This window comes from Prosopis cineraria, unplaced genomic scaffold (assembly GCF_029017545.1).
Source record: "Prosopis cineraria cultivar Desert tree isolate PC_DT_omini unplaced genomic scaffold, ASM2901754v1 PC6, whole genome shotgun sequence".
In the NCBI taxonomy this organism is placed as follows: Eukaryota; Viridiplantae; Streptophyta; class Magnoliopsida; order Fabales; family Fabaceae; genus Prosopis; species Prosopis cineraria.
Genome location: NW_026555337.1, coordinates 14,398,028 through 14,542,206, shown reverse-complemented (window position 1 = coordinate 14,542,206; position 144,179 = coordinate 14,398,028). Strand labels below are relative to the sequence as shown.

The 144,179-nt window shown below is 31.0% G+C and overlaps 6 protein-coding genes, 1 long non-coding RNA gene and 1 pseudogene across 12 annotated transcripts; 5 read left to right on the top strand and 3 right to left on the bottom strand.

Annotated features, from left to right (window-relative positions):
• The first annotated feature begins 5,710 nt into the window (after positions 1–5,710).
• On the top strand, positions 5,711–17,402 carry LOC129313922 (agamous-like MADS-box protein AGL11). Its single transcript, XM_054957312.1, has 9 exons — positions 5,711–5,766; positions 6,053–6,234; positions 12,514–12,595; positions 13,361–13,422; positions 14,448–14,547; positions 15,451–15,492; positions 15,619–15,660; positions 17,079–17,241; positions 17,365–17,402. The coding sequence occupies exons 2-9, from the start codon at positions 6,053–6,055 to the stop codon at positions 17,400–17,402; spliced, it is 711 nt and encodes a 236-aa protein (XP_054813287.1). The 5' UTR covers positions 5,711–5,766.
• A 14,032-nt stretch (positions 17,403–31,434) lies between these two features.
• On the top strand, positions 31,435–38,217 carry LOC129314647 (immune-associated nucleotide-binding protein 9-like). Of its 2 annotated transcripts, none has more exons than XM_054958132.1 (6): positions 31,435–31,577; positions 32,268–32,517; positions 32,623–32,900; positions 35,423–35,587; positions 35,671–35,805; positions 37,811–38,217. In XM_054958132.1, exons 2-6 carry the CDS (start codon positions 32,286–32,288, stop codon positions 38,009–38,011), a joined length of 1,011 nt encoding a protein of 336 aa, XP_054814107.1. In that variant the 5' UTR covers positions 31,435–31,577; positions 32,268–32,285; the 3' UTR covers positions 38,012–38,217. The 2 variants fall into 2 exon arrangements, with proteins under 2 accessions (XP_054814107.1, XP_054814108.1); XM_054958133.1 differs by lacking the exon at positions 31,435–31,577 and adding an exon at positions 31,582–31,681.
• Positions 38,218–56,311: 18,094 nt separating this feature from the next.
• On the top strand, positions 56,312–76,038 carry LOC129313920 (immune-associated nucleotide-binding protein 9-like; annotated as a pseudogene).
• Positions 58,022–59,698, bottom strand: LOC129312390 (uncharacterized). Its single transcript, XR_008593542.1, has 3 exons — positions 59,521–59,698; positions 58,791–58,856; positions 58,022–58,240 (listed from the first exon to the last, which is right to left on the bottom strand). It is a non-coding gene; the product is annotated as an uncharacterized LOC129312390 (long non-coding RNA).
• Positions 76,039–83,315: 7,277 nt separating the features above from the next.
• Positions 83,316–95,534, top strand: LOC129313128 (regulator of nonsense transcripts UPF3). Of its 4 annotated transcripts, none has more exons than XM_054956044.1 (15): positions 83,316–83,626; positions 86,645–86,751; positions 86,926–87,019; positions 87,136–87,236; positions 87,389–87,468; positions 89,023–89,121; positions 90,533–90,656; positions 91,975–92,075; positions 92,283–92,778; positions 92,933–93,022; positions 93,107–93,225; positions 93,924–93,973; positions 94,199–94,287; positions 94,326–94,349; positions 95,107–95,534. In XM_054956044.1, exons 1-12 carry the CDS (start codon positions 83,487–83,489, stop codon positions 93,960–93,962), a joined length of 1,590 nt encoding a protein of 529 aa, XP_054812019.1. In that variant the 5' UTR covers positions 83,316–83,486; the 3' UTR covers positions 93,963–93,973; positions 94,199–94,287; positions 94,326–94,349; positions 95,107–95,534. The 4 variants fall into 4 exon arrangements, with proteins under 4 accessions (XP_054812019.1, XP_054812018.1, XP_054812017.1 ...); XM_054956043.1 differs by having other exon boundaries at positions 93,924–93,976; XM_054956042.1 differs by having other exon boundaries at positions 94,199–94,349.
• Positions 95,535–100,301: 4,767 nt separating this feature from the next.
• Positions 100,302–114,492, top strand: LOC129313758 (DEAD-box ATP-dependent RNA helicase FANCM-like). Its single transcript, XM_054957125.1, is given in 24 exon segments — positions 100,302–100,424; positions 100,497–100,752; positions 101,807–101,950; positions 103,883–103,965; positions 104,090–104,204; positions 105,726–105,817; positions 105,912–105,966; positions 106,049–106,170; positions 106,258–106,371; positions 107,009–107,193; positions 107,348–107,478; positions 108,174–108,234; positions 108,320–108,390; positions 108,992–109,041; positions 109,105–109,270; positions 109,442–109,569; positions 109,680–110,015; positions 110,099–110,162; positions 111,055–111,275; positions 111,277–111,433; positions 111,523–111,987; positions 112,198–112,249; positions 112,439–112,579; positions 113,735–114,492. Coding segments are annotated over 24 exon segments (3,816 nt in total). The 5' UTR covers positions 100,302–100,373; the 3' UTR covers positions 114,291–114,492.
• Positions 114,493–116,422: 1,930 nt separating this feature from the next.
• LOC129314253 (uncharacterized) lies at positions 116,423–121,095 on the bottom strand. Its single transcript, XM_054957628.1, has 5 exons — positions 120,397–121,095; positions 119,297–119,755; positions 118,565–118,942; positions 118,414–118,481; positions 116,423–117,039 (listed from the first exon to the last, which is right to left on the bottom strand). The coding sequence occupies exons 1-5, from the start codon at positions 121,030–121,032 to the stop codon at positions 116,829–116,831; spliced, it is 1,752 nt and encodes a 583-aa protein (XP_054813603.1). The 5' UTR covers positions 121,033–121,095; the 3' UTR covers positions 116,423–116,828.
• A 7,731-nt stretch (positions 121,096–128,826) lies between these two features.
• LOC129312724 (O-fucosyltransferase 9) lies at positions 128,827–138,006 on the bottom strand. Of its 2 annotated transcripts, XM_054955405.1 has the most exons (10): positions 137,408–138,003; positions 136,020–136,086; positions 135,690–135,757; positions 135,032–135,120; positions 134,523–134,720; positions 133,053–133,257; positions 132,803–132,970; positions 131,758–131,925; positions 131,006–131,196; positions 128,852–129,287 (listed from the first exon to the last, which is right to left on the bottom strand). In XM_054955405.1, exons 1-10 carry the CDS (start codon positions 137,804–137,806, stop codon positions 129,122–129,124), a joined length of 1,719 nt encoding a protein of 572 aa, XP_054811380.1. In that variant the 5' UTR covers positions 137,807–138,003; the 3' UTR covers positions 128,852–129,121. The 2 variants fall into 2 exon arrangements, with proteins under 2 accessions (XP_054811382.1, XP_054811380.1); XM_054955407.1 differs by lacking the exon at positions 132,803–132,970 and having other exon boundaries at positions 128,827–129,287; positions 137,408–138,006.
• Positions 138,007–144,179: the final 6,173 nt, after the last annotated feature.

Genomic DNA, 144,179 nt, shown 5'->3' with positions numbered 1-144,179 from the left:
GATATTAAAATTCAGGCTAACTCAACTATTTGAACCAATAAATCATTAATTGAACTATTGGCGCCTTAATAGGTTACATCGCTTTGTTCACTAGCTTTGCTACAATTCAATTACAATCATTAACCATTGAATTAGTACCTTATTTATAAAGAGCTAGAGACATACTGCTATTAAAATTTTGGACCGAGATACATTGTCAAACCCACTTATTTACTTCTAAAGATGTAGTGGATTTGTATATGATTTCTCATAGACTATAACTCAGGTTAATCCTGTTGGTACTATAACTCAGGTATAAATTGAATGTTCTCTATGGATACATTATAGTACATAAAAAGAGGGTAACATAAAATTTGGGCAAAAACCAACTCAACTCAGTTGTTTGAACTAATAAATTGTTGCACTAGTTTATTAACTGCTAATTCAATGAAATATTTTATTCACGATCAATCTGATCACGGCTTAATTATAGCTTTAACCATTAATCTTTGAACTAATATTTTAATTGATTCAATAACCAGATCAATTTTTACTATGTTAAATGTATGGAATACATTCTTTTTTTTAAATTTAGAAATATAAGAGATCCAAACGGATAATTGTTTCAGAACAATCATATACCGTTGGAAGGATTTGACTTGATTTGATTTGATTTGATTTTTAAGGTTGAAAATGTGTGGGAACAATAATAATATGTACAATATAGTGCACAATAGGTTGGAAAGCACCAAAAGGCTAATAAACTTTCACAGGACAGCCATACACACCCTTGTCAGTTCAATTCCTCAAACCATTTTAGATCATATTCATTCCCCATTCATTGTGCCTTCACATTTTCTCTATAATTCATGTGCCTGAAAACGATAGATTCTCTTCATCAAGTCATTTTTTGACTTCTAACCCATTACTCAACCAAGAAATATTCTCCTCTATCTGCGTATACATATGAAAAAGGATAAACATGCAAAAAATAAAATAAAAAATTATAAGAATGTAATATGTAAACTCTACAAAACAGTCATATTTAAGATCCCCTTAATTACTTTAATTAAATATATAAATGTATGAGTAGATTGTTCAATAAAATTTTTATGTAATTCTTTGTCTTATAGTCTGCTGGTTAGTCTGAAAAATTAAATACATTATGAGTGACTGACTAAGTATATATAATATTCAGAAATTAAAGAAAAATAATAAGAAAGATATGAACACGTGCAATGTATAACATATGCCCTTTGTTAAAAAATATAAGATATCTTTAACCGAATCTCACCTCCCAATAAAATAATTATTTGTCTTCAAACTAACTATATCTTTTTATATTTATATTTATCTAATAGGATATTTTATCTTGAAATAAATATAAAGTGATTTATTCAATATGAATACTTAAAAAAAAGTCAATGATTACATCTTAAAAGACCCTCCAACCCCTTAAAAAATATCTTTTATTTTTAAATGGAGGGAGTAATCATTTTTAACTCTCTTTTTCTTATAACCAAAAGTTTAGGTAAGTTGGGTTTCAAAGGCTTATAACCAGGGCAAAAACATGCCTTTAGTTTGAAAGAGTGCTTGTGGATCACTCATTAATAAGGTTTTCACATTGACAGTAAGATTTAATTTCACAATCTTGTAAGTTATGGCCTTATGGCCAAATCTTTACTAATTGGACTAACCTTTGTTGATTTTAACTCTCTTTTTAATATGTGGATGATTCAAATTATACTTATAAAAAAACATTCACATTAGTTTTAAGATTAAATGGCAAATTGAACCCAATATTATAGGTCTAACAGTTTCTAGAATCCTAAACTCATTTTTCTAGAATTTTCCCTTTCAACATACCAAAATGGTGTAATATTGCCCTTATCATTGATAAATGTTAATTTTAATTTGACTGTTAATTAACCAAAAAATTAATGAAAAGGACCTCAAAAATTATAGAGTTTTCTATAATTTTTTAAATCCTCGATCTGTACTTTTTTGGATGCTTTTTTGCAATTTTTTGTCCATTTTTATAATTTATTTGAATTTCTTTTCTATAACTTTTTGATTAATTAATAGTTAAAGTTAACTTTTTTTTAACGGTGGGGGTGATATTGCATCATTTTTAAAAGTTAATAATAGGAACATTATATCAAAAATAAATTTAAGGTCATAGACATTTATGATTTTGTAGTATAAGGGTGAAATTGCTATTTAATCCTTATTTTTATAAACTTGTTATATGATATATAAATACATTATATATCTACATTTTTTTACAATTTATTGATAAATACATTATAAATTTTTATCAGAAATTGAAGATTAAAACTATAAATTTATTTAATCGACTATTCTACATATATTTTTTCCCCTTGTCATCATTTTAATAAAGAATTTGGTACTGTAACTTCATGTGGGAAAAAAGAATATCAGTACAGTACCCTATTCACAAACAACCAGATTATTTTTACAATCATGCAATTAAATAAGACCACAAAATATTTTCGGCATCAGCTAATCTTCTTTAACAATTAATATTAATGAATTTATAAATATAAATAAAAAATTAAATAGCACATCAATTTTTAATATAACGTTATGAATTTCCCAATTATGCCAATTAAAATCCACGAAACTTAGTACAAAAAATCACACTTTTACTAATTAACCCAATAAAATAAGAATTTCATTGTTGATATAAGGATCTTATTGATAGATATTTCGTAATTAAGTATTTTTTAGAGCACTCATTTTGCTGTAAGGCATCTCTTAATTGTGATGAGCTTTCAAAATTCAACTTACCTAAATTTTTTTATGCACACACACATAGTTGCAATCACAATGAGTCTACTCAAAATCTAAATAGATATTTCATATTTACGAATATATGTTGAACAAATATCTAGCTAGAGAAGCCTAACCTTTACTCTCAATACCTAAAAGGAAAATAGTCGTAATTGGTGGATACTCTTTAATATATAGAGCTGAAAATATGGGTTAACTTGAACCATATGTATTGGGTTGGGTCTAATATCTTTTTTACATGGGTTGAAAATTTTTTAAAGTAACCCAACCCTTATGCGTTGGTGGGTTAAATAGGCCAATTCATTAATCCATTTATTTATTTTTTTGCATATTTTTTTTAAAATTACACCTAATTAAATGAGAAGCTATAATATGATATTACATGCAATAATTAAAAAAAATTCATATCATAAATGCATGAATTGATAAATTTCATCATGATTCATTTCAAATATACTAGTGGGATTTTGGTGCCAAGGCCAAGACCTCCTTCATTTTTTTATTTTTTAAAAATAATTTGAGTTAAATGGGCTAACTCTACCCTGTTAAGGTTAGCCTATTTGATTCATATGTTATCTGTCCAAGTCATAAAAGATCTATTTTTATATGGGTCAATCTTTTTTCAGCCCAACTCCACATTTATAACATGTTATTTAGATAAACTCATGTAATCCAACCTATATTTTCAATTTAGTACATATATACCCAATAAAGAAAAAGAATGTTAAAGACAAAAGCTTATTATTCTTCACTTACAAGCTTCCAAATTTAGATGCCTAATATCCATTGACAGTTCTAACCATAAAAGAAATAATAACCAATTTTTGCTGGTTCGTAGAGGAACCCTATTATTAGTGAATCTGCTCATTCACATGCAATTCTTTTGCCACTTTTTTCTTTTTCCGGATGGACAAGGATAATTCTCTCTCTCTCACCCCTTTTCTAATTTAAGAAGGATAATTAATTACTCTTTTAATTTATATTATCAATTTATTTGTCAAGATGGATCCACTTAATTAAGAAGAGACCCTTCAACGACCCGACTTGAGTATAGATCTTTCTCTGTAGATCCTAATCAACAAATTAAATTCAAAGCCTCCTTTAGTTATTCAAATTTAATGATTTCGAGGTAATCATAGATGATCTGTATAGATAAGGTTAATAGTCAAGTCTATAGTATTTGTTCGGTCAAAAAAGAAAAAAAAATCTAGTCTTTTCATAAAATGAAATAAAGAGAAGTAAATTTTTTAATAATTATCATGATTTTCTAATTATTGAAGCAGGTGAAAATGTTATTTTTTAGTTGTTTAACTTCACCCAATATTTTATCTTGGTTCTTTAATTTTATAAATTGTCTGTTATTTTCTAACCCTAGCACAATTAGTTTCATTAACAAAAAATGCCAACGTTAAACTTTTAAATGTCGATGAAACATTATTCTTAAATATTGATATATTAATTTTTTTAAAAAAATGATTGATAAAAAAATATCACTTGACACTAATTATTGTATCATTGTTAATTAGTGTCAAGTGATAAAGAATAATATTTGACCTAGTTGCCTGAGGCTCAAACTCAAGATCTCAAATTAAAAGAAACTATCCTTTTAACCAGTTTTTCCAAGTTTCCAATGATAAAATGTTTCCTTTTTTTGAATAGCATGATGATACACACAATTTTTTCTTCTACTTAATTCTCTCATCTTTTCATATGTATCCCTATTTAATAAAGTGTTTCATCCTAAAAAAAATATAAAGTGATTTATTCATTATAGACACTTTTAGAAAAAAAGTAATGATTACACTTTAAAAGATAAAAAATATTTTACATTTTTTAATATCTAACCTTTTAAAAAATACTTTATATTTTTGAATAGAGGGAGTATATAATATTATTGGATTAAACTCTAGCATTTTCGGTTCATATATGCTGAGTGCAATTTTTTTTTTGGGTAAACAAAATTTTTGGTCCAAGCACTTTATTCGCATTTTGTTTTTAGTCCCTATATTTTTTTTGGTGTTTTAAGTCCCTGCACTTTTATTTTTTATTATTTTCGGTTCCTTTATAAGCAAAGTATAGGGATATCAAAAGGATCCAAAATAATGAAAAACAAAAGTGTAGGGACCTAAAACATAAAAAAAAAAAAAATATAGGGATCAAAAGCAAAACGCGAGTAAAATATAGAGACCAAAAGTTATGTTTACCCTTTTTTTTATCCAATTTATTTCCGCCATCAGAATTTAGATTCATAATAATCATTTCGTTATTTTTTTTTACATTTAAACCATGTTTTAATAAAATGCATCTAAAGAAAACAAAAATTGCAGTATTTGGTGCGAATTTACACCTGGAAGGATGTATTATTTAACTAGAACGTCTACTTCTTGCATGCCTTTTTGGCAAGAAACCATTCCAGCTATGGTCCTTTGCTTTCTGATCAAAACTCTTTCCTTTTCTCTTTCTCTCTCATCATTCAGTCATTTAAAAGATACACAAAGAAAGCAATCGCTATAAATACAGCAGAGAAGGAAGTGGAAGAAATTGAAAGCTATCTGATATTTTCCAGAAAGCTCGAGTTTCATCACCAGAAGAAGTGGGAGCTAGCTAGGAAGCTCTCTCAAAGAAATATTGAAGAAGGTGATGATATATATATATACATATACACATATTATTTTCTTTTCTTTTTTTTTTATTATGTTCTTATAATTAAAAGAAAATCTTCGTCAAGCAAATAATTGATCAAACCCTTGATGATGATTAGCTCAGTTTCGTGTTCAAGTGGTTCATCTTTTAGATCTATTGGCCGACACATAGAATCTTCTTTTTCTTCCCTCGATCGCTTTGAGATCGAGCTCTTAATGCATTATTTTCCCTCGTTTTCTCTTCTACTTTCCTTCGTCCTATTATTTTCTCGGACATCTATCTGCTTTCCCAGAAACAGAAAGCAAACAAGTCTTCTTCACTCATATCACAGTACGCATCGATTCCCGTTTCTCCAGTTCCCCATATACTCACTTGCACCAAGCTTTCATTCTTTTCTTTTTCTTTAAAAAAAAAAAAAAAAAACATTCCTCGAGGCACAAAAGGGTTTCAAGCTCTGATCATTATCCTCGCGTTCATAACTCAAACACACACTCACAGAGAAAAGAGTCTAATGAAAACTAAAAGGGTGTGTGTGTGTGTGTGTGTAACAATCAGTGAATAATTATCTTATTGTTTTGTGTTTTGTTGAGATCTGATCTAGCTGAATATTTTGCAGATGGGGAGGGGGAAGATAGAGATAAAGAGGATAGAGAACACAACGAATCGGCAAGTGACATTCTGCAAAAGAAGGAATGGGCTTTTGAAGAAAGCTTATGAGCTTTCTGTTCTCTGTGATGCTGAAGTTTCTCTCATCGTCTTCTCTAGTCGTGGTCGTCTTTATGAGTACTCCAACAACAAGTAATTCATCATTCTTCTTCCTTTAATTCCCTTATTATCATTATTGTTTCTCTTTATTACACAATATTTCTTTTTTCTTTTTAACGAATCTTTATTACACAATATTTCTAATCTTTTATTTTTGGCTTGAAAAACAATAGTATGATTGTTTTGATGTAGTTTCTTCTTGAATGTTACATATATTTGTTTATTGCTCTGGATGTAGAAGATGCAGATTGATGAACTGAATCTCATATTATTTTTATTTTTGAAAATTAAAGTAGGAGCATGTTTTAGCATAGGATATTAATGCATGAGAAGACGTGAAGTTAATTAAGACAAATTTTAATTGTTTATTTAGGTTAAATTTGAACATTTTTCTCTCTCAAGCAATATGTATGGGTTGAGGAGAATGGCTTATAATTAAAGAAAGTATTTAAATTAAAATTTCATCTTTTTTTCCTTAATTCTTGTTCTTCTCTTCTTATCAATATAAAAATAATGCCTTTAGTCTCTACATTAATTATAAATATCTTTTTCTTCATATCTTCATGCTTTAGGATTTATCATTCCTACGTACTCTCTTCTTTCCCATTTCTTTTCTATCCATTTTCCAATATCCAAACATGCCTTAAAACTGTACCTTGATTACAGTAATTTTACCTTCATATAGCTTGATGATAAAATGTTTGGCAATTGTATCAAAAAAATATGTTTGGTAAAATGGTGATAAAATATTGTGGACATGATGATCTTGACATTCTTTTTATGTTCAGTAGTTCTTTCTATTATGCAATCATTATATGTTAACAAAACTAGAGACCATTAAAAATGGTTCAGTGCATTTGTGAAACATAATTATTATTGCTCATCACTTTTCAATAACATAATCAAGATGCATGCTTTGAAAGAAAAAAAAAACCCTAGTGAAGCCCCAAAAGCTGAAGTTTCATAATTGGTTCAATCTTGTCTTTGAACAGATGTATGAAATTTTAACCTGAATAATCGTTAAGTTTGAAGTTTGAAAAAGAATTTAGTGTGCATAGTAGAAAGTATACATTGATATCTCACGTTTCGGCTAGATTCTCATGCATCGAATGTTAGAGACTGATAAGAAAGTTATGTCATCATCAGTTACTGTTAGCCTTGTTAATTTGTGTAATGATGAAGTAAAAGGAGCCAAAGAAGAAAAAGTCAACTAAATGAATTGAATGAAAAAGAATAAAATTACTTTCTGTCTTTTTTGGCACATGGTAAAATCATCAGAAAGTTGACACTGTTAAGAAAATAAACTGTCATCTTTTAAAAGTAACAAGAAGACTAGATGAAATTACGACAGTAGAAAAGAAAATTTGCAGTGAAAAATGGTCTGTTGCAAAATCCTTTCACAAATTTGTCATAAATTTCATCACAAAAAAAAAAATTGCTACGGATTTTGTGATTAAAATTTTACAAATGCATCACAAATATTGATCTGCAATGCTTCTTTTTTCCTTTTTTCCTTTTTTGCCCTTGACAATTGAAAGATACACACACCACACACATGCAAGTAAGAGCACAGGCTCAAGCATGGTTATGGTGCTATTATGACGCAGTCATTGCTATATTACAAAATGCTTTTATAACAAGCCACTAAACTAGATCAGCCATTGAACTATTCAAGGTATTAATTCAAAAGTTAATATTTAATATCGTGGGTGAATTGTGGTTAAACTAATTGTAATAAACAAAACATTCCATTGAATAGATCAAGATATTGATTCAAGATTTTATTAGTTCAATTGGCTAGATTGACCTGGTTTTATATCAATACTGTGTATTTTTTTTTGTTGTGATGAACAATCTGTTGTAGAACTTGTTGTAAAATTAATTTAATTATTACAATTTTCTCTTGATCTCTAACACAAATTTCATTTTTTTTCAATTGCAAAATGTGGGTATATGTATATCATATATTGTTTAATAAATAAAGTGTTAATATAATGCTTGCAATAGAGTTTATAAATATATTTGATATTGATGATTCCCATGAAGAAACCAACAAGTTATCTTCACTTACAGCTTTTTGTAGATCAATTCTCTTTGTATTCATGGATCTCAAAAGTCACAGAGAGTTGATGATTTTGATTGTGTCCTTTTTACTGCTCAGTTTAGCTTTTACCTCTCACTCTAAATGCAATCTTTCACTTTTACCCTACTCATTTTTCAACAAAAGAGTGAAACAATTATCCCTTTTTGGTAGGATTTTCTGTCATACGATTACATTGAAGTTAATTAATTTTTTTCATGCACGAAAAATAATTTAACTAATTCGAACTCCACATACACTAGTCACCATTTAATTAGTTTTGAGTGATCTTGAGTAGTTTCTAAGCCATGCTTCATGTAGGTAAATTAATGGACTTTGTGGGCACACATTTCACTATTTACATACCTTTTTAATGGATCCTTCATATTTAATAGGTGTAGACATTCTAGCTTTTAATATTATTCTTTTATTTTTCAAAAGTAATATCATTTTACTATTCATTAAATAGTGTAATATATGTGCGCGCACATATCCTTAAAAATTTTAAAAGTGATGGTAATGATTTACGTGATAACTACTTATTGAAGTCACAACAAATTAGAAACCGTGCGGAACTTGAAAGGATGCACCTACATGTTAGATAAATTATATGGTTTCACATACTGTGTTTCTATATTGATTGAAAACGTGATTAAAAAGACATACAACTATGTATACATATTGGTGGAATATAAGATAAAGATATAAATAGGGTTAGAAATTTAAGATTATTTTATTAAAATTATTTGAATAGAATATCGCTTAGGTTAATTAGGATTTAATTTTCTTACCATCATCTCCATTGCAATATTTTGGATTTTAATTATTTTCAATAAAGTAAGATATCTAGGTCATTTAGATTATCCAATTATCTTTGTTATCTTTTAAAATCAGATTAAGATTCAAATAAATAGCTATAGCCCTAAGGTTTTTCATTGTAGGAAAACTTCAGTAATGATTAATTGAATAAAGTATTTCATCTCACATCTCTCTCTCTCTCTCTCTCACAAAACTCATTCTATTAAAACGTGAAATTAAGTAAAAGTAGTCTCCACATATAGAAGCAAGAAGAAGGTTAAGACTAAGAACAAGAGAATCTTGAGAAAGAGTTAAACATTATTTTTACAAGAGAATTCAAACAAAAGATATGTATCTGTCTGACAAACCCAGAAATGGATCCATAACTGTGTGTCTGCTTCTTGGAACATAAGTTGCAGACAGTTACACCGACTAAGTATTCATCCCTTCCCAACAACGTCCTTCACTCAGAAGTACTTTCTGTCACATCCCGTTTGCTTCCTCTTCCATCTCTTTCCATTTCTGGGTTTGACACAGAGCGATACCTTTTTATTCTCTGAATTCTTCGGTGAAAAGAAATTAAATCTTTTTTCTTGAATTCTTTACCTTATTGTATTGATAAGTTTACTTTATTTTATTACTAGTTTATATTTGAGCATATATTTCAACAAGCTCCGTTAATTAGGGTAATCCGCTCAGCACAATTTTTTCCATCCACAAAGTTTTCACTCGTCACTGTAACTTTAAGGATGTCAATTCGTTTTCATTACATTTGACTTAGTCCCCATTGGTGATATATAAAAGAATTAATGTAAGTTATTAGCACTTTGTTATATGGCTATTTCATTAGGTCAGATTCAAGCATGGTTGAGTAAGTCATTGGGAGGTACCTCTCCCAAAGGCATTTTTTTTGCATTCACTTGAACGTGAACTATTAACCTCATGCCTAAGTAGCTATATTCATGAGCACAATAAGTTTAAAGAAAAAACTCATCTCAAAAAACTGACATGTTAAATGAAAGTATTTTTCACACTTACAAACTCAACTCCACTTGTTAGGCTCTCCAAAGTAAGACTTATGACACCATAGCCCCTTTGACTAAGATCAACGATTGTTAGTTATTTGAGGCAAAATTGAAAACTAAATGTAGGCATCTCTTTCAATAAAAATTTGAACCTTTATTCATCACGTTTTGAGGGACTAGCTTGTTTTAGTAGACCCAGCCCTATTGAAAAGTTAGTTTATATATATAGTTTAAAGCTCCTCTTAACCTTCCAGCCTCTTATTTAATTTCTTTTAAGATTTAACTTATTGTCAATTACCTATCTGTTCTTCCAAACAGTCCAGCCTCCAGGACTGTAGGATAATGTTTGTATATCTTTATATGCATATATATATATATATATATATATAGAGAGAGAGAGAGAGAGAGAGAGTTATATAACGATAAGGAAGCATGTTGTTCATTGCTTTAGCTAGACCCACTATAAGTTCCTTTTGGTAACAGAAGAAATGAGAATCTGGATCAAATCATATGAGATCTGATATTGGCATGCATGCATGCATGCATGCTCTTCAATCTCTTTCCATTTCTGGGTTTTTTTAGAGCGGGAAAGGTCCTTTCTTTTGTTTGAACTGTTTAGTGAAAAAGAAACGAAGGATCTTTCTCTTGTGCTGATCTTCACCTTTTTGCATCTACTTGATCTTTTTTCTTTTGATAGTGTCAGAGTTGATTGTTTCTTTTTATACTCACTTTTTTGGACACACACAGTCTGTTGAAGCTGGTATAATTAGTTGAATTTATTATGTGAATAATGAAGCATTTATGAATTTTAATTGAATATAATTCTTGCAATTAAATTACAGAAAGAAGAATGGTTCCTAAATTTCAATTCCAAAATTGTTGTGAAAAAAAAAACAACAACAATATACAACATATACAAAATACAGGATGTGGGGGATCCTACACAATATTGCAAAAGTTTTAAGAAAATTCAGATATATTAGTCTTAATTTTTTGAGATAATGAAACTTTTAATGTCTTAAGTTTATCTCAATTACCAATTTAGTCCTTAAGTCTAATTTTTATCAATTTGGTCATTTATGTTTTCTTAAATTATTATATTAGCTATTTTAAGTTTGAAGACACAAATTGACTCATGTATACATAGCTAATTAAATAAGAATAAATTGGCACTTAAATCATTTTTAGTAATAACTTATTATTTATAATTTTATTTTCTAAAATATTAAGACCAACATTTTAAATAGATATATACAGATTAGATTATGAGTCAAAATTATAAGAACTAAGTTTTAACTGATTCAAAATTATAGGTAATGAGTTGCATCGAGTCAACATTCAAAAACTGAATTTTAGCCAATTGACAATTGTAGGGACTAGATGATTAATTTAAAAAAAATTATAAATTAAGAATTTTAATTTAAAGAATATTTACCATCTTAAATTTCCAAGAGACTAAGCGGAAGCAACATAAAGCCTTGTATAGTAAACAGTCAATTCATCACCAGAATAAACTCCTTAACAGCTAGAACGGTTTATGTATATGTATAGCTCTTCTTTATTTGTTTTTCCTTTCAAGAACTTGATTATTGTCTATTATATCCTTTCTTTTTCCTTCTAATTAACGATCCTGGCCTGAAGGATCTTTGTATATTTTAGGACATGCATTCAACTGTACTTACGTGTGTGTGTTTCTGTTTTTTTTTTTTTTTTTTGGTGTATATATAGAGAGAGATAGTGGGGGAGGGAGGGAAAGTATTTTCTGTTTGAAACCATATTTTCGAAAAAAAAAACACGAAGAAATGATTACTTTAGAGAAAATATCAATCAAGGATGGCTGCAAGAGAAAATTTATATTAATTAACGACCAATTAACTCAAATGAAAAAGAAAATTAAATAGACTATTATTAATTTAAAATAAGTTATTATTAGCCCTTGAATGGATGCTTGTTGACAAAAGATTAACTTGAATCAACAAATATCCATTCGGATTTTAACAATAAGTAATTATTGACTGATATAAGTTTACTCCAGCAATCCTTATTGATATTTTCTCATGATTATAGTCTTGGAAGCTACAAATTACTAAAATAAAATTCACACACGCACACACTGAATGTCTTAAACATATATAGGAATATATAATAATAATATACACACGGTAATTAAGTATCCATGTATATATGCGAGCATGCATGTTAAGAATGTTTTGTGATTAAGTTATTTAAAGTATGGAAAGGTCATGTATGTGCCACGTATATTTAATTATCATCTTTAAGTTGTGATGAAGAAAAACACGTGGATCTTGATATATCTACAGTACTTAAAATATATGATATCTTCCGAGTTACTGTAGTCATATCCTAACCCATTTTTCGTCTTTTGATTTACGTTTTGGAAATTAACAGCATAAGGTCAACTATAGAGAGGTATAAAAAGGCATGTTCAGATCATTCAAGTACCAGCTCTACTACCGAAATCAATGCCCAGGTATCGCACATATTACATTTTTTCCCCCCCAAAAACATGTTCCTGTTACCTGTTACATATTACATATCAAGGAGCCCCCCCAAAAAAAAAAAAAAACACACACACACAAAGTTGTTACAATATACATGTAATTAAAGTTAGTTTTATGTATGGTGTTTGTCTTAGTAGTATTTTCTCTTCGCTAAAAGAGCAAATTGACCTCTAAATTATAAGTCCAAAAGTATTTAAAACTTTAAACTCATTTTTAGTGTAATATTTTCCTCTAACTTTTGAAAATATTAACAGCTAATTAACTAAAAAATGACAATAAAAGGCTTAAAAATTTACAATAAAGGACAAATAAAATTTTCTTTGTCTTTTTCTATAATTTTTTGGTCTTTTACTATAATGTTTGAGGTTTTTTTTTTGTATTTTTAAAGTTTTTTAGTTATTTTTTGATCAACTAACAATTAAAGTTAACTTTTGTTAATAATAGGGGCCATATTGTGCTATTTTCAAAAGTTAAAAAGGAACATTATACTAAAAATAAGTTTTGAGTCTTAAACACTCCTGTACTTATAATTTAAGGTCTAATTTTTCATTTAACCCTATTCTTTGTTTGATTTTTAGTTTGAATTTATATTCAAGCCATCATGGTAGATGGAGTGGAGATAGGGTTTTTATTCTTGCATTATGATGCACAAATTACACACACAGAGAGAGTTGTGGATGATGAAATCTAATTGATTAATTGATTGATTTTATGTCAATTTGTTGGATTATCAGTATTATCAACAAGAATCTGCAAAGCTACGACAGCAGATTCAAATGCTGCAAAGTTCTAACAGGTGATTTCCTATTTCCCTCTTTCTCTCAAAATCATCATGTGTACGTGCTTGAATAACATTTCAAAACGACTTTCTTCAAAAGCTATTATATCTTGTTTTTCACAAAAGTTACCTAGACTTTCATAACTTTGTTTTAAAAATAAGACTGAATGGGTTGGCCAAACAGTTGACTGGAATTGTTAATGGCTCAATTTAGATCAAAAAATTGTTTTCATAGTTGAGCTGGGTTGGGCCAAAGTTGAGCAGCTACTAAGCCAAAAATCAAAATGGTTTTTAAAAATTGGATGGTTTTAAATATAATATTAAAAAAGCTTTAAAAATTTAAAAAAATTCAAAAAGTAGACCCTTACTAAAAACCAACTTCATTTTTGGACCCCTCACATAGATATAATTTAATTTGAGATCATTTTTTCAGTCCATTCATACATAATTTAACCAAGATCTACTTATATTTAAAAAATTATAAAATTGTTATATATAATGTTAATTTATAGTCTTTTGTGTTATTTTATTAAGAAATAGACATACTATCGATTTATTTCTTATATATATATATATATATATTTATATATATGTCTATGTTTACTATTATTTTTAATTTAATTATTATATCATTGGTTTGAGTCCAACAGGTTAAAATATAAAAATTGAGAACCACTGACTTTTTTAGTTTAACATTCGGTCTCACTTTTAAAACATTGTTTCACAAGCTTAAAGGCAAATAATCAAACGCATTGTATGTCTCTAATTCTCTATATATATTTGTGTGTGTTTGGGCATAGAGTAGGGACTTGATCTCCTTGTATAAATCTAAAGGACAAACTTCTATATATATCATTATTCACCACACGAAAGGACAAGTAAACATATTTTGGCCTCAAATCCTTATAATTATTAACCATATTAAATATGGGTTCTATTATATAAAGAAACCAAAACAAAAACAAGAAGAACATGATTTAGGTTGAGATATTGATTTTGATTATTTTGTACGAATTTGTGAACTTGAATGAATTGTTGTGAAGGCACTTGATGGGTGATGCCTTGAGCACGCTGAATGTGAAGGAGCTGAAGCAGCTGGAGAATAGACTTGAACGAGCACTCTCTAGAATCAGGTCCAAAAAGGTAATTATACCCTGTTGAAAATATCTCAATAAACAATATAGAATGATTCGAGTAGAATTTAATGGGCATACTTGTGATTGCATTGTTCTTGAGAAAATATAAAATGCAAGTGAGGATCCTAAGCAGATTCACAATCTAGTAGATCCCCTTAGCCTTGAAAAGATACAGAAATATAAGAGAGCATGGAAACGGTGAGATATTGATCTTATATCTGCAACTAGGTTTATCTGCACTTATAGATATATGACTAATTAATTAATTAGTTGTAACTTTCTCAAATTCTTTTGACCCAGTTGGCTAAAAGATAGCGCTAATAACTCATGGCTAAAGGGTTGTAAGTTGGATCTTTGTCTAAATGAACTCATTTATGTGATCTACTTATCACAATCTATACAAGATTATAAAGGGCTAATTTGTTCTGAGCTCAATATATAATTAATGCAAATCTATAATATATAAATATTTTATCTACTTAACCTAAAGTCCCATTCATATGTAAAAATTGAAGTTTAACACGTAAATATAAAAATTTAACGTGTAAATTGATGGAAGAAAAAATTAATTTTTATTTGGGATTTGATTGTAATTTTGCCCTTTTTTTAATACAGCCATTACTCATCAATCTAATTCAATTTTTCCCATGATTAATCTATATCTATTTAATATGAGATTTATTTTCCTTCCATGTGACTTCAATTAGTTTACTATTTTTTTAAAAGCTACAGTAATGTGCATATTTAGAAAATGTTCTTGACCAGGTGCATGCAATCACCTCTCTCTTTTTTTCCACCACTCTCTTTTTTCCTTTTCTATTTAAGGTTTTTTTTACTTGAGTGATTTCATTAATATTGTAAATTAAATTAATTTGTTTTTGTTATTCGATTGTTATATGTAACGCAATAGCATGAGATGCTGCTGATGGAAATCGAATACTTGCAGAAGAAGGTAATTAGCAATTCAATTTTCTTTTTTTTCCCCTTATCATTTTATAATTTAAATTTTTTCTTGGGTTTATAAATTCTTTGTTACTATTCTCAACTGATTATTTGCAAAATATTGACATATATATAGGAGATTGAACTTGAAAATGAAAACCTCTGTATTCGGACTAAGGTACGTACGTACTGATATTTAAATTCAATTTATTTGGATTATTTCTTTTAGTGAATTATAAAGCCTTGAGTAAGAGTAATAATGAAATTATATAAAATTCAATTTATTTTTAAAACAAACAAATGCCTCCTCTAAAAGTTTAAAAAACAGGCAGCACATTTTCGTAAATTTTTTTTTCAAATTATTCAAACATTCTATTTTCCAACCTATATTAAAATAATAAATGATAGATTATGCACACCCTCAAATTTTATTGAGCTTATTGTATAAGGCCTGTTAGTTTAAGATTAAAAAATAAATAATCCTTCCATCCTAAATTATGAGATACATTTAGATAAAATTTTATATAACAATAAAACTATTAAATACACTTTACAACCTTACTTTTTCAAGACAAAAATATAATCTTTTAAAAACACCCTTCATTAAATACTCCATTGATAAAAGAATATTAAAGAAATAGAATATATAAAAAGTATAATATTAAAAAAGTATCATTAATAAAACCTTATTTTTATCAAAGTGTCTTATAGTTTAGGACACTAAATCTTCTCTAAAGTGTCTTATAATTTAGGATGGAGAGAGTGATTTTTAAGTAATTTAGATATTTATAAAAGAGATTATTTCGTAATGATTTTATAAAAAAGTAAACATTATTTTATGTTTGGTTTCCTAATTATTAGCTAGGTATTTTAAAATCTTATAATATCTTTTTTTATTTTTGTTTTATAAAAATAATTTATTATTATATTATTTTAAAATTTTATAATATTTTTTGTATCCTATCTATTTAAAATACCCTCTCTTATCTACCACATTAGATTATTGTTAGTGGTTTCTTAAAATAATTAGAAATCTATTTTTTTTTGAATTCTGATTATTTTAAAAAGTTTAAACAAATATCATAAAAACTTATAAAATTTATTTTTTCAAAAAATAAGTTTTTTTTTTTATGAAACAAGCTAAACCGAACAAGTCCATACCTTCTGTCTTTTCTCAGGGCACAGTTGTGAAAAATTATGTTGTATGACAATTATCTTCTTTTGGGGGGTGGGAATTGAAATATTTAGAGCTATTATGTGTAATTTTTTCTAAATCTTGTGGCGGGCAATTAGCCCCATATGCTGTGCCTTCCCATTAAAATTAATCTGTCTTAATTACCTTTAATTCCTTTCTTGTATAATTTCTCTATACAATACAATTAATAAGGACATTTGTAAGAAAAAAAAAAAAAAAACTTAATGTTATTGATTGTTGTTGTTGTTGTTGTTGTTTGCAAAGTATATATCCTACGTATATTTTGAATTAATGTTAGCTGGTAAAAAATATCTTATATTGGAATCGAATGGATGGAGTAATTAATAGAGATGTTTATTTCAAATAATAATATTGAGAAGTGAGATTAAAATAATATGCAGATAGCAGAAGAGGAGAGGGCACAAGAAGCACACATGGTATCAGAAAGGCAAGAGCTGAGTGCCATTGAGGCATTAGCTTCTCGCAATTACTTCATTAATAATGCTAATAATGATCCATCATCTACCTACCTTTCTCTTTCTGACAAGAAGAATCTTCGTTTTGGTATGTCCTCTTCCTTTTCTTCTTACTGCTAATTAATTATTTGGGTGTCCCTTAATTAGTTAATTAATTGCTATTCCACTTTCATTTTCACAATAAATAAGCAATTTTTGCCTAAAAATTCAGAGTCAGCTTTTTGGTTGTACCATGAATATTCTGTTTAAATCATATTCATTTCTTTTAGTTGGGAGAACACAATTTTTTATCCTGATAGTTTTATAATGTTTTTGTTATTAGTCCCTATATTTTTTTGGTTGCTCCAGATATCTCTATAGTATTTTTTTTGTCTACAGTACTGGTTGCTTTATTTTTAAATATGATCACAAGAATGATAATGTAGCACTAACGGTTTTGAATTATTTGACATGTACAACGTCTTTCATTGCACGTCAAACAAAGTTTAGGTTTTGTTTTGTTCACTTATATATATATATATATATATATATATATATATAATTCAAACCCATCTGCGGGCCTCTAATGCTTTGATTTCGTTCACAACACCAAGATATATACTCTGTTTTCCCCCCTAATTTTAAAGCCATTGATTTTTTTTTTTCCTAATGTTGGTAGTGAAGTTTCTTTTTTTTGTTTTCATGTAGTCAAGTATAGTTTTCAATTTCTTTCAATTAATTTTTATTACTCTGCATTTTGTGATTGTTCTGTCTCTTTCTTTTTTATTTTAGCATTTAGCACAAATTTAACATTGTTGGTCAAATAATTTAAAGTTATTAGTATCACTGGCCTTTCTAGACATATGTAAAAATAAAGAGATTAATATTGCAGACAAAAAAAAATTATAGGGATCTAGAACAACAAAAAAATTACTTATACCAATAACAAAATATGATAAAATTACATGAATCAATAATTATTTTTTTTCTTTTTTTAATTCTAACTAGATTGTGAGCTGGCCACATGATGCCTTGTATGGATTTTTAAGTAAGTCACACTTTTCATCACTTATAAATATTGTGTAGTGTATAATTTAGTATTAATTTTACAAAAATAATGTATATATTGATTGATTGATGTATTGCTTTCAAGGTATAGATAATAATTATGTAAACTTAAACATTTAAGGCAACAATTAATAACTAGACTTATGAGTCTTTATGATATATATATGTATATATATTATGGGAATCCGATACAGCTCCCGATCTTTTTTATTTTATTTTTAATTTTTTTACTCGTAAACTTGTACATAGTAGCTAGCTCATGACATCCATATTTTGCTGTCTTTCTTATCTCATTCACCTTGTTAAAATAGAGTTCTAGTTTTAAGACTTTTATCTTCTAATTATATTTATGTTTATATATATGTTTTTCTATAATGCAGGTAATTATGATTAAAATAGAAGAATATTATTAAAGCCTGACAAGCGGTACAAGGGGACCTAAATAATATAGTTTCATCTTTGGGCCAAGTTGTAATATTTTGACCTGTGCAAGAGTGAGCATATATATAATGTAATATTATGAATCAATGTTCTCTGCTCCTCTATAAATGCTGAATGGACTATGTAACAAAATGGAAAAACGTCCTTGATTAGTCTTTTTATGCTACAACTTATAAGTATATATTTATGAATATTATATTGTTATGCCATATATATTATACTTGTTGATAAGCAGCGCTATTAACGTGTGTCTCACTTACCTTAGAGGGTATAAGCATTGTTTTATATATATATATATATATATATTAGATAATGTGCGTCTGATTTATCTGAATTAATAAGATCCGATGTGGCTTCCATTATGAGATGGCTTAGGGCTGTGTGAAGAAGTTCTAGAGCCTAAACAAGATTATTTTAAGAGCTCTTGTGTATTCAAATTTTTATTTGACATTTTTACCATCTTGAATGTCATAAAAAAATTTAAAAAGAATCATAATCTCAAATAAAAAGTAATATAAATAGTAAAAGTGTAACAAATGCATCTGAAGTGGCCACCACCTTAAATCTATAATTAGGGTTTTTTGTTTTAATTTCAATCAGATAGCAAGCTAAAAATTATAATAAGTAGAAATTATTTGGCAAATGAGTGACAATGCCTGGACATGACATGTCATTAATATTAATTTTTTCTATATATAGGACGGGTTTGTATGCAATTGTCTACCTTCATTATAATTTTTTAAAAATTAAATATTGGAATCCTATATAACGTAACATCGGATCTATACACTAATCTAGTTGCTCCAGGCAAGGTGTGTCTGTGTATATGACCATATATTGTAAAGCACTCTAATGGTGTCATTCTTTTTTTTTTTTTTTGGAATGAAATTGCAGCACATATATCATCAGATAATATTGTATATACAAGAGATCAGAGTTTTAATATGGCCTTTTCTCGTGGAAAAATGTCTATCATGAAACAGTACTATAAAAATTGTTTGGATAATGACAATAAAGTCTTGAAAGAAAAAATTTATGACAGTTAGGTTCCTTGATAAAAAAAATTCTAAAGAATAAATTACAAATGTTGAATTAGTGTGTGTTTGGATAAGTAAAATAATCAATTTTGTGCAAAAATACTCAAACATCAGTTAAACATGTAATCGATTGTTAGGAGAAAAATTAATTTTTTTCATAAGCTCCATCACACAGCTTCTATGTTCTTCTGCGTTCGAAAGAGAAGGAAAAGCTTATCAAAAAGAATGTGAGAGAATTACAAAGAATGGCCCTAGAAAAAACATAAGAAAGGTACAAAATTTAATAAAAATAAAATTAAACTCTTTTCTCTTTTTTTTTCCTTAGCAAAATTTAAACTTTGGATCGTCAAAAAGTTGCTAGCATAACTTTTTGTTAATCACTACCCTCCACTTAACACTTTATAAAACTAATTCAAATAAATATTAATTGGTAGAGAAAAATTAATTTAATTTAATTTAAATTTAAAGGTTATTACAAAAATTATTGCATTGGTTCAGAAAGAGAGATTTGGCATCATTTGTTATATTGTTACATTTTTTATGTTGCTAAAATTTTAAAGCAGTGCTTAACATCTTCATCAAATATGGCTCATATCCGTGATATCATTACAGATCAATTTTTATATTATCATCCTCATTAGTTATTGTAAAATTGATATTGGGTATTTAAGAATTAAATCTTTCTCTTTTATTAAATTTATTTTAACTAAGATATATTGAGTTACTTATTTACATAAATTTAAATGTTAATATTAATATAATTTATTTTTTTAATTAATTAGATATGTAATTTAAATAATATATTTTACTTCTTAAATAAAATGTAACAGCTTTAATAATATTATATACAAATTTATCAATAATTTAATTTTGAAAGAAAATGTCCTTTATGATAATTTTCACAGCTAAAATTGATTCTAAATAAATTATCCAAACATCTTTAACTCTATTAAAATTAACTTTAAAAAATAATATCCAAACAAATTGCGTTATAATATAATTAATTATAATTAAAATCTATCATTTAATTAATTATTTTTATAATCTATTATACCCAACTGAAATTCAAACGGATACTTAGGTTATTGAAACTAAATGGAAGCTTAGGTTGAATAGGTTAAAAATATGGATTTGCATGTGACATTTAAGTCAAAATAGTAGCAGAAATGTCTTTTAAATGAGTTGTAATTGGGTTCTAGCAGTGCTTAAACCCATTCACTCCAAGGCCCACTATTCTTCAACAAAAGGGGGGGGGGGGAAGAAAAAGGAAAGAAAGGAAAGGAAATTGCTTTGATTTTTTGGCCTCAAAATTGGGCTCATTTTGCTTTTGTTAATGCTGGAATCTTGGGGGGAAGACAATGATGTTTCCAATCTTTATCCAAAAAAAAAAATGATGTTTCCAAAAATTCCCAAGATTGCAAATCTCATGATTAATTCTTGTGACTATTTCCAAATCATTAATATTAACGTAATTCTTTTAAATATTTGTTTCCTTCATATTCATATTTCCTTCCTTTTCTTGAGTCTAATTTTAACTCCCATTTGTTATTTTTGTGATAATTTGAGATTGCAAAGACTGCAAAGATAAGTTTTTTAATTAGAGACTGCTAAGACAATTTAATATCAAAGAAGGATAAAAAAATTCTGAAATATCAGAGTTAAAATCAGGAGATGATTTGAAAATAATTTTAAATGAAAAAATACTATAATACTCCAGTTTTTCTTTTTCTTTTTTAAACTTATCAATTAATAAATAATTTTTTATTAAATGTAAATGAGAATTTATTAATTTAATGGATGGTTCTTGAAACATAATTTACCCATATTCCTTCTAATAATCAAACTCTTTCGCATTTTTGAACTTGTTAATTAACAAATAATTTTTTATTAAATACAATTGAATACTAATTAATTAACGAATGGCTATTTATTAATTAAAAATAAAAATCAGAGGTATTCTAGTCTTTTTTATTTAAAATTATTTTTTAATAAATCTCCTAATCTAATAATAATATTTCAAATTTTTTTTTATCCTTGATATTAAACACCTTCATTGGTCGTTAAATGAAGTTTTTCCCTTGGAAACACTCACAAGGATTTAAAAACAAAATAAGGCCAATATCTAGCCCAAAAGAGGCATTTCCTGTTTTTTTTTTGGTACAATGGGCATTTCTTTCCAACAGAATGGGTTTAAAAACTGTGTTTTTTTTTACTAACCTGATCTTTTTTTTTTCCTTACTTATTCAGGCAGGCTTTCTGCCTCTAACATACATGCTTGGGCCAAAAATACATACATATACTCCCTTCAAATTTTATTATTAGAGAAATTATCATCTTTGATTTGTATTTTTTTTATAAATAAAATCACCCATTTCAATAAACATTTATTACATATTTTTTAAATCATCTCTCATAATTCATATTGATGAAAAATAATTAATATATGTTTATATTAATTAACATAGGGCATTGTAGTTCACTTATTTTATTTTCAGACATAATTATTATAGTTAACTAATTTTTTTAAATTATGTGATATAATTTTTTTCTCATATATAAAAACAAAGAGTACATAATATACACTACACTAATACAGGGCCATTAATAGTGCAATCAAAAGCAAACTAACAATATTTTCAAAAGGCTAGGGGAAAATAAACGTTTAAAGGATTGGGACAGTTGTTCAAATATGAATCTAAATATGTTATTAAAGTATGCATATTTAATAGGGAAGAAATAAAAAATTTATTAATTTTTTTTGGCAAAGCAATAAGGTTTAATATTTTTTATATGGGTGAAATATATTAGATGTGACTTGTAAACATGATTATGAGGAATATTCATTTGCTTCTTGAAAACATGCAATATAATAATTTACCAATGGCGTGTAAGAAATCCCATGGGCATGATCTCCTTAAAATGTTAAGAATCTTATTTTTTTGGACTAAAATATACATATAATTTAACTTTATATAAGGTTTTATTTTTACCCCTTCATTTTGAAAAGTTTTTTTTTAATTTTTTAACTTTAACATTGTTAATTTTATCAAAAAAATTTGCATTGAATTTTAAACATTGACAAAACATTTTTGAAAATGTTGAAATATTAATTTTAAAACAACAAAGATTGGCCAAAAAATAATATTTTGAAACTAGAGGACCAAAAAGATACTTTAACTTTAATTTTTAAAAAATATTTTATAAAATTAGGAGATCATACAAAGTTAAAAATTTTAAAAATATATTTTAACCTTTTATTTTAAAAAAATGTTAAAAATCTTTCATCTCAAGGTCACACAAGGATCCAGGTCAGAAAAATTAAAAAAAAAGAAAGGTCACACAATGATGATCTCAAAGGCCTTACATTTTCATAACCAAGGATGATCCAACAAGGCCCATGCTGCGAAGCATTATCCATATAAAGTAGTGGTCAACGGAAGCGGCCAACTCTATCATCAATCTTTTATGTGATGGTATATATTTGTCGGAGATTGACGCAGATTATTTTCGATCAAAATCTTAATTCTCTACTACACCCTTCATTTTAAATTATAAAAATTTTTTAAATAAAATCTCACATATTAATAAATTTTATTAAATACACTTAACAACTTTTTAAAAATACCCATCGTTTAATATATTGAAAAAGAGAAATAATAAAAATTAATAATAGAAAGAGAAAGGGTAATATTGAGATTGACGCGTTTAATAAAACTTTAATCTACTTAAAGTGTTTTATATTTTAAAATAAAAAAATTCTTTTAAAAATATCATATAATTTAAAATAGAAGAAGAAATATTACTTTTTATGTTATTTTTTTACATCCTCTCACAAACATCATCAAACTCGAGGTTGTTTTTTTATTTATAATTTTTATAATTTTTGAAAGTATTGTTTGTGCGAGGATGTAGATAGGCGGTATGCTGAAATTTTCAAAAACTACAATGCAATTTATAAATTGAAGTTGTGCAAGAATTTAGTTAGAATAATGTGATTTATGTTAGAAAACTCTTTTGTAAAAAAAATTAGTTTAACAAATTGAAACTTGGTTAGAGTAAAATGATATAATTAAGGGAAAATAAATCTGAAAGTCTTTGTAATTTTTTTAAATTTTGAATTAGGTCTATGTGATTTATTTTGTTTTACTCAAGTTCTTATAATTTAATTCATTACATATGTTAATCCTCAAAGTTTAAAATTATTAATGAATGATTAATTTTTCTAAAACAAAAACACTTTTAAAATTTATAAAAAAATTTGATTTGACATGTTTGGCAACAAAAATTGATTTAATACGATGTTTATTTATTTATTAATTTCACGTAACTAAATTTTATAAATTTTTAATTATAAAAATCATATAATTAATTTTAAAGCAATATAATCTTTTAATCAAAAAATAAAAAAATCTTAATTTCATTTTAAAATAAAAATTTAAATATTTTAACCTTAAGATATTAAAAAAATTACTGGACCAAATTATAAGAATTCAATTAAAAAAATAAAATAAATGAGTCTAATTCAAAAAATGAGAGGAACTATAAAAATTTACAGATTAATTTTTCCTATAATTATAAAATAAATTTATATGTATAATGACTTAAAAACCATGAATCTTATGATAAATTCTTGATTTTTGCGTGTGTTATCTTTTCATAGGAGCCATGTTAATCTTTTTAATATCATTCCAATTTTACCGTCCAAGGGGCAAATTTGTACAATGCTAGCTAACTTAAGTGGTCAATGTGAGGCGGAATAGTGTAGAGGTACAGTTTTTGCGCTAACCAAAAAAGAAAATTCATGAATAAAGCTTTTAAAATGATTTTTTTTTTTCATCTTAAGAAAAAACATTAACAAATAGATTGCCGAAGGAAGCTTAAATCGGATAAACTTTAAACAACAAGAGGAAAAAAAATGATATATATAAATACATCTTTCAATAAAAATTTAAATTTTAATTTGTTATATTATAAAATAATTTTAAATGTTGATTTTATTTATCAGTGTTCTTCAATAATCTTCCAAAACCCAACTTGTTAGCTTGACCATTTTCACTTAGAGGTGCAAGTGGTATTAGTCTGTGTAGGAAGCCCATTTTCTTAGTTATGTGGTACTTTCGTGGGCTTAAACCACAGAGAACAGCCTTTAATTTGCAATAATACAGCCCACTTCTATTTGTCTCCAGTCATGAAAGCATCGCCTTTGAGATGCTAAGCTGCTTATTGCCAAATCATACTTCTCCATATTAAATGATAACGTGACAATTCAAAGGTCAAATCTAAAAAAAAAAATATTCATATTTAATATTTGATCATGTCTTAAATAAAATTACTTTTTATATATGAATAATGATTAAAAAAAAATTCTCCCTCACAGACCATAGCGTAAAGACCTCATATGGTTTGATTTAACTCAATTTTTTCTTTTATATAGGAATTAATTCACATACCAATATTGTACAAACATATTGCAAGCTAAAGAGTAATAACAAATGTTTCAAGAACAATATTAATTAATTGGAACAATGAAATAGACTATCTTGAATGAAATAATTGTAAACACTTGTCCAAAAGGAAAGCTTATGTTCCATGTTCAATGTTATTGGAGATTTCTTAGAAAACAACATTGGTGGTTCTAGATGAAGTTCTATTATTTTTTGTCATGAATAAGTACCTTTAAATTTTTGGTATGCTTCACTCTGGATAAGGTAATATACAGTTAACCATGAGTGAAAATAAGATTTGGAAATTTCATAGCAAAAGTGTTGTGTGCTACAAATTTAAAAATGTACCGCTTCAATAATCAATATCTAAATATTCAAACTAACATCAATTATAGATTTATCATAAGAGGAAAATTTTAAATTAATCATAGTAGGTATTTGAATAAATCAAAACGACAAAGTACAATCTCATAAATTCAATATATCAAAGATCAATGCTTATATTTTTTGGTTAAAAAAGGAAAAACTATCAATTCAGCACAATTATTTATTCATAGTATCCCCTAAATTCTCTTCAATGATTTTTCCTATCTTCCTTTTTAAATTTACATTCACCATTTGTCGATTTTTTATACTTACTCTTGTCAATTTACTCTTTACATTTTCTTGACGTGATTTCAATTGGCTTTTCTACATGAAGGTGTAAATCACAAACAATTAATATAACTCTTATATTCGTCACTTTTTATCCACAATACATAAGTACAAGAAGAACATATCCAATAACACAAATAATGTGAAAAATGTACTGACATATTTATCATATATAAATATAATAGACTGCCAGAACAAACTATTCAATCGACAAAACCATCTTCATATGATGAAAAAAAAAAAAAAAAAACCCATCAAAAGCAACACCCACGACAATAAACAAACTCCACCAGATAGCCTAGGAGAAATTCCAACATAATTAGATGAAAAGAAAACATAAAGAAAACCAACAACAAAATTATAGTTCAAATAACATCAAAACCCCTGGCATTACCCAACAGGCTAACATAACATCAAAAATACAAATAGAAAACAAAGGAAACGCGGCTAGAAACACTAAGCGACTTTTTCCTTACGCGCAGTCTTCGAATGCTTAGTGGATGACATCAAATTTGTTGCTTGTTTGGATGACTCACCCTCACCAGGTTCTCTTTCTTCACGACCATCTTGATTTTACCCATTGACACAGCTTGACCGCAGAACTCAAATATTGGAATGTCATCCAAGTCAAGTGAGTTCACGTTACTACTAGTCAAATTGGTGCAGCTACTTGGTGTGGTCAACAGCCCCTTGTTACCATCATTTACAGACTTGATCATCTATAAAAAGAAAAAAAGGCTGTTCAGTTGATGCAAATACAAGGGGGAGATAATTTTAGTAGCACTAAACCAGAGTCCAAACTTTGAGGCTTCGACTTTAGCTCCTATAAAGTAACCATCCTGTGTATGCTCTACCGTACTCTAACTCAAAGATTTCCTCCTCATGATAAAATCATCGACCTTCACCATCATGAGGAGCCTCTTCCCACTCACTTCATCAACTTGCTTAGGGAAAGTATCCGCCACTTTATCTTGCCAGTTCCAAGACACCAGACCGACACATGCATGAAAAGATCAACCAAATGGACATAATGCAATGCATTAAACATTAAATGATTGCCTATATCTGATCACCTCACTACTACAAAATAGATTTTTCACGTCATATTTCTAAGCATTTTCACGTCACAATTGAAGGGAACATCATACTGGGCAACTTAGAATAATGACTTATCCACATTGCAAATGCCTATGATATGAAATATCATAAACCACGTCCCCTTTAACAATAGGTGAGGTGGTTTCTATAAAATTCACATCCTCCTTATAGGTGGTGGACGTGGTTTATAAAGAAATCATGTCCCCCTCTAGTAAGAGAGATGTAGTTTCTCATTGCCTAGTTCATAAATTGAGAAACCACATCCCTCTTAATATAAGAGAACGTGGTTTCTTAAGAATCCACGTCCCCTATGATATAGGGGGACGTGGTTTTTTATCTGGATTCACAAACCACGTCCCTTTCTATCTATAGAGGGACGTTGTTTTTAAAATTTTTTTATATATAATTTGCATTTATTATACAACTAAAATAGAATTTGCCAAAATATGCCATAGAAACAGCCAATTCATACAGTGAAAGTCTAATAAATAGCAATTTATTTACAATCATTTATACACTATCACAACAAAATACACCAAATGCAATGAAAAAATAAAATGATTGCATCTATAATTATATAATTATAAAATTATTTAAAATAATAAGTACATACTTTCATGGGCTCAAAAAAAATTTAAGCATCATAATATCATATATATCATGTAAAACTAAAATTAATTGATCACATTCTTATGTCAAAACAAAAATTACATTCTTGCGTGGAGACCTGTTCAAGAAAATAAAAAAATAAGGAAAAAAAATACCTAGAGAGAAGAGAAGAGGTCCTTAGTCATGAGTGGCTGGGCTTCTTCGTCCACAAAGCTGCCGAGAGAGACAGAGGCAATAAGGAAGCTGGGAGATAAGAGATAGAGAGCGAGAGAGGGAGCTGAGAGATAGAGACAGGGAGAGCTGAGGGAGAGAGAGAGTGAGGGAGAGAGCTGAGAAAAGAGAGATAGAGAAAAGAAATGAGGAAGCTGAGATGAGAGAGGGAACTATGAGGGAGGGAGCTGAGACGGAGAAAGAGAAAAGAGATGAGGGAGCTGAGACAAGAGAGGGAGGCAGAGACAGAGCATAGGGAGCTGACACACAAATTTTGAAAAATAAAAAAGTGAGTATACACAAAATTTAAAATTTCAACATATTATATGTTTCCCTTTTAGGAGGGGGACATGAATTTGAAAATCCACATCCCCTAAGGAGGAGGGGGAGGTGGATTTAAGAATCCACGTCTCCCTCTCAGTTGGGGGACGTGGATTCTACCTAGGGGAGAGGGGGATGTGGATTGTTCAGAATCCATGTCCCCTTCCCAGTTGGGGGACATGGATTTTAAAGAATCTACTTTATCTAGTTTATGGGAGATGTAGATTTTTAAATTTACTTTCCTCTCATATTTGTGTGACATTAATTTTTTTTTAAGTCCCATTTTCAAAATGGGACGTGAATTAAGATAATAGAAAAGCCTTTTTATAGTAGAAGCGGGATAATCCACTTGAGGTAGGAAATGAACAAAAACTACAACCAAAAAAATGAAAAAGACGTGCAAATAAACCTGCACATCTACCAAAGACGTGCATAAGCATTAAGCAGGGGAGTTGATTTCATAACAAAATACTTTCGACAACACCCTCACATGCAACCTAACCATCTCCCATCTAGAGTTAATGTCATGGAGAAGCTGAAACTCCATGTTCCTCATCCCTCCAACAAAGCAAATCAATAAATACCTACCACCATAAACTAGTGGAGTGAGCGCCAACTTGAACACGCAAAAAAAAAAAAAAACCCAATGACACGAGAAAATTAAAAAAAAAAAAAAGGAAGTGCAGGAAAAACTCACTCACCACGTTCAAAAAGCCACCAACACCACAGTATCAAGTGAAAGAGCATAAGCAAATCGCAAACACATTAGCTTCTGAAAAACACCACCACAAAACACACACTCGGAACTCCAACCTTCGAGGCTAATATATAGATGAGAACAATGTCAATTTGATTTTTCAAAAAAGTGCACGGCAAAACACCAAGTCCCAATATAATCAACCTAAAGGAGAGAAAACAACTTGCCACCTAGTCACGAGATATGAAAATAGGAAGGCTTATGGAGAAAACGTGGAGATAGAAAATTGATTGATGCCAGATGGTGGGGAAGCTTAAATGAATGGGTGAAATGGATGAGGACTATAGCAAATCCACTGCAAAAGTTTTCTCAAAGCTAGCACCAAGTCATTCAGGCTTCCATGTAAAACAAAGGACACTTTTGTCCAATAAAAAATGACGCGCTGAGTCATTATTGGATTATTACTGTTCAATTACTGTAGCAGGTTATCTAAAGTTTAGATAAGTAATTGATGATGATGACTTTGAAAGGTGATCAAATTGTACGTTTACCTTTTAAATATCTTTCGGGAAAAAAAAAATAAAAATGATCTTTTTTAGATTTAAAAGCAAAAATTAATATGCAATTTGGACTTGAATTATATGTCCAAAAGTGATTTAACTCTAAACTAGTATTTCATATATCTTGAATTCTAAATAATAAAATTTGAGATAATTTCATCTTTACTGTCCAATTAAAACAAATTTTTATTACTTTTTAAAAAAAATGGGTTTTTAGGTGCAATTTTAATCAAATGAGAGTAGGACAGAGAGTAAGTGAAATTTGAAGAAAAATCTCACATTAGGCCTAATTTGTTTTAAAAATAATGGACACTTATTTTAATTTAACTACAGGATGGAATTGCCTTAAATTTAATTATTTAAAATGTATTAAATATAAATTTAGAGTTAAAATCATGCCTGGATGTTTAGTTTAAATTTAAATTTCATATTAACCTTAAAAATAATATGTATTTTGTAACAGAAACATGCTAAAATTTGAAATTTAAATTCTATATCAAATTCAGATCAATATACTCGATTAAATTTTTTCTGGCTCCAATTGTATTTCCTGGCCATTGACCAAACAAAATTGAGAATAACGTCGTCTCTTGAGTCAAACAAACAAACAAAAAATAAATAAAAAAACAATTAACGTCGTGTCGTTCCGTATTCCTTACCTTCCTTGCCGCGACCGGCGAGATTTGGAAAGAGTTGGTAAACTTACGTTGTTGCCCTCGTATCATCTAAATTACAAAATGAAGTTACATTGTACAATTAATAAGTAGCAATTAGGTAAGTGACATGGCATATGATTTTACCTCCAGTTAACAATGAAATTAAAACTTGTTGCAAAATGAAAAGATTATATATATATATATATATACACTCCCCTCAATTAAAAAATATAAGGTATTTTTAATCGAATCTCAACTTTTAATAAAGTAATTACTTATTTTTAAACTAACCCTATATTTTATATTTATTCCTATTAAACACCCTATAATAAATATAAAATCATTCATTAATAAGGACAATTTAAAAAAAATAATGATTACACCTCAAAAGATTAAAAATACTTTATATTTTTTAATATTTAATTTTTAAAAAAATACCTTATATTTTTAAAATAAAGAGTATATTCAATATCCACTCAACACTTTTTTTGTTGGCAAAAGCAAAAGAGTATTATTAATCGAATATTTTTCTTCATTTATTTATCTCTTAGTCATAAAAAATAATTTTATTTTGGATTAAATGATAATTTAAACTTTAAATTATAAATTCAAAAAAAATTCGCCGACAAAATCTAAAAAATAATTCAAACTTTAAATATGTGCTTGGTGCATTTTAATTTTTAAATTAAAAATAAAAAATAATTTATTTATCTCTTGGCAATTTCCCTCGTCAGTTGTCACCAAGCTGCACGGTCGTATTTACTACCACGAGCGGAATTTCTCTCCAACCTGGGACGCTGCCTCCTAACGTGTCGGCTGCAGTTAATGGCGTGGCCTTCTGCGGCACACTTTCTGGGCAAATCTTCTTTGGCTGGTGGAGATTCAAGCTCCTCACCACCGGCGTCGGAAGCCTAGCCATGGCCGCCGCAGCCGTCAACGATGTCGCCGCTTGGATTCACCTTCATTGGCAGGGCGTGTCGGAGGAGTGGGAGAGAGAGTGGCCCACCGCTCAAGTTAACGGACGTTAATTGTTTAGGTGTGAAAGCCGCATCACCAACGGTTTCGCTGCTTATCTTGGATGATCACATTTGGATAATATTTAAAATATTATTTTATATTAATTTATTAAAATAAAAAATTATAAAATAATTTTAATAAATTTTTTATTTAAATTTAATTTAAATGATCTAATTTGATATTAAAATTTTTATAATTAATTTATATTAATTATTTATATAAATTTTATATAATTCAGCAGTTCAGATATAATATCTATACTATATAAAATACATTTAAAAAATTTAAAATATTTAATTATAAAAATTTTAATATTAAATTAAATTTTTTAAACTAAATAAGATCAGATTATAATTTTTATAATTTTTTATTTTAATAAATTAATATAAAATAGTATTTTAAATTTGAACCTTTTAGATTAAAATTTGGACGGTTCAGATGTTATCTTTTAAAAGAGCACGCGGGCTCACCCATGAGATGAGCAGGGAAACCGCTCCCGCATCCACCGTAAACTCCCCTTTCTTCAGAGTAATCTTCGGACTTAAGCTGCCAAGTCTAAGTTTTACCTTTTACCCATTATCACAATATATTCCTAGAGTCGCTTCTCTGTTATCCATATACGCTATTCTTCAAGTAAGTAATCTCACACTTCATGTTCGTTTTGCTATATTGCTTCGATTTTGTGTGAACCCTTTTTGTTTCCTTGCTTTGACTTGTACTCTACAAGACTATATCAGGTTTGAGATTAGTAATTTCCAGAATAAGTTCTGGAATGATTTGTTCTGTTTTCAACGATCATGAAGTTGTACATAGAGATAGCTTGAGTTTTCTAGTTTGCTTTTCTTTAGGCTCGATCATCGTGAATTGGACTGGATCGTTTCTGTATTTTTTGGTCGGAGTCTTTCTTTATTGGTCAAATTGTGGATGTAGAAGGTGGATGTGTGTTGTTTAATTGTTGAATTACCATCTTTAGAAGGTATATCGCGTTTGATCCTCGAGTGGCAGACTTGAATTCTTGTTAATTGCTTTGGATTTGGATGTGCAAATCCTGTAGGTTGTAGTATATAGCTTCTGTTTTCTGCTCATACACTGCTTTCTCCGGCAGATCTTATTAATTTTTTTGTTTTTGCTAACAAATTTGTTTGTTATGACTTGTAATAGAACTTAATTGATTGAATATGACTGTCTAAGTTAATAAACATCGTTGACCTGTATTTGAGAGCTTGTTTCTTCCTTTCTGCTAAAATTTTTGGAGTTTACGTGCTATCTTATATTCATATTTAATATATGTTGTAATATTATATTGATAATTTTTGTCATTAGGCAACTTGAATTTATATCATGGGTGGAAGTTCAATAGATGATGATTGGGAGCTTACTACCTCAACTAATGAGACCCGAACAATGGTCTTGGTTGGACGTACTGGCAATGGAAAAAGTGCAACAGGTAATAGCATTCTTGGAAGGAAGGCCTTCAAGTCAAGGGCAAGTTCATCTGCTGTAACAAGCACTTGTGAATTGCAGAAAGCTGTGCTAAGAGATGGTCAAACTGTTAATGTTATTGACACCCCAGGTAAAATACAGTAGCTCGTCTTATTTTGCTATTCTCTGTGGCCTTTGATTTTGCAATTTCACTGATTTTGTTATTTCTAAGCGTACCTGTGAACAAGCTTTGCAGGACTATTTGATTATGCTGTGGGATCTGACTTTGTTGGGAAGGAAATTGTAAAGTGCATTGATCTGGCCAAAGAAGGGATTCATGCCATCCTTGTAGTGTTCTCTGTCAGAACTCGCTTTTCCCAAGAAGAACAAGCTGCTCTTCGTAACTTGCAGACATTGTTTGGAAACAAAATAGTTGACTACATGGTTGTGGTCTTCACTGGAGGGGATGAACTAGAAGACAATGATGAAACTTTGGAAGATTACTTAGGTCGTGAGTGCCCAGAGCCTTTACAGGTTTGTTTGAGCATGATCTTTATATTAATTACTATTCTTACAAAGGACCTAAACCTTTAAAGTTTTCTTAAGCATTTTTATTTCCATGAATTGCTATTTTTTTTTCTTTTTTGTTTCTTTAGCCCATTGAATTGGCCCTCGTGATCTGTCCTCCTAGATGAGTTGCTGTGACTGGCTTTCTTTTTGGTTAGGTTATTTTTCATTGCTCATATCTTCATCAAATACTATTGACTGTCAGTGCTTACTTAAGCTTCTTGTTTCTGCTGTATTGATTCCTCATCATCAAAAACATATTTTCTTATTTGCAAAAGAATGTACTATTGCACGTTGCTGTCCTTATTTATTGGTCCAGTAACCAATTTTATTTTCTCACTGATTTGCAATTTCAAGTATCATTCTCCATTATCCAATATGATTCTTTTGCATTGCCTCCAATCCTGTCATCTAAATTTGTAAGAAGTGCTCACAATTGACAATTTAGTGACAAAATGACTCCAAAGGAGCAGAATATGTGAATTGACAATCTCGTGTGTCTCTCAGGGTTAGCTCGGTCATGATTATAATGGGCTCCAAAGAAAATATTTTTAAAGGCTGTAGCACATGATTTTCAAAATTGAGAACCTCCATTAAATAAGGGGTGGAACATTGCAAAAAATGGATAAAACAAGGAGTAAAATGCTATGAAAGGAAATTAGTTAAGAGGTCAATGTGCAATTGACCCACCCAAAAAGATTATAGGCTCATTTGTTTAAGTTTAAAAATCAAGTGATTTTCTGTAAAGAAGTGGCTTTTTGTATAAGGATTTTATGAAAGATGGAAGTTATTTTTTGTTTGGTTACAATCTTAAAGAACTTTTTATTTGAAAATGCTTCTCAAAACAATTAGAGTTATTGAAAATAGCGTGTGAAACAATTTGAAATCTATTTTTTTAAAATTTATATTTCACGAGCAAGAGTTTTTGCTAACTTAATTTTCTTCAACGTCCTTCTCTCTTTTGCATCCTGCAAAACTAGTAGAGTGCTAGCACAGCAGCCACTCAAAACCTATTATAAAAAAAATGATCATACTAGAATTGAGAGAGAGGAGATAGGAATGGTTGTACAAGTCTAGAAGGACGGGTGTGAACTGCTGAATATACTAGGGCAGAAACTATGATGCACATATCCATTAGAGGAGAGGATCAGAATCGGATGTTTATTTTTGCTTTCTTCTATGTGTTCAGTTATAAGTTTTGTTCCTTTGGTGTAAATGAAGATAGGATTGTAGCAGTGTTTTATGTGATTAGGTCATGATTTATATATTGGAGGCACTCCCTGATTTATTACAGCATTATTGTTTTAGATTGTTGCATTGATTCTCTAACAAAATGTCCACTTTTATTTCATTATTTCCTCCCAGCCATACCATCACTGTTATTTTGGTATCTTTTGCATCACATGAACCCTTGAAAGGGGTAGGTAGATTCTATTGCCATTTGATTGTAACTGTTAAGTTAGTTTAGTGTCATGGCCATGATTGTGTTGGTTCTTGCTTTTTGACTTGAAAGTAAAATACCTTTGAAATACTGTTGTTGATTCTCTATCAGGGTGTGATCAAAGAAATAGAGAGTTTTATGGATTAAAGGCATGACTCATGAGGGCTAATCTACAGGAATAAACTGTGCTCCATACAGTATTCTCGTTAGTTAAGATGGTCTAATGTGGATTTGGAATCCCCAAGCAAAGAACCAAACAAGCGTACCAAACAAAATTATAATGTGAAGAAACTATTCTTTTTTAGAAGATTTAATTTAATTTTATGAGTACTTACCATAAAATGTTAACCTTCTAGTCCTGTCAAATAACTTCCTGTCATTGTCTCATTGGTGTCAGTATTATAAAATGTTAACCTTCTAGTCCTGTCTCATTGGTGTCAATATTATAAACTGAAGATAACTGAGAGAATGAGAAGAAGAAACTGAACAAAAATATGTGGTTGTAGCTTGAAGACCAATACGCCAATACATGATACAAATAGTAGGAGAAAAGATGCCATTCTCTCATTACCAAGAGTGATGCAGGCTGAAAAGAAAAATAAATGACTCAGATTTAGTTGAAAATGTCTCTTAAGTAAGTAAAACAAACATTTGAAAAATGAAAAAAGAATTAAGAAGAAAACAATAGTACAAAAAACGGCAAGAAAATGTGGTAAAATAGGGTAACATAGCATGATAAAAAATGGGATGCTTTAGGCACATGACTTCCCTTTAAGCTGGAATTTAAATATTCAGCATTCCCAATTTAAATTTCTTCCCCTCAAAGTTGACTCAAGGAACACCTGTTGTTCTGTGAACACCTACTATGGGATGTCAACCTTTTAATTCTTGTTAAATCTCTTTATTGTCCTTTTTCTTGTTGGCTTCAGTAATATAATATAACAATATATGGTTTTGCTTGAATATCTTGGAATGTAGGTGTATAGTTTGTCAAATTTATACCATGTGAAACTTTGTTAACCTTAAAGTCAATTTTAAATTTCTGTAGGAAATTCTTGTTTTGTGTAAAAACCGGTATGTGCTTTTTGATAACAAGACCAAGGATGAAAAAAAGCAGTTTGAACAAGTTCAGCGGCTTCTTTCTCTTGTAAACATGGTCATTGCACAAAATGGTGGACAACCTTATATGGATGAGTTATTCACTGAGTTGAAGGTGAATGTTTCTGCAAATTTTTGTCAATCTTCTTTACTTGGTCTTTGAATATATTATATTAATGAATTTGCAATTGTCTGCAGAAAGGAGCAAGGAGGCTTCATTACCAACAATTAGAGGTCGAGGCCTTAAAAGGATATTCAAAAAGTGAGATCAAGGAGATCAAGGAACAGATGCATCGTACTTATGATGAACAACTAAAACGAATTACTGATATGGTACCTTCCAAGTCCTTGCGCCTCACACATATTTTTCCTTGTCATTTATTGTTTTTGTATTAAAAAAATATTGTATATATTCATTATTTGAGAATGATAACAATCTGCAAAGACACTCTGTTCTCCCTGAAATGATTGTCATATGAATGGAAATTCTATTAGCTTTCACCATATTCTTGTGAACGGTGAACACAAACACTAGCTTGTGATGTAGGATGGTTTAATTGAGGCATTTTTGTTGCTATTGGTCATCAGAGAGAATTCTTATAATTATATGATGATTCAGAATATATTTCTGCGTGTTTGTGTGTGAGAATTTAAGTAGATAGTTGCACTATTTGGTTACCCCATGCACTCAGATGGTATTCTCTTGATCTCATCAGTATTCTTATAAAAGAAATATACTTTGTTATTAGTGGGGGAATAACATATCGTCTCTTGAACAATGTAATTATAAGTTACATTACATAAACTCTAAAATTAAACACTACCCTCATAAAAAATTTGGCCATAAAACAAACTTTAGCAATCACAAAATGTGGAAATATGACCAACATCTATGAACCTGGTGAATGTTGCATCATACCTTGCTCTTACCCTTCTTTTTCTCAAATCTCTCTTGATTAAGGTGTCACATGAGATTCTTGTGGATTCTCAATGTTAGTTGAAGTGGTGTATAAGTTTAGAGAGTTAAGTGTGGCAAAAATTGCCATAATCGAGATATAATTATACTATAGTTTAGGAGACTATATGTGGTTTTCCTATTATTTTTTTCTTGAATCAAAGATTTGCTGCGGCAGCCTTCCTTGCCCCGCATCTGAAAGGATTTGATTTTGAAAACATGACATGCCTCTGATTGTTCGGCTTAGAAACTTTGACCCAAATATTGGTCTCCGCTGGTGAAAATAAAATCTTTTTATATCATGTTTTGTTGATTCAAACGCATCAAAGTGGGCAAAGATTGCTGACGGAGAGTAGAGTTATGATTTAGGATTTGATGAGGAATTTGAGTAAATGCATTTTTGAGCAAAGGATTTTATTTTCGCATGGCATTCTAGTTGCAATAGGGTGCCGAGTATTTGTAGTTGAGTGTCATGAGGAAATTGGTATTTCTCATGGCATTTCATATGGATTGCACGATGCCATTATCAACAATAAACTCTTTAGATGTATCATTCACTCATAAATCTCTTTTGATAATTTCCTTAAGTATCCTTCATGGTGTTTCATAATTAATATCTTGTCAAAACAGAAAGTAAATGGATTTTATGACAAATTAATGTAGATATAGTCTGAGAAATTTTCTTTTCTGTTATCTATGTTATCTATGTTCGTTCGATAAAGATAATCATGAAATCCCAGTCTTGAAAATATTCTAGCATGCTTAGCCTCTGGAGTAGTTTTAGTGTCCAAGTTGTTTTCATTGCAGACCTTAGCTACTAAGCAAGGAATGTCTAAGGCTTTTGATTGAACTTGATCCCTGTTTAACTCTGATCTGATTTTCTGGCAGTGCAATCACCAACATCGTTAGTGAATGTCGGCTATTACTTCGTATTCTTTTACTAATTTGTTTGGACAAACGTACTGCAAATGCTATGTTTTAGGTTGACTCCTACCTTTGTGGACAATTATGTGAAAATTCTGTGTTGTGTGCCCCACATGTACATAAATTTAATGGCTCAAATTTGATTCAATTATATGGGGACTACGGGTTAGATTTGAACGGTTTCATGTATGCATTAGAAATTGGAAGGACATGGGACGGGGCAAAGGGGGGGGGGCTGAGTATCATGATGTTTAATGTTTTTCAAGCCGATCTGGTTAATCAAATTGGTCATAATTAAATTAATATTTTTAGCTTTATAACTGAAAATATGAGAAGAAGATTAAAAGGATTGGTTTTTATTGGTTTCTGATTGATGTTTAAAGGTTTTGGTTTCTTGGTTTGCCTTGAATTGGCCAGTTCAGTGCAAGTTTAAGTGATGTACTCTTTTATTTCATAAAGGTTGAGACGAAGTTGAAGGAAGCAACTGCTAGGCTTGAGCAACAATTGGCTGAGGAGCAAGCTGCGAGGCTTAAGGCAGAGGAGATTGCATTTTTAGCTCAAAAGAGATCAGATGATGAAATTCGGAAGCTTCGGGAAAATCTGGAGATGGCGCATGAAGAACTCCGTAAACGAGGCGAAAGCCGTTGCGCCATTCTGTGATGGCTCCTCTTCATTACTTTGGAAGAGTTATTATTGTTTATAGATCCCATCAACATGACTAGCTCTCTCATGTAAATGTCTTCGTTATGCAAAAACGTCTTAATTATTTGCGGAGGGTACCATTTTATTTGAAGAGACAAATTCTATTGACTTACCTGGAAAGACGTGTGTTGGCATGGTAATGTTAATTTTTTTTTTTAACTTTATACTTGGTTATATTTGGGCCATCTCATCACTTTGATAGTGAATGGAGTTTTAGAATTGTAAAGTGTTGGAGGGTTTAATTTGCCAATGGCTTTTATTTACCTTATATAATTTTGTATAGGTTATCTATATTCTTTTTATTTGAAATGATGGATTGCGCTTTCTAATGAGTTCGATTAAAAAGAATGAATGCCAGCCAAATTAAAAGTGACTCTTTGAAAGGCATTTTTTACATTTAAGTACAGGGTAAATATGTAAATTTGGCCTTCAACTATTTTTTCACCATCATTGTGTAGCATATAATTTTTTTTTTATGAACATTAACTTTCCATGTGGAGCTCACAATTTTTTATTGAAAATGATGTGGCACTTCACAGCAAATAAAAGTGTAAATCTAGTTATGAATTATTTTTTTTTAAAAGTATTGAGTAGCTTTTAGTATAAAAAATGGAGCATCCACTACCTTTTCACCAATTTAATCAAGCACTACTTATTTTGGACTTATGAGATTCACAACATGTCAACCTTTTCAAGTTTTTTGTTTTCACACGGTGCCAAAATTAACTCGTCTGAAATTTTTGGATCATTGTTTGAAATTTTTGAGCTCTTTATTTTAATTTTTTTGGTAACTTTTGAGGTCATTTTTTATTATTTTTTAGTCAACTAACCGTCAAAATTAAAATTTGTTGACAGTAGGAGCCAGATCACATTGTTTTTAAAATTTGAAAGAATAATTTATACAATAAATAATTTGGAGACTATACTATTGCTTAACAATTTCAAGGAGTAATTTGCTCATTATATATCCAAAGATACTCACGAAATAACACTATTGTCAAAGCTACAGTAACGAACCGTGTGTCCATTTGATACTTTTGGATTTGAATGTTTTCAAAATTCTTCTCATTTTATTTAAAAAAAAAATAAAAACATCTTAAGAGCTTTTTTTAATTCATTTTCTTTTTTTAACTACTTATGACCACTACTATATATTGGCACTTTTTTTAAGGAAGAATCACATTTAAGGACCATTTAAGCAAATTATTCATAAATAAGAACTAATAACAAGTCTCATTCACAAAAAAAAAAATAATAAGTCATGTTCTCATTTTTATTATGAGTGATCATAAACTTTCATCCTAACCTCCACAATGACTTGTAACTGAATCTATAGGCTAACAATACATTAGATCAAGTCTATATGATTAGAATGGCCTGAGCTCATCTAGTATGGAAAGCAGCTCATCCAAAATCATCATTATCACTTTTAAACTATGGATTCCTCTTTTATGAATACTCAAGGTGTTATATTGCTCTAACCTACACCCTTTCACATGATAAGGGAGCTACCAAAATAAGAACTGAACATTGTGGTCACCAATAGCATTAGTAAGTATCATATAGATTTTAACCTAACACATTTTAGAGTGAACTCCCACCCTCATTGATCATGTTGCGCTCGCGCTCTCTCTCTTTTTCTCTCATGTATTCAAACAAAGTAATCATTTATTTTACAAAACTTGTAAACAATGTAACATGCAACTAAATAGGATAGACTCTTCGGTCATCTCAATCATTTTATTGCCGAAAAAGGTTATTCATGAGATTTCAATTCTCCTTAGCCTCCTCTAACTTACAAAGGTTTCGAGCAATGATTATCTACATATTAGAATATCATTTGGTCAATTTTCAATACTAACCTAAGCATTTTTAGCTTCAATTAGCTAACCTATCATTCATAATAGCTATCTTTAGCATACTTGAAACTTTAACATCCTTCTATTAGTTCTATTTAACCATCATTAAGTTAAATAATATCAATTAATGGCTTCCATAGCTCTAAAACACTTGAATTAAGGCTAGGGTTTGTCCAAACTTTAGAACCCAACTTCAACACTTTATTAAATTACAATTCTTTAAGTGTAGAAACTGAAACCAAATTTTATAATTCCATTTAAGTCATTAGGTTCAAACCTAAACCCTAGAGTCCAGATAATATCTCCCATACCCCAAAATCCTAATGAAGACAAGTAAGGAAGTGAAGGGAAGGAGTAAGAAGTTTACTCAAATGATTGGAGGTCCAAATTAACTCTCAAGTGGTTGGATTTCGAGGCCCTAGCAAGCCAACCTCTTCTTCTCCATTGCCCTTCTCTTTTCTTATTTTCTTTCCCTCTAGTATTTGCGTCTGCTCATATCTGTTTAAACAAATTTTAACATCATTTACCATGATGCATTGAACTTTCGCCACAACAGATGAGTCAGAATCCAAACTCAAAATTTTGAGTCTCCATTTAGGCTTGATTAGCCCAAATTTTGTCCTAACTTATTGTCAATTTAATTCAAGCTTTCAAAGGCAAAAAACTTGAACCAAATCAAACTAATCAGTTTTGCCAAAAAAACAAAACCAAATCTTATCAATTCATGTTGATTTGGTTTGATATAATTGATTTGGATTGATTTTGAATACTCTTACCAAAGAAGAACCATCATAAAATTGAAAAACAAGATAGCAAATGTCAAATACTAATGATATCCTTTTGTTCAAAATATAAGCATTTTTTCTAAGCTAATCTCAGTTCAAATATAAACAACTTAGTACATGTAAACTTTTTTCCTATTTTATCCTCTGTGTTTAGTAATCTAGATCTCTGTATAAATTTATTTTTCATTCATTATAAAATGTATTGGTAAATGGGATTGGCATTTGCCAATACATTCTCCAAATAACACATCCCGTGACGAACAATAATAGAATTGGAAAATAGGATGGCAAGCTCTTGCTGCCAAAGATTGATTTGAGAAATTCTAATAAACCATTGATTCGTCTTGTGTCGAAACATGATACATCCACAAGTTTACTCGATATAGAAAATGTCCGATGTTTCCCAAATGGAATAGCTAGAAAAAAAAATATATATATATATATATATATACCACCATCACATGATCGGAGAATTAGACGTCAAATAATAAATATAGTAAAGTGTACCTTGGTTATTTAATTGATACTATCTCTCAGCTCTAAATCTCTCGGCTCTCATAATGATAGATTCTATGTTTGTCTTGTTTCAAAAGAATAATGGTTGGGATACGATGAGAGAACAGCAAGTTGAATTTTCCAACTCTTCGTAACAATAATCTCTCATAGTGTGAATTGTTTAGCCGATTTGTTGAATTAAGAGGAAGCAAAACAGAGACTCTTCTTCACTTCTTGTCGTTGAGTGACTCTCTTACTTCGCTTTCTTTGGAAATTCAGAGGGGAAAATTTGCCAAAATAACATTCTTTCAAGAAGCGAATAGTGTTCGAGCCCGCAGGAAGGTGGAATCAAATCAAGAGGCCTATTATGGGCCTGCGATTTACAAGGCCCAACTAGGAATGTCCTGTCAGCGCGCCAAGGAACGATTTCATAGTCAATCACTTTTTTTCGCTTTTCAACTTATTTGTTTAAAATTTGGAAAAAAAAAAGCTTATTTGTTTAAAATTAAAAAATAAATAATTTTAGATGGTTTAAAATAATTATAAAAATAAATTTATTTTTAAATTTTTATTAAAATAAAAATTATTTTATGTCTTGTTTAGTAATTTTTATAATTTATGATATTTCCATGCTCAGTTTAAAAAAGCAATTTTCATATAGTTATTTTGAAATTTTAAGATATTTTCTTGCATTTTTATATTTTTACGGACCTTTCTCCCATCTATTGCACTATATTATTTTTATAAGCTACTCAAAATAATTTTAAATATAATTTTTTGTATTCTGATTATTTTAAAAAAATTTAAAATATATTATAAAAATTTATCAAAAATGTATTTTTAAAAAATAAGTGATTTTTTCATTAAAAAAATTTAAACAGACATAGGTTTTGTAATTTGAGAGACGGGAAAATAGGTCATTTTTCATAATAATGTTAGATATGTTTTATTTTGAGACATTTGGGGGGAAATGACATCAACACCAAATTAATTGGGGAAAAAGACCTTACTCAGAGTCTAGAATCTTTTATAATTTAAATTTTATCCTTCATGATTCTGTGCTTTTTCTTCTTTATTCTGCAATTTAGGTCATTCTCCCAATTAATTTCAGGAAACATAACATTTGCAGACTAATCAATTTGACAGCCACGCGTTAAATTTAAATGTTGACCAAGAATTTCATTTAATGTTATGTTCCTATATCTAATTGAAAATGTTTGAACTTTTTTTTATTGATATTTATTATTTAATGTAATCAGATATTAATTTTATGCTAGCGTTCACTGAGGTAAATAGCAATATTTTTCACAGCAATAGGAAAATCATGAATTTGAGTCTTAAAATGTACAATAACATTAAATGAAAATATCAAATCCATCTCAAAATTATCCGTGATGTGATTGATACTATGTTCTTACGATGGTCCTCAGTCACAAGCATTACCCTCATGTAGCATAAACGTATTATCAATAAAGAAACTGTAGATTTTTTTTTTTTAAAAAAATATATAATGTTAGCGGATGCAATGTAAAATTTGTTCTGAGTTGTACTCAAAAACACTATCTTTAAGAGCAATCTCGATACAATTGTCGGAGTTCCTCAAAATTAAGCGAAACCCTTCTATAAAATTGAATAGGATGACAAAACAGTGAAAATAATTCAGAGAAAAAATTAAACTCAAGAACCAAGACCCATGAGAGGAAGAGAAATGTCCAAGAACTTAAAAATGCTTAACATCAATCTCATGCACACACTTTGCTATATATATAGCCATGCATTGAACAAAAACATTTGAAGCATTGTTGCTAAAATAAATCACATCACTTCACAATAAAATATCTTTCCACCAGCACTATTATTAAATAAATAAATTATCATCATCCCATTGCTTTATTCCACCATTTTGACACAATAAAATATCATTGATGAATGGCGTTTATGGACGTTGGAGGAAAAGACTTCATTTGGCCATTAAACTATTAAAAAGGGGTAAAGCTACCTTTTCAACCAAAGAAAAGTAGTTTCAACTATTAAAAAATATAAGTTGCAATTAATGCCAAATAAAACCATGGTTTGAATATAATAAAACATTAAGACTAGATGTTGCGAATGAAATGATTAACATATTCAAATGTGATAATTAAAAGTTAAGGAGGGACTAAAGTTTTCTGCCAAGGTAATTAAGAAAACAAGTTTATTATTTGAATTTAAAATTTAAATAAGGTAAATAAAGGCTTTTCTGAAAAACTCTTTTAAATAAATATTTTTGATTTTGTCAAAAATATTTTCACAAAAATTGCTGAGACCTCTCTCCTCTCATGTGGTCAATGAGGATTTATCTTTTGACACACTCACAATAATTACAACATATAATTGGATGGATATAAAAATAGTACAAGTGGGGATATAAAACTTAATTTTAGTGTTGGATTAGACAAACCAATATTTATATGTTTAAGAGATAAAAGACAAAATGATCACCAAAAATCAGTTGAAGGGCTAATACAGACAAATTTATATAACAGACCACTCTATTTTGACTGATTTAACTATATTGCATGATTAAAACGCTGAGGTTGTAGAAAAGCCTAGGAATGAAAATAGGATCAAACAGATCTTGAAAATAGGGAGAGAGAAAAACTATGTCATACAATATAGAATATTCCAACTTTTCTTGACAAGAATCTCTCGTATATACCAGTTATAATTTAGTGAAGTCCGAAAGTTGAGGTTGACAAGGGAACAATGGTGTAAAGCAAACAGAGAAGAGCGTGTCACATGTATATATGTAATATTTTCAAAGGTTAAGAGACAAGAGTAACATAACAAGATTAAAGGCCTGTTTGAAAAGCTATTTTGAGAATAATTTTTTATTTTTTAAAATGAAAGAATAAAAAAATTTATTTGATAATGTGTTTTAAAAAGTATTGTGGAGAATAAAAAAAATATTGTTCTAGAGAATAAAAAAAATAAAAATAACTTTTAGGTGTTAGTAATTGTTGTTCTAAAGAACAAGGAAGAATAAAAAAAATATCTATTTTTATTATTTTTTATTCCTAAAACATGTTCTATAAAACATTAATTTTTAAAATAATAAAATAAAAATAATTTCAAATAGCCTCTAATATTTTCACTTTTTTTCAAATCACCTTCACGTCCCGTTGTACAATAGTATGTATGGATTTTTGCAATGGCTAAGGATTTCCGACAACATTCATGTATTTCTTTAATGATATGTTTAGATTAAAGAAAATTTAAATTTAAATTTAAACCAAATCTCTTATTTGGATACATAAGAATTTATGAATTTAGATTTGCTTCAAATCTTATTTTGTTCTAATCACTTCAATTATCTTGTTTTCTTTATATTTTTTACTATTACTACTTCTATAACTCTCGTATTTTTCTCGTCATTAAAAAATAAAAATAAATCTGTTATTTTTAATTTTTCATTTTCATTTTAATTTCAATTCATCTTTTTCTTCATTTAAATTGTTTTAAATGATCTAAATAAAAAATTTTAAATACATTGATCGGATTTTAAATGTAATATTTGAAATGCAAAGCTTTAAATATAAAATCCAAATTCATTAATGTAAAAGCTACCCAAAAGTTGTTATAAAATAAAAACGGAATCTCAACAGTACATACATGTTTTGGCCTAAAAAACACACATTGAACATAACATATACAACAACAACCACAAGCATCATCCTAATAAGTGAGGATAACACACACGTGTATGATATATAATTAAAACAGTACTTTCGAAGGCTTGGGAAAATTATCTGAATATAAACCTAAAAAATCTTCTAAGTGCTGATTGTTGGGTTTCATCTCCTCCTGTAAAGACGAGAATGATGAAGTCAGAAGTTTTGTCCCCAAACAGAGCCCTCAAGCTACGAACGAATATGAGCTTCTTCACATGTGAATCGAGTTCTCACAGAGAACAACACCAACAGAGAAGGGCATGTTTAATGGATAAGTGAGGGATTTACGTCCTCAACGGATAATGTCAACAAGGGTAGACATGAAATTTTGTTTAAATAATAAAATAACCTTAAAATTATAATATTACTCTATTTATTAGTACTATAATATTACTCTATTTATTTAAAATAAGACAATTTTTTTATTATAAGAATGAGATTCATACTTAAAAAAGAAATTTGCTTTTAAACGATAAAAATACACTTTTCGTGACGAGAAATGCTTAAAGTGGTGGCCTAACCAATATTGTCACTATAATAAACTATCCAGCGACGGCGACTTTGCGACGGACACTTAGAAAATGTCACATCCAACATTTTACATACTACGGAAAATTTAGGAATGAAAGAGTGAAACAAAAATTTTACATCGAAGAATATGAAAGAATATGATAAATGATTATTAGAATTTGGAATTTATTATTCCCAAAGATGTTCATAAGAAATTAATAGAATAATAAATAAAGATTATTTTTGGACATAAAAAAATGTAATTCTCCTAAATTATCACAAAAATAATAATTGGGAGTTAAAATAAGACTCAAGAAGAGAAGGAAATTTAAAAACGAAGGGAACAAATATTTGAAAAATTATGTTAATATTACTGATTTGAAAATAGGGAAAATATCATTCAAAGACCACTAAAGCAATTTAATATCAAACAAGGGGGGAAATTCAGAAATATCACTATAGGATTAAATAAATAATTTGAAAATAATTTTATATAAGAAAATACTATAATACCCCTCTCTTTTTTGTTTTTTTAAGCTTATCAATTAGGGAATGTTTTCTTATTAAATTTAAATAAATATTTATTAATTAAAAAAATAGCTACTTGTTAAATCATAATCTACACTTATCTCTTTTAATAAATCAAGCTCTTTCATATTTTTGAACTTATCAATTAACAAATGACTTCTTATAAAATGTGAATTGTAACATCATGATCTTTAGATAATAAAGAAATTATAAAATTTGGGTTTTATTTAGGATTCAAAATTTAGAATTAATATTGTTTGAGGTTTAAAAAATTGAAAAAAATTGTATTTGAGATTATTTGGGGTTAATCACAGGTTTAAGTATTAATTATGGATTAAATATAGGTTTAGAATTATATAAGAGATGCTTACTAATTTAGTTTAGATATAATTTAAGAATTTAAAATATACAAATATATGTATGTGTATAAAAAAAAAAAAAAGGGAGCAAGGATTATTTTATACACCTATTTTTGGTTTCACACAAGTCTCACTTTGCTTGGATATGAGTGGAGGAATGATCTCCTCAATTGTAACGTGAAACGCACATCAGGGAGGGGAGAGAAAGTTATTGAAAGTAATTTGTAAAAATTACAGCTTATAACCCAAAGATTTAAATAATTCATTCAAATTATACACGGAGGACACACGAGCTAACGTAAGAGGGAGAGGAAAATAATAAAAATAAAAATGTGAGTCCCACAATTTTATTTAAAAAATGATTAGAAATTTGAATGAATTATTCAAATTCTTGGGTCTAAGCTGCAATTTTTACAAATTGCTTTTAGTCATTTTTTCGTCCTCCCTGATGCGCGTTTCATATTTTATTAATGAATTTACAATTTGAATGTAGAAAGGAGCAATAAAGCTTTATAACCAACAATTATAAGTTGATGTCTTGAAAGGATATTTAAAAAGTAGATATAGCTTGAAAAATGATTTTGTTTTATTTTTTCTATTCTCATTTGATTGTAACTGTTAAGTTATGTTAGTGCCATGGCCATGACTGTGTTGGTTCATGCTTTTTGAATTGAAAGTAGAGTAACTTTGAGATAAGAGTATTGATTCTACAACAGCGTGTTATGAAAGAAATAGATAGTTTTAAAGATTAAAAGGCTTGACTCATGAAGGCTAATCTATAGGAATAAATTTACGGAGTACAATATCCTACTTAGATGGTCTGGAATGGATACCCAAACTAAGAACTAAACAAGTATACAAAACAAAATCATAATGTGAAGAAAATATTCGTTTTTAATTAGAAGGTTTAATTTAGTTTTTTGAGTACTTACCAAAAAAGGTCAACCTTCTAGTTTTGTCAGATCATTTTTAGTAATTGTCTCACTGGTATCATCATTATTAAAGGAAGATATATGAGTGAATGAGAGAAAAATCTGGACAAAAATATGTGGCTATAGCTCGAAGACCAATACATGATACATATAACAAGAGTTAAGATGTTCTTTCTTTTTTTCTTTTTTAATTACCAAGAGTGATTCAAGCTAAAGATCAAACTAAATGATCTAGATTTAGCTTACTTCAATGTTTGCTATATAAGGAAAACAAACATTTGAAAAATGAAAAAAGAATGAGGAAGAAAACAACAATACAAAAGAAGACAAGAAATATGGTAAAATAGAGTAACATAGTATGATAAAGATTGTGATATGCTTTAGGCACATGACTTTCCCTTCAAGCTGAAATATAAATATTCAGCCTTACCAATTTAAATTTCATCCCTTCAAATTTGACCAAAGGAATAGCTTTTGTTCTTTGAACACTTACTATGGAGTGTCAACTTTTCAATTCCTATTAAATCTCTCTCCCAGCCTTTGTCTTGGATGTTTTGGTAATATAATTTTGCTTGAATATATTGAAATGTAAGTGTGTCTTTTCTATCAAATTTATGCCATTGGAAACTTTGTTAACCTTGAAGTCCATTTCAAATTGTTGCAGAAATTCTTATTTTGTGCAAAAATTGGTATGTGCTTTAAAGAAAGTGGTTTTAACAAGTTCAACAACTTTCAATTCCTATTAAATTGTCATGGGATTTGACTTTATTGAGAATGAAATTGTAAAATGCATTGATCTAGCCAATAAAGGGACTCTTGCCATCTTTATAATATTCTTTTTAATGGAAATTTGATAATTTTGTGGGGTTACGTTGGGCAAAAGTAAAAAAAATATTTTATATTATTTCTTTAAAAATGATGTCATTAAATCAAATGATTGACATATTGGTATCAGAGTGGCATCAAAATTGAATTTCAATTTATCTTTATATTATTCATTTAAAAAAAATCAAGTGACTGACATATCGAATTCTATTAGCATGTAATTAATAAATACTTACAATTGTATATAAATAAGTTCGTTAAATTTCTATCCGCCAACCAACGTGGATACTTAGAGAGGCACAAGCAACTTAAGAGCACCAAGATGTTTCTTAAACACTCATATTCTCTCACGCTTTTAATATAAGTTTTGGAATTCTCTTGCTGCAATGTAATGGCTGACTTTCATATTCTTGAGGCCTAATGTTTTTTGTGTTTGTGTTTTTCTATGGATTGTACTTGATTTTGACAATATAAATACTTAAATTGTGATGATAGTAGAGTGATTTGTGTGATTCCTCTTGTTATTCTATTCCTTTTTTGATAGGCTTCCTTTCTATTATTTCTTCTTTTTAAGCTCTGTTTTATTTAATTTGTAACTTGGCAAGTCTTTGCCATTTGCATGTACATTTAGTTGATGAATGAGATTTGAATTGCATTTGTGATAATAAATACCGCTTGATACTTGAGAGCTTAAGAAGACTGTATAACTATCTGAATCATGTTGATAGCAGAGTGACTTGTGTGATTGTTCTTTCCTTTTATTATTTTGTTCCTTTTTCTATGGGCTTCCTTTCTATAATTTCTTCTTCTTGAACTCTATTTTTTCTACATTTGTAACTCAATAGGTCTTCATTATTTGCGTCTACATTTAGTTGATGAATGATATTTGAATTGCACTTGTGAGACCAAACATTGTGATAAGATGCTGCTTGATATTTGAAAGCTTGTTTGTTCTTTGTTTTAAAATTTTCGGAGCTCACATGCTATCATATATGCACAATCATATTTAATATATATTTTGCAATGTTCCATTGACAGTTTTGTTATTATTATTACAAGGAAATTGAATTTATATCATGGGTGGAAGTTCTATAGATGATGATGTTGAACTTATTACCTCAACCAATGAGGCTTGAACGGTGGCCTTGGATGGACATATTAATAATGAAAAAAGTGCAATAGGCAATAGCATTCTTAGAAAGAAGGCCTTCAAGTCAAGGGCAAGTTCATTAAGAGTAACGAGCACTTGTAAGTTGAAAAAAAAAATGTACTAGGAAACGGTCAAACTATGAATGCTATTGACACCTCGTGTAAAATATGATAGCTTATCTTGTTTAGTTATTCTCTGGTGACTTTTTTTATTTAGCAGTTGTATTGCTTCTTATAATTTTGTTGTTTTAAACCTACCTAGACAAGATTTGTATGACTATTTGATTTTGTGGTGGGATTTGACTTTGTTGGGAAGAAAGTTGTAAAAGCTAATCTAGCAAAAGAAGGGATTCATAACATCTTTGTAATATTTTTTTTAGTGGCAATTCAGTAATTTTATGGGGTAGGGCTAAAATAAAAATAAAAAAATCTATATTATTCATTAAAAAATCATGTCAACAAATCTAGTGATTGACATATTAGTATCAAAGTTGTAACACCCTATAATTTTTTCATAAAACAATTAACTCAATTATGATAGAAAAGTATCTACCATAATAAACAGAAGTCAACTTATCCTTTTTTTAAAAATAATTTTATAATTTAAAACACTATCATGGTAGAAAATAATAAAACATAGCTTTATGAAATATTTTACCTTTAAAATAACTACCTTAGTAAAAAAGATTAAGGTAGATAAATAACTAGTAAGTAGAATTTAACTCATTAAATTGTCATTTCTAAAATTTAAGTTCCTAAGCTTTAAAAACAATATAAGTGTGAAAGGCTCAAAAGATCCCTTTCAAAATTAAAAATCTGATAAACACAATAGAATAGGAAAAATTAAAAATAATTATGCATTTTAAAATCTTATAACCACTTCTCAACCTTTTCAAATAACACAAAAGCAATTTATACAACTAATACACATCTATAATATAATTGGGTTACAGCTATCCAACATATTTTATATCAATAAATATAATATAAAACATTTAATAATTAGCTTAAACTTGTACAATATAATACCTCAGATAAATTTTTACCTTTCACATGCCATTAGGCTAAAATCACATTTTTCAACCTTATACTCTCAACAAGTGCAAACCATATACCAAAATTAAAATAAATAACTTAATCAATTTTTAAAATAAGTCAATTATTTGGCCTCATAATCATGTTATTTCAAACCATTCAAAATAAACTAAATATCAAAATTACAATTATTCAAAGTGTACCAAAAGCAAAATAGTTTAAAGTGCATGATTATATCATTGCATTCATATAATTATCAATAAATAAAAAGTTCTAATATTGACAATATAACACATAAAAAATTATAAATCAAAATACCCAAAAATTACAAATTGAGTCTCAAGCCTAGAATCATCATTTTATAGCAATAATAATTCATTTTTCATCCTAAATAATCCTATAAACCTCAATAAATTAACATATATTTTTAAATTAAACAAAAATATACTCATAAGAGTCTAGGATTTAATTCATAAGTCTCAAATTTAAATCCCATCAATAAATTTATACTCTAGAATATTTATTAAACTACTAACAACTTTAACAATCACATTTATTCAATATAAATTAGTCCCTCTTTCAAATTTTAAATTTTTTATCATCATCAAATCATAAAACCAAAAAGGAAAGATAGTTAAGAATTTTTTTTTAAATATTTAAATAATTTTAAAAAGCTTTACATTTAAAATTCAGATCCTCCACACTGGCGGCGTTCTTGCCGTCTCTGCTTGTGCACAGGAAAAAGAAAAGAAAAGACAAAGGAAAAAGAAAAGAAATGGCTGGGGTTTTTTAAAAAAAAAAAATTGTGGGCCCATGCTACAAATCTGTTGCCCTCTTTTTCTTTTTAATATATGTATAGATATTGCACCCCTCACACAAACGGATACATTATATATATATATGTTTCCCACCTTTTTTTTAATTCCTCCTCCTTTTATTTCAATAGCAATAATAATAATAATAATAATAATAATAATAATAATAATAATAATAATATTTACAAGAGAATCTTAACATAAAATTTTATCTTAATTAGTCTAATAATTATCTCCTATATAATTTACTTATCTCTAAATATTTTTTAAAAATTTTTATTAATCTAAATTAATTAATAAAATTTAAATCGGGATGTTATAAGAGTAGTATCAGAATAAGTTTCAATTTACCTTTATATTATACATTTAAAAAGAATCATGTCACTGAAATATTGGATTTTATAAGTATGTAATAATAAATTCTCATTATTTAATACAAATGAGAATATGGTTTAAGTGAGCTCATTAAATCAACTTCATTTAATAATGAATATGAGGAGATTATGGGCAAGGAAAATTCAATGATGATTGAAAGGGGAGATTGAATCGACTTCTTTTAAAAAGTTAACTTACCACAGTATTAATTGAGTCATTTATGAAATAAGTATATTTGTTTTGAATATAATTAACTTATCAAATTTAATAAACCAATATAATTGTATTATCACATGTTTCCCCATCATTTGTGCATCATATTAGATAAAGGTAATAAGTTTGGATTGCTTCAACCGCATCACATGACAAAGAAAGAAAATACTCTAGAAATAAGGGTCAAGCACATCCAGAGGAAAATATGTGAAGTTGAGAAGGATGATTTCATGACTCCATATGTGCACTCATAAAGACCAAATTATGATTAATAGTTTTTTGCTAAATGTGAATTTTTATTTTAACTCATACCTTATTTTACAGGGACCACTAGCAGTTGATTATTCTTTCCACGTAGAGTAACACAATTCTCTTTTTATACTTCCTCCATTACAAATAAAACAAGGATACCAAGAAGATGATAAATTCAAAAGTGTACTTATACAAAAACTATTCAATTCATTTTTTTATGGATATATTAGTTACTAATATCATGATTTGATTATAGGGCAATAAAAACACACCAAACAATAGTCCTAAAAAAGCATGTGCATAAGCTTAAAAATCCTACATGAATAGAGTTAAAGGTAATGAACATGACATTTTATTAACTTGTTATTCAATTATTAGGATTTATTACCAATTGCTTATATATATGTTCTTATACAAACTCATAGGCAACAAGTGAAGTCTAGTTTGTGTGGCATATATGTGATGGGACACATGCTTAACATCATCACATTGGAAATGACTAAATTTACTAATGAGATAAATATATTTTTAAAAAGCTAATTTTATTATTATTTGAATTAGTTAGTTAATGTTTAATTACAATTTAATACTTTAGATGTATGACATTATGAATTCATTTTCAAAGCAAAAGGTTGATGACATCATCGCATGTTGGGCAGAATCTTTTGCAAATAATATGTGAGGTTTAGGTAGTTTTTTAAAAATTTTATTGAATATTTAAGTTGTATGTAATTCTATTAAATTTTACATTCTTTATACATACGGGTATTGGCTAGCTAGGTTTAGATAGTATATAGAATATTTACAACACCTGCAGGAATAGGGAATGAGTAGAAAAATATGTAATAAAAAAAAAAAAAGGCTTTGAACATCAATTGTAACTATAACCATATTGAAAGTAGTATTTTTAACACCTGTTGCCTTTAGCAAGTGATGTTAAAATTTATTTTTTTTTAAAAAATAAAACAATTGATAACTTTTAACTGTAGTTTCCAAACCATTGTTAAAAGTTTTTACAACAGCCATTGTTTAATGGCTATTGAAAGTCACTAACTTTTAATATCTCTTATAATCACAACGGTTCTTTAACTGTTGTTAATATTTTTTTTTTTGCACGTGGTTAAAAAGCTATCTTATAATAGTGATATTGTAGGCATTTGAATTTTTTTATATTTTTTAATCTATAAAAATTATTGTTATAAATATTATTAACTAAAAATCTACTTGTTTTAATTTGATTGGATAAGAGTATATTAAATATAATAAAATCAATTCAAATCAAATCAATTGGATTTTTAGTTATATTATATTAAGTATATTATCAATTATATTTATTAAGTATAATATATGTATCTACTTAATATATTTTTATATAATCAAATTGAAATAAATAAACGTTGAATTGATAATAATATTAATAATAAAAAATATTATAAATTAAATATCAAATAATGTATAAAATTACAAATATTTTTATATAATTGAAAGGAATCACCTTAAATATACAATACTATTTATATAAATATTTTTTTAAGTAAGTGAAAGGCTTAAATATTTAGTTTTATATTTTAAAAATTCAAATTAAAAACAATCACACAATTAATAAAATAAATAACATAGAGTTGATTTTTAACAATTTTATTGGTAAACATATGATTTTACCTACAATTAACAATGAAATTAAAACTTAATGTAAGACGAAAAGATTAAAAATATATATATTTTCAATATCCCAACACGAGACTTTTTTTTTGGCAAAAGCCAAAAGAGTGTTAGCAATGAATATTTTCATTCATTTATCTATCTCTTTTAGTCTTAAAAAATAATTTTATTTTAGATTAAATGATAATTTTGACTCTAAACTATTGATATAGAAGTGATTTAAATTCTACATGTGTGTGTGGTGCATTTTAATCTCTAAACAATTATATTGGTGACAACTATTTAATGCTTGTTTGGATAGGTGCTTTTAATCAATTATGTGTCAATAATCATGGTTTTAGTAAAAAGAATCCAAACACCCATACTTTTGTATAATCAATTTTGCGTTCTAAACCTCTGTTCTATTCTAAGCATCTTGGGGCAACTTATGTGCCTATTTTGATAGGTATTTTTAATCAATCATGTGTCAATAACTATGGTTTTGGTAAAAGAATCAAAACACCCATACTTTTCTATGATCAATTTTTCATCCTAAAACCTCCGTTATATCCTAAGCAACTTGGGGTAGATTGTGATTTTCAATTCTATCTGCTGGGCTCATTTATTATGTGCCAAAATTCACACTTGCCAAGTATACCAGCGTGTAGTCTCTCCTTATATTAACAAGACCCCATAATATTATATTATAATATTAATATTAATATTGAAATTATAAAATATTATTCTAATTTTAATATGACTATTAAATACAATTTTATAATTAATCATATATACGTTAAATATTATTAACTGGATCATTATTATATATTTTATTTGTTAAATTGAATTTAATAAATTCAATAATATTATATATAATTATATTAACATTTACATCTTAAAAGACAATGTCATTTATTGTACTTTACTAATTTTCACACTTAAAAATGATTTTGACTAAAATAATTCAAATATTTCAATTATATTAAAATTAATTTTTAAAAATAATATCCAAGCATGATCATGTTATAACATAATCAATTATAATAAAAATTAATCATATTAATTAATTTTTTTCATAATTAATTATATACAATTAAAATCTAAGCTATCCCTTAGATGTCAAAAGTTAATTGAAAAATTTTTAATTAGAAAAAATAACTTTTGAAATACAAATTGAAATGAGGTTTGGAAATGAATTTTAAAAATTTATTCTAAATTGAATTTCAAACACCATGTGAGAGTTGGGCATTTAATGAAGGAAATAAATTTGTATATACTTTATTAATTAACCGTGCTATCCTTCTTTTTTTTTTTTTTAGCTTTCTTCACAAGAGTTCACCTCGTAGTTTTTAGATTCTCTTTTGTCTCTATTCTTCTCATCGCCACCTGTCACTCCTCTGACCGAACTTCTCCCATCTCCCTCTCCTCGTCATCAATGTTCGCTTGTCCAGTAATTAATATTGAATATTAATAAATATTGAATTATTTATTATATAATTTTTTTAACATATTAAACTTCATATTTTCTATTCTTATTATTTAAGATATTAAATTTTATGTTATTTAAATTTTTTTCACATTTTTTAAACATTTTTAATAAATTTTGTTTGTATAACAAAAATTATAAATCATTATAAATCAATGCTTTTTATGTTATTGTATATTTTAAAATAAATTTTAAAAGTATAAATCATTATTAACGTAAGTAATTTTTAATTTATCAAACTAATTTTAAAAAAAGTATTTAAATATAAATATTATTACAAAAATTAAGTTTTATTAAACCGACTTTTAATGAATGAACTTTTGGCTATCTATAAACTGTACACACACTCAGGATTAAATCGTAGGATCGAAATTGTAATATTTTCGACCAATATTATTAAGCTTTTGTGGCATCACCCTAAGCTTCCCTTTCTCCAGAGGAAACTTCGGTCTCAAGCTATCAAAGTCAATCAAAGTCAAAAGTTTCACTTTACCCATAATCAAAATATATTCCTAGAATCGCTTCTCTGTTATCCATATACGATATTCTTCAAGTAAATAATCTCACCCACACTTCGATTTTCGTTTTCCAATATTGCTCCGAGTTTGTGTAAACCCTTTTTGTTTCCTTGCCTTGACTTGCACTCAACAAGACGGTATCAGGTTTGAGATTAGTAATTTCCAGAATAAGTTCTGGAATGATTTGTTCTGTTTTCAAAGATCATGAAGTTGTATACGTATTGGAGATAGCATGAACTTTTTAGTTTGCTTTTCTATCGCTTACTCTTTCTATAAGGCTCGATCATCGTGAATTGGACTGGATCGTTTCTGTTCTTTTTTTTTTTTTTCGGTTTGGGTCTTCCTTTGTTGCTCACATTGTTGATGTAGAAGGTGGATGTATGCTGTTTAGTTGTTGAATTACTATCTTTAAAAGGTATATTGCGTTTAATCCTCAACTGGCAGACTTGAATTCTTGTTAATTCCTTTGGATTTGGATATGTGAACCCTGTAGGTTGTAGTGTATAGCTTCTGGTTTCTGCTGATCTTACAATTTTGTTTTTTGTTTTTGCTAACAAATTTGTTTGTTATCACTTGTAATAAAACTTAATTGATTGAATATGACTACCTGCATTAATTAACATCGTGATAAGGTGCTGCCTGATATTTGAGAGCTTGTTTCTTCTTTCCTTCCAAAATTTTTGGAGTTCCCGTGCTATCTTATATTCATATTTAATATATATTTTAATGTTGCATTGATAATTTTTGTCACTAGGCAATCTAAATTATATCATGGGTGGAAGTTCTGTCAATGATGATTGGGAACTTACTGCCTCAACCAACGAGACCCTAACAATGGTGTTGGTTGGACGTATTGGCAATGGAAAAAGTGCAACAGGTAATAGCATTCTTGGAAGGAAGGCCTTCAAGTCAAAGAGAAGTTCATCTGCTATAACAAGCACTTGTGAACTGCAGAAAGATGTGCTAAGAGATGGTCAAACTATTAATGTTATTGACAGCCCCAGTATAGTAGCATGTCTTGTTTTGCTACTCTTTGTGGCCTTTGATTTTGCAATTTCACTGAATTTGTTATTTCTAAGTCTACCTGTGGACAAGTTTTGCAGGACTATTTGATCCTGCTATGAGATCTGATTTTGTTGGGAAGGAAATTGTAAACTGCATTGATCTGGCCAAAGAAGGGATTCATGCCATGCTTGTAGTGCTTTCTGTCAGAAATTGCTTTTCTGAAGAAGAACAGACTGCATTTCATAACTTGCAGACATTGTTTGGAAACAAAATAGTTGACTACACGATTGTAGTATTTACTGGAGGGGATGAACTAGAAGACGACAATGAAACTTTGGAAGATTATTTAGGTCGTGAGTGCCCAGAGGCTTTACAGGTTTGTTTGAGTATGATCTTTATATTAACTACTATTCTCACAAGGGACCTAAAACCTTTAAAGTTTGCTTAAGCATTTACATTTCTATGAATTGCTATTATTTTTCTTTTTCGTTTCTTTAGCCCATTGAATTGGCCCTCTTGATCTGTCCTCATAGTTGAGGTGCTGTGACTAGCTTTCTTTTTGGTTAGGTTATTTTTCATCGCCCATATATTGACAAAATACTATTGATTGTCAGTATTGTGGTTACTTAAGCTCCTTGTTTCTGCTGTGTTGATTCCTTGTCATCAAAAACATATTCTCCTATTTGAAAAAGAAGGTATTTGATGGTTTTGTGAAAACCAAACTGAACTATTATTCAAAGACGAGAAGAATATTTAGAGAGTACAGGCAGATATGATAATAATATCATATCAGAACAAAATATAATAAAATAACATCTAATCCTTAAGAATCAGCAGAAAAACAAATTACAGCAAAAATAAGACTAGGTTTAGGGTTAGGTTAAGTTAACTAATGGGCCTGTGCCCCATCAACCCACTTTCTATACTCCTCCTCAAGCTGGCGAATAGATGTTGATCATTCCTAACTTGCTTGTCATTGCAAATTTTGCTTTAACAAGAGGCTTGGTCATCATATCTGCAACTTGATTTCCTGAGGGAATATGTGCCAAATCTATGATTTTAGCTTCAATTTTCTCTTTGATGAAATGCCTATCAATCTCAACATGCTTAGTACAATCATGTTGAATAGGATTGTTTGCAATCTTGAGAGTTGCCATACTATCACACCACATTTTTATAGGAACCTTCATTTCTACACCAAGTTCCTTCAACAGTTGTACAACCCATATAGCTTCACAAATTCCAAGAGCTAATGCTCTATATTCAGTGTAACACCCTCAAATTTACAAACCGATTTTTCACAAGTTATTAATTCAACAAATCCTTTTGTTATTTATTTATTTTTTTTTCATTGGACCCTTATCATGGTAGAAAAATTTCTACCACGATACATCCAAGACAATATACCACAGGTCTTAAAATATCTCAAAAAAAACAATTAGAACCATGAGGGACAGGCATGATCCTCATAGCATGTTATTCAAATCAGATCATAAATCAAGAGGGACAGACATAATCCTCTTGGTCATATAAATACTTTTAATAAAAAGGATTAGAGTTTACATGCTTCACAAAGAAGATATGTCCTAAGTTGGCACAAGATACATTGTATAATCTAAAATAAGAGGCAACGTAAAAGATGGTGTCTCATACACCACAGTTACACCTCTGGTGCTTTCTCGACCGGACTCGCTCCTGTAAAAATATTAACCACGGGGAATGAGACTTAAAAGTCCCAGTAATCAAAAATTAATATGTAATGATGCATGCGGATGTAACTAATCATGCGATTGCTAAGTGGGCACACAAAACATTTAACCGAACAATACTTTCAAACAAACCGAACAAGTATTTAATTTGCATGACTGCACCTTATATCCTCCTTTTGCCATGCTCGGACGCCAAATCACCCGGCCAAAGGTGAGTTGGACCAAGCGACACGCCACTTATTGGGTCCAATGAGGGCTTACCACGTGGTAATAATTAACCGAACAGAAATTCCCATTAACACCATACATTAAAATACCCTGACAAGTCATGCATCATTCAAATATCCAAACAGGAATATATCCGAACAATAATATCTCATCATGATAAACAAAAATAAATTTTTAACCCACTTGGCAATAATTTCAAACAAGTATATACAGTATTTATTTTCAATAATTCATAATTTTTCCAAACAACAAAACAACACATAACCATTCACAAACACACTCATCACAAACACATTAATAATGGTTACCTTGTGTCTTGAATAACAAGTTCCCCTTCACAACTCCTTTTTCACCACTATCTTTGTCAATATAATCTACATAATTATTTCACAATACTATATATTAATTTTACATTAAAATAAATAACTCTAATTTAAAGAGTTAGAAAGTCTTAAATCTATAGTCCATATTAACACTAATTTAAGATTTATGCCTCATTTAACTTCCCAAATTCTTTTCTAAAATTCTCGTACCCTAATGAACTATTTTTTTTATCCTCAATTCACTTCTAGTATCACAATTTCATCCTTCTACATTCTAAAAATTCATCCAAAAATAAATTAAAAATTTTAGAATTATCCTGAAGCCTCAAATCACCTTTCTATGACCTCAAAAATACCTATTTATACTTAAATAAATATTTAATAATCATAGGTTTATCCCTACGTCTCAGATTCCACATAAATTCAACCATATAGATCTAGATTTTAACTCAAAAATTCTTAAGCATGAGTTTCAACCTCAAGAAAATATTCTATATATTTATTATATCCCTAAGAATTTTAACCTATATTTTTAATCCATCATATCATCAGATTAACTATCCTATAGAAAAATCCTAATCAAAATATTTACTCTATCCTACAAAATAATCATATCACTAGAAAGCTAATATTATTTAGAAAATAACTATAAAATTAATTTTGTAATTAAATAAAATTTTTAAATGCTAATCTAAACAGGAAAGTTAGAACATACCTGAAGAAAAAGAAAATAATCCCCCCTTGTGAGAAAACGCCGAGCAACGTGAGAGGAAGAGAGAAAAATAATATAAAAATGGGATTGTGAGTCCCAAAATTATATTAAAAAAAACTATAGGTTTGAATTTAATTATTCAAACCTTTGGGCCAAAAGTTGCAATTTTCTCTAAATTGCATCTTAGCCTCTCATGCTTCCTAATGCACACACCCCTCCTTTTTATACATGAAGGCACCTCTTCTCTTCCCTCATCTAACCAATGTGGGACTTAGAAACAACAACCTTCCACCCCCTTTTTTTTGTTCCTTCTACCTTCTCTCTGTTTTTTTTTTCAACACATACAAAAAAAATTATTTATGTATTATATCTTAACTAAATATTGCTTATGTGGTTTTAAATTTAAATTTTTAAATTCATAATTAAATACCTAACCATAATATTATTTCTAAATAACCTCAAATAATATAAATTCCTATTATTATCATTTTTTTTCTCAAAACCTAAATTCCACAATTTCTTTATTATATAAAAAATCAGGATGTTACAATTCTCCCCTCCTTTTAGAAATTTTGTCCTCAAAATTTAATAGATAAGCATAGAAACTATGTACCTAAGCAATAAATGTGGATAATCTCGCCTCATACTCTCCTCGGTTTCCCAAGTAGCATTGCCTAGGGCTCCACCCTTCCAAATCACCTTCACGAGTCGGATGGTCTTATTGCGTAGTTGTTTGTCCTTAAAGTCCTCAATTCGCTCCGGTTCGGATCTAAAAGTCAAATTCTCCCTCAATTCTACTTCTTCAGGTTCAATAACATGGGAGGGATCCGGGTTGTACTTCTTCAACTGTGATACGTGGAACACATTATGGATACCTGCAATCTGTGGAGGTAATGCAACTCTATATGCAGTAGATCCAATTCGCTCCAAGATCTCATACGGGCCCATAAATCTAGGTGTCAACTTCTTTGCCTTAATGGATCTACCAATGCCTGTCACTGGAGAAACCTTCAAAAATACATGATCTCCTACTTCAAACTCTAACAGCCGTCTCCTCTTATCAGCATAGCTCTTCTGTCGGCTCTGAGCGGTTAGCAATTTTTGCTTAATCATTGCAATCTTCTGGGTGGTCTGCTCTACAATTTCTGGACCAATGATACTCCTCTCACTTAATTCTGTCCAACACAAAGGCGATCTACACTTCCTTCCATACAAGGCCTCATAAGGCGCCATCCCAATACTAGAATGATAGCTGTTATTATAAGCAAATTCAGCTAATGGCAAATGATTATCCCAACTACCTGGTAGTTCAATGGCACAAGCTCTCAACATGTCCTCCAAAGTCTGGATCGTCCTCTCTGTTTGTCCATCTGTTTGGGGGTGGTATGCGGTGCTAAAACTCAGTCTGGTACCCATAGCCTTCTGTAGCGCACCCCAAAAGTTTGAAGTGAATGTTGGGTCACGATCTGACACAATTCTAGAGGGTATACCATGAAGTCTAACTATCTCCTTAATGTATATCTCAGCAAATTTCTCTAATGTAGAGGTAAACTTGATCGCCAAAAAGTGAGCTGATTTGGTGAGTCGGTCTACTATCACCCAAATAGCATCCTTACTCGAGGGTGTTCTTGGCAGTCCAGTGATGAAATCCATGGAAATATCATCCCATTTCCACTTTGGAATATCTAACGGTTGCAGTGTTCCAGCTGGCTTTTGATGTTCTATCTTTATCTTCTGACACGTTAAATATCTAGAAACAAATTCAGTTATATCTTTCTTCATTCCTGGCCACCACCAACCTCGCTTCAAATCATGGTACATTTTAGTTATACCGGGATGAATTGTATATTTGCTCCTATGAGCTTCTTCTAAAAGGATATTCCTCAATCTTGGATCATTAGGTACACAAACTCTACCTTTATACTTATCACTGTGTCCTCAGAGATGGTAAAATTTGGGGCCTTACCTACCACTATCTCCTTCCTTATATTCCTTAAGTAGTTATCACTCTGCTGTGAGACTCTGAGATCTTCCCAGAATTTGCTCTCAAAGTCTGCTACCTGGAGTGCGACCATTTGATGTTCAATCACATCTACTGGAACATCATGAAAACTGTTCCACAAATGATATTCATGAACCATCAAATGTGCAGCATGAATAGTCTTTCTACTTAAGGCGTCAGCTACCACGTTAGCCTTACCCGGATGGTAATGTAATTCAAAGTCATAATCCTTCAGAAATTCCATCCATCGTCGCTGCCTCATATTAAGCTCTTTTTGATCAAATAAATACTTCAGGCTCTTATGGTCACTGAAGATTTAAAACTTAGATCCATACAAGTAGTGTCTCCATATCTTCAGAGCAAACACAACTGCAGCTAACTCCAAATCATGAGTAGGGTAATTTTTCCTCGTGTGGTCTCAACTGTCTGGAGGAATAGGCAACCACTCGGTCATTTTGCATCAAAACACATCCTAAACCCTTTAAAGAAGCATCAGTGTACAGAGTGTACGGCACCACAGGGTCAGGAATAGTCAATACTGGAGTAGTGGTTAACCTCTTTTTCAATTCTTGGAAAGCAGCTTCACATTTGTCAGTCCAAATAAATGGGGCATCCTTCTTAGTCAGCTTAGTTAAGGGCATCGCAATTTGCGAAAATCCCTTAATAAAGCGACGATAGTAACCTGCTAAACCTAAAAAGCTTCATATCTCTGTAACAGATTTGGCTGTTCCCACTTCATCACTGCATCAATCTTGCTAGGATCCACCGCAACTCCGTATCTGGACACAACATGGCCCAAAAACTTTACTTCTTGGAGCCAAAATTCACACTTGTTTAATTTGGCATAAAGCTTATGTTCCCTCAAAACTTGCAAGACGATTCTTAAATGTTCACCATGAGCCTCCTCATCCTTTGAATAAATAAGAATGTCATCAATAAACACTACTACAAACTTATCTAAATAGGGTCGAAAGATCCTATTCATGTAATCCATGAATACCACAGGAGCATTCGTAAGTCCAAACGGCATCACCATGAATTCATAATGCCCATATCTCGTCCGAAATGCTGTCTTAGGTATATCCTCTGCTCTTACTCTCAATTGGTGATATCCTGACCTTAAGTCAATCTTTGAGAAAACTGCTGATCCTACAAGCTGATCTAGCAAATCATCGATTCTCGAAAGTGGATATTTGTTCTCGATGGTTACTTTGTTCAATTGTCTATAATCAATTCCCGATCGAAGGCTTCTATCCTTCTTCTTCACAAAAAGAACTGGAGATCCTCAAGGTGAAACACTTGGTCTGATGAAACCCTTCTCAAGTAGCTCTTCAATTTGCTTTTTCAGTTCTGCTAACTCTGAGGGGGACATTCGATAAGGAGCCTTAGAAATTGGCCCTGTACCAGGTACCAATTCAATTGAGAACTCTACCTCGCGCTTCCGGGGTAAACCGGAGACTTCGTCTGGAAATACATTTGTAAATTCTTTAACAATAGGGATATTCTTCACGCCTCATCAATCTCAGCTTGGATAGAGAAGAAAACCATGTAGGCCTGGCAACCCTTCTTCATATATCTATCAACTTGCGCCCCGACAAGAAAACATGATTTTGAGTCTCGACTGGAGTTACCGACAAAGAAGATAAAGACACACACCTCTCTCTACAATCTAGGATAGTACCATTTGCACCCATCCAATTCATTCCCACAATTACATCCATACCTCTCAGTGGTAAGATAATTAAGTCCATAGTTGTTTTCCTATTTTTAAACTCGACCACTAGGTTAAGGCATGCCTTAGCGGTCCTCACAGATTCTCCGCAAGAGTAGACACATTCATATCAAAAGGTAAAATACACACAGGCAAATCAAGGTTCTTTACACAAATTTCAGAAATAAAAGAGTGTGTAGCACTTGAATCAAACAGTGCAATAATATCATGATGAAGGATTTTGATGTTACCTCTAATGGCATCTGGGGAATTCATCGTGTCCTGAGTAAGGGAAAACACATGGCCAGATACAGTAGGATGCTGGGAAGGGTTCTTCGTATTTGAGTCCTGATTGTCCCCACAAAACTTTACAATGTGACCGGGTTTCCCACAAATGTAATAAACCCAGCACTGTCTGAAATGACGGCGCCCACATTTAGTGCACTGCTGAGAGCTCACTGTACTCGGAGCAGGGGTAGATACTGTTGGGCCCCTCTATGATTCGTGATAACCCAATAATAGCTCCTCTGTACTTGGCCCTTTTGACATGGACCCTTCTGCCTTCCCTGGTTCCATGAGCTACTCGACCTTGATGGTTCTTCTTCATAATGCCTCCTGTGGGTTGGGGATAGGTTGGGGGTCTACTATATACCCCCCTCTTCTCTCTCTCAACTTCCTCTTACTGTGAGCTACTACTTGCAAGTTTTATGCACATTTCTCATAATCAGTCGTCTCGGATCAATTGCTTCTCTTCTTCAATTCTAGTCTAGCCTTCTCCAATAAGCGTTTGGCCTTCCATTCAGAATCATCCCTATACTACAAGTATGTGGAGTATCTAGATAACTCCTGAAACTTAGCAATGAATGTGTCCTCATATAGTTTCCCTTGCTTAAGCATGGAACTCAGCTTCCTTCTCAGACCTTAACTTTGATGGAAAGTAATGCCTGAACAATTTTTTTCCTTAAACCCTCTCATGTGAGTGTCGAATCATCCTTGGGTCCCACTGTCTCCCACCAATCTCTTGCTCCTTCACTAGGAGCACTAATGCTACTTGCACCTTCTAATTGCTGGTGCATGTGACTACTCGAAAGATGGACTCGAGTCTTTTCACCTATTCCTTTACCACAGATGGTTTAAGGTTACCATCAAACGTGGGAGGGTTAAACTTCCTAACAGTTTCCCACACATCAATAATGGTCGGTGGGGCTCTCTGTTCCTCTTACCTAGTCTCCTCCCTTCTAAGCTCATAATCCCTCAGAATGGTAGGATGTGAGGAACTGCCTTCCCCCTACATGACTCTCAACATGAGCCCTATCTCCATTCTCAGTGAACTTTGTCTTTTTAGCTCCGTCAACTCTCGTTCATATTTTTGAACCTTGTCTGTTACGTCTTTACAAGCACTCTCAATTCCGCCAAATCAAGCTCCTCATTTGGCGGTGGAGGTGTGGTGCTCATGTTGGGATCTTAAGTTATTACGAGTAACAGGCATTTTCCTCTCCCCTCCTAAAGGATACAAGATATAAATAATAAAATTAGCCTAGCTATATAATGGCCATACAATGAGAAGCACCATAACAATGTAATTGCCAACCGACTATATGCAATGCACCACACATAATAAATACATATTAAATTCACATGAGTAATAGTTTCAAACAAAGTTTAAATAAGTATTACTAAAATAGAGGCTTGAAACATGATGCTCTGATACCAATATGTAACACCCTCAATTACAAACTGATTTTTCACAAGTTATTAATTCAACAAATCCTTTTTATTTATTTATTTTTTTTTCATTGGACCCTTATCATGGTAGAAAAATTTCTACCACGATACATCCAAGACAATATACCACAGGTCTTAAAATATCTCAAAAAAACAATTAGAACCATGAGGGACAGACATGATCCTCATAGCATGTTATTCAAATCAGATCATAAATCAAGAGGGACAGACATAATCCTCTTGGTCATATAAATACTTTTAATAAAAAGGATTAGAGTTTACATGCTTCACAAAGAAGATATGTCCTAAGTTGGCACAAGATACATTGTATAATCTAAAATAAGAGGCAACGTAAAAGATGGTGTCTCATACACCACAGTTACACCTCTGGTGCTTTCTCGACCGGACTCGCTCCTGTAAAAATATTAACCACGGGGAATGAGACTTAAAAGTCCCAGTAACCAAAAATTAATATGTAATGATGCATGCGGATGTAACTAATCATGCGATTGCTAAGTGGGCACACAAAACATTTAACCGAACAATACTTTCAAACAAACCGAACAAGTATTTAATTTGCATGACTGCACCTTATATCCTCCTTTGCCATGCTCGGACGCCAAATCACCCGGCCAAAGGTGAGTTGGACCAAGCGACACGCCACTTATTGGGTCCAATGAGGGCTTACCACGTGGTAATAATTAACCGAACAGAAATTCCCATTAACACCATACATTAAAATACCCTGACAAGTCATGCATCATTCAAATATCCAAACAGGAATATATCCGAACAATAATATCTCATCATGATAAACAAAAATAAATTTTTAACCCACTTGGCAATAATTTCAAACAAGTATATACAGTATTTATTTTCAATAATTCATAATTTTTCCAAACAACAAACAACACATAACCATTCACAAACACACTCATCACAACACATTAATAATGGTTACCTTGTGTCTTGAATAACAAGTTCCCCTTCACAACTCCTTTTCACCACTATCTTTGTCAATATAATCTACATAATTATTTCACAATACTATATATTAATTTTACATTAAAATAAATAACTCTAATTTAAAGAGTTAGAAAGTCTTAAATCTATAGTCCATATTAACACTAATTTAAGATTTATGCCTCATTTAACTTCCCAAATTCTTTTCTAAAATTCTCGTACCCTAATGAAACTATTTTTTTTATCCTCAATTCACTTCTAGTATCACAATTTCATCCTTCTACATTCTAAAAATTCATCCAAAAATAAATTAAAAATTTTAGAATTATCCTGAAGCCTCAAATCACCTTTCTATGACCTCAAAAATACCTATTCATACTTAAATAAATATTTAATAATCATAGGTTTATCCCTACGTCTCAGATTCCACATAAATTCAACCATATAGATCTAGATTTTAACTCAAAAATTCTTAAACATGAGTTTCAACCTCAAGAAAATATTCTATAATATTTATTATATCCCTAAGAATTTTAACCTATATTTTTAATCCATCATATCATCAGATTAACTATCCTATAGAAAAATCCTAATCAAAATATTTACTCTATCCTACAAAATAATCATATCACTAGAAAGCTAATATTATTTAGAAAATAACTATAAAATTAATTTTGTAATTAAATAAAATTTTTAAATGCTAATCTAAACAGGAAAGTTAGAACATACCTGAAGAAAAAGAAAATAATCCCCCCTTGTGAGAAAACGCCGAGCAACGTGAGAGGAAGAGAGAAAAATAATATAAAAATGGGATTGTGAGTCCCAAAATTATATTAAAAAAACTATAGGTTTGAATTTAATTATTCAAACCTTTGGGCCAAAAGTTGCAATTTTCTCTAATTGCATCTTAGCCTCTCATGCTTCCTAATGCACACACCCCCTTTTTATACATGAAGGCACCTCTTCTCTTCCCTCATCTAACCAATGTGGGACTTAGAAACAACAACCTTCCACCCCCTTTTTTTTTCCTTCTTCTACCTTCTCTCTGTTTTTTTTTTCAACACATACAAAAAAAAATTATTTATGTATTATATCTTAACTAAATATTGCTTATGTGGTTTTAAATTTAAATTTTAAATTCATAATTAAATACCTAACCATAATATTATTTCTAAATAACCTCAAATAATATAAATTCCTATTATTATCATTTTTTTTTCTCAAAACCTAAATTCCACAATTTCTTTATTATATAAAAAATCAGGATGTTACATTCAGCTTCTGCTGCTGAGCTTCTAGAAACAACTGGTTGTTTCTTGCTTTTCCAAGTAACCAGGTTGCCCCATACAAATGTGCAATATCCAGTGGTGGACTGCCTATCATAGATGGCTCCTGCTCAGTCTGCATCAATATAAATTTCCACATCGGTTACATTTTTAATCCCAGTGCTCTCTTATGCCGTTTGTATAGATTTCTACATTCTTCTTATTCCCCTTTAAGAATAAACCCTTTCCAAGAGTGGTTTTCAAATATCTAAGAATCCTGTATACTGCCTCCATATTTTCCTTATGAGGATTGCTTGCAAATTGACTCACAACTCTTACTACAAAGGATATGTTAGGTCTTGTGTGAGATAAATATATGAGTTTTCCCCACCAATTTCTGATATTTTTCTTTATTCACTGCCTTCCCATCAGGCTTCACTTCTAGATTACAATTTAGTTCTGTTGGGGTATCTGTAGGCTTGCCCCTAACATTCTAGTTTCCTTGAGTAAATCCAGAGTATATTTTCTCTGTGATACATTAATACCTTGTGAAGAGCGAGCAACCTCTAGACCTAGAAAATATCTTAGATTTCCAAGGTCTTTAATCTCAAATTCATCAACCAGGCATTGTTTTATTTCACAATTTCTTCTTCATCGTTTCCAGTCAATACTATATCATCCACATACACAATTAGAATAGTTATTTGTTGACCAAACTGTCTCACAAATAGTGCATGATCAACCTAACATTGAACATAGCTAAATCCCTTTACAGCACGGGTAAACTTCTCAAATCAAGCCTTGACTGCTTTAAGCCATACAGTGACTTCTGCAATCTACATACTTTACCTGCATTTTTTAGACTTCTCAATCCTAATGGAATCTCCATATACACTTCCTCTTCCAAGTCCCTATTTAAGAAGGCATTCTTAACATCTAATTGAAATAATGACCAGTCTAAATTAGCAGCAAGAGAAAGTAGAACATTTATAGTATTGAATTTCGCTACTAGTGCAAAGGTTTCTTAGTAATCAATGCCATAGGTTTGAATAAAGCCTTTTGCAACTAATCGTGCCTTATATTTATTGAGACTACCATCAAGATTATATTTCTTTGTCAAAACCCATTTACTCCCTACAATTGACTTTCTCAAAGGCAACTCCACAATTTTCCATGTCTAATTTTTATTTAGAGCTTTCAATTCTTCATCAATAGCTGCCTTCCATTTAGGATCAATTATGGCTTCCTTGAAAGTCTTAGGTATATTCTCACTATCAACAGCAGCAATAAAGTTCTTAAATTGAGAATTTAGTCTATTATAAGAGACATACCTACTAAGGGAGTGTCTGGTGCAACTCCTCTTGCCTTTTTTAAGAGCAATAGGCCATTAAAGATCTTCATAATTACCTTCAGTTTGAGAATCATGACTTTGCCTTGGAGCAACAATAGGATCTTCACTGTTGATATGTTGTTCTGGGTGTTCTGTCACAGATTCATCCAAGTATGGCTCAGGCTCAGGCTCAAGCTCAGGCTCAAAATTGGGCTCAGGCTCAGGCTTGGGCTCAGGTTCAGGATCAGGCTCGGGCTCAAGATCTAGAATAAGTATAGTAGAGGAATGGTCTGTTTATTTTGAATGACTATTATTAGTGGCACAAATTAGCTTCACCCATTCTCCCCTTGAATGGGTATTTTGGGAAAGAAAGGCAGTGATTTGACAAACATGACATTCGTAGTGACATAGAATTTATGAGTGTCAGGAGAATAACACTTATACCCCTTTTTGGTAGATGAGTATCCTAAAAAAATGCATTTGAGAGATTGAGATTCGAGTTTGTTGCTTGCATCATGAAAAACAAAGGCAATGCACCCAAAGATCTTTTTCGAGAGAGAGTTAAGTAAAGGAGAGTGAGGATAGGATTGCAAAACAGGTCAAGAGGGTTTTGAAAGCTAAGAACTCTTGAGGGCATGCGGTTGATGAGGTACGCAGCCGTAAAGACTGTATTTCTCCAAAATTTGTGTAGAACATTATTACCAAGTAAGAGGGCCTTAGTGACTTCAAGTAGGTGTCTATTTTTCCTCTCAGCTATCCCATTTTGTTGAGGTGACTGCACATAAGAAGTTTAGTGGTAAATCCTATTTTCACTTAGAAAGGTGTGAAGAGTAGAATTGAGATATTCCGTTCCATTGTCACTATGAAGAATCTTAATAGAAGTTTGAAACTGAGTTTGAACAAAAGTATGAAAATTTTTGAAAATAGTGCAAACTGTAGATTTATCTTTCATGAGAAAAATCCACATTAGTCAAACATGGTCATCAATAAAAGAAACAAACCTTCGAGCCTTAGTGTGAGTTTCAACTCATGAAGGACCCCACACATCACTGTGTATGAGAGAAAAAGGTGTGGAGGGGATATAAGGCTTAGCTGAAAAAGGATGACGAGTTTGTTTAACAAATTGGCAAGTATCACAATGAAATTTAATTTTATTCATGGAATTGGGAAATAGAACTTTCATATAATCAAAACTGGGATGTCATAAACGAGAATGCCCTAACATAATGTCTTCTTGAGACATAATAGAAAAAAAACAAAATTGGAAATAGGATCAACTAAACAACTTTTATTGGTGAACTTGCCCTCCAAGTAGTAAAGCCCATTGTGTTCTTTAGTATTGCCAATCATCTTTCCCGAGGCTAAATCTTGAAAGTTACAACAAGATTTGTCAAAAATGGCAAGGCAAGATAAGTAGTGGGTCATACATGTAACTAATAACAAATTACATTGTATATCAAGAACATATAAGACATTCTTCAAAATAATAGAGTTAGAGACAACAACAGTGCCGATTCCCATCTTTTGAGCATATGTGTTATTGGCTACTTGTACACGAGTTTGCTCAGAGTGAGGACTAAACTCAAAAAATAATTCCTGAAAACTTGAAATGTGGTCTGTGGCTCCAGAATCAACCACTTATACATTATTACAGTGAGAAATAGTACTAAGTACAGTTAGTAAAGTCTTGCTAACATGGGCCAAGGTAATCGAGGGAGTAGGTTTCTCACTCATTTCATCTCGAGAGTATTTCTCCAAAATGCATTTCATCATGCAATTTCCTCAGTATTGAGTGCATGATCATAAGTAGGATAGATAGTGAACCCTTTACTATCACCTTTATGTTCACTCTTATTATCACTTTTGGAGTTGAACTTTAAATGAGATGGCTTGCCATGAATTTGCCAACAAATTTCCCACGTATGACCATTTTTATTACAATGATTGCATCGGAGAAACTTTTTTCCTTTATGATCGCCCTTTTGATGACCACGAGCTACAGTAGCAGAGGTTTCAGTGCCAAGAGAGTTAGAAGTAGGGAGCTGCACTAGGACCTTGCGGCTTTCTTCATATTTAATTATATTAAATGTATCTTCAAGAGAAAGTAGAGGTTTTCATACTCATAATTCTTCCTCAAAGATCCTCATAGGAGTCATGGAGAGCAAGGAGAAATTCATAGCACCGCTCACGTCCGACCACAGTTTTATAGTACAGAGCATCAACTGGACAAAACCATTGGTGTACCTCATAAAGGTTTATATGTTGCCAGAGATGTATAAGAGTTGTGTAATACAAAGTAATTGATTTCTCCCCCTACGTAAGGGTTCAAAGAGTACGTTTTGCTTGATAAATTGCTGCTGCTTTTTCCTTGACAAAGTAAGTGCGTTGAGCAGACTCCCAAATTTCTTGGGCAGTGTTGGCAAGTAGATAATTTTCACTTATCTCAGGATTCATTGAATTAATTAACCAAGTCATCACCATGTTATTTTCTGCACACCAAGTCTCATACTTTGGGTCACAAACTTTTGGTGCATTCAGGGAACCAGTTAGATAATTCCTTATTCCGACCACATACAAACATAAGGACACTCTTGAACCACTACAAATAATTATTCCCATTCAACCTATGGGTAAGAAGAAGAAGAGAAAGTGAATCATTATTGTTGCTACCTCCTGAAGGAAGAACATTATCACTGCCACGTTGACCAGATGCATTTGAGTGCTCCCCATCTGTGTTAAAGACACGTGGGGTACCACTACCATTCAAAGCTGCCTTATAAGCCATGAAAGCAAAAAAGGAGAGGCACAGAGCAACAGAGGACTTAGCAGCAAAAACAGAGAAAGCGAGAAGAAAAATATGCCACTACTCGGGTGAACAGGACACCCCTCTACACTCGCAAGCTACGGCTGGAAACAAAGAAGAAAAGGACGCTGATGTACTCATGATTTACATAAGAACAACACGAACAGAGAAGCAGGGTGCTATGTCGGACAGAAACGCTCAGAACAAAGACGAACAGAGATGCAGAATACTTTGTTGGACAGTGATGCTCAGAACAGAGATGAACAAAGACGCTCAGGGCAGATATCCATTCGACTGTCAGAGACGCAGCCAAGTCATGAGAGACCAAGAGCGCACACGAGAGTCGGACCAGGGAGGACATTGGGAACAGGCCGATGGCGACTCTGATACCATGATGGTTTTGTGAAAACCGAATTGAACTATTATTGAAAGATGAGAAGAATATTTATAGAGTACAGGAAGATATGATGATAATATCATATCAAAACAAAATAAAATAAAATAACATCTAATTCCCAAGAATCAGCAGAAAAACAATTACAACAAAAATAAGACTAGGTTTAGGGATTAGGTTAAGTTAGATACTGGGCCTGTGCCCCATCAGCCCACTTTCTACAATATTGTTGCACTTTGCCATCCTTATTTATACATTGGACGTACTAACTGGTTTATTACAACATTATTTTATTCCATTATTTCCTCTTAGCTACACAATCACTGTTATTTTGGTATTTTTAGCATCACACAAACCCTTAGAAGGGGTTGGTTCATTCTATTCCCATTTGATTGTAATTGTCAAGTTATTTTAGTGCTATGGCTGTGATTGTGTTGGTTCATGCTTTTTGAATTGAAAATAAAATGACTTTGAGATAAATGTATTGATTCTCCAACAGGGTGTGATCAAATAAATAGAGTTTTAGAGATTAAAAGGCATGACTTATGTGGGATTATCTATAGGAATAAACTATACTCCATACAATATCCCCTTTAGTTAAGATGGTTTAGTATGGATTTGGAAGCCCCAAACTAAGAACCAAACAAGCATATCAAACAAAATTATAATGTGAAGAAATTATTCCTTTTTAGAACGTTTAATTTAGTTTTCTAAGTACTTACTAAAAAAATGTCAACTTTCTAGTTTTGTCAAATCATTTCTTGTCATTTTCTCACTGGTGCTAGTATTAAAAAAAATGAAGATAACTAAGAGAATGAGAGGAAAATCTGGACAAATATATGTGGTTGTAGCTTGAAGTCCAGTACATGATACATATAGCAAGAGACAAGATGCCTTTCTTTCATTATCAAGAGTTTTGCAGGCTAAAAGAAAAAAAATAACTGACCCAGATTTATTTGACTTCAATGTCTCCTAAATAAGGAAATCAAACATTTGAAAACTGAAAAAAGAATAAGGAAGAAAACAAAAATGCAAACAGAGGCTGGAAAATATGGTAAAATAGAGTAACATAGCATGATAAAAACTGGGATACTTTAAGCACATGACTTTCCCTTCAAGCTGGAAGATAAATATTCAGCATTCCCAATTTAAATTTCATCCCTTCAAATTTAACCCAAGGCACAACTTTTGTTCTTTGAACACCTATTATGGGATGTCAACCTTTTAATTCCTATTAAATCTCTTTCCTAGCCTTTGTCATAGTTGTTTTAGTAATATAGGGCTTGTTTGGAAACTTGTTTTAGGAACAATTTTCTGTTATCCAGAATAAAAGAATAAAAAAATCTGTTTGATAACGTATTTTTAAAAAATATTTTAGAGAGCAAAAAAAACAAAATATTGTTCTAAAGAATAGAAAAATGGAAGCAACTTTTAAGTGTTATGAGATTATTGTTTTGGAGAATGAGGAAGAATGAGAAAAATATCTATTTTCATTAGTTTTTATTGTTCTCAAAACATGTTCTACGAAGCACCAGTTCTCAGAACAATAAAATAAAAACAATTTCAAACAACCCCATAATTTTGCTTGAATATCTTGGAATGTAAGTGTATCTTTTCTATCAAATTTATGCCATTGTTAACCTTGAAGTCAATTTCAAATTGCTGTAGGAAATTCTTGTTTTGTGCAAAAACCGGTATGTGCTTTTTGATAACAAGACTAAGGATGAAAAGAAGAAGTTTGAACAAGTTGTGCAACTTCTTTCTCTTGTAGACATGGTCATTGTACAGAATGGTGGACAACCTTATACGGATGAGTTTTTTACTAAACTGAAGGTGAATGTTTCTGCAAATTTTTTCCAATCTTCTTTGCTTGATCTTTGAATGTATTATATTAATAAATTTACAATTTGACTTCAGAAAGGAGCAATGAAGCTGCATAACTAACAATTAGAGGTTGATGCCTCGAAAGGATATTCAGAAAGTAAGACAAAGGAATTGAAGGACTTAATGCAGCGTACTTATGATGAGCAGCTAAAACAAATTATTCAGATGGTACCTTCTAAGTCTTTGGCCCTCCGACATATTTTTCCTTGTCATTTATTATTTTTTGTATTTATAATTATTATGTATTCAGTATTTTAAGAATAATAATCTACAACGGTGCTCTGTTCTCTCTGAAATGGTTATCATATGCATGCAAGTTCTATTAACTCTCACCATATTCTTGTGAAAGGTAAATGCAAACATAGCTTGTGATATAGGCTGTTTTAACTGAGGCATTTTTGTTGCTACTGTTTATCAGAGAGAATTCTTATAATTATATGATCATTCAGAATATAATTTTGCGTGTTTGTGTGTGAGAATTTAAGTAGATAGTTGCACTATTTGGTTACCTCATAGTCTCATACACTCTGATGGTATTCTCTTGATCTCATCCATGTTCCTTATAAAAGAAATATACTTTGTTATTATTGGGGGAACAACATATAGTCTCTTGAATAATGTAATTATAAGTTATTTTACATAAACTTTAAAATTAAACACTTCCCTCATAAAAAATTTGGCCATAAAACAAACTTTAGCAATCACAAAATGCGGAAATACGACCAACATTTGTGAAAGTAATGTTGCATCATACCTTACTCTTACCCTTCTTTTTCTCAAATCTCTCTTGATCAAGGTGTCACATGGGATTCTTGTGGCTTCTAAATGTTAGTTTAAGTGATCTATACGTTTTTAATCTACATGATAGTTTAGAGAGTTAAGTGTGGCAAAAATTTGTGTGATCAAGATATAGTCATAGTTTAGGAGGCTATTATATGCGGTTTTCCTATTATTGTTTACTTGAATCAAAGATTTGCTGAGGAAGCTCTCTACCTCCCTTGCCCTGCATCTGGAAGGATTTTATTTTGAAAACATGACATGCTTTTGATTTTTTGACTTCGAAACTTTGACCTAAATATTGGTCTTTGCTGGAGTTGGAGACTGCCATGGCTTGGAATAAAATCTGTTTATATATCATTTTGTTAATTCAGACCTATCAAAGGGGCAAAGATTGCCGATGGAGAGTAAAAAGAGGAAGATTTACGATTTAGGATTTGATGAGGAATTTGAGTAAATGTATTTTAGCCAAAGGACATTATGTTCTCATGGTGTTCTAGTTGCAATATGATGCCAAGTATTTGTAGTTGAGTATCATGAGGAATTTGGTATTTCTCATGGCATTTAATAAGGATTGCACAATGCTGTTATATCAACAATAAACTCTTTACATGTATCGTTTGCTAATAGATCTGTTTCAATAATTTCCTTATGTGTCCTTCATGGTGTTTCTTACTTATATCTTGTCAAAACAGAAAGTAAATGGATTTTATAAAAAATTGATGTAGATGTAGTCTGAGAAATTTTCTTTTCTTTTATCTATGTTCTTGTTGTATACAAGTTAATCATGAAATCCCAGTCTTGAAAATATTCTAGCATGCTTAGCCTCTGAAGTAGCTTTAGTGTCCAAGTAATTTTCATTGCAGACCTTAGCTACTAAGTAAGGAATGTCTAAGGCTTTTGATTAAGCTTGATTCCTGCTTAACTCTGATCTAATTTTCTGGCTTTTGGGCGGGGCAATCACCAACATCGTTAGTGTTTGTCAGCCATTACTTTGTATTCTGTTACTAATTTGTTTTGGCAAACGTACTGCAAATGCTATGTTTTAAGTTGATTCCTACCTTTGTGGACAATTATGTGAAAATTCTGTGTGTTGTGTGCCCCACATGTACATAAATTTAATGGCTCAAATTCGATTCAATTAAATGGGGACTATGGTTCAGATTTGGACGGTTTCATGGATGCATTAGTTCTAAACCAGAAATTAGAAGGACATGTATCATGATGTTTAATGTTTTTCCAGTCGATCTGGTTAATCAAATTGGTCATAATTAAATTAATATTTTTAATTTCATGTCTAAGATATGATAAAAAAGATTAAAAGGATTGGTTTTTATTGGTTTCTGATTGATGATTAAAGGGTTAGGTTTTAGAGTACTTTGAACTGAGCAAGGGTTTGGTTTATTGTTTGCGGATTGAATTGGCCAGTTCAGTGAAATTTTAAGTAATGTAGTGTTTTATTTTATATAGATTGAGACAAAGTTGAAGCAACTGCCAAGCTTGAGCAACAATTGGCTGAGGAGCAAGCAGCAAGGCTTAAGGCAGAGGAGAATGCAGTTTTTGCTCAAAAGAGATCAGATGATGAAATTCAGGAACTCCGGGAAAATCTGGAGAAGGCGCGTGAAGAACTGCATAAACAAGGCGAAAAGCGTTGCACCATTCTGTGATGGCTCCTCTTCATAACTTTGGAAGAATTATTATTATCTTAAATGGGTTTAGGTATTTTTGGACGAAAATCTACTCATTTTAATGTATAATATATTTGCAAGTTATTTACTGAACTTCCTTACACTATTAGTATTGGTCTACTAGTATGAGTACTAGAAGTTGATGAGCTTGGCTAGCATTATATATGTCACTGACTCTCTCCTTCATTTTTCATTGTATGTTGTCAACTTTGTATTTTCAAGGACATAGGTGAGCAAATTATTGGAAATGCTGATGAGCATGCTTACTTTTTTGGTCAACCATGAGTATGCTAACTCACTCCACTATGTTTTATCTTTTTATGGAAGGTAAAATATGATAGGAGGTTACAATATTTTGATCGTGTTTTGTTTTTAGTCTATATAATTATATTTTATGTTTTTAAGTTTGATTTGTTTGTAATGTTAATTTCTCTAATATTAAAAATACACACAAAAATCATGACTTGACATTGATAGAGTTAATCATGCTTATGTGTACTTAACTCTCTTTTAAAAAATAAAATTACCCCTAACCTAGCTTTTTCTTATAGGAATGGGGGACACACATCCATACACGCACATAAACACGTTAATATTGGATTTAAATTTAGAACCTTTTTCAAGCAAAAGTGGTGACAATGTCACTAGATCAATCAATCATTGATATGTATTTAACTTTGTTAACCCTTCCATCTTCTGGTGATTGAGACTTCTGAACAAAAATTTGTTTTATCTTAATCGCATTCATGTTTGTCTCCAAATTCTGTTTTAGTCACATATATGTGTGTGTGTGTAATTTTTTCTTACCTCTCATTTTTTTTATTAGACCTGGTCAATTTATTTTCATATATCAACAGAGGTTAACATACTTAAGCATGCAACAACAACAAACTTTATCTCATTAGATAAGGGGCTTGTTTGTTTTGGCTTTTTTTTCGTTTTGAAAAAGCACCTTTTAAAAAAAAATAACTCACTTCATATTATATTTAAGGCATTTGTTTAAGATTTTAAAAATAATCAAAATTTAAAAAAAAATCAGATACCTGATTATTTTGAAAAGCTAGTTAGAACAGCTTCCCAAAATAAGTTATGCAGTAGATGAGAGAGAAAATCAGAAAATGTAATGTGCATTTCATGCTAAAATTATAGAAGACAAAAATAGTCCTTCTCTTTAAGATATTCTTTCTCAGTGTCTTCTCTAACTGCCGTCATTCATCTCCTCCTTTGCTTGGATCAGATCAGCCCCATCTCCCAACTCTATTAAAGGTTTGATTTATTATTTTACTGCCTACTCTGTTAAAATTATTCCATGTGAAATACACTTACAGCATCCTGTGTTGTTTTCCATGTTCATCAGCATCTCCCTGAAAATTATAGCGAGTTGGGTGGTACCGCTAAACAGAAGAGAGTGAAAGAATATATGCTTGTATAGCAGCTTGAATTTGACCAGTTATGCTTGAATTGCATATGTGTCTAGATGAGCTTGACTAATGAATGTAGGGTCATCTCTTTTATCTCCTTTTTCCTATATCTGGATGTGGGGTTCCTTACAAAGCATTACATACATACGTGTGTGTGTGTGTGTATTGCCATGACAAAGTCTTATATTCAAAGTAGCGTGTGTGTGTGTGTATTGCCATAACAAAGTCTTATATTCAAAGTAGCGTAAATAAGTATGCCCAGGAATTTGAGAAAATTCCTTTAATCAATACTTCTGAGCTATGGGTAAACCCTTGATCCCCTTTTGAACTAAAGGATGTTCTATTAGTTCGATCTTGCCTAATATCTCTCTACCGACTTATCTATATATTGATACTGTAAACATGTTTAATTTTTTTCATCTATCTTTTCATATTTTTTATTTTTATCCTACTAAATTTAATTGATGTGCAATTATATTCTTTTAAATATTAGAATGGCACCCAAAAAAGATATGAGAGGTTCCAAAGGAGATGGAAGAGATAAGGCAAAATGGGATGATAAGAAAACTGAAATATTTTTAAAAATATGCGCTGAAGAGATACTTGCAGGAAATAGACTAAATATACATTTTAATAAAGGTGGATGGAAGAACCTTATTGACAAATTTTATGAGCGAAGAGGATGTGCTTACAATCGCATACAATTAAAAATTAGTGAGTTGTTTCAAAAAGAGACTTTTGATCATTTACAAGGTTAGTTAGAAAGGAAACTGATATTGGATGGGATCATAAAATATAGACTATATGAGCTCTTGAAGAATGATGGGTTGATAAGAGCAGGGTATGATTGTGTTTTGTTCAATATATAATTTTTTTTACTTACAAGATTTATTTATTTATTTTAAATTTTTATTATAGGAGGATCTAAAGATTTTGAAATAGAAGAATGGGGACCTAAATTCTTATATTTGTAAGATAAGTGTTTTGATGAAATAGTGGCTACAAGATTTGCTCTTTTAATTCCATATCAAAATCCCCCATCATATAAAGGAACTAATATTCATAATGAGGATAATCACAATAAGGGTATTGAACATAATGAACAAAATCTAGCTAGTAAGGATGATGCAGATAGTTGTGAAGCTAGTCAAGAAGCTCAAGCAAATGCAATTCCAAATCCTTCAAACAAAAAGAGGAAGAGGATAGGCAAAGGAGAGAAAAAACTTAGAATAGCTAAGAAACTTCAAAATTCTCTAGATCATATTCTTGATGGAATGGATCTATTATTAGTGGATCAAAACAAAATGATCCTTTTAGTTATGATAAGTGTTTATCAATGTTAAATGAGGTTCCAAACTTGATAAAACGAACAAATAAATATTTTTTGACCGTGAGAATTCTGACTAACAAAGAAAATAGGATAGCATTTTGTCACTTTATGGACAACGATTGGGAGATGACCATCAATTAGCTAAACACTTTCACACATGAGGACATTTTTCATATGTGTTGAATTCATAATATTGCACATGTTTTTATATGTTATTTGATTCATTTGATTTATGAAACACTTGATAATATTTAGTCAAAATTATATATGTTTGTTCAATTTGTATTGACTACATTTATATTTCTAAGATGACTAATAATTCATTTATAAGTGATGATGATTCTACAATGGAAATTGAAGTCCAAAATATTTATGAATATGGACTTCAAAGTGCAACAAATTTAGCTACCTTTTTAGTTACAAATCATGTGTTGAAGTATGTTTTAAAAAAAAAAAGAAAAGAAAACTACTTCGATTCTTTCTGATCACAGGTGGCTAGTAGAGTTGATAAAGGGAAATGATAACAGGTTTTTTAAGCAATTTCAAATGAGAAAACATGTGTTTCAACTATTGTTGTAGGAGTTAAGCAATAACTATGGACTAACACCTACCAAATACATTGGAGTGGATGAAAATGTTGCTTTGTTCTTGTATATCATAGGTCAAAGAGCCATATAGAGACAAGTTCATGAACGATTTCAACACACTAGCCAAACCATTCACAACCATTTCAAAAGAGTTTTAATAGCTGTATACAAGCTAGGCAATCATGTATTTAGGCCCACTAATCCAATTCATATTGCTACTTCTCAACACATAAAAGATAATGATCGATAATGGCCTTATTTTAAAGACTACATAGTGGCAATTGATGGCATACATGTCTCAGTAGATAAGCAGATACCTTTTTATAATAGGAAAGGATATAGGAGCACAAATGTAATGGCTATATGTGATTTTAATATGTGCTTTACATTTGCATTGTGTGGCTGGGAAGGATTTGTTCATGATGCACAGATTTTTATGGACACCCTTCATAAACCACATTTACAATTCCTTTATCCTCCTGAAAGTTAGTATTATATAACTCGAGATATTTAAATGATTTATAAATATTTATGTAATATTGTTTAATATATTTTCTATTTATGTATAGGTAAATATTATCCTGTTGACTTAGGATATCCATCATTCAAAGGTTTTCTAGGACCATATAAGAATATAAGGTATCATCTTGCACATTTTAGGATGGCTCCTAGCTTTAGATCAAGAGATGAAATATTTAATTTTTATCATTCTAGTTTGAGAAGTGTTATTGAAAGAACTTTTGGTGTTTGTAAGGCAAGATGGAGAATATTTCAAAATATAACCAATTTCAAGCTTGTCACTCAAATTTCTATCATATGGATATGTTTTGCTCTCTATAAGTATGTTAGAAGGATGGACTCAGATGACTTTGATATTCTTCAAAATTTTGTTAGAAGGATGGACTCAGATGACTTTGATATTCTTCAAAATTTTGAGAATTTAAATGAGTTACGAGATAGTTAACAACATTTTAATGATGAGGATGATAATAATGTACTTGACCATAATGAATGGCGAGATCTCACACAAGTAGATGTTAAATACATAGAAGAAATAAGAAATAAGAAATAGTATTAAAGATTAGTTGCCAAGATGCGTCGCTAGATTTTTTTTGTTTTTGTTTTTTAATTTTTTAATGTTTGTAAAAACTTTATCATTTACTTTGATGGATTGGAGTTTGGATTGATTTATTTTAAATAATATTACTGAAGTATCTGCAAATTTATTAAAATTTTTTTTTATCCAAACATGTTTTTTAAAAAAGTACTTTTACATGTCTATTATTATAATTTAACAAAAAAAAACACTTTTAAATTGTTTTATCCAAACAAGTTAAAAATTATTTTTTTAAGTAAAAAGTTTTTTTATGATTGTAGCTAAATGCAAAATATTTTTTTATTTTTTTCAAAATCTCTACAAAATAAATCACTTCTTATGACATGTCTAAACTATCTAAAAATTACTTATTTTTTAATTTTAAACAAACGGCCATGAGATCGACTATATTGAGACTTAAGTATATATGAGTAAAATTAACTCTATCAATACCAAGTTATAGTCCTATGCATTTTTAATTACAAGGACTAAATTAAAATAAAATAATTAAGAATAACAAAAGGAAATAAAATTATAAAGACTAAGAACAAAAAGCATATAAACCTGCTATTATATTTTTCCTTTTTGAAATTATTACCTAAGTTTTGAAAGGATCTCCTATTTAGCTATTTCCATTAAGATGAATTCTTCTCTAAAAAATTCTTTTATAGCTTTAAAGTTTTTACCTGTTCTACTTATTCTGAACATTATTTTATATTGTATGACCATAAATGTAGTGTGTGTGTGTGTGTTTTTTTTTTTTAACCTTTTCAATATCTGTTTGATCCTATTTTCATTACTAAGGCTTTTCTACAACCTAAGCCTTTTAATCCGATTGGAGTTAGGAAGAGTCAAAATAGAGTGGCCCATATTGTTGGTGATTTTCTTCTTGTCTTTTTTCTCTTAAACATATAAATATTGGTTTGTCTAATCCTAAACTAAAATTAAGTTTTACCACACTTGAATTATTTATTTATCCATCCAATTATATTTTCTTTTTAAATTTACCTACATTTTTTTATTTATAATATATTTATGCTACATGAGAGCAATGCTTCTGAGTTGTCACTGCGGATCATCTTTGAGAAGTGACAACATGAACTTGGAAAAAGGTCTGAGAAGTGAGAAGTGACTTTATTGGAACCCTTGTTGCCTTTAATTTGATTAAAAAAACAAATATATCGCCATTTACGTCGATGAATGCCAGGACAACATTAATTAAAATCAATATCTGATTATCACAAAAAATAATAATATCTGACTGCATTAAATAATAAGAAAGTTCAAACATTTTGAAATGGATATAGAAATGTAACATTGAATTAAATTCTCGGTCAAATTTTAAATTTAACATGTGGTTGTGAAATTGATTACTCCGATAACGTCATTTTTCTTGAAATTAATTGGGATAAGGACCTAACTTGCAGAATAAGAAAGAAAAAAAAGGCAAAATCATGAATATAAAAAATAAATTATGAAAAAAAAATTCCGATTCAGAATTAGGTCTTTTTCCCCAATTAATTTGCTGATAATGTCATTTTCCCCAATTTTCTCAGAAGAAAACATATGTAACATTATTATTTATTATTAGGTAAATGGAGAGAGCGAGGTGAGAGCTGGACTTGATGACCCAAAGAATGCGAACAAAAATGAAATAAAAAAGTACATATATACCACAAATTTCAATTATGGCTTTAACTTATGTCCAAACAAGTATGGATTCAAATAGTGAAATAAAAACTGATTGAAATTTTAATAAATGTGAAGATAAATATATCATTAATATGAAATGAAATATTATTGTAAAATCAAATTATTCAAATAAAATTAAATTATTTAAATAAAAATCTATAAATAGATATCCACAAAAATATCATAAAGTCTACAAATCACTAAATAATATTTTATTACTTTTTTTTTATTTTTTAGATAGTGTTTGATTAGAGAGAAGGCTCCTCCACCTTATCAAACAAGAGGAGGGGAGGATGGGAGGAGGAGAGCGAAGGGAATTTTTTTTAAAATTTTTAAGATATCCTCACAATAGGTAAAGTGCTATTAATTTTTTAAAAATTTGAGTGTTATTTAAAGGTTACTCTTTCCAAAATAATACACTTTATGTATTAAATAATCTTTTATTATCATAATTAAATATAAAATAATCTTATCCTCTTATCTATAGTAAAATTTACTGGTCATGGAACAGTGAATATAACAATGCCATATCCACAATTGTTTTTTTTTAATTTAATTGTTTCTTTATAACTTTTTATAATATTTCTTTATTTAATTTCATGAGTTGTACAGGGCAGTTTTTAGTTTTTTTTAAAATAAATATTTTTTTATAAAATTTGGGTGTTATCTAAAGGTTACCCTTTCCAAAATAATGCACTTTATGTATTAAACAATCTTTTATTATTATAATCAAATATGAAATAATCTTATCCTCTAATCTATAAGAAAAGTTACTTTTCATGGAACAGTGAATATAACAATGCCATATCCACAATTGCTTTTTTCTTTTTTAAAATCAATTGTTTCTTTATAACTTTTTGTTATATTTTTTTTATTTAATCCCGTGCATTGTAGAGCGCAGTTTTTAGTTTTTTTTAATAAAATTTCTATAAAATAAATATTTTTTATAAAATATTTAAATTATCTGAAATTAATTTATTTTTATTTAAAATCAATAGGCCAGAAAAAGTTAAAACAGTATGACGAGACATTCTTCCTTGATGGGCCTTAAATCTTAGGCCCATGTCAATCCCTCTGGATCCCTCCTTCCTGCGGGCGCGATCTTTCGCTTCTCGAAAGGATTTTATTTTGACAAATTTTCCACTCCGAATTTCCAGAGAAAGCGAAATAAAGAAAGAGTCACTCAAGAACAAGAAGAGTCTCTGTTTCTTCCTCCTCTTAATTCAACAAATTCGCAAACCAATTCACGCTAAATTTTTCCTGTCCATGATCCAGAATCTTCCCATTCATTCCAATTTCAGATGAAGGCTCCTCCAGAAAGAACTAAAGTGGTTATTAGGCATTTGCCTCCGTCTCTTGTTCAGTCCGATCTCCTCCAACAAATTGATGATCACTTTGCTGGTCGGTTTAATTGGTTCTCTTTTCGTCCCGGGAAGACCAGGTTAGATTTTTCTTTTTTTATTTATTGTTTCCATATTGCTTTTATTATTTTTTATGTTCTTTATTGTTTTGCGTTCCTTCTCTGCCTCACCAAGACATCTGAATCCGTTAACCTTGCGGAATTAATTTCTGGTCAGTGTGTTTTTCTTTCTTGAAAAATACTTTCTACACGCATTTTGTTGTCGGAGGTCATTTTTGGGCTGTGGAGCCCATGACCTTATGTCTGTTGACAATTTCTTCAGCATAAGGAAAACGGTAGAGTGTGAATATATAATTCACACAAGTGTAAAAAACGTCCTAGAGGCAGTAAACCCCTTGAAAATAACATAAGAATGTCGAATTGCTTAATTTGTATATAGTCGTCATATATATCAGCTGTTCGAGAATGAGATTAGTATGACCTAGTGGATGTTACAGACATCCCAGATGAATTGTGATAATAAGCTATGCTTTATATATTCAATTTCACCACCAAAAAAATGTCGAGGCCCTGAAACAGAACATGCTATTCGTTTATTTAATGGTTTATTTATTCCTTTGTTAGACTGTTGTTAAGATTCTTAGGCTCTCTCTTTTGAAGTCTTAGTCATTAGAAATTAATTAGTTGATATTCAAGCAGCATTACCTAATTTGAATATTCTTGGCGCTGAAGTTCTTTTTGGTGCTTCTAATCGCAATCACGTTGCATTCCAAAGCATGCAAGATCTGGCATCCAATTCTTATTCAGAACAGGGTGTTCTAAGACTAAAAGTAATAAGTCGTTTGTCAAACCATCAAAAAGAGTATGCAAGCCATCTAAGAGAGTCTACGGATGAGATCATGCCTTCAAACAAGAAAGATGCACAATGTCTGCTGAAGTTGTTTGTTTCGCCATGAGTGAGAGTAAAATATTCAGGTGAAAGAAGACGGTGAGGGTGAGACTGATTTATCACTTATCACCTATTGGATAGTCATGGGAAGATATTAAAAACTAAGAAATGGGGAGATGGAGATTGTGATTTTAATTTTTGAATCTTAATTTTTAAAGAGGAGATAAATTTTACCAGAAGATGGGGGAGGGAGAATGGATTAATAGATTGTGAATTTATATAATAATTTATTTTATTGTATTTATGAAACCTGGAGAAGAAGTATGTATCTTTTATATACATGTATGTATGTATGTATGTATGAGTGTGCACATGGGTTTGTTATATGATAAGTCATACTGTTCACCAATAATGAATAGTGAGGCTTGGGGCCCACGAGTCTAGTTAATGTTATAATTTGCTTCACAAATATGTCTTATTGCCACAGTGACATGCATCTTTTATTCTTTTTTTCCCACATATATCTTCTGTTGGGAATTGGAAAGATGAGCAGGAGTTGGAAATGAGAAATGAGATAATTAGGAAGAATAATAGAGGATCGGGTATATTATTTCATGATAATTATGATTGTCATTAAATATATTGTAATATACATGTGTTGCATTTTCTCTTGTGCTGTTTCATTGTTCAATTGCTTATTATTTTAGTGCTATTATATATATTGTCTGCTATTTATTTACTTGCTTATCCTAGACCAAAATAACATATAAACTATACCTACCCTTCATGCTGTGAAATGAATAGACTGGCATTTTAATGAAATAGAGATAATTTTTTCTTTGCATATTATTGAGCGGCAGGAGCGAATACATATATTAAATAAGAATGAAAATCTAGGGCAAAAGCAATAAATAGTTAATGAAACCTAAATAAATAACAAAATCAATAAGCAATTGAATAAGTAAAACTCAGCATTGGGCTTGGGCCCTAGGTCTTCCAACATGGCATGTTTTTCTGATAATCTCTCCATGGATTGTGACGAATCATGAATTAGTGTCAGTGCGACACTGATTTCAAGCATGCCTTTCAGAATTTTCTTTTCTTTTTTTTTTTTTTTAAATTAGGGTATGCTAAATTAGCTTGTATTATCTAGTCATTACTCAGGATCAGGTCACTGTTGTCCCCTCACTTTCTGTTTATTACTCTGATTAAACACGATGAAGAACTTTGAACATAAGGTCTCATTTAGTATGATCAAACAGGAAAATTTAACATCTTAACACATGCCTGTCTAGTTTGGCTAAACAGAGATAAAACTAACATTTTACTTGTAAACAAAAGGGTGAATGGGAGTGAGTGAGTTTATGCTTATTATGCGTCTTGTGCATTACTTGGAGTTTGAGGAAATGAGTCACAATGTTCATTGTTCATAAATAGTGTGATTTCATAGAATTTCTATATTATATAATTTGAACAATTTCATTGCCCTTCACTGGTGTTAATGATTGAAATACAAAGCCATATAGAAGTTGTTCCGGAGCTGTGCATCAGCAATGCAAGAACTTCTGATCAAAAGCCCTGTGACGTTCTTTCAAGAGAATTGGCAAATTTGAGCAAAATGTAGCCATTTAATGGAGTGATTGTCAGGTGAACAACCCAAAGAAGGGGAAGAAAAGTTATATCTCTACCAAATTTTAATTTTCTGTTTCATTATTTTCTCTTTCAAGACATAAAGAGGCATAAAGGGGGAAAAGCTATAAAGTTATCAAGACATTCAGAAAACTAACTGAAGAACTTTCTCTAATGTAGTTTTCATGCTATAGATGTTCGAACTGTGACATGTGCAATTATATTGACTCCTTTATTGATTTTTTTGTTGAGATATTTTAGGTTATAGCAATTTTTATTTTTTATGAATTGAGTAGGTGGTCGTACATTTATTGGCAGTCTTTTTGTTCCCCTTCACTTTTGACTAAACTAGAGTTAGTGGGGTATGCTTGGGTAATAAAAGTATTGGTCGCTTCTAATAGAATTGGCATGAAAGGCTTGGATATCTGCCTACCTCACATCTTATCCTTTTATCTGTAAAACATTCGCATGTTTAGGATGTTCTATATCTGCTGCCCTATGTTTTTCTTTTCTTATAATGTAATTGAGACCTTAAGGGCTTTTTTAACATATGGAGCTTTGCTTTGAATAAACATTGGCAGTTACAAGCATCAGAAATATTCCCGAGCCTACATAAACTTCAATAGTGCTGAAGATGTTTTTGAGTTTGCCGAATTCTTTGATGGACATGTCTTTGTTAATGAGAAAGGTAATTAATTGATTTGAGCATGAGATGAAACTGCCATAAGCTTATTTATTTCCCTTTGGAGTGGATTGCATTGTTTCATTATGCATATAGAACATAGCAGGTCCAATTAATTTTAACACAAACCTCTTGTTAAGATGTTTTTTTTTTCTTGTTTTAAATTTAATTCATTTATAGGTGCCCAACATAAGGCCATAGTTGAATATTCACCTTCTCAGCGTGTTCCAAAGTCAAGTACCAAAAAGGATGGTCGTGAAGGGACTATATACAAGGTGTTATTTTGGTTATAATTTTATGTTTTTAATGTGAAAACTCTAATGCTAGTTAGACTTAGAGTGCTTACCCTTTTAATAATAGTAATGACTTACTTTCTTTGTAACAAATAACAGATCCAGATTATCTTGAGTTTCTCAAACTTATTGCAAAACCACCTGAGCATCTTCCTAGTGCAGAGATACAGTTGGAAAGAAAAGAAGCTGAGCAAGCTGGTTAGTTATCATTCATTGCAGCATCCGCCACTACATATGCCAACATCATTTTGCTCAGCTTATTACATTTTGCTGTAGAGTTCTTGTTAGTGATAAAGGTGGTTAGAAAATAATAGTGGTGCCTATAATACCATTGTGTCTAATATTTGTAGGGGCTGCCAAGGAAGCACCAATAGTCACTCCTTTGATGGAATATATTCGTCAGAAACGTGCCGTTGAGAGTGGGGCACAGGTAATGATTTTTGACTTGTTTCCCCCTGCATATCATTGTGGGATTCACGTGGTATAACGCTCATAATTATTGGAGAAAACAGGTTATGTCTTGTTGGTTTCCTTTTGTTTTATTGTCCTTCTAGAACTTGATGCAAGCATGCACAAAGGTGCTTTTATTAGACTCTGGGCATATTTAAGTTTAGGCTTAAATCAAGATCATTCTCAAAAAGGGATACATGTTCTGTGAAAGAATGTTATTCAATTTGCAATGTAAAAGATACATGTGGCCAAAAAAGGGCAAGAGATTCAGATATCAAGTTCTTAGCATTTCAAGAACAGTAATGGATATGAAGGATACAGACAAGGATTCATTCATATCAACGGAAAGTTTGTAGCGAAGAAGCTTAGCAATAATTGACAGAAAGTGTACTAAAGGATTAGGCAAGCAAAGAGTCATATGCTGTGATTGTGTTGAGTTTTTATGAATATGTTTTTTAATTGCTTTTTGTGACTTGAAATTGAGCTAAGCAAATGCTGAGTCATCTGATGTAGAGCTTTGAAATGATGGTGATATTCATAGTTGTATCATTGGAATTTTGTCTCGTAGAATTGCAATTTTGGGGAGTCTTTTGAATCTGATGGTTTTGCAAGCCAGTTTTTCATTTGGCTTAATAATTAATTGGAGTTGTGATTCTTGGACTGGAACTCATGCCATTAAATTGAGCTGGAAGCAAAATTTAGTCTTTTGGTTTTTCTCTTAAAATCAAATTTCTTTCGTCTCTATCATGAAGTATAATTGACTATAACATGAAGGATCATAGTTTCAAAGTGAAGATGGAATTGAGGGTTTTTCATACTAAAGGAATTGAACAAAGCTGGATTGGGTTAACTATCTGCTGAACACGCTTGGGACCCCTTGAAGTGGTTTATTCTTTATTTCTGATGGGTGTGTGAATTGTACAATTTATTGGCTACTACCTCTTCCCCTTTATTTTATTAGCCTATTCACTTGAGTTTAAGCCACTTTATTGTGGCCTGTTGAAAAATCAGGCCAGAGGATATCTTAGCGGAATGCTTGTTTGTGTGTGCAGTCCATTTTTTCCACACAAATTTCTTTTTATCTGTACCAATGTTTCTTCATGAGTTCTGACTTTGTGTCAGCTTTATTTTTGGGATTAAAGAAAACAAGGATGTTGAAAAACAGAAGATATACAAGTGAAGTTAAAAGGATGTGGTGTACTCTTGGAAAAGATTGAAAACCAAATAAATAAAGAAAATGGAAAGTTTTACATGCTATAAAGCTGAAAATCCCTTTGCATATTTAAAAGAAGACTCCCATGAGCAAACTGAGATGAACATCATTGAGCAGCCCCTAATAGAACAATGGCTGCATGTATTAGAAAGGTTGGTTATTCTGGTACTGTTTATAATTTATCATGCTGCATCGCTATTATAGGCCGTAGCCAGAGTCTCTACTGATGTCTTGGTTCAAGTTATACATAATAAACAGGATTTTCTTTTTTGGGTTGGACATAACATTTATTCTTATATTGCTTCTACTGATTTATGATAGGCTTCACCAGTTGTGACAAAGATTAGCAGAAGAACCAGGGGTGCTTCATCCAGCAAGCCTGGCTCAGAGAATGCTAGACGAGGCTCTGAGAAGAAAAAGGTAGGACTTGTCGGTATAATGCATGTTTTAGTTTTATTCGCTTCATTACACCAAAGATGTCACAGATTATACCTCGTTACCTCATTGCTCAATTCATTGATTGAGAGATTCATTTTCACTTTTCTGTTGTTTTTTCCCAAAAAAATCTGATGGAATTCCCAAGAAGACTAGCATTATTTATGTCGATGGACAACTGTTAACTCCTTCCCTGAGAATCAGAGTGAGGAAGAAACTAGCTAAATTACAGTAGCAGAAAATGAAAATGACAAAGGAAAAGAGTAGTAACCACCATTTGGTTTTGAGAGATCAAATTCTCCTTGATCCTTTCACTACTCAAGCCTGATAAAATCCTCAAACCTTCACACTCAATTTATCTTACACCTCATGACCCATGTAAGTTAGTGGGGGTGTTACCTGATTAGCCCCTCTGCTCAGCTCATTACAAGCATCCCTGCCACATACACTTCTTTTCTCTTAGTCTTCTTATGATACACTTCCATTTTTCATGGGCTAGCTGGTGGCTGATCAATATCTAGGGGCATGTTTGGTTACAACTTTTGGAAAACTAGAAGTCCTTTTGGGGAACTTTCAAAAGACAAAAGTTATTTGTGTAATTTTTTGATACATCAGAAAGTCTATTTGTTATGTTTGAAAGTCCATTTGCCAAAAGCTGATGTACAGGTTACTTTTAACTTTTGAACAACTTAAGTGAATTTCCAATGGTGAAAGCTGGTCTAGGTTGCTTTCCAAAAAAACTCTCATTTTACTAAATTGGTTTTTAAAAAAATATACCAAAATATAAATTATGTTACAAGAATTAACTTTTACCAACTAATTTTTGGCAAAAGGACTCTTGATAAACAAACTTTTGGCAAACTGAAAATCAAACACATGTTAAACAAGGTTCAGTCATGCGGTCATCTGGATAAAGCAAAATTATGATGGCTGAACTTCACTTTTAGAAGTGCTTCTTTATTGCGGAAAAGATTTTCTTTGTTAGTGGAGTTTGGCCATATGGACCTAGAACAAATAGAATTCAGAAAAAGGAATCACGAGCAACAAAACCTGAACTGCCATATCTCAGATAGAATGATAAATTCACAAAAGTAACATGAAAAACTTGTCATAATTAATCTGATTACCTGCAATACAATTGCTTTATGGATTTCCATTTTTAATTTAAGATAATAGGTTTTAAAGCATTATGGTATCGTGCAGTTCATGTAGCTGACCCCACCTAGTTGGATAAAGCTGTTTGTTGCTGTTGTAATTTAAGTTAATAGGTTTTGGACATGTTTAGTCTTTGGCTATTGTCTAGATTGTTCCCTTAATTTATTTCTAAATAAAACTGCACTATTTATGCTTTCAAAGAATGGTGGATCATGTCACTGACTCGGTTTTTGAGTGCCAGTATGTTCAGAAGAATAGTGCTAAAAGCAGCAACCGAAAAGACAAATCAAGCTCTGTTGTAATTCCCCGGCGAGAATATCAATCATCTGTGTCCATTTCAAAGGGAATATCTGAAATTGAAGCTGGTAGTATGATATTTTTAATTTAGGTCTTTTATTTATTTTGTTTTTTCGCTCATATGTTCTCATGGTTTGTTTTGGAGATGTCTTATTCCTCTTTTCTGTATCCGTCTTGTTCTTTAATAAAATTTCTTCCTGAAAAAATGAAAATAAATCTGTTAATGGTAAGTTTTGTGCAGTTCTCGTTTACTTATATCTTTCAGCTTATGAATGCATGTTTTTGTGTGTGCGCGCACGTGTGTAGAAGAATGCATTCCTTTATCATAGAATTATTTCATATGACCAAATACAAGATTTTTTTCCCCTATAATTTTACAGGAGAGGGAATTTTTTCCCTGCATTCAATTAGAGAGTTACTTCTAAGTTTATTATAACTTCTAACATGGGTAGAGAATGTTCAAAAATGATTTGGAAAGAAAGACTTGTCTTTATAGATGCAACCAATAGTTTTTCTCGTCTCTTCCTTCTCAAAAGGTCGCTCCAACCAAGCTGCCTCACTCATCAGATTGGGGCCCAGTCCAAACCTTCCAGAAAAGGTTAGCTAAAGATAGTCTTGTTTATATAGACCCACAAAATCTGAGTTATCTTTTCCGAAATGATCCTCATTGTTTTAACATGAGTCCTTTATCAAATGCAAATTCCCTTATCAGGTTTGTCCTTCTGGTAATAGTTGTCACTCTTTGAAATAACTGTGTTTAGGTCCCCATTCTTTGCCCATTTATTCCTAGATTATTGCCTCCAATTTATCTTATTTAAATATCTTGAAATTTATTTTGCAAAAGGGTCTTCCTCTCCTCTTCAGTAGAGATTGTTGGAGACTTGGAGCATATATCAAAAGCTAATTATGGACATGGACTTTTAATTAACAACTTGCTTACGCTTGAGTTGAAATAGTCGATGGCCAAAAACCCAAAAAAAAATTTGAGGAAAAAACATAAAATCAAAAAGAGTTGAAATGGTGTCATGGTATTGGAGCCTCAATAAACAATTGATCAGGAGTTTGATCTTTGTTGAGCCCCCATTCTCTTGGTTGAAATCAGGTTTCAACACAATAATTGAGTTGCTTATCAAGCATAAATATAATTCAGCTGCTAAACGTTCTTAAGGGATTCACTATTTCCACGGTGCAATGGGATTGGACATCTTTCCTTCTTTGATTACTTTCTTATTTAGGACTTTTTATATATTCTTTTTTTTAAATAAAAAAACCATGCTTGTTCTCTTTGGCATAGGATTTCTTATCTGCTAACTTAATTACTCTTGTATCTTCTTTGTAAACATTCCTTTTATCCATAAAAAAGTCACATGCTTGATGAATTCGCAGTGCATGGTATTGAAGGTCCTATTTCAGCTATCCCTCTGCCTGCTGGCTCTGGAAAGAAAAAAATCCTGCTGGTTAAAGGGAAAGAACGAGAAATTCTCAATGTACGTTTTTCCAAATGAAGTTTATTTTTGAAGATTTTCTTCGATGATAATTATTGTCTTTTTTATTATTATTATTTTCTTCTAATAAAATTTATTTTTTATTAAGATAAATCTCTGGAAGTTTGATTCTTTTCTTGACTCTGTTTATTTACTTTATGTGATTTTTGAGAAATTGTGATTTTTGACACTGTTTATTCACTCTCTTAGGCTGCTGAGAGTATGGCACAACAGCAAAATGTAAAATCCGGAAATCCTGCTGTTTCTGCTGCTTCAAAGCAGAACCCAAGACGCGAAGCTAGTGGAAGGTTGATTAGGAGCATACTTCTAAATAATGAAGCTCGTCAGAGCCAGTCCACAACTGCAGCTCAACAGAAAGTTCAGATCTTGAGTTCTGAGAATGGGAAGCGGCCACTTCGGAATGTGAGTGCACGGTCTGGGACAAATGGTCTTGTCTCCAATCATGATGCAGGCCAATTTAATTCTGAAGGGGATTCTAAAAGGGCATTGGATGAGAAGTTTGTAAAAAGGGATCTGCATGGTTTGGGCAGTGGTGAAAAAACAGAAAGGCGTACTAGAAACAAGGATAGACCTGATTGTGGGGTTTGGACTCCTCTTCGTCGATCCGATGTTTCTCATGCTGTTAATGAGCACTCATCATCCTCTGTATCACAGTCTACCTTGTCACATTCTGAATCAGTTGAAGGTATGCTGGAGTAGACATTAAATTGTTTTTCATTGCAAAGACAAAATATTCTTCTCTGTGAATTACTCTTGCTTTCATTTTTCTTAATTAAGTTTCAACATAAAGCCAACAGATCTAAAGTCATTATCTTCCTGTAATTTTCCGCTGTCTGCAGGAGAAATGAAAGATGATGTCTTTTCTGGAAGCAGAAAAGGGGAATACTCAGCCTCTGCTGGTGGTCGTAATAGTTCCTCAGTTGAAAATGGTTGGTGTTTCTTTACTCATTCCATCAATACACACTAGAATATCCATGCCTTGATTCTACTTCAATGTTTCAACTAAACTTCAGGTTCTCAAAGACATTATACTCGTCGTGGAGCTACCCACACAGTGAAGGATGACACTGCAGTCAGTTTAAGTGAAGCAAAACCTTCTAAGAAAGGTGTTGCTGGACATGGGGCTCATGAGGTATGTATTTTATATGCAGTAATCAGAATCTTACTATTCAAGATTTAAATCTTTTAATTTGCTATGAATCACAATGTCAATGATATGGAACATTGATTTAATTGAAAAAAGTTCTAAATTGTGCAATTCACAATATGAACCTTACAATTCATGATGAGTCACGTAACCAATAGTATTAGTTGATGGCTGAAGCCTGAAAGGGTCATGAATCATTCAATCCAAGCCAATAGAACATGATTGTATAACCTTTCCAACGAGGAATGTGTGGGAATATTAAATTGGCTTGACAGTGTTTTATTGTTATTGAGTATTTTTATCCCTCATAAATAGATATATTTCAAGAATTAATTATTTACACTTTATATGACTTTTTTCTATTTATGATCTTGAGTATTTTATGCATATTACAACAATATGCTTGCATGGTGTATTGCGTGATTCAAGTTACTTTTCACTTGTTGAATCTTATGATTTGATATGTTTTATGATTCATGATTCAAAAATACATTTTCAATTCATGACAATATCACTATTTGGCTACTATGATTTTATACTCTGATACTATTATTGTTGTTGTAATTATCATTAATCATTCTTGTTGTTATCATTATCATTATTATTATTGTGATTATCTTCATTGTTAGTTTTTCTTACATCGTTTCATGGACCACCACTGAAAGTGCTAATCTTCTCTGCAGAAGCAAGTGTGGGTTCAGAAATCATCTTCAGGGTCCTAAAATATCTAAAGGTGGTATGTACAGTCTTGTTTGCATCTATATTTCCTTCAACGAAAAAAGTAAATAAATGAAGCATTCCCTGTTTTTAATATATTTGTTTGGGTTTCTCGAAATTAGGTTGATAGTAAAGTTAATTAGATTATTTTAACCTTAACAGAACATATTTAATCTCATTGGCAAAAGAAAAGCATGTTTGATCAAGTTTTTGAGGGCGTTCTTGGATTTCATTGCATTAGGTTTACAACGTGACTGACAGAGTATGGACCACTACAACAGCAATAATTCCTCGAAGTTTTGAGGCAGATCATTCCTGCTATGAGCTATGGTCTCCGTTGGGGATCGTCCTTAACAAATTCAGGTTGACCCAAGGTTGGGCTACTTAAAAAGGTATGCGTAAATTCTAGGGAGAATATCAATAAAGGAATTTGGAGTCTTTAATGCTATGTTTGGATTAATAGGAGTATGGATTTAGATTTAGACTGAATTCCTCATTTAGACACACAAAAATTCATGAATTCAGATTTGATTCAAATTCTCATCCATTTTTTATTATAATTCTTTTGTAATCTCAAATTTCCTCTATACCTTGGTGATTTGAAACTCTAATCACTTAATATCTCTTTCTCTTTATGTTTTTACTATTAATATCTCTATAACTTTTATATCTTTTCTCATCTTATTTTCGTCTTTTGTCAATTAAAAAGTAGAGATAAACTCATTATTTTCAATTTTTCATTTTTGTTTCAAGTTTTAATCCATCTTTCTTTTTCATTTGAAAATTTTTAAATTACCAGAACAAAGGATTTTAAATACGTAGATTTTAAATGTAAGATTTAACATGCAAGATTTAAAATGTAAGATAATCTAAAATTCAAATCCAAATTTATCGATCTATTTGCTATCTAAAAGAATTTTTTGCAAGTAAACATTAACAAATTAACAAGTGAAGTTATCTTACTAGGATCTTTATCAGATATTAAATTATTTTGTGTCCTTCATTGATATACTTTCAAAATTTCTAAACTTCTAAACACATGGAAAATGTAGGTTTCTTTTTTTCACTTTAGCTAGTGATTGTATTTCTTTTCCTATTTTGACCAACTGGGCATGTGTAAATTTTTTTTTTTTTTTTTTGTTTTAACAGAAAGATGATCCAGTTGTTGCCTGATGGAGCCTGCTCATTGAAAGGAATGCCAAAGTTATATACCTACCTCATCATGGACATGATATTCTGCTGGAAAGAGTGTGGTGTGTCAATCATGTCTGTTAGATGTTTGTACCATTCGTCTCCTTTTAAGTTTACTGAGTATTTCTTTGGTGCAAAATAGTATCTGTGCCTGGGATGTACTATATAATAGTGCATGGTGGTACTTGCCAAGGGGCAGTCGTGTATTGTGACGAGTCACAGCATCCTTGTCCCTTCCTAATAGACTACTAGGGGCTGGACAATGTTGTGTATCAAGGCGTGTGATTCTTATATAAGAGGAAGCACTTTGGTGTGCCTGTAATCCTAAAAGATCAGAGATGTAATATTGATCGTTGGTGTATTATCATCCTGTGGTTGATTTTAAATTCGAGATTGGTGCTAGATCTCTGTCTATGTATCGAGCGGTGGCCAAAAAAAAAAAAAAGTGGATAATACTTGATTTTACAATTTGGATCTTCTATGTTGACAAGAATGAATGCATATAAAGCATTATATGAGAGACAGAAAAAGTAGATGATGAGAGCAAAGATGATATGAAAAAGATTTTACGGCACGAAAATTGATTCATGCAATTATCATTATGTTCATGCCATTGATACTCAATAATCCCATCATTTCAAATATAAGGTTTGTTTAGTTTAATTGTTTCAATACTTCAAGAAGTTGAGGTTTAATAAGTTTCTATCTAAAATGTCTTTGAAAGTATATCAAAGTTACTTGGCTTAACAAATAATTGATTATTCATACTACTAAAGAAGGGTGAAGTTGGGAAAATTAATATTTCAACTATTTCACTAGTGTTTTGGTTCATGTGTTTTAGTTAAAAATCTTATATTTGAAATGGATGAAGTATTACATGTCTTGTCATTATTTTGTTGATAACGGTAAAAATGACATTATTTATTGTGTGGAAGCCAAAGAAAAAGTATATTGCTTAATTTAACAACTTAGAAATCAAAGTGAATGCATATAATGCATTAGAAAAGTGAGAAAATAGACGAGTGTAAACATGATATATAAAAACGATTTTATTTCATGGAAATTGAGATGCAATATCTAGAGCGGGAAATGCGCGGCCTGGTTGATATCCTCTAGCACATAAGTTTTTTTCCTCTAAAATTAATTATTTTTTTCAAACTCAACCTTTATTGGTCATGCTCAAATCCTGGGCTTAAAAAAGCTTTGTTTATTTTTTATTTTTTAAAATTAAATTGTCATTATTATATTTTATTTTTATATTATAAAGTACAAATTAAAATGTGCTAAAATTCAAAATAAGTAAAACAACTCATAGTTTTAAAGTACAAATACATATTTTAAAGTTTAAATTTAAAAGAAAATACAATCATTAATTCTTATAGTTTTATCGAATTTTATTTTAATCCCTATAATTTTTCTCAATATTTTAAATCTTTATAAGAACTAAAAATATAAAAATTATAGGAATTTAAGTAACAAATGTTACCCAATCTTATTGAAATTATAGGGATTGAAAATAATAAAAAAAATTAAAAAGACTAAAAGCAAAACTCGATAAAATTATAAAAATCAATGATTATATTTTTTCTAGATTTAATCCAGAGATATAAAATAAACTAAAGTATACACATACTTCTCTAACTTTATATAAGATTTTAATTTAATCTTTTTATTTTGTAAAGTATATTTTCAAACTTTTAATCCTAACACCATTATTTTTAAATAATTATTTTTTACTGATTATTGTTATTTTTAAAAAGTAAACTTAATATGTAATGTTTTGTCAATATTTAAATGTTCAATTTTAAAATTTTTTTGTTGAAAAAACTAATGGTATTAAGGTTAAAAAACTGAAAAAATATTTATAAAATCAATGAATCAAAATAAAATCTTGTATAAAGTTAAATGACTAAATATATATTTTAACCTATAAAATATCACAAGTTTTCAAAATAAATAAATATGAGTTTCAACAGAGAGTTTTGAGCTTGAGCTCATTTTTTTAATATTTCAAAGGGTGATGCTCTAAAGTCTTTTTAAACAACTTTCAAAGCTAGGGTACCAACAAAAAAAGGAAAGTTCAAATGGGTAACCCTGGTGGCCCGGCCGTATTCCTCCATGACTCCATTTACTTTTATCATTATTCAATTTTTGTTAAGGTTGAGAGTCATGCTTATCTTTTAAATATTTGCTTAAAAATACCTCATAACCTAAACTTGATTTTAAAAGATTTTCCCTCTTTCGACATTAAAAAACAAAACTTCGTGTATCCTACCATTTAACGCACGACAATCAGACAATGAATTAAGTTAAGTTAATGGCTCCCACATGTATGTACACTTGGCATTCGTGTAGATGGCCAATTAGAAATTAAAAAGATTAAGAGTTTTTTTTACTCTCAAAATATTTGCTTAGATATATCCGATATTCTAAATTTAATTTGGGATCATTTTTCTTTTAAACATTTAAAAACTCGTCCATTTTCACTTTATCATCAACTCTCCGGTTAAATAATTTTTTTTCTCCGCTGAATGAGCACACTCAGCAGCTCGTGCGTCAGTTAGATCCTCCACCTCAGCAAATGACTAAATTTTTTTTTTTTAAATTACTTTCTCTCCTCCCTTAACGGATCCTCCGTCGCCCTCGCTTCCTCTAATTCCTTCATCTTCACAAAGGCGCCGCCGCCATCGTCTCCGTTTCTGCTTCTTCTCATCTATATAGTCACATCCTCCTATTGATAACTTGTCACCTCTTTTCATCAATCCCACGTGTCGCTCATGATTTTCGAATCAAATGACTTGCTTCTTTGAAGAATTGTGACCTTCTCTCTCATTATCTCGCTGCCATTGAAGGAGATTGATGGGAGCAGTGTGTGGAGCTATTGAAGGGGGATCCAGGAAGCTATGTCAAGAAGATTCTAGATGTCCATGGTGGCAACTGGCAAAGAGTAGAGATAGAGAGGAAGCAAGTGGTCGATCAGAGGATGTGACCATGGTGAGACAGTTGTTAATTTTAAACGAGAGTATTTTGGTAAATGTACACCAAAAAAAAAAAAGGTGATTTACCGTTAAAGTCCATCAAACTTTAGGATATCTGTTTATTTTATTGGACTTTTTGAGAAATACTTTCCGATCTTGTATAATTTGGTTTCTTTTATAAGTTATTGAAAGATGGAATTGTTTTGTTTACTTTTTTTTTATTTAAAGATTATATTTAAAATTTCACCTACTTTATTATATTAGTATTGGTAAGATTAGTATAAATAATTTATAAATAGAACTTGAGGGAGTAGAATCTATCCATGGAACTTCTGTGCGACTTTTGCTAAAAATTATTAAACAATAAAATGCTGATATTAAAAAATATTATTAAACGTTGGTCAAGAAAAATATTATTAAAACAAATATATTTCTTCCGTTTAAAAATGTAAGGCATTTTTTGAAAAGTTAGATGTTTAAAAATATAAGGCATTTTTAATCTTTCGAGGTATAATCATTATCTTTTTTTTAAAGTGTCCCTATTGATATTAACTTTATATTTATTACAGAGTGTTTAATAAGAGTAAATATAGAAAGATAGGGTTAGTTTGAAAGTAGGCAACGACTTTATTGGAGGTGAGATTTGATTAAAAATATTTTATATTTTTAAACGGAGAGAGTATTATTTTTTCACTTAATCACTGGTGTTATTGCCAATAATAATGATTTGATGACTATCCAACGACTTGTCAAAGTAGTTAGTCAAAATTGCATTTTGGTTTTTCATATAGTTAAAAAATAACATTTGTCTCTTAATATTTATATTTATAAATTTAAAGATTTAATTAATATTAATTTTATTATACTGTATTTATTTATAATTTTTAGATTTTTTTAATTTTAAAATTATTTTCTATAATTCTTTGAATCAATTAATTGTCAAAAGAAACATTACATCATAAAAAATATTTAGAATAACAAACACTTCTATGTGGATAGTTGTAGAGAGAAATGTCTTTTAACTCAATCAAAATATAAAATATAAAATGAATTGACAAAATTATTTGATTTTTGAATAGCATGATTGTGGTAAAGGTCATAATATCAAAAGAATCATTACCATGGGCATAGAGGAGGAGGTAATGTGCTGTAAAATCGATTTTCAAAAGGCTGTTTGTATTATCATATTAATCGATTTTGGGCTTCAAATAACCAATTTTTGAAAAACATATTCAAATAGTAAAAAAAGTTAATAATTAATTATTAAATTAGAATTACTTTTTGAAATAAGCTTTGAGAGATTGTTTATAAATTTAATTTTACTCTTATATAATATATTTTATTTCTTAAATAAAGTTTAACAAATTTAATAATATTAAATATAACTTTATCAATAATTTAATTTTAAAAAGTAATATTCTTTATAATAATTTATACAGCTAAAATCAATTTTAATATCAAAACAGATTGCATTATAACATAATCAATTACAATTAAAATTAATTAATTATTTTTATAATTAATTATATCTAACTAAAATTCAAACATGCATTTAAAAAATAAATTTCTATTTAAAGAGTGCCTTATACTAAAATATATTAATTTTTTTGCCAGAAATTTAGAACCCAACAGAAATTAAATCTAGTTAAAAAATTAATTCCTTACAATATGATGAATAAGATTTGAATTCTATTGAAATAGATGCCTACAATTAATAGTTGACCATATTTTGAATAAAATTAAATTGCCTCTAATAAAATATTTATTTCGTCCTAAATTATAAGGTAATTTTAAAGAAGTATATTCATCCTAAAATATAAAATATTTTAAATAAATTAAAGCTTTATTAAATACATTAATTTTAATATTAACATTCTTCTCTCAATAATTAATTCTCATCTCTTCTTTTTTAATGCATTAAATGATAAGTATCTTTAAAAATTTACATTTTGATCTGAAAAAATAAAATTATTAAATATATTTAATAAAATTTATTAATATGTAAAATTTTATTTAAAAATATTTTATAATTTAAGATTAAGAAAGTAATACTAATAATAATTGAAAAAGAAATCTTATTAGACGAATCGAAATCTTTGCATTGACGCTTTTTAAATCGACATTCAAATATTGCCGCCAATATCTAATTTCGCTTCTCACTTCTGACCCCTCAGTTTCCCTCTGCATAGTCATCAAAGAAGAGAGTCTCCATCATCATCAATATCTGCGTATCACCTTCATTCTTCCATGTCCTCCGCTAATCCCTATGTAATCATTGACGACGGCGACGATGACGAAGTAAGCATTTTTTGCTCTTACCTTTTCTATCTTTGCCGTCGCGCCAATTCACCGTTTCCTTCTGCTCTTTAGGTGTTTGATTGGGATGCCGCTGCACGAGAAATCGATGTGGCTTGTAAAGTCGCAAAGCCCTCCACTCCGCTCGTTGGTGATACTTCCAATTCGCGCCAAATGACTTTACATAAATTTCTGGATAAGAAGGAAGCCCCAAGGCCTCGACTCGAGGAACCCAAGGTCTGCAAGAATGAGCAAGAATGCTTCGTAGGAGATGAAGGGGTGAGCTGCATTGAGGTTGATGCTGAGGCAGTCAAAACTTGGATATACCCAGGTTCAGATGAATTTGGTTTCTGTTTCTCATCTAGTCTTAACTTGTTGGGCTCCCCTTTTCTTTCTTTTGGTTGATAAGGGCATGTGGGTGTATAGTTTTGTTTAGAGTAATTTCTTGGAGCTGTGAAACTAGTTCTCCAGGTTCAAATTGTGTTTCGCCGCAGTATTTGGTTGTGTTGTAGACAGATTATGCTGCAAACATTCCACTGTGTCTACAGTATTTGGTTGCTGCACAGCCCCCCAATTTTTTTTTTTTAATGGGCTATTTTGAGGGTCTCCGGTCTTGTAGAAAATAACTGTCCATGTTTAGATTTATGCCCTCCTTCGATGAACGACTGACGGACATTGTGATACTAATTTTTAGGTCGGTTATGTTTCACTCACGATAGCATCTTAAGTTTTTATTTCATTTTATTTTGTTTGAGGTGGTTTATGGCTTGATATCTTGGTTTCATTGTTTGTATCAAGATATGGCTAGGTAATATTTAATAAGGTAATGGATTGAAGATAGCCGTTTTAACATATCCTGTATAAGATTTGTCACGGTTTATAATTGATTTCTTTTAGTTTTAAGGTGATACATAGACAATAGTCATTTTAACATATCCTGTAAAAAGATTTGGATTGGTGACAATGGTCCGTTTGCAACCTATAAGATTGCGCCGCATCCATCAGGAAATTAAGACAAGATGAAGTCATTTGATAAAAGTGAAATTGGCAATATGAAGTTATTTTATTCTTTGGACAATGTGGTGCGATCTTGTGAGTTGCAGTTGGATGATTGAGATGGACTCTTACCACCTCTTACTGAATCCAAATCCAAATCCAAATCCTCAGTAATCTGCCTGCTGTGGAGTTTTTAACTCAGAAATATGAAATAAACCTGCATAAATCTTTTGACTATTCTTGTGATATTTTCTCTCTCGGTTCTGATTTGAGGTTTAACCGTGCAAGTAATGCTGTAGTAATCTTATGCATGATATCCGTATATGCAATATTCAAACTTGTTTTCTTGTGTTATTTTCCAATTAATCTGTTTATTTTAACTTTTGCAGTCAATGTTCCTCTTCGTGACTACCAATTTGCTATAACAAAGTCTGCTTTATTTTCAAACACATTGGTGGCATTGCCAACAGGACTTGGGAAAACTCTGATTGCTGCAGTTGTCATGTACAACTACTTCCGATGGTTTCCCAGAGGTATATGCATCTCAGTAGCACATTTGAGACATAAATTTTTTTTTTTCCTGTTGTTTCATTTACTTTTCCTGCTAGATCACGCGTGCTGAATGGTTCTGGTTCACTCATAAATTAGTTTTTGTTAATATGATCAGGCTCAGACACTTTTTTTTGGTCATGCGATATTCATCTTTAGTTGAATTATGTGGCTAGTCTTTGAGACCATTTTTTACTGTACTAATGCCTTTCTTTCTTATCTGTAAATAAATGATCAAGAACTCAGAAGCGGTTCATCACTATCTTTGCCCGGAGATAGTGACACAGATTTTAGTCTGTCACTGAAATTTCTAACGTTTATCGACCCTCCAAGTTTTATAAGCCCCTGAACCATTATTGAGCCTTTCATTTTGACTTGTCTCAACTATTCTTGTTTTAAGGTGGTCATTTATTCAGTGTAATGCTACCGAAAACTATAGTTCTTTATCAGTGGAATCGTTTGTATTGATAAGTTTCTATGAGAACACCTTATTATATCCAACCAATCAACAAAAATTATGAAGACATGCTGTATAAGTTAAATTTTCACCATAGAGGCTGCACTGAAACATACAAGAGGCCAAAAGAAGAAAGGTTTGGAGTCGGACCTAAGCATACATTGAAATATTGCAGCTTCGTAATCTGATATTTTATACTGCGTAGAAGCAATACCAATTTTTGGGACCCATGATTTATAAAGCAAATAATTGTCCTCAAAATAGTGTCATTCTTGATAAATGATAACTATGATAATTGACTCAAGGAATTAACTAACCAATCTCATAAATCAAGGAAGGAAACAAGGAAATAAAGTTATAATAAAGATAGCATGATTCATGGAAATAAAATTGGAAAGAGTCACCAACAAAAGAGGAAATAAGTTGATTATGATGCTAAAGTTTCATATGATAAGCAAGAGAGAATTAAAATAAAATAAAAAAAGAATAAAGCTCATAATGAGCACATAATCACGGGATTCCAACAGTAACATTTAGCTATTGTTTCTTTTTAGATCACTTTTCCTAATTTCAATACCTTAATTTTTTTTTGGGCCAACGTTTCAATACCTTAGTTCACTTCAGCAAGAGCTACGAGTGCCTCACCCGCGTAGCACCTTTGCTTCTAACTATCTCTAGCTGCATTAAAATTTCCCATGAAGCGCAAGCAACTTTCAGGCTTGTCTGCTGACATCACGGGACTTTGATAACACTTGCCTGATATCAAGCCATGCATGTTAACCATAAAAATTTATTTTCTTAGCTTCTAAGTCCCAAGGAAGCTGCTGACCCAAGATAGGAGAAAACAAAAAATGAGACTAGAAATCTAATCTTAAATAGTAAAATTTATTTCCTAATTTTATTTTAATGTACATGAATAATAGTGTGACAATTTTCCATACAGACAATTTGTTTTTGTAAAGTGACGGTGCAAGTTATTTTGAATGTGGGATAATGCTCATCCTATGTTTCTTAGGAAGGAGTGGCCTAAAGTGGGATTCGAGTATGAACACTTGAGCATGCTCACATGCACACACAAGTGTGAATTGATGAATATGTTGTGTACTCTTGAATGATTTTTAAAGATGGACATGTTTATGTCAGTGTCAGTTTGATTGTTTTGTTTTGTTAGAATTTCACATCCCAACAATACACGTTAAAGTTGAATTTTACTTGTCGTTTTGACGTATTTGTTGCATTTCATGTTGGTCATAGTTCTTGATGTTGAGTTAGGCTAGCTAAAAGGAAATTTAGCTTTAGATATGCAAAGTGTTGTTTGTACACTACTTTTCCTTTGGACAGATATTTTTCAAGTTGAACGCCTGTGTATTAATTATTTACACAGTTTAGCTTTTCAGTTGAATGGGAAGCTTATGCTACGGAGAATTTATATCCTTTTCTGCTGGTCCTTTCTCATCAGGAAAAATTGTTTTTACTGCTCCTTCTCGGCCACTGGTCATGCAACAGATTGAAGCATGCCATAATATCGTAGGAATACCTCAAGTAAGTAATCGTTTCTAGTTGTCATTAGGTTTGCTGAATTGTCCGTTCTTGTTTGGGTAATTTTTTATATCAATTTTTTACTACAATTTAAAATTAAAATATAGCTGATTGAGCACAATTGCAGGAATGGACAATTGATATGACAGGTCAAGTAAGCCCAGCTAAAAGAGCATGCTTTTGGAAAACCAAACGAGTTTTCTTCGTCACTCCACAAGTATTGGAAAAAGATATTCATTCTGGTGAAATTCTAAATTAAATCAGTAATTTTTTCTAGATACTTTTATGATTTTATTCTTCAGTATATATCTTGCCCAGCTGTTAGCCTGTTTTACAACAAAAACTTTTAACTGATAAATCAAGAGCCACAACCACTATGAGACTTGTAAAAGCCAAGTCTATTTGAGAAGACCAGAGTGGCAGATAAGTCGTGTGACTAACTAGAACTTTTCTTGTAAAAATAAGATGCATGGTCGACTGAACAAATGTGGACAGTATTGTGATCAACTGATCATGATGTTGGATATGCTCTATTGAAATGTTTGATAATTGGAAGGTATTCCGCATCACAGATCAGCCTTTCTCCTCCTATTAAGCAAGGGAATATCTTTTTTCTTCCCTGAAAATGGGAGTACATAAACTTACAAATGTAATAAAACACCTTGAACTACTTGTGTGCAATTACAAGTTATTACTTAAGCACATCTAACCAACTTTTAATTGTTATAAAAAAAAAAAAGCCACCTGAAAACGTTAACTCAGTCTTATTCAAAGATCATGTTGTCCGATGTTTATGTTATTTCTTCCCTATTCCCTTCAGTTGGCTGACGAAAGATTATGTACAAGTAATTAAAACGCCATGGAAGAGGGTGTTTCGTTACAACTTTGAAGTGAAATGATAAAATATGTAAGTATCCTTTACGTAGTTCAGAGGGGGTTGATGTGTTATCCCTATCTCAAGATTTTGGCTTCAAATTTTTAAGAGAGATTTGTCAAAGCTTTTACATCTACAAATTGGGGTCACAAAATGCTAAGAAATAGGGACGAAGGAACACAGTCTGTCAGTGAAACAATCCGTGATGGTGTGCATGTGTGTGAAAAATGACCCCTCAACCTCTATTTATGCTCATACTATGATCTTGGAAAGATATTACATTGGGTGCACTAAGAGTAACTCTTTTCTTAACATACAAAATTTTCCTAAGTCCTCAATGCTGCTCAATGGAGTTCGAGCAATCCTGTTCTTAACCTACAGGACATTTCTATTCACCCCTCAAACTAACACTCCAAATTTTATCTGCAGCAATTAATTTTAACTCGATAATTTGACTAAAAGCACAAACATCATGGATTCTTGGAAGTTCCACCAAAGCGAAGTAACTTTTCAATAGATCTCAGCGGAATGAAGATGCAAGAGATTTGGTGATCCATAGGTATAAGTCGTGTGGCCGTGGTGGCATACTAAAATATATTCTGACTGACAAACTCCGCCATTGTCCGATCTGCATTATTTTGTCACCAACTGTGGACCCTATGCTCTATAGCTCTGGCTTTTATGATGTGATGATGAATTAATATCGGGGCGATGGATTCTCCTGTTGATATTTGGCATTCTTAAGTCTTGGAGTTGGTTGGATTAGTGTGTTTGTGCAAAAACAACTACTAACACCTTGTCAAGTTTTCTAGTGATTTTTGTGTTGTTTTTATCGCATGTTTTATATTTTATACCCTTTCTATTTTGTTCATGACATGATTTGTTTTAGGTAAATGTTTGGTGAAATACTTGGTATGTTTGGTAATTGATGAAGCCCACAGAGCAATGGGAAATTACTCTTATTGTGAAGTAGTTCGTGAGGTGAATTACTTCTAAACTTCATGAGTAAGACATGTTCATTCCTTTTTATATGTGGAATAGGACTGCATAGTTATGTTGACTTTTTAATTGTTAGTTAATGGCTGTGCCAGTGCAACTGCGAATATTGGCTTTAACAGCAACACCAGGAGGTGTGTTATTGATAACTGTATTTTTCAAGTTAGTCATTTATGATATCGGTCCTGATTCTAAATGCTAAATGTTATGATTCAGCAAAGCAGCAAACAGTCCAGCAAGTCATTGATAATCTGCAAATCTCCAAGCTCGAATATCGCAATGAAAATGATCCCGATGTAATCTCATATGTTCACAAAAGGAAGATAGAGCTGATTCAGGTAGCTAAACCCTTTGTTTAACTGAATTTTAAAATCACGAGCTGATGTTTACTTGGCATCTTGGTTACAAATGTCCAATTCTACCAGGTTGCAATGGGTCAAGATGCTGTTGAAATAAACAAGCAGCTTTTGGATGTAATACGCCCACTTGTAGGTCGGCTCTCAGCAATTGGAGTTCTCAAGAATAGAGATTACCGCACAGTATGGCTTTGCCTTGAATTATTCTCACTTGTTTTTGCGATAACTCCACTCTTATTTAAGTTCCATAAACTTAAATATTAGCATTATGGATCCCTACAGCAGCAGCAGCATGCCTTATCCCACTATGTGGGCTTGGTTACATGGATTATGGATCCCTACATTTAAAAAAAAAAATGCATACAGAATATATGAAGAGAGATACACACAGAAAAGGAAGCAAGGGTTAGGCGGGGTGTGAACAGGTGTTCAAGTTAAAACTCTCCGATGTAACAACAAAAAGATTCATTCTCTAAATACATGTGCATGCATGAATGCATGAGTGGAGAGTATCCGTTTTGGATTTTAGTACTATCGTCCCCCTGTGTTTTGACTTGTCATTGTGACCACTTTTGAGGTAACGATTGTATATGCTACGTGTTAAATGGCGAAGAGTTTAGTTAAAACTGCGTCTGTTAGTGATGGAATCTGCATCAAATTCAGTCCTCTGATTTTTTCCTTAAGATGAACTAAATTCTCATTATTCAGGTGTAATAATTTTAGTTTGCACTTTGTAGTTTACTTCTGACATTTCCTATTTTGGTAGAGGATGATAATGTGGTGGAATCATCAAATTTCCTCTCTCTTAAATGCCTGACAGTTGAGCCCTTGTGAATTACTTGAAATGCGGGAAAAATTTCGTCAAGCACCTCCACAAGATCTTTCCAATATCGATGTTGAGGGCCATTTTGGAGTTCTTATTAGTCTTTACTACATCCATAAGCTACTTTCAAGTCATGGAATCAGGCCAGCGCACGAGATGCTTGAACGAAAATTGAAGCAAGGGTAGGTCTTTCAGTTTCTTTCATGACTACAGTTCTATATGATTTCTGTAACTGATATCTGGGGGAAAAAATTAAGAGGCAAATAATTTTGCTTATTATATGTTATTTTATATGCTTCTACAACAGTGCTTCTGAATGCGCACATCTTTTTCCAGATTTTTCGCAAAATATATGAGTAAAAATGAAGTTCTTCTGACGGCAAGGATGTTGATGCAGCAAAACTTATCTCATGGAGCACCAAGTCCCAAGTTGTCCAAAATGCTTGAAATACTGCGGGAACATTTCAGTATGAACAGTTTTTGTTCTCAAGTGTTCAAATTCTATATATGTTTACTTGTCTTGCGTTTTCGCATTTCCGCGATGCTATTTGTTTTTAACAGAAAAAAAATAATGCTTCTACATTACTAATTGGAAAGTAAACATGTTTGTTCTTAGCAAGCGCACAGACTTTAAAAAGTTTCAACTGCTATCCTCTGAAGAAGGATGGAAAGTTTAAACTTCAGGAGAATAAATTGAAAAAGTTCTTATCTTTAGAGGGTCAAAATGTTAAAGGCACCTGCGCTCTTAATTAATTTCAGTTGCTGTGAGAAGTGATTCTTTAGCTTTGTTTGAAGACAAGGTAGTTGTTAGGCTGTATTATTGTTGTATAAATTATCTATTTAAAATTATCTAATTAGTTAATAGAGGGTCAAAATGTTAAAGGCACCTACGCTCTTAATTAATTTCAGTTGCTGTGAGAAGAGATCTTTAGCTTTGTTTGAAGACAAGGCAGTTGTTAGACTATATTATTGTTGTGTAAATTATCTATTTAACATTATCTAATTAGTTAATTAGTTATTGGTCAATTGGTTAATAGAATAAGATGCGTGTGTGTGTTTGCGTGGTAAATGTTAATTAGGTTATTTTCATCGTGACATTTTTAGATAAATGAAAAGTAGTTACAATATTTATCAATGTATGACTTATTGGATGTATTTGCAGAAGCCAATGATCCTCAGAGCTCTAGAGTTATTATTTTCTCCAATTATAGAGAAAGTGTGAGGTAAAATAAAATGAATCATTTATTGTCTTATCATGCATGATTAAAACTGAATTAAAAGCTACTGATGGTGTGATGATATATTCAGGGATATAATGGATGCAATAGCAAATATTGGAGAACCAATCAGAGCTACCCAGTTTATTGGTCAAAGTTCAGGTATATATCCTGATAATTCTGTTTAATATACTGTTTATCCATGTAGAAAACTTGATTGGGAGCATACCGGGGGAAAAAAAACTTGATTGGGATATGAAATAAAATGTCTGTTTCAATCATTGCAACTTTGCAATGTTTCTTCTATTGAGCCTAACATGACTAAAAAGTTGACACTTATTATAATGGTTTTCCTATTTTTCCCGTTCAGGTAAAACTCAGTGGTTAATGCTAACACGTAAAAGGGAATAAAAAGTTGATCCCGAGAAGAAAAAAAAGGAGGGTGTAAAAACGTGAAGGCTTGATTGCGTTTTATTGTACGTAAAAAGGCATGAATTTCTTATTGAAAAGATCAAAGCTCAATGCACCGATTCTTCAGAGCATAACTAAGGCATTCTGGCCTCCTTGCTAACAAATATTGTAGTAGTAATGGTCAAGAATGCTTGAACTTTCCCTGACATCATAAAATTAGTCAATTATTATTGACTTTTTTTTTATCTTTATTTTTTGGGGAGATGTCTTTTTGTCCTTCTCACAAATTGCGTTACCTATATATCGATAAAACTTCCTCTTACATATTAAAATTCAATGTAATGAATTCCAGGGAAAACAATGAAGGGTCAGTCCCAAAAAGTTCAACAGGCAGTGCTGCAGGTATGTATTCCATTTTGTGTAATTTTTGCAGTCCCTGCATATACTTATGTCGTTCACCCACAGAAATTCCGTTCTGGAGCCTACAATGTCATTGTTGCTACATCAATTGGTGAAGAAGGTCTTGATATCATGGAAGTTGATCTCGTTGTAGCTTTTGATGCTAATGTGTCACCACTAAGAATGATTCAGCGCATGGGGAGAACTGGAAGAAAGCACGATGGACAAGTTGATATCCTTTGGTTTCCAAAAATGTTTATTGGCAATTGTTGCTGCTGAGAATGAAATAGCATTATTGGATGTCCTCTTTTAAATTGTGTGAATAACTTATTTAATGTCCTGATATCATTTATTCTTCAAAATGCTTAAATGCTTGTTCAAGTGATTCCTTCACGGTTATTACTAGTTTTAGCTTGTGAAGGGACTGAACTGAAGGGATACTTGCGGAAACAAGCTAAGAGCAAGGCTATTAGTAAACACATGCGAAACGGGGGCATAAATAGCTTCACTTTTCATCCTAGTCCCAGAATGGTGGGGACTTCCTTTATTACTCTTACTTTTTAACATGTTTTGTTGTTTCTCTTGATGGAAATTTCAGTTTCTGATCCATAACCCTCAAATCCTGATTGTTATTCGTGTAGATTCCCCACGTCTTTAAACCAGAGGTTCAGTTTGTTGAGCTGTCAATTGAGAAATTTGTTTCCCGTGAGAAAAAAGTAAAAGATGACTCTATTCAGATACATGCATCCATTGGCAAACTTACGGTTGCTGAGAATAATATACTTGCGAAGTATTTTCCCGCCACTGGTGAAAATACGTGGAAGCCATCTCTTATTGCCTTTCCTTACTTCCAGACGTATCCTTCTAAAACACATAAAGTGAATCATTCTTGTAGAGCAATAATGCTCATTGATTTGATGCAACGTCTGCAAGGACAAGCATCAATCCTAGGAAATAGCAAAACTTCCATTCTTCAGGTTCTGCATCCTTCTCTAGGCTTGTGATATATTTGTTGCATTCAATATGGCCATAAATATGATTGCTTTTTTATTTTATTCAGGATGGCCTGTGTATAGAAGATAGTAATGCACTCGACTTAAACAAGATTGATGAAGTTAGATCAGGTAATATCAGTTTCAGTTTCTCAAGAACTTTATACCATGTATTCGTTGATGGTTGAAGCTCATCCATATTTCTTTTTTACTTTCAGATCAGAGATAATGTTATCATAGGAACAGTCACAAAATGAAAGAATAATTATCTTAATTATTGCAACAAATTTATTTTGTGATGATAATTGTGATTGTCCTCTTTAGTTCCCCCCCCCCCTAAAAACTTTTATTTTAACTTGCATTTTTCTTATTTCTTTGTTTTGGGTGAAATCTGAAAAGAGAGCTTCCGTTCCTTGAAATTTTATGGCTGCCTATACTATCAACAAGCATTTGTAAATGTATTGCAATTCATATTTTTTTATTTTTTTATTTTTTTTGGTGGTGGTGGGGTGGGGTGGGTGGGTGATCGATCCTCTTATTTTGAAGTTTACATCGTTCATTTGGTCGAGATTCATTTTACTGAAAGCATCCGATTTCTTATCGAGGGATTCTCCAGCTATATCATATAAACCTGTTACCTTCTTTCCTCCCCATCCAAGTCTTATCATCATCACATCATTAATTTCTGGTTCAAGGTTTGCGTTCATTAAATACTTTCATGCTTGAATATCGTCCTCTTTTTGAACCTCAATGCACTACTCTGTCTGGTCCCTCATTTTTTTTTTTTCATGGAAGAGTAAACTACTCCCTGCACTATAGTTTGGAGAAGTGGTAATCTTCTCTCATATATATGTATATAACCTCAAAATATGAAAATTTGTCAATACATCTGCCAGTCAGATGCCTTGCCTCTCTGTGTGTGTGTATTTCCCTGTCCTTTTCAGACAACAAATCACACTCTAGGCATACAATTGGAAGCTATGCAGTTTCTATAAGTGCCTGAAGCTGGATTCCTCTCTTTTAGGGATTCAAACGGATGAAGACTTTGTTGATCTAACTGCACCAGATAATATTGTGGGAGAACAGAGATCGCCTAGTACAAGTTGCATAAAGAAGGATGATTTGCCGTCATCTAGCTTTATTGACTTAGATGAAAATAAAGAGGAAACATGTGAGTTTGAAGAGACAGTTCCTGACACTCCAATTGCTAAGACAGTTTTGTCAAATGAAGGACATAGTGATGGTGAAATGCCTGATATTGCTCAGATCAAGACATCTTTGTTGCAAGACGATGCATTCAAATGACATCACCGAGTCACAGTGTAGTCCCCGTTTAACCAGTTTAATTACAAGTGGTGTTGTTCCAGAGTCTCCCATCAACGAGAGAGGTGATTTTCTTCCAGGTCATGATGGCTTTATCAATAATGTTTAGAAATAAGACTCTGTTAATTATGTCATTAAATATTTTGTTCTGAGATAAACAAATTTGCAGGGTTATTAAGAAGCCAGCTTGTCATTCGGGACAGTAAACCGCCTATTCAACTCCAGACGGAACAAATTACCTCATGTTCGAGGACAAATGAGAAGGTCCTTATTGATAATGCCACAGATGTAAATAATGTATCTATTGATCCTGCCGATATTGAAACTCAAACCATTTTATTCGAACGGAAGAGTTGTGCATTTAGAAGAGGTCATGTCTTTAGTTCTCCTACAGTGGAGGAAGGCCAAAATCCTTTTGCGGACATTACAAACCACAGCTTTAGTGAAGAATCACCTTTATGTTGTGGAGAAGTTACTGAAAGTGTGAAGCCGGCACGTAAATTTAAAAGGTTGCGTAAAGATGGTGATGGTAGATGTCATAGGAAAGAGAAAAGCCTGAAGGATCGTGTTTCAACAGAAAATCTTGGCAAAATTTCATTAACCCCTGGTTCTAAACAAAATAAACATGGCCGAGGTACCTTTTGTTAATGTTCATCGCATCCATTTTTATTCTTTATCAATGTTTAGTATTTTACCCTGAAATTTGAATTGAAAAATTTGACATTAGCTAACTTCTATATTGATGGAGAAAGCTTTTCTAGTGGGGACATATTTTATGATTGGACTTTATATGTGAAGTATTATGGTGAACTTAATCTGTTTTCTTTTGTTTTCTACGTTTTAGGTGGAAGGAAATCAATGCACAAAGTCAGAGTCTTCATTGACGATGAGGCTGAGTAAGCTTATGCTTAGACTCATTAACTTGCATTCTTATGTCATCTTTCTTTATATCATATCTGGCAAACCTATTCAGCCTATCTTTCATTATCTTTTACATGATATAATCGCACGATGAGAGTAATCTGCATATGATGTACTAGATTTTGTGGAAATGTTATATATCATGAGCTGCTCAATTTCCTTAGGGTATCTTCAGAAGCTGATGTTTCTAATGATGAAGATGGTGAGGATGACGGTTCATTGGATAGTTTCATAGACGACAGGATGAACCCTACAGCATCCACTCAGTCTAAAGCCAGCGGAATAGACATGATGGCCATATACAGGTTCTTATTCTTCCCCTTTATTTCCCTTCAAATTGTGGTCTGTTTTTGGCTTCCTGGTGAAAAGCTGTCAGTAAACAATGCATGTAAATAAGTAAACTTGCACGAATAGGGGCAATCCTAGAAATAAACTGTTAATTTCTTCTGATTGAAAAGTATTTTTGCATGAGCTCATTATAAAGGAAATAAGAGTAGAGAGGGCTTGCTTCACAATGACAATTGTTTGTGCCAGTCTTCCAATTCATCGTATTTCTGTTCTCTTGAATTTCACATGGTATTAGTGCTTGGCTTGAGACAAGAGTAAGATAATCGTCCTTGAACAAATGTCAATATAGACTTGGCTCTTTGCAAGTGGTTATGGCCATTCAAATTGTGTCCTGTTGTGACGAATTCCATGGAGCTCTAACCCATTGTACCCGCATGGATTTTGGCTTTCTTCAAAAGCCATAAGATAAAATGAGACAAATGCAAGTGCTGACCTTAAAAAGTGAATGAGTCCTACAGCACACAAGAATTTGAAATTATCAACAAGTATCTTGCAAAAAAAAAAAAGCCTTCTATTGGTTTTTTTTACATACAATTATCCAATATTTTATATTATTGGATCAAACTTGATCATTGCTAGGCCCAATTAAGGTAGTTCTTCCAATTTGATTCTTTTTATCCACAAGATTCAAACTTTCGACTTTGCTTAAAGGAATCAAGTTCTTTTAACCCATCCCAACTATCACTGGTTTCTTTTTTAAATTTCGTCTGTTAATAAAATAAGGCTTCTTGATGAAGAATTTCTTAAAACTAGGATTGTGGAATGGTTCTTTTCTCTCCTAACTCTATTGCTATTATCCCAAAATTGATATTTCAAAACTAACACATCTACAAGAGCTTTTGTGGCCTAACTAACACATCTAATGATGTTTACCATTAGAGTATTTATTGTTTCTTTCGTCTTGAAATTTGAAATAGTGAGTGCCTTCCATGACCGCCCGGCTTTGTATGATGAATTTTGGGCTTGGGGAAGGGAGAGGGAAATGGAAATTCTTTCTTGTATTCTGTGTTTTCGTTTTTTAATTTTCTGCACTGATCAGAGTTCTTATCTCTTTAAACTTTCCTGATTAACTTTCAATGCCGTAAAGATGCATAACTGAAACTATGTTGCAGGCGTTCTTTGCTCAGTCAACTACCAGTTGAAGGAGGGACCAACATTTCAGCTACATTTAGTCCAGAGTACGTGTCATCCATGACTAAAATCAGCGAAAATGGAGATTCTTCAGGCAGCATACCAAGACATCTTCAGACACCTCAAATTGAGCCAACAAATCAGTCAGCTTCGAAGAGTATGCAATCAGTTGAAGTCAACCAAATCACCTCTGAAGCTGTACCTTCAAGTTGTTTTTCTATCGAAACCACAACAGAGATGAGAAGTCGCAAAAGCAAATTGACATTTCATCATTTCGGATTTCCAAGTACGAACCTTGAGCAGGAATTTGCTCTTCAATCAAATGAAGAATCTACGAAAGTTAATGCATCAAAGGATATTCTCTGTGATGATCACATTTTTGATAATATGGATCTTGATGAGTTGGAGGCTCAAGCAGCTTCTCTTCTAAAACAAAAATCAGATTTGTCAACTCAGAAGCAAGTTACACAAACAATGCCTCAATCTCACTTGCACAACCCTCACCTTTCCAACCCATCATTCGATCTTGGGATATGAAAATTCATGGAATGCAAAGTAATAACCATTGCTGCTGCTGGCCCTGGCACTCCCATTGTGGAATTACCTTGGCGCAATTTCAGATAGTAGAAAATTCAGAAGGATTTTGTAAATGTTGATATTTCAGTTATCAGTAATTGTATAGCTAATTCATGCATATATGTGGCAAGAAACTAATGTATTCACATCCATTGGTATTTAATTATGGAGTTTAAACTTGCAGTATCATATTTCAGATATTTCTTCATTGTTATAATTAAATGTATATGATAAGTTTGTGCAACAGCTTGCTCCACGCAGAATATAATGTTAAATTATGGGATTTCATTACAAAATATCTAGTGATTAATTTAGCCAATAATACTGCTGGCCAGATGTGGTATGCTCATAGTTTGTTAGGAGTTAGACTGTTAGATGTATTCAAAGGTTCAGTTTTGAAGTTAAACACAGTTGAACCAAACTGATTGATTGGTTTAAAAAACTGTTGATATATTTCATTTGAGTTTATCTATTAATTTGGTTTTTGTTGGTTCAGTTCAACTCAAATGAAGTTATTCTAAAAAAAAAAGAAAAAATGTAATTACTGGTCAATTAGTTTAAATTTATGCTTTTTTTTAAGGTAAAAATGCAAAAGCTAATTATTCTTAAGTATTTATATTTACCTCGTTAACGCTATCACTTTTTCATGTGATTTGTCAGCTACACAAGTTATACCCCCATCAAATCATTCTTAATGGTGAATAGCAAATAAAGTTTAACTACATCTCGTGCTTTAAAAATTACAAAAATACATACATATAAAGATTAATAGTATAATTAGTCATCTCAAAATATCAACAGTACAAACGAAACATTTTGAAGGATAAGAACGCAATTTTGTGTCGCAAAAAGTAAAGAGATTAAGGGTGCATTTGGGTGGTTCACATTTCACATTCCAAATGTGATTTTTAACTTTTGAAATGTGGAGTGTTGTTCGTGATATATTTTTCAGATGAAATGTGCTTTTGACGGGTCTGAAACAGGAAAAACGAGAAGCTCCTTTTGGTAGCTTTTCAAACGTAAATCTGGCATGATGATTGGTACCTAATATTGTAAATGACCACGATACTCTCATATTTTTCCCTCTTCTCGTGCAATCGAGGCTGGCCTCTCTCTCATTCTGCTGCTTCTCATCATTGTCATCCATCGCTTGTCTATCGCTCCTCCGTCGCTCCACCGTTTTTCCTCAATTGCTCATAAAAACACGAGCAACATGGTGAAGGACTGGGTCAGTAACGTGAGGGAAATAGCTCATCAAATTGAAGACGTGGTCGACAATTATAGGTACGAGGTGGCTCGCCGCCGTACAGGGCCCCGTGACTTTGTTGGTCAAGTTCGCTAAGCTGAAGGGTTTGCGAGGAGGATAGCATCGGCACACTAAATTTTGGGAGATATCGAGGGTGCAAGGGAAAGACTGACTCGACAAGTTGAGATGAGAAAAAGCCTGGGGCTCACCGGAGGGGAAGTTGGCACAGGCGACAGAAGAGGGTCAAACAGTTTGTCGTGGCAAGAGCTAAAGTGGTTGAGGCCAATACGGGACGACTACTTTTTTCTAATAAAATGAATTATTTTCTTATTTTCAATACTCCCAATAATTAACTATACAGTCATTTAACCATTCATTTTTATAATTGTTTTAAATTGTATTTTGATTTTTTTGTGTTTAATTTTAAACAATATAAAGTTTTAACAATTGTATTATCTATAAAAACAAAATAAGTCCATTTTGTAAACATTTTTAACATATTATATTTGTATAATAAAAATTATAAATTATTATAAATCAATGTCCTTTTTTGTTATTGCATATTAAAAAATACATTTTAAAAACACAAATTTTTATTAATCCAAATAATTTTTAATTTGCCAAACTGACTTTTCAAAAAATGTATTCAAACATAAATTTTATTACAATAATTAACTTTCACCAAACTGACTTTTATCAAATGAACTTTTATTAAACTGACTTTTGACAAAGTGAAAACCAAATACACACTAGAGCATAACAGACAGACAAAGGAAACGAACATCAACTTGTATTTTTTTTTTTCTTTGGGGGGGGGGATTAACATTAAAGGAACAAAGCTAAGTCATAGTATTTCCTTTTACTGTAGAAAAATATTTTCTAAAAAGGAAATGAAAAATGTACCTATCATTTTTTTTCTAGGTACATCTCTTATTTTCTTTCTAAAATACATTTTTCTACTACAAAACATGCCTATTAAAGTTCCCAAGAGACAGGAGGAAGAGTAACTAACACCTGCCAAACTCAGTAAACTTTCCAACCAAGGAAAATATAACCTACACCTAAGAAGCGTTCTAGCATGGTGTTAACAAGCATTCAACTGACAACTATATCTACATCAGTAAGAGTCAGACGATAACATGTTTACATGGAAGGAAAACATGCCCCCGTACATTTGGGAAACATTAGAAGATCACCGACATGTTGAAGGAAGCTGAATATTCAGTGCCCTCACTTGTCTGCTTCATGACAAACTAGCTAGACAAAACCGGCATAGCTTGCCGGAAGTCCAATGGATTCAGGGCCGGAGAAGGAAAATGGTTTTGGCCTGGTAGCCACAGCCCACTTTTACGGGGTTGCAGCATTTGTGGCTGGCTGTGTCTCCCACCTTGCCCAGCTTCATTCAATGGATCTTCTTTCTTCTTCTTCACAAATTCAAAGAACTCTGCCACTTGATGGGCGTAACTATACCAGCACCAAAATATAATATTTCAAATGTGTTAGGTTATGATAGACACAAAAATGTTCTTGCATGTTTGTTTCAGCAACGATACAGTAAAAATGTCATACCAAAAAACCAAGAGTTCTAATAATCAACAAAATACAATGACACTGTTTACCTAGGTTCTAATTCCAATTACTAAGCTATTTAAAGAAATGGTGAAAACTCCCAGTCCAACAGATTGGAAAATGAGGAATGACATCAACTTGATATGCAGAAAAAAACAAAGAACTGGATAACTTATATTTTGTAATGTCAAGGAGAGTTGTGTACTATAACAGTCAAAACCTTGCAGTATGCAATAGTTTTCTTCTGTGTCCAGTGAAGTAAGGCCATAAACATGATAGGACATGCAATGTCTAACAAGCATTAGATGAAGGGCCTAAGAAACAGTCAGAAAGAATATTCAATAATACTAGACCACATGATTTTAAGTTTTAGGACAGTATCAGTAGGTAACGCAAGATATATTATCCTTTGTGTGATACAAAATATATGCGGCCTTCTTGCAATCAATTCAAGAATAAGCATGCTTTCTGCAACAGAATAGCACAGGATAAAGTAGTTCAATGATACGCAAGATAAAAGGCATATACTACCTGCATTGTGTTTAATTCCCAGACTAATGATTAATGACTGTACAGTGAGATTTAAATTGAAGCAAAAATCCCATCTAATTGCTGCCAAGGAATTCCTCCCTCAACAAATATCACAGATAAACCACACCATTAGCAAGAAACTTAACACAAACGTATTTGCTGCTTAACCTTATAGTTTCATGCACAAATTGTTCAATATGTAGAATGTAAAAGAAGAAAAAAAGAGATAACATTACATAAGTAAGGATCTATTCAATAATGCTGCAAAAAGTTAAAAACAAATGGATTATGGCTTTACAAGGGTGCAAATGGATCATGTTTCCCATTCGAATTCTTGTTTCTATCTCTGCTGGCGGCAGTAAAATTGCCTCCCATTGAATAGATTGCAAAACTGAACTAAAAAAACTTATTACGAGATAAAGGATATAATATCAAGATGAATAACTACCCTTTATTACAGATTACATGGACTGGCATACAGTTTTGCCACTTATCTGTATTGTTTCCGTATTGTTAATGGAGCAGAAGGCCAACATTGTTTTGCAAGCCTCATTATTTATCAAACCAGTGTTTTACCATGAGCCTTAGAACGCCCAATTTGCAACTTTAATTAGCCCAACCTAAACAAGGAATAATCAAAAGCAATAGAAAAGTCACATGGGTAAGCAAATATCTCACAGAACCAAGTTTAGTCCATGTTCAATGCTACGATATCTGAGTAAGAGATAGAGAGCTTACTGTCTCTTTGCTTCAATGTCTTTGCTGAAATCAATATTGGGTTCACAGTCCAGAACTAATGCAGGAACCTGCTTATTATCAAAATTCTTAAGCCATAGTATAGTGAGAAACAGATAACAAAGTTCACACATGGAGGCCAAAAAGATAATACCTTCTCAATGCTTGAATGCATACGATCACCCTCCAGATAAAATACGCGCTCCCTTATTGCAGGATGTAAGGAGTTGTCAACATGCAAAGGCAACCTACTCACAGATAACACTTCACGATTACCACTTCGGAAGGGGTATAACCAGCTTTCATGCTTTTCATGGAGGTCATGGAGATATTCCAACGTGATTCCACCTTCCTCCGCCCTCCTCCTCAACTTCATTCTCTTATGGCAAGTATCTGGACTTGCTCTAAGATAGATAAAACCATCAGGAATAAGTCCAGGCAAGCAGGACACAACAGGATCAAACCAGGAGTCGTAAATACTAATCTCCATCTCATTCATCCAATTAGCCTCATGAACAGCTCGAACAAAGACCTTTTTGGAACAATCATGGTGTCATAATAATATATTAGTGTTTAAACTCTCAAATCAGGATTTTCTTTTCCTGCTATTGAATTGGAAAAACAAAAAAAAAAGGAAAAAAACACGTGCTTCCAAACCCATCACTTGCAATTACTTGACTCAAAGCAAAACATGTTTAAAGCAGATGTTTACAGTTGTTCTGATAAAATGTCTAAAATGTGAGGGTAAGAAACCTTTGAAATAGCTCCACCAAAAAAAGGAAGCAAACAAAAAAAAATTAAAAAAATGAGTTCAGGATAAGCCCTGTTAATAAAGGTAATTTAACACCCACTTTCTAGAAAAGAAGGAGCGAAAGCTTTGACTCACCATCCTGTCACTAAAAACACTCCTCTCCATTAATCGAAGAGGCTTCATTCCACCAGATGACTCTCTTTCCTGCATAACCCTGGTAACAAATACATAGTTCTGAAAGGTGTAAGCATACCGTTGTGGCTCAGCATAGAAAGCATCCAAAATATTGAAGTGATCAGCTCCAACATCCTGCCACTTGTTAATGGGTTCAGGAACCACCTCAACAAGGTCACGCAATTCGATTGTTTCATTAGCTATTCTCTGAAGGAAAGTAGTCTTCCCCACACTGATATTGCCCTCAACACAGAATGTAATCTGTCTCTTGTGTGGCAGCTGAATGGAGAAGGCGTCATCCAACTCTTCATCCACGCTCCTTTTGATGTAGGTAGTTATACTTTCAGCATGGTTCCTATGGATGATTCCCACAGAACTCTGAAGATATTCAACCATTTTATCACTAGATTTTCCGAAGAACTGCAAAAAGGGACCCAAGTGAAAACTTAACCTTAAGCTCAAAAGAAATGAAATCATGTCACATCTAAGGTACAATAATTTTTCTTTTTACACGATGCCAATGCTGCTACCCTTCTTTCATTGCAATCCAACTTGATGAACAGCCAAGGAACTAAGAAGTAGGTGCAAGCTGGCTACAAGCAATGTTTAGATTGCCAAAAGCACTTGAGTCTTCATAGGCAAACTAAAGTACAGAAAAATCAAATGTGCCATGTGTATTGAACATCATTCCTATTTCTTATAAGTAATAAATCCATTCCTCATGCTTTTAGAATGAAAGGATCTTAGACAATCTTGACCATTATAATAAGATAACTGAACTTAATTACACGCCAGTCGATGAAATAAGTTAGGGTTTTCAAAATCGCTTGAATTAGAAATGATTTTGGAACTTGGAAGTTAAATCATTATACTGAAAATGCTAAACAAAGCTCATATATATCTGAAATACGACATAATAAAGCAGCAAGTCCATTCAGGCATGATATGTCATTGCAAGAGAGGAGACATCCAGTGATGTACAGCAATCAGGCTGCAGCAACAAAGTATCAAGCACTAGCAATGTACAAAGCACAATGACACCAACACAGACAAACCTATACCTTATCTTTGTAAAGTTTCTTGAGTTCAACAACCCCAGCTATCCCTTTCCTTACAAGCTTTCTCAAATTTCTCGGACCCACACCTGGAATAGTCAATAAATCAGGATTCAAAGGAACATCAGAGAAGCTAGACAAATCCTTTGGTCGCCTATTTAATCTCAAGGACTTCTCCTCAGAAGCCACTGACCCACTACTCACTTCACCAATATCTCCACTAACACACTTCTCTGAACTTCCCGTACCCTCGCCAACAGCAGAAGTAAGAGAAGACCAAGCTCGTGTCCCATTCATACCATTCCTAAGCAAAACCCATGCTTTTGCTTGCGTCATGTGACTCATATCATCAACCACACATCTACAAGCACCAAAACTTGTTGAACCCGCCAAAGTAGAGAAGTAGCGAGACGAAATAGAAGAGTTCACAGTGAAGGGCTTCTTGGACAGCGATAAAACCAGGGAATGAGAAAACCGTACGGAAGAAGGCATGGTGTGAAAATGTGTGAAACAGTGTGTGAGAGAAGAAAGAGAGAACAAGTGGGGAGAGGGGTTCTTGGAGAGAAGAAGAGAAAGCGAGGAGGTAGCCACGGTGGAGGGAATGTGGGCGGAAGAAGAAAAGCGAAGCAATGTCGTCTGCATCAGTTCGTCCGAGCAGAGTCAATCTCTGAAAGCGCGGGAAGGTGATGCGGCTTCTTCAGTAGCTTTGCCTGGCGGAGGAAATGAATGCGGAAGAATTGTTCAAAAAAAAACAAAAAGAAAAACAAATCGTGGCGAACCAAAAAAGAGGGGGGAGGGTGAGGAGGGGATTGAACTGAGGCCATATTTGATAGGTTGGAATTGTGAAGATGGAAATGGAATTGGGATAGGAATCTGAATAAAGTGATGTTTGGTAAATATGAATTATAATTCCTGGGAATCCTAATTCTATGGAAAAAAGCTAATTTTGATTCCTTATGTAAATCTATGGAATTGGGAGCAATTCTATGGAATTGTAATATTTAAGACACTTTTGCCCTCATACAAATTCCAGAAAGACAAATTTGCCCTCAAAAAAAAAAATAAAACCCTCATATGCTAACAAAAAAAAAAAGAAAAAGGGAGTATAAAAGGGTGAATAATATTTTTTTCTCATTATATATAAAGCGTTATAATATATATATATAAGATAGTATTATATATAATATTTGTATATAATTTATATATTTATAATATTTTTTTGGTATAAGAAGTAGAATTGATTTGTTTGACATTTTTCTTCTAAATCTACATGTTAGTGTATTTATTTTAAAGTAGAAGGGATGGGAACCATTGCCAATTTTATTTTCAAGAAAATGTTCCTCTGATGATAAAACTTTTTGTTTGGCCTAAGCTAGTGAATAATAGTTACAGATATAATCTATGATTTATATAATATTTCATTAATATATAAAATACATAAGAAAATTGGTACACAATTAAGTTTTTATTATGTTTTATTTTAATTTTTATATAGGGGTATTTTTGTCTTTTAAGTATAATTTCATTTCCATGTCTTGCATACCAAACAAAAGTAATGCAAGGATTCCATCTAATTTTTCTGACATACCAAACATACTTTTATAATTCAATTCTATTCCAATTCTGATTCCAATTCTGATTCCAATTCCAATTCTAATTCCATCAACAACTATTCCATCATACCAAACGGGGCCTGAAGAAATAAAACAAGTACATGGTTGAAGATATAAAAAGTTAAAAATAAAATTAAAAAAATTAAAGCAATATTCCCTCCATCTAAAAATATATGACATTTTTTAAGAAATTATATGTTTAAAAAAATAAGATATTTTTAATTTTTTTAAAGTATAATCATTTATTTTTTTTAAAAGTGTCCCTATTAATGAATGATTTTATATTTATTATTAAATATTTAATAGGAATAAATATAAAAGATATGATTATTTTGAAAATAGGTAATTATTTTATTAAGAAATAAAATTTAATTAAAAATATTTTATATTTTTTGAATGAGTGGAGTATATCTTTTGTAGTCTATAATTTATAAATAGTATAATTTTTATATTTTTATTATTTTTTTACAATTTTTCTCATATAGATAAACATTAAATTGATAAACTCATCCGTTAATGATGTGAATTTTTTTTGTCAAATAAAGATGTGAGTTTAAAATTAAAATTAAAGATAGGAAAAATCTTATATAATTAACCTCGTATGCTTAAAGTGCTTGTTTTTAATTGAATCGAAACATATAAATTTTTTAAATATTACTCTCTCTGTTTAAAAATGAAAGACATTTTTAATCGAATCTCACCCCCTAATAAAGTAGTTACTTATTTTTCAACTAATCCTATCTTTTCATATTTACTACTATTAAATATCTTATAATAAATATAAACTCATTATCAATAGAGTCACTTTTGAAAAAAAAAGGCGATGATTACACTTCAAAAAACTAAAAATACTTTACATTTTTTAACATCAGACTCGTCAAAAAATGCTTTATATTTTTTAACAGAATGAGTATTTCTTTTATAATAAATTTTTGTTATCAATATAATTAATACATTAAAATTTACTTTTCTTAATTTAATTTAATAAAATATATTAAGTATATAAAATTAACTATATAGGTCATAGATATATTTATCTAAATTTTCTTAAAACTTAAAGAATAAGATAAAAAATGTAATATTCTCCTCCTTTTATTCCATAATTAAAACTCAAATCCCAAGTAATTAGGAAAATAAGACAATAGTAATCATCAAATACAGAATTTTCATTGGTTAACAAAATGGGGGTCCCAAGATTATAAATCTAAAGTCAAGTCAAGTCTTGCACATAGGCAAATCAAAGTTCGCAAATACACGAAAATAAAAGATTATCATATAAGTGAATGCATTGGTGCAGAAATCTAAAAAAGAAAAATTCTAAAAAATTTTAAGGTGTGCGCCGCAGTTTGTTGAACATGCGTTGCGGCGTGTTCGCCTTTGTGACACGTGCCACAGCTTATGACGCCATGTGCCACGGTGTAAATGCATAAATTTTGACAGTGAGTTTTACTATTAATTTGACATCTTTAGGGCCAACTTCCATCCGACGTCCAAATGACATGAACTAGGAGTCTACAAAAAGCTCTTTTCAAACTCTAACTAATGGCATTGGTCTCAGGTTCAAATTCTTTTTAAAACAAAAATTGGATACCCTTTTCAAAACCTACACTATTACAACAAATTTCACAAATTTCAAGTGTCCTAATCAAAACCAAGGACCACAAATAACTCATCAAAATTAACTCGTGCAATGCACCATAACACAAAAAATGATTCAAGATCAAAGTTTCACTACTCAACCCCTTAACCCAAAAACTTAAGTGGGGAGAGTTGCCATAAATTTTCATCAAGATTTTTTAGATCATCACATAATACTCATTACCCTCACTTGCATTAGTATTTTGGTCCTATCAACATAACACATAATAATCAACTCTCTCCCTAGGGCCTAAAATACAATTACAATTTATACTTCACTTAATCCAAGTAAGTAACAAAAAAGGAAATCCTAGTTGGCAATCAAAATTGTCATGCACATAAATTACCCAAAATAAAGAGGCCTATTACAAATGGATCATGATCCTAAGTCTCGAGTTGTTTTCCTCTATCTCCACTTCTTGAGCTATTCTCTGAAATATTGAAGATAACGAGGTGAGTACAACTACTCAGTAACCAAGGTCCGACTAGCCCATACTAATGCATAATAATTAGTTTAAATGCAAATGGTAGTAAATATTATTACTTTAACCCATAAGAAACATTTGAAATAGGAATTCACAACTTAGGTCACATAATGGCATTCACTTGGAAAAACAATGCTTTTAGTATCTTTCATATATCTAATAGTAATAATTATTACTCAACTCAACATATCCACATTATGGACTCAATATAGACAATAAGTGCCTTTTTTCACTATATGCATGATTACACTTTCCTTATATCCTCCTTATTCCTCTGACACCAAATCATGAGCTATAACTCAATGAGATAGTTTATGTTTCTTGACTTCCCTAGCCTAAACACTCATGAGGGGATTACCCAACCAAGGTGTACCCATCTCACTTATGGATCACGGTTTTTCCCATTTCTTACAACATGGGGTGTCGTACACCCTAAACTAACTTCCTTATTAAACCGATAGATAGCTAACTAGGTTCAAGTCCCTGGTTGAACAAGTGAGATAGTCTCTTATTGAACAAGTGAGACAATATGAATAGAATCAATCTAGGCAATTCATCACATGGATGGGGCCTTACCACATGGATTTATTATTTACTCCACTTTCTAAGCAAACTCCCGCCTCTCTAGATCATGTAATGGACATTCATGTGATAATTCACACATATACAATTCATAAAACTTCACATTATAACCTTTCATTGAACTTCATCATTACACATTTCATGGAACTTTAAAACCAAACAAGTCGTTGAACTCTCAATTCACAATTATCGTACCTCACACTTTCAAAATCATTGAACTTCCTTATTTTCATTGTACATCACACTTTTAAAATCATTGAACTTTCCTATTTTCAAACATCATTGAACTCCTTCTAAATAAAGATTCATTTTGCTTCTCAATTTGTAGAAATCATTGCACTCCCAATGAACATTAATATGACAACCCACCACTATTGTCTTCAAGGAAAAATTTTGCATCATAAGGCACAAAACTCATAAATTTGACCTAATAGATTTCTTTACAACTTAATCCACACTTGCATTTCTTTTATTTTATGAATTTCAAATGATAATTCATAAATCAATAAACTAATAGTCACACACAAGTATATGATAGAATTTCCCCTATTACCTTAAACCTTTGAGAGGTCAAAGATTTCACCCCTCAACTATTTACTCTCGAAGCTTCCAAGAAGCTTGAATGATGCCAATGATAATTACACTACAAGCATTTACCATGCAAAATATCAATATCCATTTTGAGCTATTTTTCACTAGCATTTCATCATTTCTTAATACTCAATATTTACTTTAAACTCATGTAGAAGTACCCATAAGGTCTCTTAACTTCTTATAACTCTCATTTATAACATTGAACTCTTAAATGGGCATTAATGAAGTCACATTATTTCCAACCACCAAATTTATGAAAATTTTAGATACTTAATGTCCTTCAATCATCAATTATCATAAAACCATAAATATTAAGTTTACCTAGTTTAAACTATCCCTATTAGCTCTATTTAAGTCAATGGGTTCAAGCCAATAACTTCTAGGAACCAAAAATCACCATTAGCAATCAAACCCTAACCTCTACCATTAAGAAAATGGAAGAAGAGATGAAAATTTAAACAAGAAAGCTTACCTTGGGTGTTTATGAGTTTTAAATTACTTTCAATAGTCAGTTCTTCAAGCCCTAACTTAGCTTTTTCACTGCTCTCTCATTCTCTTTTGTTTCCTCTTCTTTTTTACTTCAAATTCACGACTTAATACTACAAAATTCTGGCCATACGCCGCGACAGACGCACAATGCGCCACAGTGCATGGCACAGAGAGCTTCCTCCAAGTGCGTTGTCACGCATGCGCCACAGCGGACCAACCCCACGCCGCGGCCCGTGACACAAAATCAATCCTTTCAAAAATTCTTCCTCTTCTATTCTCAAGTGACCCGATTCTCCTTCAGACCCGCGTTTAGTGTTGAAATCGAGACCAAACATGCCTGTTACACCTCTCTGGCCACACACCTCAAAGATTCATTTTACTAATCTATTTAAGCTTAATTAATCTAGATTTAAAATTGAGGATGTTATCAAAAAATACTCTATCCGTTCAAAAATATAAAACATTTTTAACCGAATTTCACCCCCAATAAAAGTAGTTAATTACTTTCAAACTAATCCTATCTTTTTATATTTACCTTTATTAAACACCCTACAATAAATATAAAGTTATTTATCAATAAGGGTAATTTTGACAAAAAGTAATAATTACACCTCAAAAAATTAAATATACCTTATATTTTTGAACATGTAACTCCTCAAAAAATACCTTATATTTTTTAACAAAGAGAGTACAAGTGACAAATAATAATAAACTAAAGAGACTAACAGGATTATATTATTTATAATTTATTTATATTGCAATGTGTATAAAATTTTATTTTTTGACCTTACGTATAAAAGTTTATAAGCATACATGCATCAAGCAAAAAAAAAAAAGTTAAAGAGCATTCTAAATTCTTAATTATTATGCGAATAATATTTTAAATTCTGAACTTTTAAAATATGCAAAAACTCTCCTCAACTTTTAAATTTTGAACATTTAAAATTTCACCATTAAGTTAGAGAAAACTATCATTTTGTAGTTGTAGAACTAGATTATATCTTGATATGACATTCATCTTAACTTTTAAAAATAATAGTCATTTTTTTCAACTTAATGGAAGAGCTTCAAGCACTCAAAATTTAAAAATAAAAAGAAGTTTTTTTTTATTTTAAGAGTTTAGGGATCTATTATGCTTATTAATTAAAAAAAGACTAAAGCAAGAAAATGCTAAAAATTAGTCTAGTTCAATCAAAAGTTTTTAGGTTTGAATCGAAGTCTTTAATGTGAGTATTAAATAGGAAAAATGATAGAAAAATTTTTAATGAATTCAACTTAGATCTTAAGTCCTAAACTTAAGAAAGTTGTAAGTTTGACTCTTAATTTTATAATTTTATTATAATAAATTATGTTTTAAATTTTAATAAAAAATAAATTTATTAAATCATATTAAAATTTAAAAAATAAGTTATAAATTTATCACAATAAAATTATAAAATTAAAAGATTAATTTAAAAAGTTGTGTGAGACTTTTGACAGAAGGTGAATTTTTATGGTTCTCTCTTAAATTTTTATTGTTAAAAAGATTTTCAACTCAACTCTTACTTGTCTCATTTTAACTTTTAATCCTTCAAGATATTTAGGATGACTTTTTTTTTTTTAGATTTAGTTTTTCTCTTTATTTTTGGGAGGCTTATTCTATAACTTAAATATTTTTTGTACACTTTATAATTTAAATACATTACTTCTTTTTTAAAAGGAAAACAGCTCCTTTTTTTTTTAATTAAGACTCAACTAAATTTGAATTAATAGGATTTTGAAAAGCAAAAATATATTCTTTGAAAAAATTAAGGAAAATGACAAGAGACAGAAAAAGTGTTGGCAGACTGGCAAGCAGGGCAGTGGTGTCAGGGGACATCGGGAGGAGGTTCTGCTGTCTCGTGTGGGTCAAATATTATGATTATCAAACACTTTTTAACCAAAATCTTTAAAAACAACGTAAGCGAGGGAGAGATTATCCTCAACAGCACGTCCTTATCATCCCATAAATGTTCTTGGTTTTTATTACCACGTGTCATTACAATGCAATTTCTTGTTATTTAAATAATTAGTTAAGCTAATTGCATTTGTTTCAAAACATAATTTTCATGACAATAACTATTTTTATTTTAATTAATATTGAAAAGTTAGAATACTTTTTAATAAATAAAATAATATATTAACTTTTCATAATTTATATAAAAAATATCTCAAATATCTTGTTAAAAAAAGATATTCCCCAAGCTTTCTAAGGAACATGGAAACCCATTTACTTGCAGTCTCATGTTCACTGTTGTTCAGAAAAAAGGAGTCAAAGCTGATGATTAACGTTAGGTATGATGACAACAATATAATTAGACGACATTACCTCCAACACCAACTTTACACACCAATGAGTGACAGTACCGATCCTGCCATCAAGAGTCGTCGCGACTGGGACCAAAACTTAAAATGGAAAAAGATGGGGGGCTGAAATTTAATGAGACTTTTTTTCAAGGGAAAATTCATGCTGCACCAAAGGGATCCACCATTGTATCAGTGAGGACAGTAAAAGTGTCTTAAAGATTGTAAAAAAAGTGTAAAAGACAGAATATTCAAAAAAAAATTATTGAACAATTACTTTTGACTAATGATATATTCAAATGCTTGATTATTGATAGATTACAAGAATGATGAGTAATCCATACAGTTGACCCTACTTAGTAGAATAAAGTTAATTGTTTAATATTTATGCTTACCACACAAGCATACAGATGATAAGTGCAAAAATTAAATGTAGATGCCAGAGAAGACTCGTTTTTTTCGAAAGATATTGGGGACATCCTATAAACTATAACCAAAATGACAATGTAACATATGCCTAAATCTAATTAAACCAAGAAGGAATCACAAGGAAAATTACAATCCAGAGGCTAAAGAATAATTTTCTCCTTTTGCTGAGCACAGAAACGTCTCCCTTGAAATATCCATGATTTTTTACCAGCATCTACTAATTTAGAACAAACTAAACAAGATTACAAGATAGAAACAGCACATGCTAAATGATTCACTTCCACTAAATCAAGTTTAAACAACCATCACTCGTCACCAAAGAATGAATCGTGATAACAGGGTAAAAGTCTGTCCATCTACAATTATCATAATGTACAATGAAATGAGATTTGAACTGTTAATTTTCACCAATGAATCAGAAGCTAAATAACAGAGAGGGAATCAAAACCTATTAGCTTTGCCTAACTTAAAGAATGTTTCCGTAATTTCACTGCTTAAATATATAAAATAAATTACAGCCTTACAGGTAATGAAAGATTCGTATTCATAAGGACGACTGTCTTATTTCCTCAGTTTCTTCTATGCCCGTGCGTTGACACTTTCATTCCTCGCTTCTGCTGCCTGTTTACACATGCAATCTGGCATAGGAAAATTGTAGAGTGAACCACCTGGCTTTTTCAACTCAATTCCCTTTTGATCACTACGGCGAAGCATATCTTTCATTTGCTGCTTAAATACCCTCCAACTGCAGAATCAGTATCAGTAATAATTAAATTTTTGAACTTGTACCACCAAAGTATATGAGGGGGACAGAACCTAATAATACATCAGGAATGAATCTAGCAAAGGGGGAAAATATATATAACGAATTATACAAAAAGCATGCAAATGCTAGATGAGCAAAATATTTTCACTCAGCCAAAAAGCTTATTTTGTTCATTTTCATCAGTGTTTTTCAAAGTTACTTTTCAGTCAATTAGGAAAATATTTTAACAAAAGGATCCATATGCAGATGTAATTGTCCTTAAAGATTATACCCAAAAAAAAAAATCATAAGAAAAATCTGTCATACGATAAATGTGGGTAAAAAAATAATCCATCACTAAGTACCAACGCTCTTGAATTCTTGATGAATGATGAGCACCCAAAAACGCACCTAATCAATAGCATTGCTAGCAGCTTAGATGATAGGGTTCAGGAGTTCCTTACTAGCTTTTAAAAACGTGTTTTGAATATTTCCTTTTAAAATCGGTTGTTTCTAAGCTCAATTATTATAACGAAGTAACAATAAAGAATGCATTTCAATGATGAGGATTTTAATAAACGTTGGGTTGCGCTCCAACCACTACTTTTGTTGTCTCTCATTCCCAAATTTAGCCAAAAAGTCATGGGAACTGTACAAGTGCCACTGCCAATACTAGATCTCACAAATCTGACCACCAAATCAGGCAGTGACCACTCCTTTCGCAGTGCATGGATCCAAATAGGCCTATGCCTGAAAGTCACATCACCAGGATTTTATACTTGATAATTTTGTCTTCTAAAATGTAGAGACCAACATTTTAAATAAATAAAACTAAAGGGACTGAGTTACGAGAGTCGAAGTTTAGGGACTGTGGTTTAACCAAGTCAAAAATATAAGGACTGAATTGCATTAAGTCAAAATTCAGCAATTGAGTTTTAACTGAGTTAGAACTATAAGGATCTAATAATTAATTTCTCCTTAAAACTAATATTTCAAAATATTTTCATTTATTTAAATTGTTTTTGTTTTATTTTTATTTTTTTGGCCAAGAGTTTTTATTTTAAATTATTAGGAACTATTGGGCTTCAATATAGAGCCCTTACCAAGAGGACTTGGATTCAAGAAGAAAATGTTTATTCAAAACTCCGCCTCTTGGTTGTATAAATTTCCTATACGCTTATATGACACATCATATCACATAGCACGGTTTACCCGTGGCCTTTTATTCAAAAAAAAAAAGAAGAAAATGTTTATTCAGAACTCTGTTCTCACTCTCATGCTATCTGTTCCTCCCCTCCTTTCCCTTCCCTCTAAGATTCCTCTTGTTTCTCAGTCCTTCTTCAGATCTTTCTGTTATTCCTCCCTCCCTCTCTATTTTCTCCCCCTTTCTTTATTGTCCTGTAAAAAGTGCATTCCAAGTACAGCTACCCACCAATTATCCAAGAGGTAAAATTTAAACTAATATATGGGATTCTGGGCTTCTGGCTATTTTGTTTTTTTTTCCTGCTCAAATAGGACCAAAACACCCGGATGTTTCAAATACAGCTGAATCTATTATGTCTATATGCAATCAATCACATAACCTTGGAATGACAGGTATAATAGTTTACCTATAAAGTATACATTTATCGTTCTCTACACAAAAATATTCTTTACCGTGATGAATGAAAAGCAGTCGTAAAGTAGATGAAGATCAGGAAAGAGAAACGAAACTGTACCTTATGTTGGAATTATCTAATAATAGAGCCAATTTTCTCTTATCCGGTTTAATTGTTTTTGCATGCCCTCCAAACAGATATCGCCTGTGACCCATCAAGAAGTGTGGAAAGTTTCCACCCTGAGTTGTAACAAAGACTTCACTATGAAGGCAAACCGTGTAATCAAGTGCAGCCAACCTAGATGAGTGGCCCTAAACCGGAAACACAAGTTAAAATAATTTACTTGCTCCCGCCAACATTCTTCAGTAAAATATAGTTTACCCTCTTGTGGATTGGCCCCAAACCAATTTGCCCCTTGTGGTTTAAAGTATTCAACATCACAATTCATTCCATTTCAATGAACTAACCAACAATACAGTCTCACTTTAACAAAATGTTAAACAAGGAATACCTTCATTATTTGAAAGCATGATACACCTTGACACTTTATGCAGTTCCTGAGATTATTACTGGGATTAATGGACATTTTTAACATCTAAATATAAGCTTAATACCAAATAAAAGGGTTGACACATTATGAAATTGTCAAAATTATAATTATAAGTGATATACAAAACCAAATTATTCATTATTTAACAATCAATTGACGATTCCAATAAAAAATGAAGATCAAAACCATAAAAGGAAATGGAAAAAATGATGGGAAGAAGACACATTTTAAACTCAAAGAGTACAACTGATTTTGGGCCAAACCACGTGGGACTCCTCTATTAGGGTTTCACATAAGCATATTCAGTCCAATTACTCAATACCATGAATGAAGCAAGCTCTTCTGGAGTAGCTAGTGTATCCTTGGTTTGCAATAGTGGAAACATTTGTTTAAGGGGCGCCATAAACTTTTGTTCTTTATAAATCTTTCCTGCTGCAACATATACTGTGGTGGTATTATCAAAACCCATGCCCCTGAGCATCATCCCAACCTAAAACATAAAAAATAATGTTGAATTGTGAAAATCTAAAAAAAGGAAGAAACAGAGAAATCATCCACTTATGTAAGTGCTATAAGACGAAGGGGATTTCAGTGTGCAGTACATCTTACTGGAAGTCTAGTTCTTGAAGAAAAATATAACACACGCCCAATCGTAAAAGCCCATGTACAAAAATCCAGAGAGATTAGAGAGTTTTATTGTTCTTGACTTAGTCAAGAAAATTGAAGATAAGGTTTTTTTTTTTGTAAACTAATTTTAAGTAGAATTTTATTTTTCCCCGTTTGTAAAAATCTAGAGAGGTTGGAATGTCCAATCTTAGCCAAAAGAACAAAAGATAGACTTGCTTTTAAGTAAACATATTTTTATTTCTAATCCCACTTTGATTTTTCTTTTTAAGGTCGCCCAAGCTTAGCTTTTTTGTCTTCTGTTTTCAAACGGGAGCATTTCACACGCATAGATTGAAGAATTTTCTGTAAACCAAACCAGTGAATCCATTACTTAAAAAGAAATACATATCTATAACCTCACTGTTCATAAATAAATTCATAGGATTTTTCCAAATCCCAAATTGCCAAACAATTAGAATGACAACAAAACATTTTAATAACTGAGTTCGTGGTAATTCTATTGAATAATTAACAAGCATGGGAATTACATATAGCAGGGTATCCAATTAAATTTCTTAGGTTATGGTTTCCAATAGAGTAATCAGTACAACTGCCAATGTAAACAACAAATAAGATGCATCGATAGCACAAAAACAAGAAACCTCATAGGTTATTAAGCTTTCAAAATATTCAGCAAAGATAAGGAAAAATTAAAAGGGGGGAAGAAATCAAAGAAAAGGAAAATTCTTTAAACCATATACCTCCAAAGGAGTCATTGGGCATTTTCCATTTATTCGGTTTGCACCAGGCTTGATTACTTTATTCTTTCTCCTGAATTTACCCCGCCAACTCCTTTCCCTAGCAATATCCATTTCACGCTTCTCTTCCTCCCCCCCATCATACTCACAACATGAAAATGCAACCATATCCTTTGTAGAGGGATAAACAATCAATAATAATTTAAGATATAACTCGACAAATGAAAGTAATACAAATATATTAGACTAGAACCTCTTCAAATCGAAGATGCACAGAAACATATTTCCCTTCACTTTGGGAGCTATATTTGACCATCCGATCTACCATGCTTTCTGCAAGTGTTCTTATAGGTTCTGAAAATCTAAGAGCTTCAAAATTGGCAAAGCACCTGAGTCCTTGGATTTTCGAAGGCACATTCTGAGCTAATCTGTTGGAGAAAGGTGCAATGCGAACAGCCCTGCAAAAAGGCACGAGTAAAGCCATCTAGTGAGCCACAGACAGCTTGACAAGGTAAATAGCTAACAAGTTTATCAAAAAAAGATAACAACAACAACAATACCACAATGGAGGACAAGAAACGTCTAAAGAAAGATCCATAACTGTAATATTTTTGTTAGAATGGACGTTTAGGAAACCATTATAGTATGTATCACTTAGCTTGTAACACAAAATCCCCCCTGCAATCCTACTTGTTCAAGAAAATTGAGAAACGCAATCAAACCTATACAGTCAACAATTACATGGACGCTCAAGAATTTACATTTTTTAGTTTCCAATGCCCATATGTCAGGTTGGCTAAGAAAAAGACCCATGTATCAGTTTCATACACATTAATTATCAAACTTATGAAAATTGAAAGATTCACAAATTGAATCTAGCAATTAGACATGATGTAATTCTTTGGCAACATGGATTGCTGGAAGAAAAGGAGAACACGTCAAATCAAACTTTAAATTATAGCAACCCTGAAGGGCACCCAAGTGGCATGGAGAACTAACCCATTTAAGCACCTCATAAAACATGTCATACTAACTAATGTGCGATACAAGTATCCCATCCTACTTCAATTTCCATCCACTGGCCACCCTTATAGAGTCAATGTTCCAATGACTATATTTTGCAACACTTCGCTTGATTTTTTTGCTGGTCAGAATACCTTCTGCAGGTAGCTCTTACCAAAGTTGCAAACCACCAACTTCAATACTAATTGATAGGCTCCCAAGTTTGGTGGAGAATCCTTCCCCCAAAAAATAGATATTGCGATGGGAGGACCAGTTCAATTAAGTATCCCATTCTGCTACCCCTTCTTTAAACATTTCAAGGTGAGAATTCTAGTTTATAGTGCGTATTATTACACTTAAATTAGTATTATGCTATTGTCTACTGCAATAAAGACCAGAGAAGTTCACCAAACAAATAAATATAAAGTGACTGGCTCATGCTTATATTAAAAGAAGGAAAACAAAACTGAAAAAGTTTGGTTTTACCTAGGTCAAACTTTGCAAACATCAAAAGGTGGATAGAGATGAAGTCAGAAATCATTTCTAATTTGTCCATATAATGAAAGATTTTAATTTCCATCCTAAAGTTTGTTAGGCATCTCATTTTACATCCTAAGTTCATATAACTTAGTATCATTGCTGAAACCACTTTCTGTCTTGAACAACTGAAAACAAACCAGACCAGTTGTACTGAAACACAATAAGGTAGAAAGGCACGCACCCCATTCCTCGAAGTTGTGGAAGCACCTTCTGAATATAGTGAGCTGGACTCGTCCAAGCTTTAACTCTAAGATTGACAATGTTACTTATGTTATTGTCAAAGCGCCCAAGTATGTCTTCTGGCAGTTGTCTCACCACATGCACATGATTTTGAAGTGCACTTATGAAGAAATCCTCATCAAATATGTCACCAAATTTGCTGCCAGACATTAAGATTAAGCATACGTCAATGTCCTAACTTTATAAAACCATTAATCTTTATGCATTGAAATTCTGGGAGATCTATCACCAATGCTAATCATCTAACAATGGACATAGAGCATGCAAAATGGTGAAACATGACCCATCTTACAAATCCAGGTTTTGAATATGTGAATTATGTGTTGCAAAGAAACAGTGAATCACATAAAGATATAGCAATGATGTATAGGAGCTGTAAAATATTAAGAATCAAAGAGCCACCACGTTAAAGTTAGCAATTGCTATTATATAGTCAACAAAAAGAATTACCTCGAGTCTCGCCAAACACTATTGAAGTGAAATATTGGAATAAGAAGAGTTGCATTTAGTAGTCCAGCTACTGCAACAGCATCAGATATCTGAGAAAAAAAAGATGTTAGTAAGTGCCAGAACAAAACAGGCATAGAATACAAAAAATTTGATCAATCCAATCTCATGAAAATGCCAGATATTCAACTTTCAGTCTGCCACCGTAATTAAATTCAGAGCAAGATGACAAGTAGTCAAGCACTAGGAGAAACATAAGCAGAAAATCCTCAATGGAGATCCTAAATGTAACTAGTTAGGCATCAATTTCCAAAATACATGATAATTGAAGACAATCACCATCCATGCCACCATAATCTCTAGAGGAAGTATCAAGGATTATCTCTTGGGATTTATCCTCAAGTCATATCATGCAGATAGGAGCCTTATTCCAGATTGCTTTCAAACTTATCTTCTCATCTGTGGTTGTTTATCTTATAGTTAATCCCAGATTTCAGAATATAATAATATCAATAAAAAATGCAAGGATAGAGTGAATTTTTCTTCAGCCCCTAAGTTTTGCCTACCACCTATTCCATACCCATGTTGGAATCCTAAGCTTTGCAACTTCAAACAAATACACAGGAATAAATAAAATATTATATTCCATTAACTGACATACCGACAGGCGTTGTTGATTCAAACCACCATTTGCTTCAACTATGAAAAATCCATTTGACACTGGCAATTCTAAGACCAAAAAAAAAATCACAGAAAAGTAGACGTTAGCTAATCCCTTCAAAAAGCTAACAAGACCAGAAAAAATTATTCAAGTTCCTGTCTTCCTGATCTAAGAGATAACAACTGCACTTTCAAAATACAGTGAATTCAAAGAATCTTCAAGACAACAATTGCACATCTGAAATAAATTTAATTTTCTTTAAAACTTCGTTAGAGCTATCAGGTAGACAGGTTTCCAGGATAGGGGAATTTATGCTGAAGATAAAAAAACCTGTTTTGATGACGCTTTTATCAGCACAAGGCTTCCACCCTTCCCTCATATTCCATGCTCTGAACAGCTGCATAATATCCATTTCATGGTTTTACATCAATTAACTCCAATCATCAATAAATATAAGGAGCAAACTATCAACCAATATTTCACTATCTACGATTAAACACAGAAGGGGAGTTCAAGAAAACCTCCAAAACTACAAAGACAATATTTTTAAATTCAAAAACAGATTAGTCATTATTGACATCATTTCAGCAGATTGAGCCCAATCTGTCCATTTTTTTTGGCCCCCAAAATGGCCAATAAAGGTAATATTACAATAGCAGTCTATATGGCCATCCACACAACCACAGATGTAGTACAGCCCTCAAATCAGTCATGTATGTGATGGTATCAGTGGATGAAGTATTCAAGGGCATGACAGACACAAGAAATAGGTGAACAGTGAAGATCTAAATATGCCCTCAAGACCAATAAAAGTGATCAACATTAATTCAGAAGCAAATGAAGTGGATCGCCAAAACCAACATGTTTCTGATAGCAAATTCTTTTAGATGTATATTTCCAAAGTTTTTTAAAGGAACTTCCTACCTCTGAAAAGTAAAATGGTGGGTAGGATCAAAAGTTGGGTATTTGGGCCCAATCAAATGAACCTTACCGCCAATGCGCTCTTTAGCTTGACTTGAGCCCATTGATCCACATATAGTTTTTTTGAGTTAATTCTACCTCTTATCTTGACACCTAATTTTGCCATCTAAGTACTTCAAAATGCCACATGACCGAACCTGTGTAAAGCTTGTCAAGTAACGTTTTGTAACCAAAGTACTAGACTGATCATGAATGATCTCCTTGGATGACCATCTCAGAATGTTTTAACTTTCAAATTATGCCTATTATCCTTTTCCATGATATTATAGACATATTTTGGATAGGCCAATCTATTCGGAATTCCACACGTGAGATGTAGCATCATAAATTCATTATCTCTCTGTTAAAATGACCGTTTGGAAATTATACAACCTGCGTTTGTATATCCAAAGTTCATCATGTTTTAAGCACGCGTTAGCATGTGGAAAATTTCGCCCCGCCCTAGCAAAGAATTTTGTCTGTTACTTCCTCGTTTCACAACGACAAAAATCATCAACCAAAAAAATAAAAATAAAAAACAACTCCAAAAACATGTGGCTTACAGTTTCAGTACGAGTTAGAACATAAATCCGATATTAAATCTTCTAGTCATCAGTGACCGCTTACATTCTTAACGATTAACTAGATTAATCATCAGAAACTCATGGACGCAGAAACACAAATACGAGATTGTGCCAAATTGTCATGACAATATCAAAAGGAAAAATGCCAAAATGAACAAGAGAAATGTTCCGTACCGCATTCACACTTCCATTATTGCTCTCGGACTCCATTAAAGGCCAGAGCTTCTCAAACACCTGTGGACTTCTATACACTGAGCCTGGGGGAGCACGATTGTGTACAAAAACAACCCCATTTTTTATACTAACAGCATCAAAATTCAACGAACCCATATACAACAACATCCCAGAAATATACAACAGGGGCGCAAAAAAAAGCAGGCCCCGTCTTCTGAAAACTGCCGACATAAGTCCAAAGAGCAACTTCTCCAGTGTACGCTCCTTGGAACCGCTGATTCCACCACCGACAAACCCATTCGCCCAGCCATTGCTCTTGCTCCGGCCATGACGGAATCGAGGTGATGACGGCGGCGAGCTGCCGGACCGTGCTCCTCCTAAGCGACTATACCCATGCATTGCGGTAGAGACTTCAAAATTGTTGAAACCTCAATAATAAACTTACGATCCAGCACCTGATTCTCACAATAATATTCGATACCGAGCTCGAAAAAGTAAATTACAATACAAAATGTACTTTATTGAGCAATAGGAATTTTGCGGGAATTTCTATCGTCAGCTGCTTTTTACGTTCACTAAAACATTGATGAAGCATAGACGAAGTCGGTATGAATGTATGTTCAATCGAACTCAATCTGTGGGAGAGAAGATTATTTCTAGAGAAACAAGCGACGACGAGAAATTCTCAGAGGCTGAAATTTACGGGAAAAAGAGCACTGCGAGGGGGGGTAGAGGGAGAGAGAGAGAGCGTGTGTGGGTACCTGTGAGTGGTACAGTATCCACGAAGATGAGCACGATGTTAAAGCAATGTCGGGTGAGAAAGTGGAGCAATAAAGAAGATCACGTGCAAAGGGCGTGCCGGTTTTATAGAGAGAAGTTGTTGACCGTTGCAATACCGATGGATCAAAATCACCTAATAGTGGAAAATTGCATTTAGACATAATACAATGGGTAACTTACAAAATTTTCCTTAACTTTTTACCAGTATTTTCAAGATTAGTCCCTGCATTTTCAAATATAGAAAAGAATCAGTTTACATTGTTTACGAAAATTGATTAATTATAATAATTATATTTAAAATTTAAATTTTTAAACTAAAATGTTCTCTGAATTAATGTTTACTTTTTCTTTGATTTAATGATATTATCCATTTATGAAAGATAATATTAAAAAATGTAATGAATGTTACTTAAAATTTATATTTTTACTTATAAAAAATAAAAATATATAGTGGTTTATATTATACTCCCTCTATTAAAAAATAAAATATTTTTAATTAAATTTTATTTTTTAATAAAGTAGTTATTATTTTTAAATTAATTTTATCTTTTTATAGTTACTTCTATTTAATATGACATTTTACTTAAAATAAATATAAAATAATTTATTCAATAAAAAATTTTTAAAAAATAAGCAATGATTATATCTTAAAAAATTAAAAATATTTTATATTTTTAACATTCAGTCACTCAAAAAATATTTTATATTTTTTAACAGAAGAAAATAAAAATGAAGGAAAGACATAATTTTTTTTCATTTCTAAATTAATCTAATCTAATTCTTTTTGTGAGTTACTAAACATTTAATTAAAATAGATATATACTTTAATTTAAAATTTTAAGAAAAATTTGTTTGAGTTTGAAAAATAGACAAGGAACCATAATATCAACAAAATTTTAAAAAGCACAACCATCATCATCATCAATCATCAATATAGTATAATATCTGGTAAAAAAAAAATCAATATAGTATAATAAGACATGGACATTGGTCCTGTATATTCTACAGATTGTAAAGTGAGCCATAGACATTATATACACACAAAAATTGATAAATTAAAATATAAATATCTATAAATTTACTATTTTCTCATAATCATTGTAGTTTCTATTTTTTATGACTCAAATGGCTTATTTTATGTTATTTTCTTTTATATTTTGCATTATTTTCTTCTATATAAAGCATCTAATTTTTTTATCAAGTAATATTTTGTTTTGTAGATGTGTAGTGTGTGTATAAATAAAATGAAGAAAAGATATACCTAAAAGAATCTGAACTTAATTATTTGATCTTTAATTTGAAAATATACATCTCCCCTGTGTGAATTTTAAGCACTAAAATATATTATTTTCATTTAAATATATACTGTCTCTGTTCAAAAATATAAGATATTTTTAACTGAATCTCACCTCCTAATAATGTAGTTACTTATTTTTAAACTAATCTTACCTTTCTATATTTTTTTCTATTTAATAAAGGTTTCACCTTAAAAAAAATATAAAGTGATATATTCAATAAGAATATTTTTTTAAAAAAAGTAATGATTATGCTTAAAAAAATAAAAATATCTTACATTTTTTAACATTCTATCTTTATCTATAAGTAAGCCATTCATTGCTTGGGAATCATGGCAAAAAAACAAATGTTGCCTGAAAAAAAAAATAATGAGCCATTCAGCTTATAAAATTATCTTAGATGTTGGGAAAAACCTCATATAAGAAAATTATATTATTTGCATATTACAAATGGCATGGTCCTTTATATAGTTGCCAGGTGTTAACATCGCTTCCCATGCTATGCATGGAACTTAAGTTTTTTTTGGCCGCCTAAAAAATATAAGCTAATATTTCTTTAAAATTATAATTATTTTTAAGACTACAATTTTTTTTGGCCAAAAAACTAAAAAAAAAAAAAACCGTTGAACCATGAAGACAAAAGCTATTACAAACTTCTTATGTATGACATGTTTTAGAAAAGTCGCTACTTAAATTTAGAAAAATATATAATCATTTAAATTTATATTTATAATTCTTCTAAAATTTAAAATAGAATAAATTTTTATTTAAATTTAAATCTGCACAAAGTAACATATCACGAGTATATAAAAATAAATTATTTTCAATTTTTTATTTTATTCTTATTCTTCAAACGAAAGATCTTTACAAATATTCAAAAAATATCTCAAATAAGTTTTTACGTTACCCATAAGCAAGTGAAAAAAATACTGCACTGGTCAAAATATAGTTCTTCTAAAATTTGATCGTATTTAAATTAAAATATATATATATATATATATACAGACACCAAATTTATAAATACGAAAATAACTTTAACACTCAAAAATAATTATATTTTTAATATATAATAAATGTGAAAGTAACTTCAATAATCAACTAAATGCTTTTTCAATGCTTGGTTCCAGCTCATACAAGTGATTTCTTTTCAAAATCACAGTTTTGGCATGTCAAATCCTAGGCGATTTTCTTTAGGAAAAATTTAAATAGAGTTCAAAGATATGACTTAATTATTAAAAAATTTTAAAAAAATTTTAAAATTTCACTTTAATCAAAGGATAAAAATAAAAATAATTTTAACTATAAAAATATTAAAATATTCTTTACTTAATATACATGTAAATAACTCTTGTTAACTTATTAATATCACTTGTAAATTACATTCACTGGTCAGACAAGCAATAACACTAATTATTAATTTGCAAATTTACTCATTAAATTACTAATATCAATTGTAAATTACAAGACTTATTAGTAATTTATAAATACAATTGATGTCACTAAATTAATAAGTAAAGTTAGTAATTTAACAGCTAATATTATTGTTCATGATTGAACAATTGATGTTAAGTCTTGTATAATTATTAACATATTAATTTATGTAATTTATAAATTATATTAGTAAATTAATAAGTGAAATAAAAAATTAACTAATAATTCTACATTATAAGTGAAAGATACTTTAATCTTTTTACTGTTAAAATTATTTTAACTCTTATCATTTGGACAAATCTGAAATTTCAAATTTTTTTAGATTCATTAATAATTAAGTTATATTCTTAATCCTTATTTAAAATTCTCCTTATCTATTAAAGAATTGATTTCCAATTGTCCGAAGAAAATAAATCAATTCTTCTTATCTCGCACCGTGCTTTTAAAATTTCATGATGAACTAGTTTTTGAATCGGCTACTAACGCAAGTATACTACAATGTGAATGTCCAATCTCATCATCTGCTTGCATCACATTGCAGCAATATTGACATTCTCTTTCGAAAGGCTTTCTGTAATTGTCGTCTTGGTTTTCTTGTTTTAACTTGTTTTTATTTTGTTGTTGGTCCATTAGTTTTTTTTTAATCTCTAGTTTTTATTTTAAAGACCTATTTGGTTATATATATATATATATATTTAAAGACTAAATCATTTGTGGTGTCTTAAACGAGAAGCAGCCCTTTCAATTATTTTCTTCAATAAAAAAAGTCAAACCCAGTAGGACCTTTTTAAAACTGGCAAAAAAAAAAAGGACCTTTTTAAGAGTAGTAAAATTGTATCCTATGCCGTGGATATTTTTACAACAAAAAAATAATAATAAAATATTTTAAATTATATAAATGATAATTTAATATTTTAAAATATTATAATTCTATTGAATTTTTTAAGGACTTTTGTGTCAATAAGTCTTAAAGTAAAAAAATTATTTTATCCTTATTGAAAATAACAAGTCTCAATCATAATTTTTATTTAAGAAGTAATAACTTTTTATTTTGTGAATCACAATAGTTGAACAAAAAATTTAAATTGTCAAATATAATTTATGTTATTTAAAAATTATTCCCGATCATAATTTTTATTTAAAGAATATAACTTTTATTTAAAAAATCATAACAACTGAACAAGAAATCACAATTTATCAATAAAATAAAATAATCTTTTAATTTAAAATTTATTGACACAGAAGTTTATAAGGACTTTGATGAAGTTGTGTTATTTTGAGAGATTAAATTATCATTTTATTATCATTTTTCTTTTTTGTAATGACAACAAATAAAAATAAAAATAAGCATGAAACTTGTGTGCTTGCTTTGCACTGATTATGACTATAATTATTAATTATTAATTTCACATGAATAATGATTATATTACACATATACACATATAATAACTGTATAATAAATTTTGAATATCAGATTCCCAAATTAATCCTTCATTAATGTGACTCATTTACAAGTATAATGAGAATTTGATAATGTCGTATTTAATTATCATTATCATCATGATACGTTCGACTTTAAATTACTAAATCACCCTGATTAATAAAATTTACTATTGAAAACATTTATTGTTTATTTGAACAAAATCTCAAACTTCAATTTCATGAATCGTAAATAGATAAAGTGGTCAATTTTTCAATTGCTGTGGAGTATTTTTCTATAATTACAAGCGATCACATATCAATTGGGTGATTAATTTATTAATTTATCCGAAATCATATATACATAATTTGGTTGATTCACTTCTTCTTAATTTTTTTAGACTAAATCTGCCTAGAGGTATGAAAGGTAAAAGATAAACTTCATTTACCCTAGCAATTGAAAATTAAATTTTAACCACTTATTTAAAGAAAGAGAATTAAAAAATAAATAAATTTCATTCAATCCACCAATCATCCATCGGTTGAGTCTAAATATTTTTAACATGTAAGTTTAGATGTAATTTTCTACATAAAAGTGATGAAATAGAATTGAGAAATTGGAAATCTCAATGCCGACACCACTTTTCTTATTTAAAAAAAGTTGTTAGGTTTGGATGCAGTATCAACGTGCTTGCGTGCATGTGCAGATGTAGGACTATGTAAAAATCCTTCAATCTGGTTCGACCTAATTTGATTAAATGGTTCTGTCCTGTTTGGTCTAATATAAACATTGGTCCTTTAGAACTAACAAGATTAAAAAAAATTAGATTATTTTTTCGGAATTGAACTGGACAGAAGACTAACATTTAGATCACTTAGTTCAATACGATCTTATTAATTTATTTAATATAATTATAATTAATTTATTTTTAACAAATGCTTCAAGTGTAATTGACGTTAAAGAGATAATTGCATGAAAATATATTGAGTTTGTTTTTAAATCATCGCTATAATGCAGTACTGTTGAAGTTTGTTGAATGTTGTTTTTGTTGAAATTATAAATTTAAATCATTTGGACTATAACTTAAATTTTTTTTCTTGTTATTGAAAATTATGATGGATTTATTATAATTATAAGTGTTTTTATTATCTTAATTAAGTTTATTAGGTTGAAATAAATTATTGCCTCTCATGAAGGAAAAAAAAAATAGTTAAGTGAGTACTTAGACTAACAGGACTAGTCTCTCAATATTTTGATTAAGTTCGATCCTGTTAATTTTCAGGTTATCACTGAATAAGACCGAACTATGAATTATCTAATTCAATATTTTTTATAAGAACTAGACTTTAAATTAGATTAAAGTTTAATATTGTTTAGTTTTTTTGCATCCTGTACAGAAGCATGTATCTCATTTTTTAATGAGGAATGGCTGGATTAAAGGTATTTAAAAAAAAAAAAAAGGAAGAATTGAGGAATTGGAGATGTGAATGTGGGCCAGGCTCGTGGGTTGAAAAAGAAATCAACAATGAACAAACAATGATGGGAAAGGTTGAAAAAACAAGCAATAATTGGAAAGTTACAACTTAGAATAGAAAGAAGAGTGCCACTAGGGATTTTCAGAGGAAAAAATAATAATAAAAATTAAAATTGAGAGTTTTATACTACAAAAGATTTTTCTAGAACAGTATTGATGGCAACATCTGTGGAATAATTCCTTTACAGTTGCTTTCTTCAGTTATCATTTTCTCTTCTCAATGAAAAATTCTTGTTTTCTTGTAGCTTAATTTCTGACACAATTATATAATAATTAGACTGCTTTTCTTTACTGATAAGTACATTTATTAAA

Coding starts and splice junctions, on each gene's coding strand:
- LOC129312724 (XM_054955405.1), bottom strand. CDS start 137,806: ATGCATGGGTATAGTCGCTTAGGAGGAGCACGGTCCGGCAGCTCGCCG. Junction 132,971..133,052: donor TGCATCTTCGATTTGAAGAG/GTTCTAGTCTAA, acceptor CCCTCTACAAAG/GATATGGTTGCATTTTCATG. Junction 129,288..131,005: donor TTAGATAATTCCAACATAAG/GTACAGTTTCGT, acceptor CTGATTCTGCAG/TTGGAGGGTATTTAAGCAGC.
- LOC129313922 (XM_054957312.1), top strand. CDS start 6,053: ATGGGGAGGGGGAAGATAGAGATAAAGAGGATAGAGAACACAACGAAT. Junction 12,596..13,360: donor CTACCGAAATCAATGCCCAG/GTATCGCACATA, acceptor TTGGATTATCAG/TATTATCAACAAGAATCTGC. Junction 13,423..14,447: donor ATGCTGCAAAGTTCTAACAG/GTGATTTCCTAT, acceptor ATTGTTGTGAAG/GCACTTGATGGGTGATGCCT.
- LOC129314253 (XM_054957628.1), bottom strand. CDS start 121,032: ATGCAGACGACATTGCTTCGCTTTTCTTCTTCCGCCCACATTCCCTCC. Junction 119,756..120,396: donor AGAAACTTTACAAAGATAAG/GTATAGGTTTGT, acceptor CCCTTTTTGCAG/TTCTTCGGAAAATCTAGTGA. Junction 118,482..118,564: donor TGCATTCAAGCATTGAGAAG/GTATTATCTTTT, acceptor GATAATAAGCAG/GTTCCTGCATTAGTTCTGGA.
- LOC129313128 (XM_054956044.1), top strand. CDS start 83,487: ATGAAGGCTCCTCCAGAAAGAACTAAAGTGGTTATTAGGCATTTGCCT. Junction 90,657..91,974: donor AATATCTGAAATTGAAGCTG/GTAGTATGATAT, acceptor ATGAATTCGCAG/TGCATGGTATTGAAGGTCCT. Junction 92,076..92,282: donor AAGAACGAGAAATTCTCAAT/GTACGTTTTTCC, acceptor TCACTCTCTTAG/GCTGCTGAGAGTATGGCACA.
- LOC129314647 (XM_054958132.1), top strand. CDS start 32,286: ATGGGTGGAAGTTCAATAGATGATGATTGGGAGCTTACTACCTCAACT. Junction 35,588..35,670: donor AGTTATTCACTGAGTTGAAG/GTGAATGTTTCT, acceptor AATTGTCTGCAG/AAAGGAGCAAGGAGGCTTCA. Junction 35,806..37,810: donor TAAAACGAATTACTGATATG/GTACCTTCCAAG, acceptor TATTTCATAAAG/GTTGAGACGAAGTTGAAGGA.